The 142,562-nt window shown below is 40.7% G+C and overlaps 10 protein-coding genes and 5 non-coding genes across 18 annotated transcripts; 5 read left to right on the top strand and 10 right to left on the bottom strand.

The window, feature by feature from the left end:
* Positions 1-21,116: 21,116 nt before the first annotated feature.
* Positions 21,117-25,857, top strand: LOC117476321. Of its 2 annotated transcripts, none has more exons than XM_034122756.1 (3): positions 21,117-21,252; positions 21,983-22,054; positions 22,191-25,857. In XM_034122756.1, exon 3 carries the CDS (start codon positions 24,204-24,206, stop codon positions 25,224-25,226), a length of 1,023 nt encoding a protein of 340 aa, XP_033978647.1. In that variant the 5' UTR covers positions 21,117-21,252; positions 21,983-22,054; positions 22,191-24,203; the 3' UTR covers positions 25,227-25,857. The 2 variants fall into 2 exon arrangements, with proteins under 2 accessions (XP_033978647.1, XP_033978646.1); XM_034122755.1 differs by having other exon boundaries at positions 21,976-22,054.
* Positions 25,858-29,594: 3,737 nt separating this feature from the next.
* LOC117476656 (crossover junction endonuclease MUS81-like) lies at positions 29,595-52,076 on the top strand. The gene is given in 16 exon segments (XM_034123336.1): positions 29,595-29,880; positions 36,413-36,639; positions 38,816-38,945; positions 39,323-39,364; positions 39,367-39,392; positions 40,367-40,492; positions 40,574-40,654; positions 46,173-46,261; positions 47,479-47,676; positions 48,204-48,399; positions 48,655-48,790; positions 49,950-50,062; positions 50,693-50,812; positions 51,545-51,640; positions 51,883-51,943; positions 51,946-52,076. Coding segments are annotated over 16 exon segments (2,046 nt in total). The 3' UTR covers positions 52,065-52,076.
* Positions 52,077-77,044: 24,968 nt separating this feature from the next.
* dolpp1 (dolichyldiphosphatase 1) lies at positions 77,045-82,964 on the bottom strand. The gene is made up of 8 exons (XM_034122981.1): positions 82,793-82,964; positions 81,219-81,319; positions 80,995-81,079; positions 80,590-80,689; positions 80,097-80,195; positions 79,517-79,645; positions 79,308-79,397; positions 77,045-78,302 (listed from the first exon to the last, which is right to left on the bottom strand). The coding sequence occupies exons 1-8, from the start codon at positions 82,866-82,868 to the stop codon at positions 78,266-78,268; spliced, it is 717 nt and encodes a 238-aa protein (XP_033978872.1). The 5' UTR covers positions 82,869-82,964; the 3' UTR covers positions 77,045-78,265.
* A 428-nt stretch (positions 82,965-83,392) lies between these two features.
* miga2 (mitoguardin 2) lies at positions 83,393-95,286 on the bottom strand. Of its 3 annotated transcripts, none has more exons than XM_034122971.1 (16): positions 95,174-95,286; positions 93,903-94,172; positions 93,556-93,766; positions 93,335-93,450; positions 93,106-93,226; positions 92,378-92,505; positions 92,006-92,123; positions 91,620-91,753; positions 91,410-91,522; positions 90,691-90,763; positions 89,957-90,043; positions 89,740-89,838; positions 88,888-89,022; positions 88,716-88,769; positions 88,506-88,622; positions 83,393-88,011 (listed from the first exon to the last, which is right to left on the bottom strand). In XM_034122971.1, the coding sequence occupies exons 2-16, from the start codon at positions 93,996-93,998 to the stop codon at positions 87,802-87,804; spliced, it is 1,812 nt and encodes a 603-aa protein (XP_033978862.1). In that variant the 5' UTR covers positions 93,999-94,172; positions 95,174-95,286; the 3' UTR covers positions 83,393-87,801. The 3 variants fall into 3 exon arrangements, with proteins under 3 accessions (XP_033978862.1, XP_033978865.1, XP_033978864.1); XM_034122974.1 differs by having other exon boundaries at positions 91,620-91,726; XM_034122973.1 differs by lacking the exon at positions 95,174-95,286 and adding an exon at positions 94,951-95,143.
* Positions 95,287-95,997: 711 nt separating this feature from the next.
* st6galnac4 (ST6 (alpha-N-acetyl-neuraminyl-2,3-beta-galactosyl-1,3)-N-acetylgalactosaminide alpha-2,6-sialyltransferase 4) lies at positions 95,998-100,300 on the top strand. The gene is made up of 5 exons (XM_034122980.1): positions 95,998-96,318; positions 97,000-97,146; positions 97,734-98,143; positions 98,327-98,434; positions 98,523-100,300. Exons 1-5 carry the CDS (start codon positions 96,307-96,309, stop codon positions 98,707-98,709), a joined length of 864 nt encoding a protein of 287 aa, XP_033978871.1. The 5' UTR covers positions 95,998-96,306; the 3' UTR covers positions 98,710-100,300.
* Positions 100,301-101,176: 876 nt separating this feature from the next.
* On the top strand, positions 101,177-106,726 carry st6galnac6 (ST6 (alpha-N-acetyl-neuraminyl-2,3-beta-galactosyl-1,3)-N-acetylgalactosaminide alpha-2,6-sialyltransferase 6). The gene is made up of 6 exons (XM_034122978.1): positions 101,177-101,266; positions 101,658-101,736; positions 102,037-102,231; positions 103,589-104,001; positions 104,654-104,761; positions 104,903-106,726. The coding sequence occupies exons 2-6, from the start codon at positions 101,713-101,715 to the stop codon at positions 105,093-105,095; spliced, it is 933 nt and encodes a 310-aa protein (XP_033978869.1). The 5' UTR covers positions 101,177-101,266; positions 101,658-101,712; the 3' UTR covers positions 105,096-106,726.
* A 601-nt stretch (positions 106,727-107,327) lies between these two features.
* Positions 107,328-114,018, bottom strand: spout1 (SPOUT domain containing methyltransferase 1). The gene is made up of 12 exons (XM_034122976.1): positions 113,771-114,018; positions 113,648-113,687; positions 112,672-112,785; positions 112,432-112,591; positions 111,874-111,963; positions 111,749-111,798; positions 111,412-111,542; positions 109,088-109,160; positions 108,883-108,981; positions 108,279-108,381; positions 107,763-107,910; positions 107,328-107,625 (listed from the first exon to the last, which is right to left on the bottom strand). Exons 1-12 carry the CDS (start codon positions 113,816-113,818, stop codon positions 107,539-107,541), a joined length of 1,143 nt encoding a protein of 380 aa, XP_033978867.1. The 5' UTR covers positions 113,819-114,018; the 3' UTR covers positions 107,328-107,538.
* Positions 114,019-114,422: 404 nt separating this feature from the next.
* kyat1 (kynurenine aminotransferase 1) lies at positions 114,423-121,124 on the bottom strand. The gene is made up of 13 exons (XM_034122975.1): positions 121,042-121,124; positions 120,820-120,878; positions 118,974-119,121; positions 118,713-118,862; positions 118,017-118,103; positions 117,230-117,349; positions 117,027-117,147; positions 116,869-116,945; positions 116,551-116,640; positions 115,866-116,052; positions 115,683-115,759; positions 115,260-115,346; positions 114,423-115,173 (listed from the first exon to the last, which is right to left on the bottom strand). Exons 2-13 carry the CDS (start codon positions 120,870-120,872, stop codon positions 115,114-115,116), a joined length of 1,257 nt encoding a protein of 418 aa, XP_033978866.1. The 5' UTR covers positions 120,873-120,878; positions 121,042-121,124; the 3' UTR covers positions 114,423-115,113.
* Positions 121,125-121,526: 402 nt separating this feature from the next.
* Positions 121,527-124,625, bottom strand: surf6 (surfeit 6). The gene is made up of 4 exons (XM_034122977.1): positions 124,415-124,625; positions 123,274-123,456; positions 123,112-123,194; positions 121,527-122,464 (listed from the first exon to the last, which is right to left on the bottom strand). Exons 1-4 carry the CDS (start codon positions 124,506-124,508, stop codon positions 121,784-121,786), a joined length of 1,041 nt encoding a protein of 346 aa, XP_033978868.1. The 5' UTR covers positions 124,509-124,625; the 3' UTR covers positions 121,527-121,783.
* Positions 124,626-124,669: 44 nt separating this feature from the next.
* On the top strand, positions 124,670-129,014 carry LOC117476431 (surfeit locus protein 1). The gene is made up of 9 exons (XM_034122979.1): positions 124,670-124,804; positions 124,926-124,992; positions 125,657-125,784; positions 125,891-125,973; positions 126,570-126,761; positions 126,847-126,919; positions 128,329-128,491; positions 128,644-128,725; positions 128,806-129,014. The coding sequence occupies exons 1-9, from the start codon at positions 124,742-124,744 to the stop codon at positions 128,870-128,872; spliced, it is 918 nt and encodes a 305-aa protein (XP_033978870.1). The 5' UTR covers positions 124,670-124,741; the 3' UTR covers positions 128,873-129,014.
* A 1,888-nt stretch (positions 129,015-130,902) lies between these two features.
* LOC117476846 lies at positions 130,903-130,976 on the bottom strand. Its single transcript, XR_004555297.1, has one exon. It is a non-coding gene; the product is annotated as a small nucleolar RNA SNORD24 (small nucleolar RNA).
* A 4,858-nt stretch (positions 130,977-135,834) lies between these two features.
* On the bottom strand, positions 135,835-135,910 carry LOC117476850. The gene has a single exon (XR_004555301.1). It is a non-coding gene; the product is annotated as a small nucleolar RNA SNORD36 (small nucleolar RNA).
* A 219-nt stretch (positions 135,911-136,129) lies between these two features.
* LOC117476840 lies at positions 136,130-136,195 on the bottom strand. The gene has a single exon (XR_004555291.1). It is a non-coding gene; the product is annotated as a small nucleolar RNA SNORD36 (small nucleolar RNA).
* A 326-nt stretch (positions 136,196-136,521) lies between these two features.
* LOC117476851 lies at positions 136,522-136,588 on the bottom strand. Its single transcript, XR_004555302.1, has one exon. It is a non-coding gene; the product is annotated as a small nucleolar RNA SNORD36 (small nucleolar RNA).
* Positions 136,589-136,905: 317 nt separating this feature from the next.
* Positions 136,906-136,979, bottom strand: LOC117476843. The gene has a single exon (XR_004555294.1). It is a non-coding gene; the product is annotated as a small nucleolar RNA SNORD24 (small nucleolar RNA).
* Between the last annotated feature and the right edge of the window lie 5,583 nt (positions 136,980-142,562).

The following is a 142,562-nucleotide window of genomic DNA, read 5'->3' as shown; positions in this document are numbered from 1 at the left end:
TCCAGATGGCTTCGTCTAAAAAACAAATTTGGTTGTAAAGTAGTACCTGTCACCAAGACAGACTGAAAGAAGCACTTGAAGAAGAGGAGAAGCAAGTGAAGTTTCTTTTTTTTAAAGAGCCACCTTAGCAGTGAATATTATGTCCTTTGTATAAAATTCTCCCAAATACGTGGCACCATAATGACAGGAATTTGGGTAAACACAGTGACAGCTATTTGATTCAAGCAGCAGGAGGGAATTCACAAACCCACTTCTCTGATTTCAGCCTGTCCAACTGAGCTGATTAAAAAACGAGATCTGAGAGAAACACAGCACTCAGCAACATAGAGGTCAAAAGAAAGTGGAGCAAGAGAAATAATCTGCAAAAAAGAAAAATCAGACTCAAAAGAAACCCATGGCAACTAAGTGACACGAGGGAAGGAAGCTGGGTTCATCAACAAAAGAGGAAGTGACATTTAAAGAAGTGTATGACTCTGAGTAAACAGCAGCACCAGCAGTCACATACCTGTGTTTAAGTTACGTGAAGAGGCAGAGATGTGCTTTGAAGAAGAACAGCTAGGTCTCAAAGAAAGCGACACAATACACTGTCTTGTTTTTTGGGGAAGGGAAAGAATGAGGTAAAAGTGAGTTGCATGCTTACTGTATGCAGAAATATACAGTTTATGTTTCCATTGTTGTAAAATATATTTTAACAGCAATAATCACAATGTTTTAAGAAAATGGATGTGAAGCAGCTAAATATCATGTTTGTCTTCAGTGTGTTTTGTTTCTGTCACTCTTATACTTATTTTCGACTTGGAAAGTATTATATTTAGCAGCTCAACACAGTCATTCATATTTCAGGCAAAGGTGTCATGATTGGGGGAAATAGGACCCAAATGCAGTAACAAAGACAAAAGGTCTAGTAACAAAAAGCGAGCTTTAATAAAAAAAAGCCGATGACAAAGAAAAACAGGAAACAACTTAACATCAGCAAACCGGGGAGCACGAGAAACAGGAACAAACTTGGGCAGGGGCCCGGCAGAGGTCGAGGACGGGGTCTCGGGCGGACGGCCCGGGGGTACGGCAGAGCAGGGGCGAGGGCCGCGGCGAGCGAAACAGGATTCGTAGCCGGCAGGACCCCCAACAGAACAGGACATGGTGTCGGCAGGACCCCCGGCGGAGAAGGGGCTTGAGTCTGCGGGACCGCCGACAGGATACGGTGGGCAGAGTTGGCCGGGGAGCCGGAACTGGAGCCGGAACCATGGTTGCTGGGGCACGGGCTGGTATCCTGGCCTTGCGTCTCCTAGAAGCCTTTTGGAGGCTCCGTGGACCTCCCAAGGCCAGGCGGGATCCCAGGAAGGGGTTTCGAGGCTTGAGGCTGGCACTCAGGGCTGCTGGGAAAAAGTCTAAGCCACTCGGGCAACAAGCTCTTAAGCCACCTCCATGCGTGCCTCCCTTAGGGCAGCCTCTTTGGCCCCTCTAGAGGAGGATCTCATCCACTCATTAAAAATGCACTCAAGAGGGGGGGGGGGGGCAACAGGTGAACACAATGTGACAATCAGACACAGGAGGGCAAACACAGGAAGGAAGACCAGACACAGGGAGAACAGAATTTCAAAATAAAACCATGACTAAACACAAAAGGCCAAGGGGCCCAAAGTATCAGGGAGAGAGACGCGAACTTAGTATGAAGACTAAAATGACAACAACAAAGATATTTAAAATGACTTAAAAAAGGTGCAAATCAACTACAAAGATACACGAAATAACTACAAATAGGGGGAAAATAACTACAAAGACACAAAAAACTGCTACATTGACACAACCAACACAAAGAGATAACACATTTATATAAAGAGAAACAAAAAGATCACACAGAGTGACAAAAGGCGCGTTCACACCGCAGTACTTTTCCCACTTTAGTTCATCAGAACTTAGCTCATCAGAACTCTTTAGTTCTCATGAACTACGTACAGATCGCGTTCACACCGGAATAAGTCCCTGAGGGAGGATTAGGCAAATGAAGCCGCTGACGTCACTTCTTCTTCTTCTGCTTTGAGTTTACTGGCAGGCCGCAAACAACTTCACAGTGTATACTGCCACCCAAAGTCCCCGGCCGGAAGTCCCCGGCCGGAAGTCCCCGAGTAAATCGCCAGAACGCCGACACCTCCTCATCTCCACCGCTCCCATGTTTTCTTTTGTGTTGCCACAAGTTAGTCTCTCTGCGTTTCTGCGCTGAGCTAATGCTAATGCTAATAATGCAAATGCGAGGATAATAAAATGGCGGCTTCACAAAACCTTTTGGGAGTTTTACGGGGCGTGGTTTGCATTCCGCCCAGCCAATCAGACATAGGAACCTTTTTCTCCCACGAAAGTACCTGCTCTCTAGCAGGGACAGAAAATTGACGGAAAAGGGGGTAAAAAGGTTTTGATTAACTCATTTTAGTTCCGGCTCTTTTTGGTGTGAACGCGACATTTCGGAACTATATCGGAACTAAAGTGGGAAAAGTACTGCGGTGTGAACGCGCTTAAAGTGGAATATATAGACCACAAAGTGACACAAAACTACTAAAATGATTTACATACTGACCTCAAAAGACAAAATGTCCACACAAAACCACAACAAAGGGACACATAACAAGCAAAAACATACAAATGAAGAACACAAAGAGACACATTACAACTACTAAATGACACAAAACAACTATAAAAACACATGTAAAGACCATACAGAGAAACAAAACGACGACAATGAAGCATTTATTGACCTAAAAAAGACACAAAAAGCCCACACAAAACCACCACAGAGTGACACATAACAACTACAAAAACACACAAAATGACCACAAAAATACACGTAGCAACTACAAAGAGACCCAAAACAACAACAACAAATGTAAAAGCATCTCTGCGTCTGTGTGTCTTGCTCCTGTGTTGAAGAGCTGGTTTTGCATGTCTGTGCCCAGAGGCTCTCTGACACTCAATCCGCCCATGGCTTCGCTCTGCAGCACAATTTCTCCAAGAAAATCATAAACTTCCCACCCTTTAAGATATCTTGGACTTGTGGGGATTTTCTTTATTCTTTTAAGTTGTGCTAAAGCCTGCCCGGGTCACTCTCTTTTTGTTCACTCTGCTATGAAGTATATTTTCACCTCTTTTGCGGCCTCTGTTCTTGTCGGTCTCTCTCACAAAACTGCCTTTCCTTCACGGATGGCAGAGCACCGTGTCAGCTGCTGTCACACGTCTCAACGTTCAGCCTTCAGTTATCTATTTACTGTATACTGATGGAAAAAATAAACAATTTTTGGAAGCAAGGAAACAACAGATGGGTACTTTCCACCAAGGTTGTCAGTTTTCAAAAACCTGACAGTGAATCCTGCTTGCCATTCAAATTTGACATTTAAAGTCCTCAGGTACTTCAAAAAAAGCTACATTGAAATATGTGTATAATGTGGATACATACATACAAGGAAATGTGATTGGTATGGAAACAGGATTATCAGGAAATCTACAAATCCTTAGGATTCATTCTCTGGGAACCATGCATGTCATGACACTTGCCATCTATACAGAGAGGTGAAGTCCCTGTGCTCTGGTGGAGGAACTTCATGGCGAAAGAGACAAATGGATATTGTTGGAATTTTGCAGTGTATTACTCATATTGTGCTTGTTAATTTTAAAGATTATCTTGCAAGTCAAGAAAGCTGCATATTGTCGCAAAATTGTTGAAGTATAACCCTGTTGGTTCCCCGGCTGAATAAAAGACATGGTTCTACGGTGGCCGACACATTACAACAGCTCAAAACACTCACATGAGGAGAAACACGCTGCATTTTAAAAGATGATGCAATTATATAAACTAGTGCTGGGCAACAATTAAAATATTGATTTAATTCAAAAGTAGTGCATTGCACACTTTTATTTTTAAAAGTACTGCTACATGAACAAAAGTGCAATAACATTTGATTTGCAAACACTTTAACCCTCCTGTTGTCTTCGGGTCAAATCTGACCGATTTACTACTTTCATCAATCATTTGTGTTAATGTAATAGCAGTTAAAACAGGACCGGTCAAATTTGACCGCGAACATCAAAGTAAGGGGGGGGGGGGGAAACGAAGACAATAGGAGGGTTAAACAAATACGGTGCTTTTACCAGCAGTATTCCCTTAACACAGTAGCAGTTCAAATGTTTTTTGTAAATCTCAACTTAAACATTAATTAATGTAATCAAATCAAATATAAAACCAAAGCTACATGTATTTGCCACTGCCAGGGCATTAACGTTTATCTAGTTTGTCACAGAAGTTCCCTTCAGAGTCCAGAGATAAGAAAATTCAACTCTGCAGTGGTTACAAATAACTCTGATTATATCAACTCCCCCGTGTGAATATATGTAAAATGTCCATGTAAGAGAGATCGTTGATCTCAATGGGATTTTTAACCTGGATAAATAAAGGCTACAAACAAACAAGAGTTCGGTACCTTTCTCCATGTTTCTGTCCCCGCCACTTCTTTCTGTTTCCGTTCATGTGAGCGCTGCAGCAGTCTTAGGCCCGCCCAAAATGCTCTCATTGGTTGAGACCCGTGATGACGCCCATCCTAAGCCAATACTGATCAACACCCCACCCCTCCTGTGACCCACGGTTTGTCTGTATGTGTATTCAGAGCCTGTGAGCAACGGACTTTCAAAATAATAATAATAAATAATAATACAAAAATAAAATAAATAAGAAGTAATATCTACACTAACTTGACAACTCATGCTCAGCATTTAGAAATAATTTACCCACTTGACGTTTTCTTAAACGCTTAATTAACGAAACGATGAAAAGGAAAAATGCTGCAAGAAGCTCAGAACACAACGGAAACGGGGACACTAAAAAGTGACGCACATAGCTGGGACCGGAGCGCTGGTGACGTTCTGGGATTATAAGGTTGGCCAACTGTCACTGAAAACGTACAGGAAATATTGTATTGGCTTATTTTAACAATGTGATCTCATGATTCCTTATGTTGCAGATCTTCTGTAAGCTAGCTAGCTAACTGCTGCTTTTCCCCACCCACTGAAGTAAGAAGATATGATTCTACACTGTATTGAAGTAAACATGTATTGTTTGAACGGGTTTTGATAATCACTTAGAAAAAGAATGTTATTCTCACTTTTAAACTCACTGACTTAGAGATTCTGTGTTTCACACACCAACATTGGCTGTTATCATCTCTAAGAGCCAGATGCTGTTTCTAAGTCGTTAAAGACATCGTAAAATAGGAAAAGATCCCCTGGAAAAGGTAGGGAGGGGAGATCGGGACGGAGATAAGAATTGACTTTTGACCTTAGGGGACTTTGGAATTTCAAGTCCTGGAGAGAACTATTGAACCCGGCCAGAAGCGAATACAGCCAGTCAGGGCACTTGGGGGAGGTGGTCAGTTTAAACAGCTCCTCCCCAGGGGTTCTCTGATTCGCTTGGGAGAAAAGTGGGAAGGAAGAATCGACAAATCTCCGCCCCAAAGACAGATAGAAATACTGACGTTTGTGTGTGTAAAATTGCTTTTGGGTTTGGTGAGTTTGTTGGTTCCGATATCTGTGTCCGCATCGAATCACAAACTTGAAGTCCAATTTCTTCTCGTTTGATGAGTTTGTCTGGTCCCGATGCATTTATCCGCATCGCATCACAAATCTAAAAGCCCAGAGTACTCGAGTACTCTGTATAACTTGTATATGTGTTTGGTTTCCTACTAGAAGTAAACTCAGATAATTTGTTATAACTTTGATTCCGGTGTTTTCAATTCCTTTCTTAATTTAATAGAGATCCAGCCTCATCCAACGAACGGCGCGTAGCAGAGGTATTCTACTCCAACAAGTGGTGACTCCCGACGTTTGTGAGCTGATCTCTAGAAAGGAACACCGACAGCCAGGGGACAGAATCCAGTCCAGGGGGAGGACAAAGAGACACTGTTGACAACTGCAAGCGCGCTATAACACAAAAGGTGAGCAGACACCTGTTTTGAATATCAAAAATCTGTGATTGATTATACTAAAACTTTAGAGTTGTCAGCAGCGTTCTCACTGTTCTTAGTCACGGTGGGAAATACAATACATATTCTAGTTAAATTAGATTATTAGTGCTTAGAGAAGGGTATTCAGTCCTGGATCTAGAGCAAAAATTGTGTTTGAGTGTGGCGGGTAGATCCCAGCCCTTCACTCACTAAATACGAAGGCTGCAAGGCTAGAAAAAGAGGGTTAAATTCCCCGCAGATCATGATAAGATTGATTAATGCGGTTACCTTGCAAGCGCTTTAATTAAAGACTACTTAGGTGTCAAAATAGGGTTAAATTCCCCGTAGGTCAATATAACATTGATGAATACGGTTACCTCGCAGTGCTTTCATTAAAGACTGTAAGGCTGTAAAAGAAGGGTTACATTCCCCGCAGGTCATGATCAGATTGATTAATGCGGTTACCTTTCGTGGTGCTTTAAATGTATAAAATGTCTGTAATTGTTATATGGTGGGTGATAGAGGAGGAGAGAGACGCGACCTCCAACTAATTATTTAGAACGACCGTATCTCATCACAAAACTGTTGTGGGGATAATCAGGCTCATTAAACGTGACGATAAAGAGATTTTGTTGACTGAGTTTTTAACTCTTGACCTGAAGTCGCAATCACCGTGAGGAGATTGTAGAAGCCTACTTCTGGAAGTCACGCTATCTGTTGAAATAAACATCGCACAATAAAAATTTGCCTGAATGTGATATGATAAGGTATGAGAAGCTCTGTGTGATTTTTTTAAAGTCAAATCTGTGTAATACTTGAGAGACAGAGAGCAACGAGAAAGTGGTATAATGTCTGAGACCCTACCTCCACCCTAAGGAGATAAGGGCTCACAAATGCCACTTATGAGTATCCCATCTAATACTCCTAAAGGAAAACACATTGTTAGACCTGATATTCAGGGATAAGGAATGTTGGAAATAGTAATGGAAGATATTGAAAATCTTAAACTGGATCAACCAACCATGTTAGTGAACCCTGCTAATATGAAGCTAATACATGTAGAAAGAATAGCAGCAGCTCTGGCAAAGACAATAGGTCCTAGCGTGCAAGCACAGAGCGGTAATATGATAAGGGCTATTAAACTGACCCTTTTTGGGAATGGGATTTTCCGTTACACAACAGAAGACTCAATTCAGGCCTTAAAGAACGCTTTACAAACTAGTCAGGGAGAGTTTAATGTGTTGCTATGTTGCTCAAAAGGGAACTTACACTTTTGGGAAGAGATCTCCCTTTCTCTGTCCTGAGGTGCTGCAGATTCAAAGCAGCATACAGGGTCAAAGACAGGCGTGACCTCTGGAGAGGAAGAAAATCTAAATCTGAACAGACCACAGAGCCCATTAAAAGGTTTTATGGCCTCTACACTGAGAGGAAGATCTGGAGATTGTAAGGAACTCTCCCTGAATATCCACCCCCACACCATTGAGGGGAAGAGTGTTCCTTTCACCAATAAACAAATCATCTCTTAACCAAGTCAGATTTCAAAATAGCCATACCTCAAGTTGTTAAGAAAAGAGGGAGATTCAAAAGGTTATCAATAATTGCCCAGTATATTAAATAAATACAAACAGACACGTATCAATATAAGTCAGATAATGTAGACAAGGTCAATCATGGAAGAAGGCTGACATTTAATGCCTGATATATAAGTAATAGTAATAATAAATATATAGCTGATATTAAATAACTGATGTATAAGGCTCGATATTTCTGAAAATGAGAACACCGTTAACGGCGTTCTATTTCAGAAAAAGGGGGAAAAGGATGGGATATACATCAGACAATATGTATGTGAGATTATTACGTTTTTAGGAGAAATTTATCAATTTAAAATACTAGTTATGGTATTTTTTTGTTTTGTTTTATTTGTTGCTTTTAAGAGAAATTGATACATTTAAAATAATCTAGCTTTGGTTATTTTTTGTTTTGTTAGTTTGTTCCTTTTTTGTTTTATTTTTATTTTTGTTCTATTTTTGATTTTTAATTTGATTTTTGATTTTGATTTTTGATTTTTATTTTTTGAGATGATTTCAAAACCATATTTCCAGCAACTTAAGGGCTTGGTATGAGACTTCTCCACACAGGCTGCTGACGTTAAAAGGGGGACCCGAGAAACACAAGGCCAACACAGCAGATTACGTCTGGTTGGAGGGGACCTCCCATGCCGTCCGCTCAGATGGAAAGGGAGACAACTGGTACCACTGGAGCCAGTGTGCGGTCGGGAAAAACACCTGCGAGGACCCTGGACGACATCAGGACAGAGTTGGCCCTCGTCGCGAGGACCCTGGACGACATCAGAACAGATCTGGCTCTCGTCAAGGCAGTCGACCCAGGAGGCGCCATCAGCAGACCGGAGGAGGAGGATCAGGACATCTCTCCAACAGTCGACCCAGGAGGCGCCATCAGCGGGCCGGAGGAGGAGGATCAGGACATCTCTCCAGCATCGACCCGGAAGCCGCCATCAGCGGGCCGGGGGAGGACAATCAGGCCACATCTCTCTAGCAGGCACCCCAGAAGCCGCCGTCAGCGGGCTGGGGGGACGAAGATATGGCAAACCAAGACGGCACAGGGAACTCCATTTCCCGCTGAAACAGGTTGATATAGCCGGTGTGGAACTTTGTCTGAACAATCCATTTTTTTTTTGAGGAACTTTCAACTTTATTTTTATATCCCATAATGTAAGGGATTTGTATTTTTTTATTCTACAGAACTATGTGTTACCAAAAGAGGGAAAAGTATGATAATGTCTTTTCTGATTTCTGTGGCTACTTTTATTGCCATTTTGGTGACATGTGGTTGTTGTTGTGTGCCTTGTATCTGCTCATTGTGTGTTAAGACTCATCAGTTCCACCATTGAGGGAAGAGTAAAGATGACTCAGCTGACAAGGACTTTGCTTTTTAGACATATTTTATTCTCCCTCCACTGTCATAAGAAGTTGTTGTTGTGGACTGTTCCTAAAGGTTTAAAGTGCTCTATATCCCAACTTCTGATGGGTTTATATAAATGTTGGGACAGACACAGTAAGAAGAAAATTGACAGTGGTAATGTTTCAAGTGCTATATGTTGATCTCGTGAGGTGAGATCAAAAGAGGGATTGAAGTAAGAAGATATGATTCTACACTGTATTGAAGTAAACATGTATTGTTTGAACGGGTTTTGATAATCACTTAGAAAAAGAATGTTATTGTCACTTTTAAACTCACTGACTTAGAGATTCTGTGTTTCACACACCAACATTGGCTGTTATCATCTCTAAGAGCCAGATGCTGTTTCTAAGTCGTTAAAGACATCGTAAAATAGGAAAAGATCCCCTGGAAAAGGTAGGGAGGGGAGATCGGGACGGAGATAAGAATTGACTTTTGACCTTAGGGGACTTTGGAATTTCAAGTCCTGGAGAGAACTATTGAACCCGGCCAGAAGCGAATCCAGCCAGTCAGGGCACTTGGGGGAGGTGGTCAGTTTAAACAGCTCCTCCCCAGGGGTTCTCTGATTCGCTTGGGAGAAAAGTGGGAAGGAAGAATCGACAAATCTCCGCCCCAAAGACAGATAGAAATACTGACGTTTGTGTGTGTAAAATTGCTTTTGGGTTTGGTGAGTTTGTTGGTTCCGATATCTGTGTCCGCATCGAATCACAAACTTGAAGTCCAATTTCTTCTCGTTTGATGAGTTTGTCTGGTCCCGATGCATTTATCCGCATCGCATCACAAATCTAAAAGCCCAGAGTACTCGAGTACTCTGTATAACTTGTATATGTGTTTGGTTTCCTACTAGAAGTAAACTCAGATAATTTGTTATAACTTTGATTCCGGTGTTTTCAATTCCTTTCTTAATTTAATAGAGATCCAGCCTCATCCAACGAACGGCGCGTAGCAGAGGTATTCTACTCCAACACCACCTAGCATAATTTAATTTATTGATTAACACATAAGAGGCCAAATGTTGTCATAAAAACCTTGAAAAGAACATCCAAACTGTACCAAACGTCAAACCAAAATAACAAGCCTGGATCTCCCAACGTCATATCCTTTAATTATGACCCCATCCCAATCAAATTGCAGCAGACCTTCCAGATCGTTCCCAGCATTGAGATGGGACATACTCATGTACACTTTTCCTGAAACGGGTCCAATCATTGTTCCTCCTAAATAGCTAGTGTCACGTTGACCTGTTCAGCACTGGTAAAGGGTGACACAAATACTCCAGATGTGGCTAAAAGTCATTTCAAATATAGAGACAAAACAATTATGAAAGAATGCAGTGCGTTTCTCCTAATGGAAGTGTAAGGGCTGTTGGAGCGCCTTTGCCCTTCGGCCACTGCAGTTTTCCTACACATTATAACTAGGGCTGTCAAGTTAACGTGTTAATAACGCGTTAACGCAAAAAAAAATAAACGCCACTAATTATTTTAACGCGATTAACGCATGTGTATTTTTTGTCCTCGGCCGCCGTAGTTTCAGAGCGCATCGAGTTTAAAATACCATCTACAAGCTGATGCTGACAGCCCCGCTCCTGCTGCCTGCTTGTGGCAGACCACACTTCCCCGCTCACCGGCAGGCCCGGACTGGCCATCGGGAGGACCGGGAGGGTGTGTGTGTGTGTGGCGCGAGCGAAGCACACCTTACGTGTTGTTGTTAGCATCTGGTGCTAGCTAGCTGAGCTAACGGATATAAGGAGCTGTTTCAATGAAAACAGAGGAGCGACATTTCGCCGACAACTGCGCCGAGCACTTGACTTTATGCAGGTAGCCAGCACACTCAGCACGGATAGTGCGCGCAACACAGCTCATACACACAGGCATATATGCCTTGAGCTGCACATAGCTCCAACACACACACACACACACACACACACACACACACACACACACACACACACACACACACACACACACACACACACACACACACACACACACACACACACACACACACACACACACACACACACACACACACACAGTATTGTATTATTGTATGAGAGAGGTTCTAGGTTGAATTGAGGCGAATATTTGTAATGTTCAGAGGTTGTGTTTAATATTCATGAGAATATTTGTCATTGTTCAAATGATAATAAACAAACATATAAAGCATAGTTGTCCACTCATATGTTGATAAGAGTATTAAAAACTTGAAAAATATCCCTCTAAGGTACATTTAGAACAGATACAAAATGTGCGATTAATTTGCGATTAATCGCGATTAACTATGGACAATCATGCGATTAATCGCGATTAAATATTTTAATCGACTGACAGCCCTAATTATAACACAACATTCGGGTGCGGATGAAGCTACATTACCCCGCTAACTTGTGTTGGTGATGTTTGTTAGACAAAAGATGTAGTTCATTGAGCGGTTTGACTCTTGAGTTGCAAAATCATCTCTTAGATTGACAAACATGATATATGAAATTCATGACATAATTCAAAGTAGATCAAAAAGATATTTGTCGTACCGTACATATTTTCCAAAAAATAAAATCCCATAGGGGAAACAGAAATATATTTTTTTTTTAAATGGCCCAAAATTAAAATGAGTTCATGGCTTTTTGGAGGTTCAATCATCAATATATTCTCCAACTGCCATTCTGCCAACACTAAAGATGTCTAAAGACAAAGTCAGGAGGAGGACAGCGGGGGTTTCCCAATTTCTGATTTATTCGAGAACTTTCCGATGTTGCCAAAGAGCGGCGAAGCCTTAGGGAGATCTGCTATAAGCCTCTTTAAGATGTAACGTGGAGCTTTAATGAGATCTGCCAAAAGCACTTTATCACAAGAAGGAGACCCAGATGGAGTCAATAAGGTCAATTTAGAAAGAGAAACAGGAAAGTGAGCCTTTTCTCCATCTCCCTGCAGACCAGGGGCACAAACTCAGGAGAAACAGCACAGAGCAATTATCTGTCGCACAAAGGGTTATGGGCTTCTTGATTTTCCATATTTACATGAAATCCTAAGAAAACGGACATAGTTAAAAAATCTAGGCTAGCATTTTTGATCTTCTGGATTATAAGGAATACTTCAATATTTGTATCCTGTTTTTAGAGTTTTGTTTAATTTCAGGACATTAAAGAGGGAGTGGTTTACTACAGTCACAATTGTTTTATAAAGTAAGGGAGTAAAATGTGTTTGGTATTCTACTTTTGATAGAACAAGATCATAAATGCTTGAGAAGAATGACACATGTTTTTGTTTTTTTAAAGACGTTCAAGCAGAAAGACAGAAACACATACAACAGATTTTGCATGTGCAGGTATAAAATAAAATACTCAATGCAAGAAAAAGACAAGTTGAAGATTAGATTAGGTTTGATTAGAAGCATTTATTGTCATTATACAAGTACAACGAAAAGAGTAAAGCTACTAGGCCGCGATGGGGCCCCTCCGGGGTCAGCTGGATCGCCGGAGCACAGGGATCGGGAGCACAGGGAGCTGGAGATGGCGGAACCCCCGGTGGTACAGGAACCGGTGTCGGCCGGACAGGAAACGGAGCCGTCGGGACAGGTCCAGACGGAACCCCCGACGGGACAGGCACAGACGGGACCCTGGACAGAACATGGGCTGGTGTCAGTGGGACCCCGGACGGGGCAAGGGCTGGTGTCGACTGGACCCCAGTCGGAACAGGACAAGGTGTCGACGGGTGAGGCGTCAGCAGGACCCCCAACAGAACTGGACATGGTGTAGGCGGGACCCCCGGCGGGTTAGGATCTGGTGGAAGCGGGACCTCTGACTGAACAGGATTCGGAGCTGGCTGGACCTCTGACGGAACAGGTGTTGGCGGGACCCCCGGCGGGACAGGTATCGGCAGGACCCCCAACAGATCAGGGCACGGAGTGGCAGGACTCCCAGCGGAACCCCCAACAAAACAGGACATCGGGTTGGCAGGACCCCCGGCAGAACAGTAGTCGGCGGGACCCCCAACGGGACAGGACATAGAGTTGGCAGGACCCCCGGCGAGACAGGTGTCGGCGGGACCACCAACAGGACAGGACACGGAGTTGGCAGGACCCTCAGCGGAACCCCCAACGAAACAGGACATGGAGTTGGCAGGACCACCGGCGGAACAGGTGTCGGCTGGACCCCCAACAGAACAGGACATGGTGCCGGCAGGACCCCCGGCGGAACAGGTGATGGCGGGACCTCCAACAGGACACGGGGAGCTGGAGTGGGCCGGACCGCCGACAGGACACGAGGGGCTGGAGTGGGCCGGAACTTCGACAGGACACGAGGGGCTGGTACTGGAGCCGGAACCATGGCTGCAGGGGCCGGTACTGGAGCCGGAACCATGGCTGCTGGGGCCGGTACTGGAGCCGGAACCATGGCTGCTGGGGCCGGTACTGGAGCCGGAACCATGGCTGCTGGGGCCGGTACTGGAGCCGGGAACCATGGCTGCTGGGGCCTGTACTGGAGCCCAAAGCATGGCTTCTGGGGCTCGGGCTGCTAACCTGGACTTGCGACTCCTTCTCTTAGGAGCCTTTTGGAGGCTCCGTGGACCTCCAAAAGCCAGACGAGTACCCGAGAATGGATCCTAGACAGGAGCAGGAAATGGGGAAGAAGCAGGGGCTGACTCCAGACAGAACACACCGAGACGTATGGTGTCAGGTTGGGAATTGGGGGGCAGGGGGCTAGCATGCCTGGGGCTAGCAGGCCGGGAAACACATGTCGGGAGGAAGTCCATAATCCAGCCAGGTAAGAACTTCACTAAACATGGCTTCTCTGTTGCCATCTGGTGCGCCTCTGCCAGAGCAGCCTCTTTCTGCTCAACACTGGACGCTCCCCTCCACCTACCATAGCAGAAAGCCAATGAATAGGTAAATCTATGTAACTCCACCTCAAATGGATCATCTGCTGGGTCCATATTTGGTGGGTTCCTTCTGTTAGGGTTGAGCAGCGCAGGGAGAACCCAAGTGCAGACAGACGATTGTTTAACAGCAAAAAACCTTTATTCAAGGCAACAGGATCAACAAAAAACCAGACAGGAACTCTATCTCCCTCTAAGCACAAAAAGGAACCCACAAAACCCCAACAGAAAACAAGAACTTAAATACACACATGGCCAATCAAGACGACAAGACACAGCTGGGGAGGGGAGGGAAAACACAAAGACACAGGTGAACAGAATCAGGTAATCACACAGGAGGGAAAACACAGATAGGAAACAAATACACACATGACAGACAGGGTGTGAACATCCTTGAATGAAAAACAGGAAGCCGACAGTCCAAGACAATTCCAAAATAAAACATAAAATAAACAGATCCTAACACGTTCGGTGCCATCAAAACATTCAGAATAGACAACATAAAACAAAGACACGCAGCATTCATACATACATAAAATAATAACACAACATAAACTGCAGGAAATAATTCAATTAGTAGAGTAGAGTAAATATGTATGTGTGTATAATAAATTATTTATATTGCACATGTATGGGTTATTATTGCACATGAGGGGAGGGTTTGTGATGTGTTTTAGCTGCATCATAAAGGGGACTTAAAGGGGACCTATCATGCAAAATGCACTTTTTGATGTCTTTTATACATAAATATGTGTCCCCGGTGTGTCAGGGAACTCACGCAGCGTCAGAAAATAAAACCCTCTCTTTTTTCCTGTGTACCCAAATCTCTAAAAACGGGGCTACAACGGAGCTGATCCAGATTTGCGTCCGATATGACGTAATATCGGAAATGTAGGCTGGCTTTACACCCACGGCCCAATCAGAAACGTTGCTATCAGAAACAATGCCCGACTGTTTTGGACGTAATATGGTCGGTGCATGTTTACATTAGCATCGCTAACACTCAGAGCTAACCTGTACTGGATAGAGCATGTGTGTGAAGAAGCAGGAAATAAAAAGGAACTCACCTTGTGGTATAACCAAGCGGCAAACTCTGGGGAAGAGCCGGGACGCCAATACGGAAGTGCCACAAACTGCAGTTCATATATTGGCCGATAGGCGATGACTGCAGAAAGGAGCAATTTCCATAGACCCCAATGTTAAAATGCCCAATTTCACAGCAGAAAAAAAACGTTTCTAGCCCTGGATGCAATAAATATTATTATGTATATAGTTAGATTCCACCTTCATGATTATGAATCTGTGAGTGAATTGTTTTCTAACATGACCCTTTTATTTATATTAGGTCTTAAAGTTTTTGCATAACTTAGGGCGTGGTCACATTGAGTGACAGCTCTGTCAAGGGACTGCTGCTGTTAGCTTCTTGTCTCTCTGCTAGCTGCTCCGTCTCCGTGAAGCTACAGGGACTCTGCCTGCTCAGTTCATCCAGGGAACACAACTTGACCCCGGCCGTGTTTGTTTGTTCTTCATGCTTATATATCGGACTATTGTGACTCGTGTTATGTATGTGTCACATCAGGTGTGACTGTGCCTTTAAGATGGCACCGGGAATTTGGGGATGTGTGAACCGGATACAGTTGGTTGTTGTTGTGTTGTCATGGCAGCGTGTGCAATAACGTGTTGAATAAACGGTCAACCTAAATGTCGTAGTCCATAGTCTAAATATATACAACATTGGCGACGAGGATTATGGATTCTCTACTCTCACCTCTCTCCCCGTTCCTCGCACTGCCGGGCGAACCGCCGATTCCGTGGGTTCGCTGGCTTGAGTCCTTCGAAACGTTCATAGTAGCCGCGGGGCTAGCTGAAGCTAACGACGACAGGAAGAAAGCCCTGCTGATACACACGCTGGGCAGCGAGGGACAGCGGATTTTTCGGACTCTCGGACCCGCTCCGAAATATGCGGACTGTGTTACACTGCTCACTAGACACTTTGCTGCTCCACAAAATGTTATGCTCCGGCGGATTGTTTTTCGGCAACGCCGGCAACAGGCGGGTGAGTCCGTCCACCATTACATGGCTGATCTGAGGGGACTAGCCAGCCTCTGTAAATTCGGGGCGCTGGAAGATGAACTAATACGGGATCAGCTGGCTGAGCACACTAACAGCTCGACGCTCAGAGAAAAGTTGCTAATGATGATAGACCAGCTCACCTTAACAAGAGCAGTGGAGTCAGCAGCAGCCTTAGCATCACAGCTAGCTCCCTCCTCCAGTTCTTTTCCCCACAGACCCATGCTACTAACTCAAACGGTGGCGCTACCCATGGAGCCTCCCGGGGAGGTTTTCCCTGAGGACAACTTTGATGTGAACTTTGCAGCACGCCAGGGTACGGCAGCACGCCGGGCCTGTGGTAATTGTGGCTCATCATCGCACCAGAGTCGAGCTCCAAACTGCCCTGCCAAAGGACAGAGGTGTCAACGCTGTGGCAGACAGAACCATTTCGCACGGGTCTGTCGCTCTGTTCCTGCCGCAGCCTTACAGCTTTCGCGACGCATGTCGGAGTGTTTCGCTACACCCGCATGCCCTTCGGCCTCAGCTCGGCCCCCAGCTGTTTTCAAAAAATCATGACCACCATCTTCGCCGGCATCCCGGGCGTGGTCGTCTTCCTGGACAACATAGTGGTTCATGGTGCAACACCAGCCGTTCATTACGAACGCCTGGCGAGGGTGCTGGACGTCCTCGCCAGTCACAACCTCACACTCAATGGGGAAAAGTGCACCTTCGCCGTTCCAGCCATCGACTTCGTGGGGTTCCGCCTGACCGCCGACGGCCTCAGCCCGCTACACTCCAACGTAGAGGCGGTGCTGCGCCTGCCTGAGCCGTCCTGTCCAGCTCAGATCTCTTCGTTTCTGGGGATGACGGCCTACTACCTGCGCTTCCTTCCTCAGTACTCCTCGACCACCTCCCCACTACGCGAACTGCTGAAACAGGATGCGGTCTGGGAGTGGACCCCGGCCTGCTCTGCCGCTGTTCGCCAGCTCAAGACGCAGCTTACCTCAACGCCGGTGCTCGCATTCTTTGACCTGGCGAGCCCCACGTTTGTGACCTGTGACGCGTCCAATACAGCAATAGGGGCGGTGCTGTCCCAGATCCAGGGGGGCACAGAACGCCCAGTGGCGTTCGCCTCTCGGTCCCTCAACTCGGCCGAACAGAAATACTCGGTGGGGGAGCGGGAGGCGCTGGCCTGCGTCTGGGCGTGCGAGCGGTGGCATATGTACGTGTATGGGCGACATTTTACGTTGTGTACTGACCACCAGGCTCTTACAGCCCTGCTTGCTACATCGGGGTCAGGGCACAAACCGCTGAGGATCTACCGCTGGTCAGAGAGGCTCCTGCCGTATGACTTCACCACAGTGTTTACTCCCGGCAGGGAGAATGTGGTGGCTGACCTGCTCTCCCACGCCACCCCCGCCCCAGCGCCCGGCGCGGGCCCTGACGCAACAGAGTCAGAGCTCATACTCATGCTCCACGCCCCGCTTCAGGCCGCGGTTTCCCTGGAGGACCTTCGGCTCGCGTCGGAGGAGGACCCCACGCTCTCCCGGCTCCGCACTTACATCCGGGAGGGATGGCCTGCGAAGTTCCCGGAGGAGCTGGCGTCTTTTCATCGGGTCAAGGACGAGACCTGCTGGAACGGTGTCTGGGTGGCCCGGGGCCTCCGCACGTTCGTCCCCATCAACGTCAGGGCACGCGTATTGGCAATGGCGCACGAGGGCCATCTGGGTATCGTGAAGGTGAAACAGCGCTACAGGGATTTGGTGTGGTGGCCGGGCATAGATCGAGATATAGAGACAATGGTGAAGGAGTGCACGGCCTGCCTGGTCAGTGGCAAAACTGGCCCGCCACCCCCACCGCCCCTGCAGCCCTTGCAGTGGCCGCGCGCGCCTTGGGAGCACATGCAGCTGGACATCTGTGGGGAGCTCCATGGCGTCCCGCACCACCAACGCTTCCTCCTGGTGGCCTACGACCTCCATTCGAAATGGCCAGAGGTGGTCGCCACAGGGTCCGTAACGGCTCGGGTAGTCACAGACTTCCTTTCCTCTCTGTTTGCTCGGTGGGGCAGTCCTAACGCCATCACTACAGATAACGGCCCACAGTTTGTCTCAGCTGAGTTCGCCACCTTTGTGGAAGAGAGGGGGATTAAACACATCCGTACAGCTTTCTACCACCCGCAAGCAAATGGGGGGGTGGAAAGGTTCTACCAAACCCTAAAGAACGGGATCAGAGCACACCTGGCAGATGGTCTTCCGTTCTCAGCCGCGCTGCTCCGCACCCTGCTTCACTACCGGGCGACGCCGCATTCAACTACCGGCAGCTCCCCAGCCCTCTTGATGATGGGCCGTGAGCTCCAGCTCCCTTTGGATCGGTTACGGGCCCCGGCGGCCGTCACGCCAACAGCCGCACCCTGCCAGAGCGCCAGGGTCGCAGAGGCTCAGCGCCGCATGAAGCAGCGATTCGACAAGAGACGGAGGGTGAGAGCGCCTCCCTTCACAGTGGGGGATTGGGTCAGGATTCACCGTCCTAACCGGGACCACAAGCTGCTATCCTTCTGGACGGCGCCGATGAAGGTCACCGCTCAACTGGGGTCAGCCACCTTTCGTCTGGCCGACGGATCACGGTGGCATGCAAGCCGGCTTCGGAAGGTGGCACCGCCCCCCATCGTGGACCCAGGGCCCAGGGAGGACGGGGACTTTGCTTTTCCTGATGAGCTGTTGCAGGGTCCAGCCGGGTTCCCACCTGAGCCAGTTGAGCCAGTGGTTCGTCCTGAATAGGGATGGGTACCGAGCCCCGGTATTAAACGGGCCCCGGGGCTGAATTATTAAAGACCGTGGTACCATTAAGCTCCGACGTTATCGGTCTTTTTATCGGTACTGGAGACATCTAAAAAAGATGTCATGTGTATTATTGCTACACAAACATTATATTGCAGTTTTAGTGTCGCCAACTCCGTTTCTAATACGCAAAAAGACTGCAAAATGCGTCATTTTTTGTATTTTCGATCTCTCCAAACGAGAGATCCAAACGAGAGATCTCTCTCCCCCGTCTGTGTGCGAGGGGGCGGGGCAGTTTACACACACGCAGCTGCTACATGCAACAACACACACACACGGAGGAGATGGCGGAGAGAACGCGCTCCGAGGTGTGGTTAAACTTTACCCATCTCGCTCGTTGCCTAAAGTGCAATAAGAGTTTAGCATGTCAGGGCGGTAACACGAGCAATTTGTCTAAACATCTTGCAAAAGTGCACCACGTTCAGACGGAGAAATGCACCGGGTTCGACGGTCTCTCTAGTAGCTCTGTAGCCCCATCCACGAGTAACGTTTCCACGTCAGCAGTGGCGACTGGTCATTAGGGGCAGGTGGGGCACAGCCCCACCTAGTGTCAGCAGAAAGTATTACAAATAATGATTACAAAAATGCAAAAAAAATAAATAAAAAAATATATAAAATATATTTTAAGATCATGTTTAATCATCTGATTCGTCTGTACATTGCTGTTTTAGTCTGTGTTCTTCTAATTAGTGTGTCTACAGTCACAGTGTGTGCCTATTGAGCTGTTTAGAGCCATGTGGGACAAAACCTGATTATGCCCCTTCCTCTCGCTGTGAAGTCAACGGTGACTGTAAAAACTTCACTGCGCATGCTCAGAGTATTTTGTAATGAAATGTGTGTGGCAAAAAAATAATGACCAGAGGGGCATGGAGCTACCATCCCCGCCATACGTCATCTCAAATCATTCAGAGCTGATTGGCTGTAAGTACGTGTGCCGCGAAAAGTGTGCTGTGTGAAGAGGAGACGAGAGAGCTGCAGGGGCGCGTCCTAAAACCAGGAAGTAAGCACAAAAAAGCAATGAGATTTCTCCAGAGGATTTTAGAAAATAGCTCGAAATAAGATCTGTGGGAAACGTACCTGTTAGATAAATGCACGTTTTGATTAGCCGGATAACATCCACATGTCTACCCTACTTATATAATTTTTTTATCATAAATCTATGGATTAGATTTATGATAGACTTTTGAAACTACAAGAACATAAGGAGGACTTTTACAAAAAAGTAATAGAAATGTTTGTCCAGAAGGATAGGCAAATGGACTTCATCTTCAAGTCAAGGTAATACCGCCATTTTATTGAAAATGGGATCTTACTAAGAGAGAACAATTCAATATTTAAATGATAAAATGACATTTTTTGGGTATCCTTTTGTTGAACTGTCTGTTTAAAATTAATCGAAGCATCAGACAAAAAAAGCTTTTGAAAATAATATTATATTTTGGTTTAGGTCAAAATATAATATTTGTAAACCTGAAGAGTCAGTGCCAGTGCCTCACCAGCCATGAACCTCACTGCACGTCACTGCAGAAGCTTATATATAGACATCTAAGTTTTTTGTGCCCCACCACTTTTGTACATATAAAAACGCCACTGCACGTCAGGTATATTATGTATGCTAGCAGCAACACACGGAGCTAACTCAATGATTCAAACATGGGTTAATGATTAGAGGGAACTGAGTTATTTAGTTTGTTAAAGTTTCAGCCATTCTGTTCACAGTTCTGTCATCAGATTATTTAATATGATTTGTTAAAACGTTGTTGTTTCTGTTGATGTGAAATATTATGTATTTCATTTAAATAAAAAGCAATGTTAGTTTTGTTCACAATTTGTTAATTTTCATTTAATTGTTTATTTGAATAGGGACAATGCACATTAATGAACACTTTAGACAAATAATGCTTCAAGTGTAAATATGCCGGATGTTAGCTTTGAGCTCATTTCCATCCGTAGTCCCTGACATACAACATATAGTTAGTTTACCTCATTTTTCTCTCCAAAAGAAGCGATAAGAGTACCGTTAAAAGACCGGACCGATAAGCGGTATCGATAAAAGTAGTAGTACCGTTAAAACCTTAACGATACCCATCCCTAGTCCTGAAGCTCATCCGGCCCGTGTCCGGGTCAGACCAAGATACTTGGAGGACTATATTGTGAGCTTGTGATTCTCAGGGGTAATGTTCAGAGCATAGTCTGTTGCGTGGCAGAATAATCCACATGGCTATGCTGGTGACTGGCAGTCTACCCAGTTCATCTAGAGTAGATAGCTCAAAGTTAATTGGGTTCCTTGTGGGGGGGGGGGTAAATGTTATGTATGTGTCACATCAGGTGTGACTGTGCCTTTAAGATGGCACCGGGAGTTTGGGGATGTGTGAACCGGATACAGTTGGTTGTTGTTGTGTTGTCATGGCAGCGTGTGCAATAACGTGTTGAATAAACTGTCAACCTAAATGTCATAGTCCATAGTCTAAATATATACAACAACTCGCTCTGCGGTTAAAACAGACGGTGCATGAATGCCGTTTTGCGGTAAGTGAAATTTGAGTACTTTATTTATGTGTTTATGATTTCAATCAGCTACGTAATGAATGTTAAGGCTTGGGTTAGCGTGTAAGCGAGTGGTAGCTACATCGGTGCTAACGATGCTAATCTTAGCCTCCAAGTTAACTTAAAACCATAGACTGTATATATAAAGGTTAAAACGAAATAGACAAGTGTTAAGCGTTAAGTGGGATAATACTGTAGAACAAAAGGCTTCTGTTTGAGGTTGATAAAATAAGGTCATCCTTGTAACTTAGAGAGATATTTTATTATGTAGGTAGGAACTGTATGCATCGCTAAGGTTAATTTAAATTGGCTATGCTCAAGTATGTAGACAAGCTAACGTCGAAGTAGTGTATGTGAAATCAACCTCACAATAAGATGTGTGTATATTACAATTATTAATGTCATATTTCAAGATGATTACTTAGATATTACAATATGGTTGGTTGAGCTGGAGTTCATTATTGAGCTTACACGTTAACGTCACAGTCATCTGAAGAACGAACCCAAACCTTGTTGTTTTTATTAATTGCATTACCAAATTGGTATCAAATAAACAGTAAGCATTGGTAACACAACTTCCAAAGTTACAGTAAAATAAAAAGGACCCTGACTCGGACAATACACAATCCAACATGTTCAACAGAAGAGAATAAGTTATATTGTTTGTACACATGGTACTTTACATATATATCTGTTTGTTTAAAGTGTCCAGGTGATGCAGACAGGCTGGACCAGAGAGTGAGAGACAGAACTGGACTCCTCACAGCAGTGAACTTCAGCACAGGTACAAATACTCTTTTTTCATACTGTACAAAGAATCAAGAAAGATATTGGTTTAAATAAATGAAGTATTGTGACGACCCCTGCCTTGTTGTCTCCTGTGGTGTGCATGGCCCTTTAATGTTTCTCCTCTGCTTGAGACGCCCTGATTGGGGACACCTGACGCCCTGATTGAGGACACCTGAGGGCTGGCGGAGGATTAAGAGGCCTGGGCCAGAGTCTTGATCTCTCTCTCCCCGCAGAGGACCGGACCTCGGAGAGCAGCCACGTCGCCTATGTTTTTTTGCTTTGCCTTTTTGTTTGTCTTCGGACACATTAAGTTTTGCTAAATAAATACCTTTTTTACATATTCTTGTCCTTCCCACGCTTTTTGTTATGGCTAAGAGCCAGGCCATGACAGATGGGGGCTCGTCCACTTCTTTTTATCTGTGATGCAGCAACGGATAGGTAAGATTTGTGTTGGGAGTTGATGCGCGTGTATAACATTTGTTGGGAGCGCGTTTGCAGTGCGGCCGGTTTCTTTGTTTCGGCTCGTTGTGGGAAGGACATTAGATTTCAGATCGTTGTTTGGGGACTGATTTGAGTACTTTGTGAAACTTTGATTTGTTTGGTATTATATTTCGGGAGAGTGGTTGCTAGTTGTTCTTAGCCGTGGTCAGCTGTTTGTTTTGTTTTTCTCCTTTTTCTCTCGTGGGGGTTTGTTGGTGCGGAGCGGTGCGGAGTTTTCCCTGGCAGGTTAAGCGGCGGTTCCCTTGGGATTGTTGAGCGGGGTGTGTAGTGTTGCGGAGAAAGTGGTTGAAGCTTCGGCTTGGGAGCATGGCCGTGGTCACAGTAGTGTTGCTAGCTTGCTAGTCGCTTTGCTGGGCCAGCGGTCTCCGGTGCATAAATACCCACCACAAGTAACTGCATGAAGACTAGGGAGGAGATTAGTCAGTGGGATGGTGAGTTAGTGGGGAAACTCCAATCAGAACATTAGTGTTGTTCCACTTTGGACGCATCACGCATAATAAGCGTTGTGCTATCTGTCCGGTTTGTTTTTGTGTTTTTTTTCTTTTTCTCATCTCTCGGTTTAAAGGTCCGGTGTTGTGTTGTGTTGTGAGGGGTCGTTGGAAGTTAATATGGCTGACGTAGAGGCATTTGTTGAAGCTCCGTCTCAGGAGTTGCTTAGCACTTTTTCAAAAGAGCAGCTGCTCTTAATTGCTGAGCATTTCTCTGTGTCTATTGTCGGGGATAGAAGGGTGAAAGATAACATAAAAGACTCTATAGTGTCGACATTAAGGGAGACGGGAGTTTTTGCTGCAAAGGAAGAGGGGGTTTTGTTAAAACCTCGTTTTCAGGCAAGTGCACTTTCTTTTGAGCAGCAGAGGGAAATGTTGTTGTTGCAGCAGGAACACGAAAAAATAAAGTGGGAACATGACCGGGAACATGACAAAAGGAAGTATGTGTTGGGAATTGAAAAGGAAATCACAGTGGAGCGGATGCGACAAGAATCTGAGAAAGCCAAGATAGAGTTGGAGGGACGTCGTCTGGCTATTCTCAGAGATGGCGCGTTGTCCGGTGAGGGGCAGGGTGAACAGGTGCCCAGGTCTCCTCATCACTTTGATGTTAATAACCTGCGCTTGCTGCCTCACTTTAATGAAGGTGATCCCGACACGTTTTTTGTTGTTGTTTGAACGTGTAGCTAGGGCTAGAGATTGGCCTGATGCAGACTGCGCTCTGATGCTTCAGTGTGTTCTCACAGGAAGAGCACAGTCTGCATATTCCTCTTTATGTCTGGAAGATAGCTCTAGCTATAGTAAAATAAAATCAGCGGTGCTTAGAGCATATGAACTGGTGCCAGAGGCCTATCGACAGCGTTTTAGGTCCTTTGAGCAAAAACAAGATCAAACATATGTGGAGATGGCGAGGGATTTGTCTGTTCATTTTAAGCGTTGGTTAACTGCTCTTGACGTCACTACTTTTGACGATTTGTGTGAGCTCATGACTTTGGAACAGTTCAAAAATATTCTTCCTGACAAGATTGCTACTTACATAACAGAACACAGGGTCACTTCTGCGGCTGAAGCTGCTGTGGCAGCTGATGAGTTTGTGTTGCAGGTTCGGAGGGCGCTCTGGGGCCCTAGCTGTTTTTGAAGGAAGTAGAAAGGCTGTTGATGTTGGTTCATTTGGGATGGAGCCAAGGAAATTTGGGTTTGGTCAAATCTGAGGTGGATAATGATATGTGCCACTACTGTCGTGAAAAAGGCCATTGGAAGGCAGAATGTCCTGCGCTTAGAGCAAAATCTGAGGGAGGAAGATATTTTGTTGGGCCTGTTGCGTTAGCTGCTCCTGTGAAAAGCTGCTGTGTTGCCGATGTGCTTACATCCCACTTATGTGGATCTGAGGTTTTGGCATCTTATGCTCCATTTATACGAGACGGCTTGGTGTCATTGGTAGGTAGTAATGTCAGAGTTCCAATCAAAATCTTGCGAGACACAGGGGCTTTTGATTCCTATATTGTTGACTCTGTTTTGCCTTTGTCTTATGAAAGTGACACTGGTGACACTGTTCTGAGTTGGGGAATGGGATTAAAAGTTCTTCCTATTCCTGTTCATAGGATGTATATTGACTGTGACCTTGTTAAAGGTGAAGTAGCTGTTGGTGTACGTCCAGCTTTGCCAATCGAGGGGATACACTTCATCCTGGGCAACGGTTTGGCAGGTAGCAGAGTCTGGACTGATGTTCCCCCTGCGTTTTTAGTCACTGGCGGCCCGATTGAGTCAGGGTCTGAGGAGAGCTCTACAGTGTTGGCAGACGTCACGTCCTCTTGTGTGACCACTCGTGCTATGGACAAAAATATGTTTGGAAACCAGAAGATCAAGCATTGTCCCACTAGTCAAAGTGGTCGTGGCGGCGGTGGCGTTGATGGTGGTCGTGGTGGCGGCAGCGTTTATGGTGGTCGTGGCGGCGGCAGCAGGGGTCGAGGAAGAGGCAAGGAAATGTCCTGCTATCGGTGTGGAGACCAAGGACACATGGCTCGTGACTGTGGGTATGCCAACGACCGGAAGTGCTATTCCTGCGGTGGGCTTGGTCACATCCAGAGACGGTGCAGTAGGGTGAAATGTTACAGGTGTGGCGACATTGGCCACGTTGCGGTGCAGTGCAGTAAACCCAGTGAAACTAACTGCTACAACTGAGGAAACATGGGCCGTGACGGTAATGTATTGTCTGTCATACTGTTCGATAAATCGTTCTCGCTCTGCCCATCCTTTTAAAGTGTGCTTCTCAGGTAGCTTACCTGAGTTGCTAAAGATGTGGCTGGGTGTTGGAGGAGCGTTTGGCAGTGTGAGGGTTGTATGTTGCAATTGGTGGTTTTGTTGGAGGTGGGGTGCATTATGTCTTGTGTTTTTTTTGTTCATTACTGGTGTTTTTTGTTTTGTCAGGGTTGAGATTGGTGTGCCGGTGGTCCTGGGGACACCGACTTTAAGGGGGGGGGTGTGACGACCCCTGCCTTGTTGTCTCCTGTGGTGTGCATGGCCCTTTAATGTTTCTCCTCTGCTTGAGACGCCCTGATTGGGGACACCTGACGCCCTGATTGAGGACACCTGAGGGCTGGCGGAGGATTAAGAGGCCTGGGCCAGAGTCTTGATCTCTCTCTCCCCGCAGAGAACCGGACCTTGGAGAGCAGCCACGTCGCCTATGTTTTTTTGCTTTGCCTTTTTGTTTGTCTTCGGACACATTAAGTTTTGCTAAATAAATACCTTTTTTACATATTCTTGTCCTTCCTACGCTTTTTGTTATGGCTAAGAGCCAGGCCATGACAGTATTGACTTTAATACACTGCTATACATTCCATTAAACAATACTAAATACTAGATCACCTACACATCAGTGAAGTTGAGGGTTTTTTCCATGCAAAGGGTTACATTTAGATGTTAACAAGCAATATGACTGTCAGCTTTCTAATTTAATGTATTGAAGGCAAAGATATTTAACGCATAGTGACAACTGCTATTTATCTCTCAATATTGTCTGTAAAAACATGGTAAAACTTATTCTTTCAGTGAGACAACAGAGCAAGCTTGTTTTAATAACAGTTAAATATTATTTTGATAATAAAATACATTTCAATGTTGATGAATTTCATACTGTTCATTCATAATCTGATTGTCTTTGTAGCTCACTGTTGAAATAAAAAAAAAACATTACAATTACAAAATAATTATATCTCCAGCCCCTAAACACAAGCACACCTCTTTCATAAATAACACACTTGTTCTGCAATAATATGTTTTATGTTTCCTGTCATTTTTGTTAGGAAAGGACATGCCTGAAAGACACGACTCAGCATCTCCTCTTTCTCCGAGGGTCAAGAAAAACATCCAATAGGAAAATGAAAAGCTGATGTTATGAGATGTTAAGACCAGTACAGGACATTCACTAAGAAACTACTTTTATTGTGAAAACAGTGTCAGCTGATCGAATGCACCTATTTCCACATCTACACTCCATCAGCTGATTATTTCTATTTGCCTCACTTCATGAGCTTCACAACATGTACCTTGTACCGCAGAGTTTGCAACGCAAATAAATGGGGCCAATCTTCAGTCGGATGTGAATGTGTAATCTAACATTTTCAGTAAGAATAATGGACAAAAGGAGTGCAAATACAAATACAATTTATTGAAGTGTGAACCAAAAGTTAATCAAACATGTTTTAAATAAAAAGCACATATGGACAGAAGGTGTAAACCTATTAAATGTACAAGTAAACACATTTAGTCAAATAAAGTGACAGACTAGGCCTGATCAGGTGGTATCAGCTATGCATGGGCTCCTCCATCAGGTCTGGTTCTCCTCGCTGAGGAAAGACCCTCAGTCCTCTCCGGCCAAACCAACAGACAGGACGTCCATCACACGGAGGTTTCTCCCTGAAGTCTCTGCAGCTCTCTGGACACCACGCTGTCTCAATCCATCCACACTGAATATGAGAGGGGAAAAATGAAAATAATAAATGCTTTAGACAATAAGAAATATAAAGTTGACTGTTGAGTTGCTCAGTTTTTTTAGATTGTCAATACTATTACTGTATAACTAATATCTCAGGTTAAGAGGCACCTTCAAATAAAGATTGGTCTTTAAATACATTTTGTCTTTTGAATTGTTTGTCTAAAGTCAAGGATCTAGAACTGGTACTTGTAGCTTTAAGGATACATTCTGGTTATAATGCTGTTTGGAGGAGGCCTCACAGGTAAGAGCACTAACTAGCTATCATCACATGTACCTTAGCTTAACTTAAATGTATTAAACGTATAATTAAGTGATGGCAAAATATAAATAACTAATGTCATGCAAACATATTAATATTTGCTTGATTCCAGTGTTTAATTTAGCACAATTGCATACAAACGTTAAGGGATTTTAAGATTCTGAAGTATTATGCTAAAAACTCAATTTAGATTATTTATAGTTTTGCTGAATAGTCTCATGTCCGCTTACCTTAGAAACGTAAAATGCGACGGCAGTGTGCAGATGGGGAGCATGTTAGCTCAGCTTGGTAGCTTCAGCTAGCTCTGGAACTTCCAGCCCGGTGGCAGCAGGTCCCGCCTCGGCTCCGCCTCTTTGCCCTTATTTGGAGCAGGCGGGAGTGGAACTCTGTCGCCACTGTCGAGCCGTTAGTGGCCGACTCCGCCTACTAAGGGCTTCTCGGCAACTCTGCAGAATCCTATGGGTGACGTCACGGACCCTACGTCCATTTATATATACAGTCTATGGGTATAACCGGCAAGAGAGAAAGCCTTTGAGCTCCATACTGTTTCAGAAATAATCCTTGATAATCCATGATATGTAGTGATGGGAATTATGGCTCTTTGAAGGGAGCCGGATCTTATGGCTCCGTTCCTTTCAAAGAGCCGTTCAAAAGAGCCGTTTTTTAAAAGGGGGCGGGGTTACTAGGTTTATCTGCGAAATAATCACCAGGATAATGATTGACTGTATTGTCAGACCTAATGTCAATAATCGGCATTGTAAACATGACACAAGGTGGCGCCATATCCATGTCATCATGTCAGTGAATGTACTTTGAATTTACCCTCTGCATGTGTTAAGTAAATAAAGTTGCCTTGCCTTGAATGAAATTCATGCAACTCTTAATATTAGATAGTGTGTTTTTAAGTGGCGATGGAGATTATTTGTTGACCCTGCTTTAAAGGATATTTTGCCTTTACAAATGGTACGCTTTATCACTGCCTGGGTTTTGGTTGAAGTGCATCCAAATGCTGCTGCGTTTTCGCGTTTGGCTCATTTTCCATCCGAAAAACACATCATCTACCTGTCCTGTACCACTTGTTATGACTTCTCTCTCTCGCGTATTCCGTTAAAATCAACCCCACCTAACTCCTCGTGCTGAAACCTACCAATCAGAGTAGGGGCGGGTCTTCACAGAATACGTTTGGGGAACAAAATCAAGCTTTTTAAAAGGTGAGTGGATTTTGGCAGGCAGTGAGTGCGGACCAACGATTGAACGATAACAAGAACGGCTCTCACCAAGGAGGACTCGGTTCCCCTCGTTCGTACCAAAGAGCCGTTCAAAAGAATCGGCTCGTTCGCGACCGACACATCACTAATGATATGGCGTTTCATCACCGCAGAATCTGCCGGTAGAATCTCCCGCATGAGCTCAGCCCCCTCCTTTTTTTAAAGCTTTATACCCCAAATCAGCACTTTTGAAACAGGAAGTGAAATAGAGGGATATGAGGCATGGCTAGAATGGGTGATCTGTTTGGTATTTTGAGCAAAACACTTCACATATATATTTTTATATATCTGAGACCTACAGTATGCTATTGCCTAAAAATAGCATGATAGGTCTACTTTAAGACAATAAACATTCACTATGTAACTTTCATACAAGAAATGTCGCTCCAGGAACTTTACATTAAAAAAAAAAACCCGTAAACATTAAAATTTAAATTAATCCTGAGAGGAAAGTGTGTATAATGTGGAGTTTTTATATTATGTTATATATATTACAAATATATTTTAAATATGTATGATAGCTAATTGCATATTGTCAACACAAATAGGCAAACGAAAAACTAACTTTAATTTCTTAGTGACTTCAAAAACAGGTTGCTGCAAGTTATACAAAAAACAAAAAAAGCTACATATATACAGTAAACTGTTATTTGGTAGTATTCAGCTTGCTGATTTTTTTAAATATCAGAAAATAGCTGGTTACAAATATCAATTGAACACGAAATTGCAATATAAAACTGGTATTGTGTGTTTTTTCACCTTATCACACAATAATGCCCTCAACTTTGACATAGTGTGCAGGAATACAGTCCATTATAACAATATCAGGCTTCTTATGTAGAAAGGAACGTAAAACAAATCTAGCTTTTTGGAGAAGTAAATCAATTCAGATTAAATAAAACAAGATAATGTTATAAAAAACAAAAAAAGGTAATAATAATAATATATCTAGTTTGGTGGCACCTTTTAGGTTACACAAGGAGACTTTATAGTGCAAATACAAATATATCACTTTTAACACATGCAGGATGCAGATTTTGAAGAGCGTGTCATGTTTTTACAGGAACCTGCCGGAGGTGTTTGCTGTCGAGTCTGAAGCGGAAACAGAGCCTCTCAGTGTTTCTGCTGTAATGTGTGTGTCCTATCAGCAGGCAGCCTCTGGTAAGTGTACCATCTGTGACCGGGTCCGCATGCCATCATCCTCTGAACCTCTGCCACTGAGGGTGAGCCGCAGCGGGTCACATGACTCCTGCCTCTCTGCCAACCGCTGTGGAGAGCAGCCAACAGGAAGCACGCTCTGCTCGTCTTCATCACGTAGGTCCGGAAATCATCATCAGCTAAGGAACGTTTATTTAAAAAAGCATGTTGCCATAATAAGGCAATTCAAAGTGCTTCACCGAAATCATTCAAAGCATTAAAGTGCACTTATCATGCTATTTTAAGGCATATATTATGGGTCTCAGATGTCTATTATGTGTTTTGCTCAAAATACAAACAGATCATGCATTTTAAACATCCCTCATATCCAGTGTTAATTTTGGCAGCTGTTTTTGATTTAGTCTTAGTCTTAGTCTTTAGACGAAAATGGTTATTAGTTTTAGTCACATTTTAGTCATTTCTATCCTTCATAGTTTTAGTCTAGTTTTAGTCGACGAAAACTCAAAACGTTTTAGTCTAGTTTTAGTCGACGAAAACTCAAAACGTTTTAGTCTACTTTTAGTCGATGAAAAATTACATTTTAGTCAACTTTTAGTCAAAATGTTTTCTCTCTTTAAACCAATTCAGTTAGGCAAATACAGGTATCTGACATTGTAATCAAGGTGGCAGCATCAAGTGTTGAAATTCGTAAAGCAACATTTCACTCTCTTAACACTTTACTTGTGTAATATATAGGGATGGGTATCGCTAAGGTTTTCTACGGTACTACTAGTCTTATCAATACTGCTTATCGATCCGGTACTTTAACGGTATTCTTGTAGGTACTTTTTGTTATTTTTTAAAGGAAAAAACGAACAAATTGTTAACCGAATTAATTGCTTTATTTACATGTGAAATAAATGAAATATATATAATTATGTTAAAATATTGTACTGTACTTGAGTAAAATGTTGAGGTACTTGTACTTTACTGGAGTATTTAAATGTTTTGCTACTGTGTACTCCTCTACAGTTCATAGTTAAATGGTGTACTTCTACTCCACTACATGTATTTAATACCTTTAGTTACTTTACAGATGTGGATGAATGATGTGAAATATAATCAAGTGTTAACTCAGACTTTAGTAAATCCACAAGCTACCCTGCAGTATACAAAGTCCTTCAAACTAGCTGCACCTTTACCAGCTTTGAGAACACTTTAATGATCAATCATTATAAAACATATCATGTATATTATTCTGAAATGGACCAATCTGCACAATGACTACTTTTACTGTCGCTACTTTAAATATATTTTGATGATCATACTTTGACTTGAGGAACTCTTCCTACACTATGGTATTTTTTTACTTAGCTACAAGATCTGAGTACTTCTCTCACCTCTGCGCACCTGATGTGATAACGTTACTCGTAATTGGGGCAACAGAGCTACGAGTTAAGGAAGTCGAAAATTGTGCATTTCTCCGACTGAATATGACGCCTTTTGGCCGGCTGTTTGGACAGACTACTCTACTCGTGTCAACGCGCTAACGCGAACACATGGCAAACGAGCTTTGTCCACATCGAGTCTTGTAAAGTGTCTCTATACTCTCTGAACGCTCCGTCCCCGGCAGATCTCTGCCGCTGCAGCGTGTCTGTTAGGCCCCGCCCCCGCACACAGAGAGAGAGGGAGATCGCTCTTCTGGAGTGAAGAGAGCGGAAATAATGATATTGCAAGTTAGAAATGTAAGATGCATTTTGACAGACAAGACGGACACTTGGGGGGAAATACCCTGCATTTTGAATGTCCGATAGTCCACCATTAACACCTAGTCCCGTCTCGTCTCGTCAACGAAAACTAAATATACATTTCGTCAAATTTTCGTTATCAAGAATCTATTTTTAGCTCGTCATCGTCTTGTCTTAGTCATGTAAAAAAGGTCGTTGACGAACATTTTTCGTCATAGTTTTCGTTGACGAAATTAACACTGCTCATATCCCTCTATTCCAGCCCTGTTAGAGAAACGCGGATTCTGGGTCCTTAGCTTGAAAAAAAAAAAAAAAGGAGGCGGAGCTAATGCCTGATCAGAATTCTACCAGAGATAAAGTTAAATTCTGCTGTGATAAAATGCCATCCTGTTCTAAACCACATCAAGGATTATTTCTGAAACAGCATGGAACTCAAATGCTTTTTCTCTTGCGGGTTTATCACAAGGTGAGTTCCTTTCTTTATTTCCTGCTTTTTAAACACATGTGCTCTCCAGTACAGGTTAGCTCTGAGTGTTTGCGAGGCTTGCTAATGTAAAAAAAGTAGGACTGTCAAGTTAACGCGTTAATAACGCGTTAACGCAAAAAAAAATTAACGCCACTAATTATTTTAACGCGATTAACGCATGTGTATTTTTTGTCCTCGGCCGCCGTAGTTTCAGAGCGCATCGAGTGTAAAATACCATCTACAAGCTGATGCTGACAGCCCCGCTCCTGCCGCCCGCTTGTGGCAGACTACACTTCCACGCTCACTGGCAGGCCCGGACTGGCCATCGGGAGGACCGGGAGGGAGTGTGTATGTGTGGCGCGACTCGCGCGAGCGAGGCACACCTTACGTGTTGATGTTGTTGTTAGCATCTGGTGCTAGCTAGCTGCGCTAACGGATATAAGGAGCTGTTTCAATGACATTTCGCCGACAACTGCGCCGAGCACTTGACTTTATGCAGGTAGCCAGACAGTGGGACATTGTACGAAAAGTCAGCACACTCAGCACGGATAGTATGCGCAACATGATTGCAGCGTCCAGGCAGCTCCCATTCGAGCATATATGCCTTGAGCTGCACATAGCTCCAACAATCCATCACAGTGTCTCCACATTCTCACACACACACACACACACACACACACACACACACACACACACACACACACACACACACACACACACACACACACTGTATTATTGTATGAGAGAGCTTCCAGGTTGAATTGAGGCGAATATTTGTAATGTTCAGAGGTTGTTGTGTTTAATATTCATGAGAATATTTGTCATTGTTCAAATGATAATAAACAAACATATAAAGCATATTTGTCCACTCATATGTTGATAAGAGTATTAAAAACTTGAAAGATATCCCTCTAAGGTACATTTAGAACAGATAAAAAATGTGCGATTAATTTGCGATTAATCGCGATTAACTATGGACTATCATGCGATTAATCGCGATTAAATATTTTAATCGATTGACAGCCCTAAAAAAAAGACGAGATTACGTCCAAAACACGTCAGGCATTGGCCGTGTCTCAATTCAGGGGCTGCACCCTTTGGAGGCTGCATTTGTAGACCGCATACGTCACTTCCGCCGAAAGAAGGCTGTCCCAATTTTTTTAAAAGACGAGACTCCTCCGAATGCGGCCCACGAATGCAGCCTTCTTTTCCCGGATTTGAAGGATACATCTGATGTATCCTTCGCGGTCTACCATATCCCAGGGTGCAATGCGCGCAGGCAAAAGTGAGTTTTTTCAAATGAAATGGCTGTCCGGCAATAGTATGAAGCTGCAGCGTCGGAGGCTGCACTCTCAGGACCGCACTCTCAGGACCGCACTCCGAGGACCCTAGTTGTTTTGCAACATCGCCACCTAGCGGATTGGATGACCGCAGAAGTACAACCAGCGAGTATTGAGTCTCATACACAGCGAGTCTCTTTAGACATTGTAATGCTTGTTATTAACCATCTAAAAATGCATGAAAATATGTTTTTCTTACTGAAATTAAATTATTATTATTAACAACAAGTTGTTGTTAATATGTTTTTGTTTTTTAATAACAAATGTATTTTGTATGTCAGATGTAAAAAGATAGTCTTTTATATTTGTCTTATCAAATTTGACATACAACATAAATATATATATATATATATATATATTGTAGTAATAATGATATAATCTATTTATAATTGTAAATGTATATTGTATGTAGACATACATTTAGATGTATATTTTGTTAAAAGAAAACAAAACTGTTAATTTAGTTTTTGGGAGAAGGGGTGGGGTTAAATAAGTGTAAACTCCTTTGAATCAATTTGATACTGCTTATGTTTCTACAGTATCATAATTCTCTTGTTTCATTTTATTATTATTATATATATATTTTTTATTGTATTACACGTTCGAAATAAATCAAATCAAATGTGTCTTTGAAGAGGTGCTAGATTACTCAAAAACAACTGTTAGTGTGTTTATGCACCAGGCTGCAAAAGATAAACATGCAATTTGACGAGAGGCATTTCAGTGCAGAATACATTTGTATTTATTGGGCACAATTTCCACACTGTGGATTGTTCACTGGGGTGAGGCGGGGTCTGCTGTTCCCTCAACCACCAGAAAACAGCTCCAGCTGCAGTACCCCGGGAAGCCCTCTTCTGAGTAAAAACCCTGTAATATTCCTCGCCGTCCACTTCCCCGGTAGCCTGTGCCAACGTCCTTATACAGGTTGTCACACTGAAAGCACCTGGAAATTTGGTAGGCCTTCCTAAATTCCCTTTGTGTGTCCCTCTGTGAAGATATTCCAGTTGACGACACCTGAAGTAGAATGTCATAAGAAAATTACAATTCAGACAGAAAAAGAACAAAACCTTCCTTCATTTAGCTGACCTTACTCTTAGTCAATCAACTTGATAATATTCTAACCTACAGAATAGGCCGACATAATAACTGACAAAACATGTCAAAATGATGAGACTGTCTGATAAACAGTAAACAGGCAGTCAGCACAGTTAAGATTATTTACAATGAATTCAAATAGTAATACAATGACTATTAAAGAAGCATTTACACTGAAGACAGAACTTAGGCTACTGCTGATTTAATGTAGCGGACAGACAGATCATATTGACATGCTTTTGTCATCCTCTGAAGTTTAATTAATTAGCTGACTATAATTAATGATCAGGGTTGGGAAGTTTACTTTTTTTAAATGTAGTAGGTTACAGATGACTAATTACCCTGTTAAAAATGTAATAAGTAATGTAACTGACTATGTAACTATTTGTATTGATATTCTAATGTTAATTATGGTTATTTTATGTTTTTTGTGAGTCCCTTTGGATAAAAGCCTCTGCTAAATAACATAACCATAACATACGGTTTCATTAAACAAATAAACAAAAAGGCTAACAGTTGGTTTTGCAGCGAGTCATCATCATAGGCTAACAGATGACATTTAGCACGTGTTGCTTGTATTGCTGTCCAATTGAATACACCAGAATAGTTGTTAACTTTAAACAAACAACATGATTCACATTACTCACACTCTTACTGTAATTAGTGATTAAATCAACAATTAATGTAGGACACCTAGTTGGGCTTGCCAAAATCACGCTACAGTTTCATTAAACAAATAATCAAATATGCTAACAAAACTAATGCTTTTGCTAATAATGCTTTTGCCGAAAGCTATAGCTAACGAATAATTGTTTTTAGTGCCTTTAATACTGTTAGAAGCTATCATAAGCTAACAGATGTTTGTTTGTATTGCCTTAAGACTATCATAGTTAATGTTAGCTAATCACACTTCATTTCAAGACACCAGAATTGTTATTAATGTTAAACAAATAAAACTTTAAAAGCACTTCACACTACTCACACTCTCTGCGTTGTCGTTCATATTCATGTCTCCTGCTCACTAGGTGGCGATGTTGCAAAACAACTAGGGTCCTGAGACTGCAGCCTCCGACGCTGCAGCTTCATACTACTCCTGTCCGGTCTCCCCAGCAGAGTAGATTTCAAAGCAGCAGCAAGCGGAGGAATCACTAATAAATGTGAGTATTGGGTTTCAACTTACTTTAAATTAACTAATGTCACACACGTCAAACCCAAGGGGCATTAAAACGTACATTTTCGTTAAATAATACGGATAAATACGTGACGTTAGTGACGCTAACTAGCTAGCTGGACGTACTGTACTGTTGGTTCACACTTATTTTTAATTCAATTCAGAAGTTTACTAAAGTCATACAGAGATCTTGGCTCTGTTATGGATAAGTTATACTTTATATTACATAAATAGACCAAAGTGAAAACATTTAGACCGGTATAGCCTACAGTACGGTGGGATTTATAAAATGCTACCCTGACGTGTAGCTGCTGTTTGCTTTATTTATTTCTCTGACATGTTGCAATGTGTTGTTGTTTATTAAACTTTGGGACAACATTACAACCTTTGTATTCAGCTCATGCTGCTTTGAGATAGGGCTAAAAAAGAGCCTATTTTAAATATTTCCACCAGATTTGATCATCTTTTATTTAGGTTAAAGTTTATTTAATTAATCCTAATCCCATAATAATAACACAATCAAAAATAGACAGCAGCCTTTTACTTGATGTTAGTTTGTGCCGTGCTGTCAAAGGGATGCAAGTGTGACTGTCACTTCATCTCTTTAGTTTTTTTAAAACCAAAACCGTACATCATTTTAAATAATCCTTTGAGGATTGTTTGTCTGAAATGCTTAGAGTTACATTTTGCAATAATACTTTTGCAACCCTGTGTTTAATATGATTAATTCACTTTTTTCTTTTTCTCTTGTTTTTCTCTGTAATTAGGACAATTCTGGAGAAATGGATCTGCTGGAGAAGGACCCCTAATCTGAAAAGTGCACAGCGGATCATCAGGACAGAGCTGCCATCCACCTGGACCCCCGTGGTGCTGGAGAAGGACCCCTAACCCCAGCGGATCATCATAGCTGCCATCCACCTGGACACCCCGAGGTGCTGGAGAAAGCAAAACGGCGATCAGGAACATCCTCCACCCAGACCTCTGCTTCCACAAGTCCGGTTGGGTCGGAAACGCCCCCTGCCCTCCTGCCCCAACCCTCTGTTCCTCCAGTGGCTCACCGAGCTGCGGGACGCCGCCAAAGAGAAGGGCCTGAAGCTGCAGTACGTCTACCAGAAGGTAAGACATCAGAGTTAAAGTGCTCAGGTCTTGATATGTCATGTCTTTATTTACTGTTAGGTTTTACAGTTATAGTAAGTAGTAATACCACTGTGAAGAAATACCCTGTTATAACCAGGGGTGCACATAACTGGTACGCAGGTACGCATGCGCGGCAACAATCTGAAATGCGTACCGTCACTTGTGTCACAAAGCGCATTTGCGTACCGACGTACTTGTGAAGCTTTTCCAGAAGGCGGTTAGATCACCGGACGACAGGGTCGGTCGCCGTGTGCACAGACAGGGCTGCTGTTAACGTCGGTCTGTACAGCAGCCCTGCGCTAAAACAGCTGATCACAACGTTCACACGCTCCGCGGGTATGAAGCTCTGTACTCCACTGCCCCCCCCCCCCCCCCCCTCCGTTGACAATCGCGAAGCGCTGTACTCCACTAACACCCCCCCCCCCCCCTCCCCCCGTTGACAATCGCCAGAAGTTGGAGTACCAAACAATGACTCCAGGTACTCATCTGAATACCTCACTGAGAAAGTTGTGTGCACCCCTGGTTATAACCTTATGTCATGCATTCAAACCGTATTTCAAACATATTTACACTACCTCACAGGATATATTTTACTCTTACTTTAGTGTGTGTGTGTGTGTGTGTGTGTGTGTGTGTGTGTGTGTGTGTGTGTGTGTGTGTGTGTGTGTGTGTGTGTGTGTGTGTGTGTGTGTGTGTGTGTGTGTGTGTGTGTGTGTGTGTGTGTGTGTGTGTCACACTGTGTGTCACTGTGTGAAATAATTTCCCAACTAACAGACAGACATTATTTGACCAGGTTTTCTTTGATAAAGCAAAAAACTGAATACAACATATATACATTTTCAGAATTGCCCGTTTTATAGTAATACTACATTATAGTTTTTAATTGTAATATCTGATGCATTCATATGTTATGTACTAGGGATGGGAACGATTCATAGAATATTCGAAATTATTCAGGTATTCGAGTTATGAATATTTTTATTGTAATTACTTTTTTTTTTGTTGGGAGGGGTGCCTAAGTTGATTACATATGATCAAATGGAATAATTCAATGTATACGACAGTGCCATAGCTAAGTGTGTTATGTCTAAAGGTGTGTTTTGCTCCGCTCACCGGTCCCTCACAGCGGGCAGAGCTGCAGGTGCTGATCTCTCTCTCTCGCGTCCGGTTATACTTCACTCGCGTTTATGTCCAAATCCATCAGATCTAGCTAGTTCTAGCTAATGATATGGCTGCTGCCCCTCCCTACACACAGATCACGCAGACTCAAACCTCATCTTATGCCCAAATTCCAGCTGAGAGGGTCTTCTCTACAGCTGGCCTGAATGTGAATCGCCTCCGCACCCGCCTCTCCCCTGAGCATGTAGACATGCTCATATTCTTAAACAAGAATGAGTATTGAATAGCTGCATTCTGTGCATAGGCCCTGTTATAGGTTGTTGATCTCTGTTGTAATAGGGTTACGTTACCCTAACCCGTATGTTGTTCGTGTATGATCCTGAAAGCTGTAGGCCTATAGCTGTCAACTGTTCAAACTGTGATCACCAGTTCAATACATTTGACAAATTCGACTTGGTTTCTATACTTATTTGAACATGTATTTATTTATTTTTCAAAATTAAATTTTTCTTAGTAAATATTTTCCCACATTTTATTTTTTTTATAGGATATGTACATTTCGGTTAATCGGTTAACCGTTTTTTTGGGGGTCGAATATTCGAATATACATTTGCTTTCAAATTCCCATCCCTATTATGTCCACACATATGGAAAGAAGAAACAGATCTTCATATAACAAAGAAGTCATGCACTTATATGGCAAATCCTTCACAACCTTGAAAAAACATGAAAATAGTAATAAATTACATTTCTAAAAACACCAGTTTTTCATATAATGACCTGTGGTTTGCATATGTTGTTCATTAAGTTTCTTTCTAGACTTTTAACTATAAAGCAGTCTTGTTAAAGTCACAGGATAACACACATTATATTTTCTGCTTGCACACTTTGTCTTTCAGTCGGCTGTTTGTGCAGCCTGTATAAAAGCAACCCCAGGTACAAGAGAAAGTGTACACAACAGATGTACAGTTACTGCTTTAAAGTCACTGATGTTTGTTTGTTTGTAATTCACGTTTGCTTCTGTCTTGTTCTGCAGGCCATCAGCTCTTTGAACAAATATCCATTGCCGCTTCAAAACGCCAAAGAGGCCAAAATCCTGCAGAGCTTTGGAGACGGCATCTGTAAAATACTGGATCAGAAACTGCAGCGATATCTCAGAGAGAACGGTGAGGAACAGAGGAGTGGGGGGGTTCAGGATTACATTCATTCACTTACAATACAAGATCATTAAAGAAATACATTGATGCCTGCATTGTGAGAGGGGTGTAAATACAAGAGGGGGAAACTAGTGAAATTGGGAGCTATTTAAGAGTGGGAGTCTCAACAAATATGAAAAACATACATTAAAAAAACTACAAACAATACACCAAGAAAAGCCTGATGTAGAAAAATATAAGAACATATCAAAAAGCTAAAAGAGAATACATGGGTAGCTTTAAAAAAAGTTATCTGCAGTACTAGGAGTTATACCCAAAGGCAAGGCTAGGAAACAAATACTCACTTACTTCAAGCTGCAATAAAATGTATCACACTTTTCCTGTAGGTCCAGACGCTCCGATCCACTCTCTCCCTGAAGGAGCGCCCCATGCAACAGCCTGGATCCATCCAGAAAGGTGTGTGTGTGTGTGTGTGTGTGTGTGTGTGTGTGTGTGTGTGTGTGTGTGTGTTGTGTGTGTGTGTGTGTGTGTGTGTGTGTGTTGTGTGTGTGTGTGTGTGTTGTGTGTGTTGTGTTGTGTGTGTGTGTGTGTGTGTGTGTGTGTGTGTGTGTGTTGGGCAAGTTACTTTTAAAAAGTAACTAGTTATAGTTACTGCTCTCAAAGAAGTAACTAGTTACTTTATTAGTTACTAAATTATAAAAGTAACTAGTAACAAGTTACTTTACTTTAAAAATAATAACAATACAAATATAAGTTTTTGTGTTGTTCTGTGGCACAGTAAGACTAGTTTTATAGCCCCATGTACATTAGTTAGGTGCTTCAGGAGATTGGCATTGCTGTTATTCGACGTGTACAATGCTTTCTGTCCTGCACACAGTTTACATTTGACCGTAATATTTTTTGCGTCCTTTATCCCCACAAATTGAAAATAGTGGTTATATATCCAAGTTGTAAATGCACTGCTGCTCTCGCTGATACTTGCATCTGCCATTGTGTGTGTGCTGGTGGTGGGCGTTGCCGTGTATGTGTGTGTGTTAGCAAGTGTTTGTGTGTCTGTGTATTTTCCCCATAAGGCAAGACCCGCCCAACTCTGTTTCTGATTGGCTTACCCTGAAATGTTACCCCGCGTTAACCAATCATCACTCCTCTCTGGTCACTTTCACTTTTCCATGGTACTGTGAGAGGACATCGCCTGTAAGTTACATCCGCAGGGAGATTCGGTTCAGTAACGCAGTAACGCACCCATTTAAATCACAGTAACTATAACGGCGTTACTGAATGGGAATAGGTAACTAGTAACGTTATTAGTTACCGCAAAAGGTAGTTGCGTTACAGTAATGCGTTAGTTTGTAACGCGTTAGTCCCAACACTGGTGACTTGTCATTGAAAACCTCTTATTTGTGACTTCTTTTGTTTAACTTTCCTTGTAGAAGAATGCAGCCGGGGATCAAGGGAAAAACAAAGGAGGCGGAGGAGGGAGGAAGAAGAGGGAGTACATTCCCCAGAGACGGTCTGGAGGTTACGCTGTTCTGCTCACACTGTACAGAGTGTCTCAGGTACGCCTTCCTCCATCACATCTCCATAAAATACCTCCATGTTTTGCATCGTGGCTTCATGTGATGTCTCTCTCTCTCCAGATCCCAGGCAGCAAAGGCTACATGTTTAAGATGGAGCTCCAAGCAGAAGCTCAGCAACTCTGCGATAAGTCCTTCACTGTGGTAAGTGGAGTATTTGTTACAACACAACATAACAACGCTTCTGTTTTCTCATGTGTTGTTATAGCTAAAGACGGGCTAGCTGCCTTTAAACCCGCTTATTACACGGCTGATAACCAAATAAATTGAGGATTTGACTTCATAATTTGATAAATGAATTAATGATGGAAAATGATTTATATTGCCATGGTGAATATCTTTTGATGAAATGATTCATCATTTTAAATCGTAAATATGATCTGTTTCCTTGTACCTTCCGGTGTTTATTTAAAGGGGACCTATCATGCTAAATGCACTTTTGTACGTCTTTTATACATGATTATGTGTCCCCGGTGTTCCAGGGAACTCACCAAGTATCAGAAAACACAACCCTCTCTATTTTCCTGCATACCCAAATCTCTAAAAAAAAGGGGCTGCAACGGATCTGATAAAAACTGATCCAGATTTGAACACTGTCCTGACGTCAGGACAGTGGCGCTACGGCTATTGGGCCAACTCCACCAATCAGGAGGAGACAGCCACGGCCATTGCCGTTCGAAAGCGCTGGAGACGCTGTAGTACATATGCCAGGCCTGTAGATGGTGCTGTTCTCACTGAATCTGCCCTAGAGCTAAAAAATGTCAAATTGAGCAAAATGAGGCATGGCTAAAATGCATGATCTGTTTGGTATTTTGAAAAAAAAAAAGTATAAATATGCCTTATATAGGTATGGTCCTACACTATATTATTCAAATATAGCATGATAGGTCCACTTTACGTGAAGCAATTGAAGACAGCCGCGGTGCTCTGAGACCTGATGAGACGGGGAGCGGAACAGTTTTTCGACCGCAAATTGTAAACCGAAATTAGTGTTGCAAATTGGACTGCAAAGTATAGTTTATATAAAAAAGTATATCGCCGAAATATTGATTTAGATTTGTTATTTTGAGACTATTTAAGTCAATACTTTTTTGTTAATAAATTACATTTTTTGACTGAAAACCTTCGGCTGCTTATTGCTTTGGATTGTGTGTCGTCAACCCCGCTCTATAGTGGCAAAAGGAAACCTTGGATGCCACTACAAGGGGTGTCAAATACAAAGTGGGCCAAAATTAAAAAATGGGTACTAGTCGAGGGCCGGACTGGTTCAATGTTTATTGCAAAACTTATTGAAATGAACTTATTGCACATATTAAACCTGGAACTAACAAAGCTTAAATTATTGCCTATAAAAACAACATTAAACATTAAATAATCAGTTGCATTCATTTCTTATGGCTCTATCTGCAGCTTTTCCGGAGTCATTTCTTATGATTACATTTTTCCACAGGCCAACAACAGCTTCAAAAAAACTATTTCCCTCAAAGAAAAAACAAACATGCCCTGTTGTCCAAGAAAAAAAGTGCAGAAGGAAACATCCATTGAAACTCAGTGTGCTGCTCTGTGATGCTATGCCAGATACTTGGCATCTCATCTTGGGTGCAAGTTCATCAATGTTTGGGCTCAGGCTCTGAGCTGAGGAAACCCTCAGGATTGAGTGAAGGCGTGCGTGCAATATACCGGCGGGCCAGATCTAATAGTAATTAGAAATTATCCTGCGGGCCGAAATTAAATCCACCACGGGCCTTGAGTTTGACACATGTGCTTTAATACCTAATATGAGTTGAATATGTGCAGTATGGTATTATATGCCAATACAAGATACACCAATAGACTTAAGTTATTACTTATTTTAGTTTTTATTGTTTTTCTCACCAAAAATCATTTGTAGAAGAAACTATCAGAAAAAAGTCAAGGAGTATGAAGATTATAAGGGTTAGGTTTAGGTTTAGAGTTAGGTTTAGGGTTAGGGTTAGGTTTTTGACATTTTTAAAGACAACATTTGACACTGCATGATTAAAGAGAAACAAACCAACATAGAAATTTAAATTAAATAAAAACATTTGTTTATTTATTTATGCTTTTGACGAATTAAGAAAATTGTACATCGCTATAAAACAAACGTAGCCCCCGGAGTTACCCCTGATGTCATGGTAACACATCTTACTAATGTTTTGTTTTTTTAATCGTACATTTTGGGAAAAACCCGGTGCTCCCGGAGAAAACCCGCAGATAAGTTAGTGGCTTTTATCTCCTGGCCTGCTGAGCTTGATTCTCCTGAACCGTTTTCATGTGTTCAAGGAAGTCATTGTCAACGGTGACGTTCTTCACATTCAAGCTGTTAATTCGGTCCTGATCGCCGTTTGGATTCTGAACCGCTGTGTTTTTGTCCCTCAGCGGCTTCACCTGGAAGGCTGATTCACTGACTTTCAGGTTGAGCAGTTGATGCTTAAAGTGTTTCTTACTATCAATCTCTTCGTTGGCATCATCCAGATTCTTTTGCAGGAGGTCATTTTCCGCTTTCAAACCATCCAAGTGATCGAATGTCAGCAAATGAGAACGACCCTTCCTCAAAACACCAATCTCTAGGTTAAGATCCACGAGATCCTTCCCCATGGCGGCACTATCACACCTCAAGGTCTCGTTGGATGCCATCAAAGCCTGATACTTGATCATGAGATCATTTTCCTTGTGAACCTCATTGCTCACACCCTGGATCTTGTTCATTAAAGCCTCGTTCTTCCTCATAACGTCCTCTCTCTCAGCTTTCGCCTCCTTGTAAGAGTCCTCAAGCTTCATGAAAAGCAGATGCCTTTTCTTGAGCTGCAAAACTTCTTCTCGCAGGGAGACATGTTCGAGACTCATGGCGGCTTTTTCTGTCACCATTGCGTTGTAACTTTCCCTAATGGTGTCCTCATTCTGAAGTTCTTGACACAACTCGTGTTTCTTTTGTTGCAACAATTGATTTCGCTGGAGAATCAACTCTCTTTCTTCCTTCGCAATGTTGTATGACCCCTGAAGATCCTCTAAACCCAGAAGCCTCTTTGAAAGCTCAAAGATCTCTTCTTGCAAGTCTTCAGTTTGGCTCCTTTCCTCATATTTCAACTGGTTCATTTCGTCTATCTCAAACTGCACCGTGCTTTCATTTTCAAGCTCCCTGCAGAGATCCACTTCCTGCGGCAGAGCCTGGTTCTTCTGGAAAACCGTCTCTGTCTCTGCCTTAGACACTTGGAAACAATCCTGAAGTTGCTCTTTCCTTTGCTTGAGACACTCAAGTTCTTCCTCAAGGCCACCATTTACTCTGATGGTTTCCTCTGCGTCACTTCTCAATGCATCGAGCGTTTCCTCTGCAGCAGAATAGCTTTGGATCCATGAACGCACCTCTGTAATCAGTGCTTCGAGCTCTCTCTGTCCACATAGTGCAGCTTCATTCTCCTGAACCGTTTTCATGTGTTCAAGGAAGTCATTGTCAACGGTGACGTTCTTCACATTCAAGCTGTTAATTCGGTCCTGATCGCCGTTTGGATTCTGAACCGCTGTGTTTTTGTCCCTCAGCGGCTTCACCTGGAAGGCTGATTCACTGACTTCCAGGTTGAGCAGTTGATGCTTAAAGTGTTTCTTACTATCAATCTCTTCGTTGGCATCATCCAGATTCTTTTGCCGGAGGTCATTTTCCGCTTTCAAACCATCCAAGTGATCGAATGTCAGCAAATGAGAACGACCCTTCCTCAAAACACCAATCTCTAGGTTAAGATCCACGAGATCCTTCCCCATGGCGGCACTATCACACCTCAAGGTCTCGTTGGATGCCATCAAAGCCTGATACTTGATCATGAGATCATTTTCCTTGTGAACCTCATTGCTCACACCCTGGATCTTGTTCATTAAAGCCTCGTTCTTCCTCACAACGTCCTCTCTCTCAGCTTTCGCCTCCTTGTAAGAGTCCTCGAGCTTCATGAAAAGCAGATGCCTTTTCTTGAGCTGCAAAACTTCTTCTCGCAGGGAGACATGTTCGAGACTCATGGCGGCTTTTTCTGTCACCATTGCGTTGTAACTTTCCCTAATGGTGTCCTCATTCTGAAGTTCTTGACACAACTCGTGTTTCTTTTGTTGCAACAATTGATTTCGCTGGAGAATCAACTCTCTTTCTTCCTTCGCAATGTTGTATGACCCCTGAAGATCCTCTAAACCCAGAAGCCTCTTTGAAAGCTCAAAGATCTCTTCTTGCAAGTCTTCAGTTTGGCTCCTTTCCTCATATTTCAACTGGTTCATTTCGTCTATCTCAAACTGCACCGTGCTTTCATTTTCAAGCTCCCTGCAGTGATCCACTTCCTGCTGCAGAGCCTGGTTCTTCTGGAAAACCGTCTCTGTCTCTGCCTTAGACACTTGGAAACAATCCTGAAGTTGCTCTTTCCTTTGCTTGAGACACTCAAGTTCTTCCTCAAGGCCACCATTTACTCTGATGGTTTCCTCTGCGTCACTTCTCAATGCATCGAGCGTTTCCTCTGCAGCAGAATAGCTTTGGATCCATGAACGCACCTCTGTAATCTGTGCTTCGAGCTCTTTCTGTCCACATAGTGCAGCTTGATGCTTGGCTTTGATAGCATCGATGCAATCCAGCACATCTCGCTTGTCAAACATCTGTCCCTCGAGGGTCTGTCGTTCACGCTCCAATTCCTTGTTTGTCTGGATTAGTCCCTGGAACATCGCCTCTACGGTAACGTTATTTTCGATCTTCTCACTAAGAACCCTCCCTTCTTTTTCGAGGTAGGCACATTTGCGCCTCAGGACACGTTCCTCGGCCTTCAGAGCGTCAAACTGCTCCCCCAGCGCTGGAAAGCTGCTGAACTGTCTTTGTATGGATTGCATTTCCACATGTACGGTCTTGAGATGTTCTTCAACTGCCCCAAGACTCCTTCTAACTCCAGCGTAGTCACCTCCCATTTCCACTTGTTCCTTATTGCAGGACATGTTTTTTTAAGATGATAATGATACACACACAGTAGCAACTGGTAATACCTAACTGTTTCTCACGGGGAAAAAACAGAATTTCATGGGGTGTTCTGCTAAGCCAAGATATGCTATGCCTTAAAACTCAAATTTGTCTCCTTGCAGGTTCAAATTTGGAACTATCGATGATGTCACAAAGCACATCACAGCATCATCATGACATCACTTGGAATTTCTGCACAATGCTCACATGTAGAGATGTGGCCATGGCAACAATGAAGATGCATTCTGGGTAACTTTGCCCAGGCATTCCATTTTTGAAAAACAACAACAAGATGGCTGACTCCTACTCTCTATTCTACTCAATATTAAGGGAGTTCTTTGTGGAAGATTATATAGTGAAAATGAACACACCGATGTTCTGAAACTAATATATAAAAAGGGACTTGTTTTGGGATGTCCTGTTAACAATAAACCATTATTATTACTCAAAAATTGTCGTCAAAAGCAGAGAAAATACTTCCTAATAATACTCTTTATTCAAAAAAAATTTGAGTCTGTAGGCATGAAATATTAATGTTTTTGGTACAAAATTAGCTTGAGCACAATTTTGTATTGGCCATTTATTGACTGATATGACGGCACAGGGTACCCTGATCAGAGCGTCCTGAATATTTGTATTTTAATTTAGTTAACTTTTATGTGTCTGTAGCCAGATCTGGGCAGTAAGTACACGGCCTGGTCTTCAGTGAGCACTCTGATCCAGAAGAACCTGGTGATGAAGACCCACAACCCTGCAAGGTACAGAGGACACACACACACACACACACACACACACACACACACACACACACACACACACACACACACACACACACACACACACACACACACACACACACACACACACACACACACACACACACACACACACACACACACACACACACACACACACACACACACACACACACACACACACGTCTCTAAAACCCAGGAATTGATAATTGACTTAAGACGTCACAAGGATGTTCCTAAGGAGTGAATCATACTCAATGACAAGGTTGAAATTGTCACATCATATAAATACTTGGGCACCATTTTCGACGACCACCGCACATTCGATGTGAATACTGAGTGTGTTGTGAAGCGGGGTCAATGCACCTTCTTCGCAAACTGAACTCTCTCTGTCAGGCCGGTCATTCTTTGTTGTTTTTACCAAAGCATTCATTGAGAGCCTTATTTGTTTTTCTTTTTTTCCATAGTGTAAGGAATAAAATCTATATTTATATGGCGTAACTTAAAATGAATATACTGTTCTTATTTTAAGCTGCTTTATTCTGAAAACCGGATGTTCACACAATCGACTTCCGGTTTTCGCGAGTAAATATCGTCAACTTCCGGTTAGCATTAGCATGTAGCTAATTTTGTGTTTCTGTGAATTTAAGGAGAAATGACACGTGGTGTTGCACACTAAACACACTGTCTTTAACCATCACTTATTGACGCTACAATACTATTATTAGGGAATGTTTAAATGACCAACATATTAGAAGATTGTAAAACTAACATCAGAAAACGACAGGACGTGCCTTGGACCCGCCCCCGTCAACGCTAAGCCAATAGGAGAAGCCTACAGATTATAAAATGAGAAGCCAGCTGGAAGCCGCCCTCTTTCCCAGCTGTCCATCAAGGATAACCAACCATTCTTGCAATTTCATTGTATCATCGTATCGTTGTTTTATTAAACGCTGTTAACTTGTAAATAAGCTTCCTGGAGTCCTTTCAGCTAATCCTGAGCTCAGAGCTCAAATACCCTACAATAGCCTTACACTGAAAGACAGGAACAGCCTGAACAACATTGTTAAAACCTGCTCTCAGGTCATCGGAGTGAAACAGAGAGACTTAAACTCCTTTTGCAACCAACAGATTATGCGGAAAGCAATTCAGAGTGTTTTGAAGTGGAAACGGGGGCTTCCCTTTCGTTTAAATGTAGTTCACTCTTCCTCCCTCTTCAGGTATTCTCTGACAGAAGAGGGTCTGGCTTTAGGGGAGCGCCTCAAGTCTTTAGAGGGAACTAAAGGTCCAGAAGGAGACAGAGAGGAGGCCAGGAGTGAAGGAAACAAGCAGGAGGAGGGAGAGGAGGGTGGCCCGGGGTTTGTGGACCTCACTGTTAGTGATGATGACGAAGAGGAGAAGGAAGAGGAGAGAATACAGTGAGTGTGCTTCAAAACTTCTGGGAAAAAAACGTATCATTATCTCAACATGTAACTATACTCTGAAATGCATTTAAGTCGCACCATTATTTTCCTTTTGTCATATGTTTGTGTTTGGACTGATAGACTAAGTGTTTAGAGACCATTTAAACATTCAAGATTCAAAATAACGTGGTCTTGGTTTTCACAATCTTAAGTCCCAGCCTCCTCCAACAATTTACGACATAAAAAGGAATAAATATAGTCCAAAAAGAAACAGAAACGTGTAAGTAAAATGCAAAAATAGGTCAACTATATACATAAATAAAAATACGGTGCTTTCTACTTTTATATACGACAATACGTGGACTTTACTTTGTGTGTTTTAGCTTGTAATGTTTCTGTAAAATACATGAACTCTCAACAATTGTAGATTTATTAGTAATATATATTTTAGACAGAAATATCTCCATTATGTTTTATGACTGCACTTGTATTGTTGAACTGTTTGTAAATACAATAAAAGGAATTGAACCGTCTTTTCCCAGACCTACAGAGAGGCCGATCTCCTCTGCCCAGCCGAGGGTTGTCGTTCCTGGGATGTTCTTTTCAGGAAAACCCCAAAATGTACCGTCAACGAGCAGAAACCCAAATTCATGGAGTCTCCTTCCCGGCTCCTACGAGATCATCCTGTGTGTGTGTGTGTGTGTGTGTGTGTGTGTGTGTGTGTGTGTGTGTGTGTGTGTGTGTGTGTGGTGTGTGTGTGTGTGTGTGTGTGTGTGTGTGTGTGTGTGTGTGTGTGTGTGTGTTGTGTGTGTGTGTGTGTGTGTGTGTGTGTGTGTGTGTGTGTGTGTGTGTGTGTGTGTGTGTGTGTGTGTGTGTGTGTGTGTGTGTGTGTGTGTGTGTGTGTGTGTGTGTGTGTGTGTGTGTGTGTGTGTGTGTGTGTGTGTGTGTGTGTGTGTGTGTGTGTGTGTGTGTGTGTGTGTGTGTGTGTCCTGAACTGTTGGTGTGTTTGTGAAGCGGAAGCAGGATCTGGTCAAAGAGCTGCAGATGAACGGAGTGACGTTCGATGTGAGGAAGCTCAACGTGGGAGATTTCCTGTGGGTCGTTCGGGAAAAGGTCGCAGCTATTCCAGGTAACACAACGTAAAAAACAAATCCACTTTTTCCTGTCTCTTCTACATCAACATGTGTCCCCTCTTCTTCATGTCTCTTCTACATCAACATGTGTCCCCTCTTCTTCATGTCTCTTCTACATCACCATGTGTCCCCTCTTCTTCATGTCTCTTCTACATCAACATGTGTCCCCTCTTCTACATCAACATGTGTCCCCTCTTCTTCATGTCTCTTCTACATCAACATGTGTCCCCTCTTCTTCATGTCTCTTCTACATCAACATGTGTCCCCTCTTCTTCATGTCTCTTCTACATCAACATGTGTCCCCTCTTCTTCATGTCTCTTCTATATCAACATGTGTCCCCTCTTCTTCACGTCTCTTCTACATCAACATGTGTCCCCTCTTCTTCACGTCTCTTCTACATCAACATGTGTCCCCTCTGTGTAAAGAGATTCTGAAAGTTTCAGGAACAAAGATTCTCTCTCTTTTTGTCCTGATCCATTTTTATAAAAACCTGTCTGAAAATGAGCTGATCAGATTTTGGCCACTTTATGATGTCATAACGATGTTTTGGCTTGTGTAACCATTAGCCAATCAGCAACCAAGGTAACCCCCCCCCCCCCTCCCCCACCTTATCACCTGAATCTCCTCCTAGAGCACCATTGTGTTCTTTTTAACCAAATCTCTCTCAGAGGGGCGTGGGGAGGGGCTCCTTATTTTCATCTAAAGTAACAGACAGAGAATCAGCACTTTTGAAACAGGGCTGAAACAGAGGGGATTATGGGATGCTGCAATGATCTGTTTGGTGTTTCAGCCAATCAATTTGTAAACATGTATTCATTGATTTTTTACATTTATCACATTACACAAACACAACCGAACATTAGACATATGGCAGATGACAAAATAATGCTAAAATAAAAAGTGTGCAGTTAGTAGAAATCAGTTTAAAGTACAGACCAAGAATATAATTACATTTGCAAATTAACAAATTCAACAGAAATACAGCAAAAGCACATCCACAACCAGAGCTTACAATTCTCCAAATAGATGAACCGTATTCAACATTTCCTCACCGTAGTTTAGTCTTTTCACTTTAACCGTCCACCGCTTCTGCAATGTCCCCCATTTTTTTATAAATTCCAACTCGTAATCATTTTGTTTTTCTCTGACTCCAGGTCAGTTGCGGACCCCCGTTGGCCGTGAGCTCGTCCTGGATTACATCATCGAGAGAAAGAGGATGGACGACCTGTGCGGCAGCATCATCGACGGGCGCTTCAGGGAACAGAAGGTGAAGAAAATGCATCTTCGTCAACCCATTTATCTTTGAGTCACTCCATCAAATTATTAGTCATGTACTCCGTTAACCAGAGCCCTGCATGCTGACTTGAAATGGCTTGTTTTGCCAAATGGTCAATAACCCAAAGATATTTGGATATTATGTAGAAATGCAAGAAGATTATCATATTTAAGATTAGATAAACCTTTATTAATCCCCATAGGGTTATTCTATCGGTAAAGCAGCAGCAGGTATACGAGTGAAACGCGAAATATATCAAAATAACAATAAAATAATTCGGTGGAACTGTTAACATACATATATGAATAGATATGGATACTTAAAATGTATATAAATGTCTGTCTTCAAGTGCATGTCCAAAAGTAGGTACATAGGGTGCATCTTGTTAAGTTTAATTTGCACTTGATGAATCATTTGAACATTTTATCACATATCAAAATTGTTCAATCTTCTGTAATGAGTTTCTTTGCTTTTACTCTCCGTATCTTTTGATAAAAAAAACACATTTTCTTTTACGATGCTGTTAATCAAATTATTTAAGGTGTGTTTTGTTATGTGTTACTGTGCACAACCCAAGAATGTACCTTAATCTCTTCGTCCCTTTACTTTCCTCCTCATCAGTTCCGTCTGAAGCGCTGTGGTCTGCGTAACCCCTGCTACCTGGTGGAGGAGTGTGGGAAGGCTGCCTCTCACCTGAGTTTACCTGAGACCACGCTGCAGCAGGCCATCATCAACACACAGGTGAGAAAACATACACCTGCATGGTGGTTTAGGTGCTGTTCACACGAGAACGCAAACGGTTGTATCCGCTACTTTTCTCTTGCGTATAGCCCGTTCGTTCACACGAGGCTGTAACGGAACCGCGGAAACGGACCCCGCAAACGATAACAGGTCCCAAGGTGGGTAGATCTGCAACCGGAACGCTCTGGGGGGGGTCAAACGGCTCAGTGTGTACGCCCTATACCTCTCCCCACCTCTGCTGCTCACTGCTGTAGCATGGTCAGTAGCTACTGTCAGTAGCTACTGCTAGTGCTACTGCTACTGCTACTGACCATGCTACAGATGTTAGTGCAAAATCTACAGCTCCTCTACCACAACCATCAGCAACAAGTGGACATGGAGAATTACATGAACTACATGTTGCTAAATCCACCGCGGGGCATAAACAGAAGGGCAACCATGGCAACCATGCTCGGGGGTCTTCTTCGCTGCTTATGGTGTATTTTGTGGCGAAAGTACAGCGCCACTTACAGGCCCGGCATATGTACTACAGCGTCTCCAGCGCTCCCGAGCGGTCTCGGAAGACTTTTTTGATATCGTATTCGGTTCGTTTGCGTTTCGTATGCGTTTGCGTGTAAATGGGCTCTTAATGTGCACTGCATTAATCACAAAACAAGATTTGTTTGAGTCTCTGATGTATATATGTTGTCTTTTGTATATGTGTTTGTGTTTGTGTGTGTGTGTGTGTATCAGGTTGTTGATCGCTTCTTTGTGAAGAGAGTCCAGGATGTGAGGGAGTCGATGGCCTACCTCACTGTCATGACTCGATACCTGAATAAACTCTACCAGGTAAAAGTTTAAATAAATATTTTATAAAAGCAATAAATGGATATGTTTTTAGCCCCTGTAGATTAATACGTTTTTATAATTTGAACAATTACTGTAGGGTTTTGCCTCAACTTCAATCATTTAGACATGTTTGTGTAGCCTTTTGAAGCCTTAAAGAATGAGTATATTATGTATTATAGGGGTCTAAGTCGGCCCCAAAACAATTGGAATAGTTATGATAAACTTTTAAATCTGTTTTCCAGAACTGTACGCTGACGTGTCGCTCCAGAGAGCTGGAGAGAGAGGATGAGGAGGAGGAAGAGGAGAGAGGGACCCCCCCTGCTCTCTTATCTCTTTTGCAGAGTTCAACCACGGTGCAATCAAAATGTGTGTGTGTGTGTGTGTGTGTGTGTGTGTGTGTGTGTGTGTGTGTGTGTGTCCATAAAACCTTTTGCTGATATTTGTTTTACTGCTGAAATTTTTTTCTAAATTAAAATAGTAATTGTTAAACACATTGTTTATTTCATTTACTGAGGTTTTAACCATTATTTACAACATGTGTACATAAGCAGTGGAATAATAGGATATCTCTAGGTCATTAAACTGTCTTAAGTTCAGTTTAATTTTATTGATACAAAAAATAGGTCATCGAAAATGTTTCATTGTGTATTTCAGCAGAGCGGGGGGTCACAGTGCTGCTGGACCTGGAGGTGCTGACCTGGTGTCAGTGGGACATCATCTGGGCAGGTTTAGGGGAAGAAGGAGAATATAAACTGTTATAAACCACAGCTACATATTAAGATTAGAACACTAATATTGTTAAGAATCAATCTATACAACATGCTTTTGTTCATTTAAAAAAACATATTGTTTTATTAGTACAGAAAAATTAAGACTTATTTTAAATATGAAATAATATGATTAAATTACATCAGATATAATTAACTTGTTAACTTACTAATGTAACATTACTGGGGGCTAAAGGAACAGCTTAATCTTATTTACCTGGCCATGGTCCTCTTTATTTCATCACCGTCGGTGATCCCCAAAAAATGGTTAAAGTAAAAAAGTATAAGTAAAGTTTCTGGATCCTTTTCAGCGGAGTTAGCTTGTAAGCTAATTTGCTAGCAAGCTGCTGGAGCAGCGCAACCGAACAGCGCGTATCACGTGACGTAAATACGAAGCGCTCCGTAGGCTAGACCGTCTCATTTCGTAGGCCGCTCGGTCCAGCCTACCCGGTCTACGTGGGCTGGGTCCTCCGTGGACCGCGTTGGCTGTGTACTCCGAAGGGTGCAGCCCCTGAATTGAGACACGGCCTTTGTTTCTGATAGCAACTTTCTGTGGATCCACCATCCGAAATGACGTCATATCAGCATAAAATCTGTATCCGCTCGTTGTACCCCCGTTTTTAAAAGATTTGGGTGCGGAGGAAAAGAGAGTTTTATTTTCTGACGCTGCGTGAGTTCCCCGACACACCGGGGACACATATGTATGTATAAAAGACATCAAGACGTGGTGCAAAAAAACACAATTATATATTTTCTACTGTTGATATGTATTTAGTGTCGAGTCATTTTCTTTCTAACTCGAGTGTAATGCCTGTTAACATTCTGCCCTGACAAAAATAAGAAATCCCAATTTGGACGAATAAAGTTGAACTAATCTAACCTAATCTAAATGTATATAATACAATACAGAATGTAATTATAATATAACACAATATAACACAATTTACTATAATATAATAATACAAATCAGAGACAATATATATATATTAAAAAAAGGGGTTTCACCTGGATTTAAAAGAAGTAAGAGTTGCAGTTTTCTGGGAGCAAAATATAAATATATGGAGCATAATAACAAGAAACTGCTCGTCCATGTTTGGTTTTACTCTGTGGACAAAAGGTATGGTTGTATGGTTTATGCAGCAGAAAATCTATATTTTTGTCCCTGAAACACTACAAATATAATGTGTTGTTAGGCACTGATAATACATCTTTTGACAGAGCTAAGCTAACACTTAGAGTAACAGCTGCCAGACACTCTGTACTGGATTTGCGGAAATTAAATTATTATCGATCTTCTGGTGCAAATCTGTTTAAGACGGCAGACGAGGAGTAGTCCTTTAATACAATCAGCTGTGATGCTTCCACTGATGTCTGCAGAAGATCTAAGAGTGTTCTCTGCATGCAGGGTTCGAGTTATGTGGGAGCCAATGGGAGCTGAGCTCCCATAAGGAGGGGACTGAGCTCCCACGGGCGCAGTGAAATCATACATCTGTGGGGGTCGCTAATACATTACCAACAACCATTATTTTAATCACAAATAATGCATGTGTCAATGTAATGAGCTGTAGAGCCGATGAAAGGGAGTCAGAGGCGGTGTGTTCAGTATGGAACTCCACACTTTTTTTTCCATTTAAGAGAAGACAAGGTAAGTACACAGTACATTTCTCTGAGTAAAATTGACTCAAATTGAAGAAAATTTTACTCTAAAAATATTACATTTGGTCCCAACCTATATAGAGTAAAATGTACTCTTTGTTCAGAGTTGTATTTTTAGAGTTCATTTTACTCTATTATGTGCTTAGATTTGACTCTGCTTAATGGTTATTTACTCTATGTAGTGTATATTAAAAACAACTCTACTGCCATTTTACTCATAATAGAAGGTAATTTTACTCCCAACAGAAGGTAATTTTACTCAGAATAGAATAAATGAACCATAATGATCTTTACAATAAAAAAGGTCAATAAACCAAAGTGCTTAAGGAACATGAGTGGGAGTGTGTGAAGCTGACCATTGAGCGGCCCGACCAAGCAAGGAGGCAGAGGCAGAGAGTTCAAATACAACCCGGTGTGGGCATTTATTCCTCTTTGTGGTACAGGATACACAGCCTCAATATGACTGTCTCACGTGAACACAGTCACCAGCACCAAGGATCACACACACACTAACAGGAAAACAGAACCTAAATACACACAGGACTAATCAAACCAACAAGACACAGGTGAGGAGGGAGGAGAAACACAGGGCACCAGGTGAACGCAATCACCAGCAACAGACAAGACGGGAGGGGGAACACTTTTCAAACTAAAACAGAGACAGACAAACTAAAACATAGACAGATCGTGACTAATATATGCATAAATTACATATAATCACATGCTTCCTGTGCAATGTTTTAGCGTGGAACAAATGAATATACTTCGCCAATAATGAAGCTATATAATCCGTAACGGAGACCGAGATCAATGGCCCCAGAGATCACCTCCGTTACAGAGTGGTCATGGTTTAACTCCAATAGAATTGACTCTGCATTTTTGATCGCACTCTAGAAGCTATGAGTAATAAATACACTCCAAAATGATTAAATATCACTATTTCAGAGCAAAATAGTAATTACTCTGGAATAAATACTCACCAATATTTCCTGTGTACATCTGCATGTCGCTACTGATAAGCTAGCATGAATAACACCACACGGTACCCTCACTAACGGGTCTGTGTTGCAACACACACAATATTCCCAACGGTGAATTATGTCCCATAACGTGTCACCACACAAGCCCCCCCAGAATTCACCCATAAACAAAGTCTGCGTGGCGAGGAGGAACGACAAGCCGACCCCCACGACTCCTGAGCACGGAAGCCGGGAAAGCGACCTCTGCATGGGCGGCCGCCGGAAGAGGCGGGACCGGAACAATGGGTCTCAATTCGGTGACAGGGATCAAGGCCGGGGGGCGACCCCGTCGCGGAGGCCGTGCCAGCACCACCGGCTGGTCCAAATCCAAGTGGGCCGCCTTCACCCGGTCCACCAAGACGTGCTCGGCCTTACCACCCAGGTCGACCAGCAAGTGCTTGTCCCCGTGTACCAAGACCAGGAAAGGTCCATCGTAAGGGGGCCGCAGGGGGCCTCTGTGCGCGTCGTGCCGGATGAAAACGTGCTCTGCCGAGCTGAGCTCCACAGGAACCCGGGACACCTGAGTACCGTGCTGAGCAGTGGGGATCGGAGCAAAAACCTCAGCGGCGTCCTGCAGGAAAGCTCGCTGGGCCATCTCCGACCAGGGAGCCGATGCATTGGGGAGGACCGTAGACCATCTCAGCCGTGGAGCACTGCAGGTCCTCCTTAGGCGCGGTCCTCAGGCCTAGCATCACCCAAGGCAGCTTGTCGACCCAATTACCGTCCGTCAGGCCGGCTCTGAGTGCTGCCTTCATGGAGCGATGGAAACGTTCACAAAGGCCGTTAGCCTGAGCTTGTCCTGTGAAGCTTAACCCCCAAACCTCTCGCCACAGCGTTCCAGAGCTCGGACGTGAACTGTGAACCCCGGTCCGAGGAAATGTCTGAAGGGGTGCCAAACCGACACACCCACGTTGCAATGAAAGCCCGGGCTATGTCAGCCGCCGACGTCGACACGAGAGGAACTGCCTCCGGCCAACGGGTCGTCCTGTTCACCATGGTAAGGAGATAGTAAAAGCCCTGAGAGGAGGGTAATGGACCAACCAGATCGATGTTGACGTGGTCAAACCTCCTCTCAGGTACCAAAAAACGCTCCAAGGGGGCCTTCGTGTGGCACCTTAGCGCGCTGACAAGCCACGCACTCACCAGCCCAAGTCCTCACGTCCTTTTTCAGCCCCCGCCAGACGAACTTCGTGGCCACCATGCACACCGAAGGTTTCCCGCCGGGGTGTGACAAGCCGTGCACCGCCTCGAAAACGGAACGCCTCTAACTGGCGGGAACGACCGGACGCGGCAGGCCCGTGGAGACATCGCACAGGAGAGTAACGCCCGCGTCACCGAAAACCACGTCTTCCAGGCGCAGCCCCACGTCCTCACCTTTCAGGGCCTGGACGCTGGGGTCCGTGACCTGGTCCGCCGCCATGCGGGTATAGTCGAGGCCCAACTGGATGGCCCCGATGACGACTCTGGAGAGGCAATCTGCAACCAGGTTCGACTTGCCAGCCACGTGCTTAATGTCTGTGGTGAACTCCGAGATGTAGGAAAGCTGCCTCTGTTGCCGAGCAGACCAAGGCTCCGCCACTTTAGACATGGCGAACGTGAGCGGCTTGTGGTCAACGAACGCCGTAAATTCACGGTCTTCCAGCAAAAAACGGAAGTGCCACACGGCCAGCCAGAGTCCAAGGAGCTCCCGGTCAAAAGCGCTGTACCTGCGTTCCCTGGGCATCAACTGACGGCTGAAAAAGGAGAGTGGCTGCCAAGCGCCTTCCACCCACTGCTCATGCACCGCACCGACGGCGTAGTCTGATGCGTCTGTGGTAATGGAGATGGGAGCCCGTGGATGACGGGTGTGCCAACAGGGCCGCCTGAGCCAGCGCGGTCTTGACCTCCTTAAAAGCCACCTCAGCTTCCGCCATCCAGTCGATCTCCTGGATGGGGACCAGATGGCCTTACCCTTCAAAGCCTCATACAGCGGCCGCATAATGTGGGCGGTCCGGGCGATGAAACGGTGGTAGAAAATCACCATCCCCAGGAACTCATGGAGCGACCGGGCCGTGTGCGGGCGAGGAAACGCCACAACAGCCTCAACCTTCGCCGGCAGGGGTGCAGCCCCGCCTTTGGTGACGCGGTGCCCGAGGAAGTCAATATCAAAAACCCCGAACAGGCACTTTGCAGGGTTGATTATCAGCCCGTGTTGGCTGAGCCTCGTGAAAAGGGCTCGGAGGTGGGTCAGGTGTTCCTCCACCGAAGTGCTGGCGATGAGTATGTCGTCCAGGTAGACGAACACAAACGGTAAGTCCCGCAGCACCGAATCCATCAGGCGCTGGAACATTTGAGTGGCATTCTTGAGCCCAAAAGGCATCCGCAGGAACTCGAACAACCCAAACGGCGTTATCACTGCCGTTTTGGGAATGTCCAGGGGATGCATGGGCACCTGGTGGTATCCACGCACCAGGTCCACCAGTAGAAAGACTTTTCAGTCTTGGAAATCTTGTGCTCACCCCAAAACGCAACCGTCTCGGTGATGGACGCTTTCAACGCCTTCTCCTGATGCGCTTCAACCGTCATTTCAGTCAAGGCGGTAGTGGAATAGGCCAACCCCCCACCATAGAACAAGGGCGTTCACACCAAGTTCTTTTCCCACAATAGTTCATGAGAACTCAGTTCATGAGAACTCTTTTAGTTCTGATAAACTAAAGCAGAGCGCGTTCACACCGCAATGAGTTCCTGGGGGTGGATTAGGCAAATGAAGCCGCTGACGTCACTTCTTCTTCTTCTGCTTTGGGTTTACTGGCAGGCCGCAAACCACTTCACGGCCTCCCAGCAGCTTCTACTGAAGCCTTCAGAGTAAATCGCCAGAACGCCGACACCTCCTCATCTCCACCGCTCCCATGTTTTCTTTTGTGTTGCCATAAGTTAGTCTCTCTGCGTTTCTGCGCTGGGCTAATGCTAATGCTAATAATGCTAATGCGAGGATAATAAAATGGCGGCTTCACAAAACTTTTTGGGAGTTTTACGGGGCGTGGTTTGCATTCCGCCCAGCCAATCAGACATAGGAACCTTTTTCTCCCACGAAAGTACCTGCTCTCTAGCAGGGACTGAAAAGGGGGTAAAAATTGTTCTGATGAACTAATTTAGTTCAGGGGGCTTTTTGGTGTGAACGCAAATATATCTGAGTTCTGATGAACTATTGTGGGAAAAGTACTCCGGTGTTAACGCGCCAAATAAGTAGGCTATAGGTCAAGGCTTTCATACTTAAATGTATTTTACGAGCCTTAATTGGCTGCATTCTACCTCTGTTTTGGCAGTAACAGGTTTCCTGTTTATTTTTTTATTTTCAATATTCCAATGTGTGTGTTAAATATAGTGGAGCTTCATTTGTTTTGTGAAGTATTTCCTACGAGGCCTTTTTTTGTATTTAGATTAGACCAGACTTTGTTTGGTAGCCTATGTTCTAGGCGTTGTTTGGCAAATAGCAGGGTCCGCCTGTATACGTTGCATTTAGTAGCAATCTTAAGCAATGTTTGGCCTACATGTTAATAGTGTTGGACTGAAAATGTCTGAGCCGTAAGCTATTCCTTGAGGCCTAATCCTTTTCGTATTTTTGATAAAGCTTCTTCTTTGTCCATTCAATACATTCAAACTTCTTGTGCTTGGAACTTGAATTAAATAAAAGAAACAAACAAAAAGAAAAATATATTGCACACCTTGTCATTTAATAATGTTATAGGTTTCATTATAGTGAGCTCTAGCTCTATTGTATTTAATATATATAGGCCTAGACTTATAAATATTTACAGTATCTCTACTATAATTGACCAGACTTTGATCCTTTGTCTGCTTTAAATAAGTTTATAAGTTGTTAGAAGCCTTAATGGCCTACACAGTTGTTACGCTATACCACATTGCCCTTCACTGGATGTATAATGAGCTGCACTAAACTACATTTTAGCATTTAAAATACCTAGCCATTCTTTTGCGGTTATTTTGGTGAAAGTAACTAAAAAGTAACTAAAAAGTAATGTAACTCATTACATTTCAGAGACAGTAATATTGTAATGTAACTTATTACTTTAAAAAGACAGTAATAAGTATACGTAATATATTACATTTTGGAAGTAACTTGCCCAATACTGGTTAACTTAGTCTAAGTTATCTCAGTGGGTCTCAAACGGTTTGGTCACCATTTATGTAAACACATATTTCCATTTGAGCGGGGAGTGATTAGTAAAATATGCATGAATAAAAAGAAAGAAAATGTTAACTAGGTGAAAAAAGGTAAGATAAACTTTTAAAGTCTTTGCTGGTGCCTCAAAGAGGAGCAGGGGGGAGAGGAGGAAGACAGGTGAGGCTGGTTCAGGAGCCCAGACACACTCGCAACTTTAAATGAACCGAAAATAAATAAATAAACAAGTTTCAATGTTTTTTTAATATTGGATATGGTATGTTCTTGGTTATGGCCATGTTCTTATGATTTTATGATTATTTAAATGTATACAGTTCTGTTTCATATGGGTGTTTCCATAGATCTAGTCTCTTTATTTACCCCTCAAAGTGCACCAGATTGATGCATTTAACTCCAAAATTAAAAAAAATATCTTATCGGGGGGGCATGCCCCTGGACCCATCTAGAGGATATGAGGTCCACCCCCACTTAAAATATGTTGACATGGATAGGTTCCTAAATACATTTTACAAACATTTTTTTAAATAGTAACCCCTGTCCATATGTTTATTATTGGGTAGTACATTTAAACTATAGGGCTATCACTATAAATCAAGCAAAATGGCACAAAAAAAACTGGTAGTGGCCTGGCTGGGAGTATAATGTTTGAGTGCGTGCGTCCTGAAGTGTGGTTTATAGGTTTTTGACCTTGAAAGTTTGATCAACAATAACTGTCGATTTAAGAGGCACAGGATGATTGGCATAATACTATCATGTTTATTCTATTAACATTATATTTTTTAAATGTCAAAGTTATCATCAACGCCTGTATAACGAGACCTATTTCTCTACTTGTATCCTTGCATCAATCCTCAAACTAGGTAAATAAGTCTTGGTAGAACACATTTTTCGACAACTCCATGAGGATGAAAATGCTGTTTTTTTTATTATTATTACAAAATAAAAGCTTGCCTTCTGCTGCTCAAATATCTTGCTTAAAAAGGTACACACCCTGTGGGTTTTTTACAATTTAATGAGAGTCAGGAAACATCCAAAAGGAAAAGAAAACACAGAAATGTTGCAGCAGTGAAGGTTGACAGTATGGGCAAATATTCATGATGCTGTCAGAAAGCTCAGGAAATCAGAAAAGCATGTGGACTAAACTCCTGCAGCTCTCTGGATCCCCACTGTCCATCACTGCACTCCGCATGACACGTCCCATCAGCTAAACGCAAAGCATGACAAGCAGCCATTCATGAATAACTTACTGCTATAACTCTGTGCAGTATTTAGAAGTACTGCATAAAAAGCTGTGTCGCACGCCAGTCACATCATCTCTGTGCTCACAAACTGTGTCTGTGCTCACTGTGTGTTCCTTATCTTATTTAGTAACGTTACTACCTGGGAAAGTGTTGAGACTGCACGAAGACACTGGTAATATCAAAGTTCTTTCCTCTTCAAGACCATTTTCTGTTTACACCAATGGAATGAAACTGCACAGCAACCATTTTAAGCTACCTCTATAGTGCAAATAACATGGTTTTAGTTGTTTTTCCACAAAATATATTATTTTGCTCAAAGTCTGGCCCAGTATATTGTACTCAAATTGAATAAAAATGTACTCTAAAATATATAAAATGTGGTCCCAATCTATATAGAGCAAAATTAACTCTTCATTAACAGTTTCTTTTTCAGTTATTTCTACTCTACTAAGTGTTGATTTTTAACTTTACTTAATGCTAATTTACCCTACGTTGTGTAAATCATAGTCAACTCCTCTGCCATTTTTCTCAATATCGAATCTATTTTAACAGTATATTTACTCCATGGAACTGTTTCTTACTCAATTTAGAAGTACAGGGAACATACATAGAAGACAAACTCAATGTTGATCTTATTTGTAAGAAGGCTAGACAGAATCTTTTTATTAGAAGACTGAAGAGGTTTGGGGCTAGAAAAAGTTTATATAAGCTTCATAGTGAGCATCCTTGTTTTTAATAACTGTGTCTGGAATGGACACTTCAGTAAATAGAGCTGAAGATTGTTAAGACAGCAGGAAAGATAGCAGGCTGCAGACAAAAGCCATTAGCTTGACCTTTACAGCTGTACACAGGAAACCCCTGTCAATCATTAAAGACAGCAGAAACGCCAGGAGAGAGGATGCTACAGTAAGGAGCTGGCACAGACAAAATGTACGGTGGCCGGCAGGTGCAAACGCTGAACGGCCAAAAACGCATACATAAGCAGGAAACAACTGCAAATAATGAAATGAAAAACAAACAAACCCTGAAAACAAATACAACAAAAAAACGCTGCATTTACAGAAATGATGCAAACTAAATACAACACACAAACCCCGAAAACAAACGCAACAGAAAAACGCTGCAAATACAAAAACGATATGCAAAGTCAAAAACACATACAAACCCAAAAACACACAATGCTCCAGGCCTCTAGGGGGCGCGTTACGTGGAACAGATTGATGTCTGACCAGACAGAGAGAACGAACGAGAGTGATGGAAATTAAAGCCGGAGGAAAGAAAGTTGATCGAAGTGGACAAAGTCGAGATATATGAAGGTATGTTTTGTTTTGTTTTTATACAAAGAGCGTCATATTTACCCAGCTAGCGTTAGCTTGTTTGGTAAAAGAGCTTGCAAGTCAAGAGACAGCATTGTGCACCTAAATGTAACTCTTGACATCACATAGATATATTATAGGTGCAGAGAGGAGTGGTTTATTGTGCCCCAATCCTAATGTGAGAGTTAAAGGACGCTCAACAATATAATGTACCTTGGTCAGTTTGGATTTATCGTGGCATTTCTTCTTAATTAAAGTGAATTTATTTTTATTTCAGTCAGTCATTTGTGTGTATGCAGGTGTGGGACATTCCAAATGTTCAAAAAGTGAGCACTCCAAGAATGGACAACAGTTTGCCTGGGTAAAATAAAACATTGTCAACATATTATGTTGTGCCACAAGAAGTACAGTAGTTTGAATATATTTTTGGTTTACCTTAATCAGACCTCTCAGCAGTGGCGGACTGGCCATCGGGACGTTCGGGACGAATCCCGATGGGCCGGTACTGAAGTGGGCCAGTCGGACGATGTGGGCCGGTCGGATAGGTCACTAGCACCCCCCCACCCCCAGCACCTGATCGGATAAGACTAATTAAACATGTAATTATACCATGTAGGTTTGAATTTGTGAACATGAAATCAATAAATACCTTTGTGTGCTAATGACACTGCCATTGGATCAACTGCACTTATTTCTTGGGTAAAGATAGGATGGAGCACCAACCCCATTCCAGGAAGAGGTCCAATCTGCCCCGGGTCAGAACAACTTCTATACTGTAGGTAAACGATGTTGACAGTTGCATCGTGACACAGTTGTTTGGTGTGTATCTTTATTTGTACATGTGTTTGTTTGTATAGCCTCCAATCACAGTGGGTAACATTGCCAGGAAGCAGACAAATTATACTTTTATACATTTCCAAATGACACCCGCAACATCTTACATCTTAGTGAAGACGATACAAAAAACACCCACAAATATTTTTCAAAGATCAGATATTGTTTCTTGCATCCATTTCAAATGTTTACAATGATTGTGCAGGAGTATGACTAAAGTGCTGTTTAGTTTAGAAATCAATGTATTAAAAAAACAGGAAGAGGATCGACATCCTTTTGTAAATATGACTGTCATGCATATATTATGTATTTGAAAGTAATTATTCAACTGTCTTCTCACTGCAGCAACTACACAAATGTGTATGCACCTATCATTATTGATACCCAGTCTGAGCCAGAAGACAAAATGGAGCAAACTGCAGAGGAAAGGTATTAATTGTTACTATTACCACTTAATTTTTCTATTCTATACTGTAAATCTTATTACTAGCTTCATCATTTAATATTACAATATATCACTTTGTCTTTCCCAGCACAGAATACCTGACTGCGGAGGACATTGTTGCAGAACTCTCTGCAAAAATAACAAATACGTCTTGCAGCAGGTTCAATATTAATAGAGCCAATTGTTCGGGATGGAGCAATCCGCAGCTTCAAAGGTGCCTCATTCGACGTCAGTTAAGTTCACTGAGGATGAGGGACAAACTGAGGATGGAGTGGACACTGGTGGTCCCAAGCGTGAGTTCCTGACCCTCCTTATGGAATGCCTGAGAATGCGAAGAAAACATCATGTCATAGCAACTGTTTGTGACTTTCCCAGCCGCTCACTGTCTCAAAATCTGATTCTAAATGTATAATTTTCTCTATAAAGATAGAACTAATACACAATTATTAATGTATAATATAAGCTGTTTTGTGTATTTAATCATGCATTTGTCTACAATTTAATGATAGCTTCTACATATTTCCAGTGGCGACTGGTCATTAGGGGCAGGTGGGGCACAGCCCCACCTAGTGTCAGCAGAAAGTATTACACATAATGATTACAAAAAATGCAAAGAGATGCAAAAAAAGAAATTAAAAAATATATAAAATATATTTTAAGGTCATGTTTAATCATCTGATTCGTCTGTACATTGCTGTTTTAGTCTGTGTTCTTCTAATTAGTGTCTACAGTGCCGTTTTGAGCCATTTGGGACAAAACCTGACCATGCCCCACCCACTCACTGTCAAAGTGAACGGTGACTCTAAAAACTACACTGCGCATGCTCAGAGTATTTTTCAATGTAATGTGTGTGGCAAAAAAAAAAAGACCATAGGGGCACAGAGCTGCCATCCCCACCATACATCATCTCACATCATTCAGAGCTGATTGGCTGTAAGTACGTGTGCCGCGAAAAGTGTGCTGTGTGAAGAGGAGCTGCAGTGACGCGTCCTAAAACCAGGAAGTAAGCTGCAAAAAAGCAATGAGGTTTCTCCATAGGATTTTAGAAAATAGCTCGAAATAAGATCTGTGGGAAACGTACCTGTTAGATAAATGCACGTTTTGTTCAGCCGGATAATATCTATCGATTAGATTTATGATAGACTTTTGAAACTACAAGAAGATAAGGAGGACTTTTACAAAAAAGTTATAGAATTTTTTGTCCAGAAGGATAGGCAAATGGACTTCATCTTCAAGTCAAGGTAAGACCGCCATTTTATTGAAAATGGGATCTTACTAAGAGAGAACAATTCAATATTTAAATGATAAAATTACATTTTTTGGGTATCCTTTTGTTGAACTGTCTGTTTAAAATTAATCGAAGCATCAGACAAAAAAAGCTTTTGAAAATAATATTATATTTTGGTTTAGGTCAAAATATAATATTTGTAAACCTGAAGAGTCATTGCCAGTGCCTCACCAGCCATGAACCTCACTGCACGTCACTGCAGAAGCTTATATATAGACATCTAAGTTTTTTGTGCCCCACCACTTTTGTACATATAAAAACGCCACTGCATATTTCACATAAACAGACAATGAAAAAATGTGTCCTTCATGCTGATAACTAGTGTATGCATCTGACAATTAGTATTCTAAACAGAGTAGTGTGTTGAATCCTTATTTCTTGCATTTGAAACAGATACAATAAAAAAAAAGTGAACTTACTGTTGTGTTCAACTTCTGCCACAAACTGTACATGTTTGCCACAGGAGCCACAGAACACTTGAACTGTCCCCAGATGTTGGCCACAGAAAGGACAAAACATGGCAGCCCGAAAAGACATACATTGATGTAGTAAATCCGTCTTTGAGTTTCCTGAAAAGCGCTATACAAGTCTCATGTATTATTATTATTATTATTATTATTATTATTATTATTATTATTATTAATCAAGTCAATCAAAAACACATAGTCTAAATAGTGGTTAGCTAAATAAATAGAAAGATACATCATGTTTACCGTTGAATCTGTGTTTTGTCTCTCTCTCCTTGAATGTCTTCTCTATATTTGTTCTTGAGCATGTCTAACTACTATCCTACTGTCATTACTTTGTCCCTCTTCACATTTTATCACTTCTCCACCGACCATAGTTACTTATAGTATTGCTAAAGCTCTGTATAGTTGCAACATCTATACACAAATACATACATATAAACAAACTGCTAAGAATGTCTCTCTCTCTCTCTTCAAATGTTTCCGCAGTACTCACTATGGCCCGTGTTGTTTACCTGCACTCCATTTGCCATCTCTTTTAACAATGTTCTTCCCTCACTTTATCTTCTCTTCAGGTGAAGCTCTCCTCTCCTCAGCTGGTGTAGTAGTTACTGTAGGGACGCTAACGCTAGCTGCGTAAATATGACGCTCTTTGTATAACAACAAAACAAAACGTACCTTCTTATATATCGACTTTGTCCACTTCAATCAACTTTCTTTCCTCCGGCTTCAATTTCCATCACTCTCGTTCGTTCTCTCTGTCTGGTCAGACATCAATCTGTTCCACGTAACGCGCCCCCTAGAGGCCTGGAGCACTGTGTGTTTTGGGGTTTGTATGTGTTTTTGACTTTGCATATTGTTTTTGTATTTGCAGCGTTTTTTTGTTGTATTTGTTTTCGGGGTTTGTTTGTTTTTCATTTCATTATTTGCAGGTGTTTCCTGCTTATGTATGCGTTTTTGTTCAGCGTTTGCACCTGCCGGCCACCGTACAAATGGGGTCAAGATAACTACAGAAAAAGTATATGAGCACAAAAGATAATATAGAGGAATGTAGGCTGCACACAATGGTTAGCAATTGATTAGTTGATTGATTGCTTTGTTTTTGAGTGTACTGCACTATAGTGCTTATAAGACACAGGAAACAAAATAAAAAACAAGAGGACCATGACGTATAAAAATCTTCTTCTATGAGATTCAAAGTAAGATTGAATATGAGAAAATGTCAGGGCATCAATTTTCATGAAGTCTAATCCTGATGGATACCCCTGCACTGTCCAAAAATCTCCTTACTTTAATGAGTATAAGGGTATAACTGGAATGATTTGTATGTAATCTTTTTTTTGCTTGTGTATAAACTTTGTAAAAGTCATGGAATATAACATTTCTGTCTCGTGTGAGCAATAAAGTGTATTCTATTCTCCCCTCCCAGAGCGGGACGTACGATCACAAATCAAGCGACATGCAACAATGCACCTCAGTTGAAGAGTTGACTAAAGGGATCCAAGAATCTGTCTAACTAAACTACAGAGTTCTTTGGCTCCTAAAAGAGATTTTGTTCTGGAGAGACAACAGTCTTTGCAGCACTTCACAAATCTGGACTGTGTGGGAGAGTTGCCAGATGGCAGCAGACAGCAAGCCTGGAGTTGCAAAAAGGCGGTGAAAGACTTCGAAGTGCATGATGCAAAATGATTAAATGATCACTGAAGACTTCAATCAGAATGCAAACTGGTATATTTTTGTGTAAAACAAGAATCAGCATCCCTCCTAAGGTGAAGCGTTGAAGCAGCATGCAGACGAATCAATAAAAACAATATTAATATAGAAATTAAACGTGAAATATATGTAAGTTTGGTGCCTATTTACCCATTCAGCAAGCATTGTTATCATTCAATTGGAGTCTGGACACCTGATGAATGTAAGTCCAATATTAACTCTCCTTTTTAGAAATATCTGTCTCTTAGCTGCTAAATTCTCTACTTCTCCATCAATATAACCTGCCAAAACCAGCACAGTAATAAGAAGCTGAATAGTGGGAAACATCATCATCCTATTAAGACGGAGCAGAAGCATAAGCAGATGACAACAAACCAGAACATTAAGGGAGGATCAGATGAGGATTAAACAGATAAGAGGCAGGCAGGAACACCTGCAGCTCCTCCTGCTGCCCAGAGCTCCGTCACACACACATCCATCAGCTAAATACTGATTCGAACATCTACCTGCAAACAAGAACAGGGAGGAAGAAGGGGCCCTCTTGTGCTTTTTGAGGTTTCTCTCCCACACACACTGCTGCCCCCCCCCCCCCTGCCTGAAACTCCTCCTGACTCCTGTGTTTACTTCCTGTACATAGTGACATCACTATGTAACACTTGTGCTTCTATTGGCCAGTGCTCCAACACATTGTACGTGATAGTCTAAGGGGCAGGACATCTCTAAGCGGTTGACCAATCACAACAGAGCAGACAACCAACCAACCAGCCAACCAACAACCAGACTGCAGACTGGGCTCTGGTTTCAGACAGAGGGTGAAAAGATAAAGAATAAAGAGCTTTGTGAACATTAAAGCATGGAGACATGTCCCAGTAGAGACACTAAATACAAATGTGAACCTGAAAATGAGCGGAATATGTCCTCTACTAAAAAATAATAGAGAAGAAGACATAACACAGAAAAAGTCTTCAAATATTTGATTGCCATTATTTCTGTTGAGTGCACATCAGCTTGGTTCTATTTGAGATAAAGCTGTCGCAATACAAGCACTTTTTTTTAATCCAAGAGTTTAAAATCCCAAAAGGCTGAATTGAAGTTGTTACTATTCAGTTATTAAAGTCAAGGCAACAAATCGGGCTGCAAAAGTTGTTTTGAGACACTTCAAGGATGACTGCTGTACTTGAGTTAAACCAACTTTTCTAACACAACCCTGTGGACATTCAGACACAGTGCAAGGTACATCGTTTTAAGCATCACGAAAGTAATACAATTATTCCTTTTGGTACTTTGGGGACCACATTTCTATGGCAAATACATCCAATACTTGTTTAGAAAATGCACAAAAAATGCAACTGTCTTTCATGGCAATAGCCACACGCACATGTTTTCAGCCAGGATAGTGTGTGTGGCTATTGCCATGAAAGACAGTTGCATTTTTTGTGCATTTTCTAAACAAGTATTGTTGGGGGGGGGGGGGGAGGAGGGAGAATGTTCACACAGCTTTGTTCATCTAAAAGGTCTTAAGTATGTATTTATATTTATTGAGGGATTTATATTCCTTTGCAGTGTGAATGTAATAATTCCACAATTCTGATCCTCCACCTGATAGAAAATTGATAAAAGATAGCCAGTTCAGGAAATGGAAATGCGGGAGGTATTATATTGTCACGTTGTGAATATAATCAGAAGGTGCAAAAGCACAAACACAGAAACTGTCAGTCATGTGACAGTTTTTATAACCGGTTAGCATCTTTGACATCGTGCTGTTTATGCAGCGTGTTGCTACATCTCACACTTTAAACCCAGCTCTGTTTCATGCGTTGAGTCATTTCAAATGTATGTGGTATCCTTTAAGGTGCAAACCATAGACTGTATATATAAAGGTGCAAACCAGGCCGTTCATGCAGAGGTGTTTTAAACGGAAAAGATTTGTTGAAGTAAATGCATGTGATCAGGATGTAGTAAGCCTAAGCCTGAGACTTTCTCATCTTCTAGCATATTCTGCACAAATTGCATGTGTTATTTACGGATGATTTGACATAGTTTTGCTGTTCTTAACTGAGCGCTCAATACTTTCATTTATTCTGAATGATCTCTGTGTTTCGATTCTTCGTTCAATGTGGAGGAATGCAAGAAATACAAAAGTGTTCTACAAGAATTCAAAGTAATACGTGGTAAGTCTTTAAAATATAAATGGTCATTTTGTGCGTATAAGTGTTCCTTTAACTAACACCTACATTAGTGTGTTATGAACTCTATGCTCACAAAGAAGTGTCCCTATTGCCTCAATAATACTGCAGAGTTTATTACCATCTATTTCAAAAGCCAGCTGATGTCCATCTGGAAGAACATTCTGGGACGTGAAAGATATTCATAAAATTATAGTACAACTAACGGCAATGAAATCCTGTCTGAAGCTGAAAGAGACAGCGAGGGGTTTTTACCAAAGCGGGCGTACAGAAGCAGATGTTGTGGTTCATAGGTACAAATCTTCGATATAAATAGTGCCGGGCCACAGCTTGAGAGTTGTTTATGTGTTGTCTTTGTTTGTTTTCTCCTCTGCAATATTAAAATGAGTGCAACATAAGCTCAATATTGTGTAAAAATAGAAGCACGTGTTCACCAGCTGGCCTTGGATCAGGACCTAACAGACTCTGTTTTCCTCACTGTTCCCTCAGTGTCTAAATAAAGAATAACACTACTGCAGGTGAGAGGCCAGAATTAAAAACGTCTCTGTAATCAAAGCTTCAAAACATCTTGTAATGTTAGGATAATAGAATATAACTATTCTGTCGTAAAGTTTTTAGAGTTATCAATGGATCAATCTTACTTAAAACAGCCCTTCAAAAAAGCAGCTATAAGGACAGGAAATGTATACAGTGAAATGAAATGGCTTGTATTACACATTAGATTCATACATTTACAAAATGTCCACAATTTGACTCAAAATAATGTTTGACCTCTAAATATGAGTTTGTCCTTGAACCAGCCCATGTCACAGGGAACTTCTACTTCTGTCAAACTGATTTCAGGTCAGTGTGTGCTGCCCCCAAGTGGAGGAACTGGAAAACCAAAGAGTGACAGTGATAAAGAATTATAGGATTTTATTCTTTAATTTTCTTAAATGTAATTGTATCTGTTGTTGGTCATTTCTTCTTTAAATTCCTATGTTTCTATAATATCTCATTATATTTTATTGTACCTTTTGATTGCACTCTCTTACTTGTTATGTTTAAAACTATTTTTTAATTCATCTTCTATTTTATTTTACTCTAAAACTGACATGAAACTCAATTTCTCGTAGGATAAATAGAGTATATGTGACTCTGTAAGAAGTAGCTCACACTACAGCCTGTTGTTTCTCTCTGCTGCTGCTGCTGAACCTGTTGAGCTCAGCAGGACGTTACTCAGTAAACATTTGCTCAAAAGTCAAACAAGTTACAGACGTCTGAGAAGGGATTATTTGACACAAAGAGACGTCTGCTGCCAGAACACCTGATGATTTTACTTTCTCAGCTAAATTCATGCGAATGATATCAATGTACTGTTAGGAATAACATGGTCAATGTGCCTCCATTGCTTCATATTTTATTTTAACGCTGTACATTTCAGATGAGGCTGTTTGTGGCGTTTAATCCAAGAGACAAAAAATGGAAGTGTGCGGGCGGCAGTTTGAACGCTTCCTGCTAGCTCTCATATCTGCTCTAACGTGTGATGTGATCAACACTGGGATTCATGTTTCAGCAGACTAACTATCACACACTCTTCAGATAAGATACGCTGCCAGAGTCCGTATGAAACACTAAATTTGTAACATATTTCTCCGATTTATTTGGCAATCATTTACATACTGATGGATTTATTTATTTTACTTTTTAATATTTAAAGTGGACCTATCATGCTATATTTGAATAATATAGTGTAGGACCATACCTATATAAGGCATATTTATACTTTTTTTTTTTCAAAATACCAAACAGATCATGCATTTTAGCCATGTCTCATTTCGCTCAATTTGAAAAATGTTAGCTCTGTTTTTGCAAGGGTTGATTCTGTGAGCAACAGCACCATCTACAGGCCTGGCATATGTACTACAGCGTCTCCAGCGCTTTCGAACGGCAATGGCCGTGGCTGTCTCCTCCTGATTGGTGGAGTTGGCCCAATAGCCGTAGCGCCACTGTCCTGACGTCAGGACAGTGTTCAAATCTGGATCAGTTTTTATCAGATCCGTTGCAGCCCCTTTTTTTAGAGATTTGGGTATGGAGGAAAATAGAGAGGGTTGTGTTTTCTGACACTTGGTGAGTTCCCTGGAACACCGGGGACACATGTATAAAAGACGTACAAAAGTGCATTTTGCATGATAGATCCCCTTTAAGTATTTCTAAACTCATAGGCCTATTGTAGGTATGTCAACTATTCTATGAAACTTGAAGAATACTTAAAAAAAAGTAAAATAATAAAATAAATAAACAGTTAAAGGTGGGGTAGGTAAGTTTGAGAAACCGGCTCGAGATACACTTTTTGTTATATTCCATGGAATGCTCTTAACATCCCGATAGCAATGAATATCTTAAGTGCTTTGACAAAAAATCCATAAAGATTGTTTATCTGTGAAAGCCGTAATACTGTAAAAAGCACGACCAATCATTTTAGCCGGCCTGGCTAAAATAACTGGATGGCCTACCTGCCTGTCAGCCTTCCATCTGTGCACAAACTTATCTCGTGCCCTCATTGGTCATGTGCGCGTTCATGTGTGTTGGAGGAGGGGCTCTATAAGGAAGTGGCAGATTTTTTCCGGTTGTGTATTTTCAAATTCTAGCGATCTCGAGCCGGTTTCTCAAACTTACCTACCCTACCTTTAATGATACCTTTGCTTTGGTCTCTGAGAAGGATAACATTTAATGGTGCCTGTAAGAAACTAGGCTGTCTTTTTGTATTTTTTGCTGGTTTTAACACATTTAAAATATAATATTTTGTTATGGTAAGCGTCAAAAATATTGCTTTTGAAAATGTATTTTATGTTGACAGTTAACTTTCCTGACAATATTTCGAAATATTTAAAAACTTCCCATAAGCAATTCATTTTAATGAAATGTTGTTTATTTTTGTTTTATTCAGTCAAGTGTTTATAGAGTTTTGTTGGTATGAAGTGTTTTTATTAAGGTTTTGTGTTTCTCTGTCTACTGTGTGGGGGACGTTTTTTATACGCTTTTAGGAAGCACTTTGTTATACCTTTTATGTATAAAAAGCGCAATTTAAATATTAAATGATAATATACAAATAATGAATTGAATAAAGTGATTCCTTGTACTATAAACGTTGATGACTTATTTCTTTCTATCCTGCATTTCTAACATCCTTAAAGGTGGGGTAGGTAATTTTGGAGAAACCAGAGGCCTGTACTACGAAGCCGGTTCAACCTAACCTAGATATGTTTGAGTTAGCCGGTTGGCCAAATCCAAAACATACGCGCTCTCGCTAAACGGTCCTACGACGCGGGTTATCAAGTGGATCGCTCAAGCCAGCCGTGCCCTATCTAGTTAGGTGCGCGTTCACATGAGAGGGGTGGTATTTGGAGCATTCAACCAATCACAAACATGGACAACATGGCAGCGCGTCATACTTCCTGAATGAAAAGTATAATATTAGACATATGAAGAAGTTAAACTTTAAACATCCATGACTTAAACACTTTATCCAGGTTTTTATGCATGTAAACGGTCTGCAGAGTCAAAAACCCTCAAAGTACACCCTGTAGCGAGTAAAACTCGAACACAGTCTATGCTGCCCCAAAACGCCTCGTTGGAGATTTCTCATTTTCCATTGTTTACTTCCTGGGTACTCTGACGTATGAATACCCAGAGGCCACACCCTCTGCCAGCATTTCACGAAACAAAGCTTCCCAAACCTTTCAGCGATTCATGCCGGATATGTACAGCGTAGGGCAATTGAAGAACGATGCTGTTCCTACTTTGTTTGGACCAGCGGGAGATTCGGGTACACAACCTGTAAGTATTCATTGTTGTTTGTGTATTTATGATGTTTAAAACAAACAAGGTATCTACCACAACTGTTTAAATGGGTAAACGTTTTTCTGGCTACTAAGTTGGGATGGCGGAGAAATGCTCTCCGCAGACCCATTCTCACAGCGTTATAAACCTTTTTCTTACTCAATATCAAGCCACATTTATTGTTTTTACTTCGGCTGTGAGTGTTTGTGTGTGCTCAGCAGTGTTGTGCTAGTTACTGAAAACCAGTAACTAGTTACCATTACTAATTACTTAATTTCAAAAGTAACTCAGTTACTTTACTGATTACTTACACCAAAAAGTAATGCGTTACTGTGAACAGTAACTTTTTAGTTACTTTAAAAAAGGGCTGCATGTGTTCTACAACATACCGTGCAATGGCTTTATCAACTTTTCCCTGGCTAGCAGTCCCTCGGTTAAAATCCAGCCGCTGTTGCTTAGGTGGAGGTGGAGTGGCGTCGGATGACTCTTGGTCTGTGGTCTTAGCTACTAGCTTCGTCCCAGCATGTTGTTTCTGCAGATGTTTCAACAGATTTGAATTGCTGTTTTGGGCAGTAGATAGGATCTTTGACCCGCCAAGACACAACTTACATTTAACTAAAACGTTCTTTTCTTTGTGCTCGACAAAAGTGAAATAGTGAGAATATCTCCAGGCGGAGAAACTCGACTTGAGCTCCGCCGCCGCCATGATAGTCTTGTTAGTAAACACAAACACGCCCACAGCGCGTCTCCGCATGTGACACAGGAAGTATCTAAGTACATTTACTCAAGTACTGTACTTAAGTACAGTTCTCATCTCTGTTCGCCTCGCTGTTGGCGCCGCTCACCAACGTCTGGGAGCCGAGACTATATCAAAAAAATAACGGAGTAACGCACCATGTAGTAACGGTAACTGAGTTACTGAATTTAAAAAATAATGCGTTAGAGTACTTTGTAACGCGTTAGTCCCAACACTGGTCCTCAGGATGAGTTTAGCTTGTTCTCTCTGTATCGCCGACCCGGAAGCCTGTCCGCTCCTCGCAGCAGATCGCAGCAACGAGCCTCGCAAATGTCCCGACCAATCAGAGCACACTGGGCTCACAGGGAGGGGGGGGCAGGAGCTCCAACAAGCCGTTTAGGACAGAGAGTGAATACCGGTGAATACACATACTATACAGAGATGCTGTATGAGAAACCAATGTGAGTTTGGAAAATTGCACAGTATAAATCTATTCTAGTAGACCTCAACAATGGAATTATGATCAGTAGAAATGGCCATGACATGGGCCCTTTAAGTCAATAAAAATCAAACTACTTTATTTTCAACCAACCAACCAACCAAAAAAAAAAAACCCCAACACTTTGTATACCATGGCAAAAAATGTAGAGAGTGCTTTAACAATAAGGGACATTTTAACTGATTAATCAGACTTCACGGAGTATTACTTTACATAATTATGTTCAGTTTAATCACCTATAACCATAAACATGCCATATATTGATTAATTTGTCTATTGGATGGTTCTAATCATAAAAAAGCATTTCAGATGGAGACTTCAAATAGGGGGTTTTCTGCCTCCTGAATTGGAAATTGTTTTTTATGTTTGTGTATTTTAAATACAAAATCAAGTAAACTAAAATAAGATTAGATAAACTGATACTGATCCCCATATGGAATTCACCTGGACTATCAGACCACATTAAGTTCAACAAATGTCTCGATCAGGTTAAGTTTGGTTTTCAGATAACATAATGCCACTTAAAGCAATGTGCACATAAAACGTACATAGAGGTGCTATGCTATGTCTGGTGGTCTGAGTTAGTGAGCCTGCAGTTTTACAAAGAATCTATACAATCCTGTCCTACAGTTTTACAGCACGGTGTGTTCGCGCCATCTAGTGGATCAACAGACACTCACACTGACTGTCTCAGAGCCACAGACTCAAAGAAGCGATACATTAGTGCTTAGTTAGAGATTGTCTCTCTAAAAATCCAGAGCTTTAGACCTATCCAGGCAAAGCTCTTTCTTGATTCAAAAGCATAAAAGGTCAAGTCAGTGGTCTCACAGAGAAAAATGCTCTTTCAAATAAGGCTGTGACTGTGACAGTGACTTTAAGCAAACCAAGGAGAGAAAATAGTGCACTGCCCTTCATTGAAAAGTTAAATGAAACTTATTTCCCTTCTCATGTTTTAACTATACAAGTTGTCAGAGATGGAAATACAAATTGTTGTGCTTGATCCACAAACCTTTACATTCAATTGTGTTTAGTTTAGTTTTTTGTACTGCACATTTGTTATAATCTACTCATCACATTTTTACCAGATTAGAAACAAAACATTTGCAGATATGATACAGTAATGACGCTGAGCACTAATTATGTTCTTAAAATCATCTCTTCAGGAAATGATCAGTTTATGAAGCACCACATGCCACCTTACATTAAAGGTCTCCTATCATGCAAAATGCACTTATTTACGTCTTTGTTACATAAACATGTGTCCCCAATGTCAGAAAACAAAACCCTCTCTCTTTTCCTCCGTACCCACATCTCTAAAAACGGGGGAACAACGGAGCTGATCTAGATTTCCTATGTAGGCTGGCTTTACGCCCACAGCCCTATCAGAAACGTTGCTATCAGAAACAATGCGCAACGTGTTTTGGAAGTAATATGGTATTTGTTTACATTAGCAAGCATCGCTAACACTCAGAGCTAACCTGTACTGGAGAGAGTATGTGTAAAAAAGCAGGAAATAAAGAAAGGAACTCACCTTGTGGTAAACCCGCAAGAGAAAAAGCATTTGAGCTCCATACTGGTTCAGAAATAATCCTTGATGTGGTTTGGAACATGATGGCGTTTCATCACGGCAGAATTTAGCTGGGTATCTGCTGGTAGAATTCTGACAGGCACAAGCTCCCCCTCCTCTTTTTCTTTTTCAAGCTAAGGACCCAGAATCAGCACTTCTCTAACAGGGCTGAAACAGAGGGATATGAGGGATGTCTAAAATGCATGATCTGTATTTTGAGCACAACACTTCATAGACGTGTTTTTTATATATTTGTATATATCTGAGACCCATACTATATGCCTAAAAATAGCATGATAGGAGATCTTTAAGTTTAACATTGCAATTACAGCCTTCATCCAGAGGATGTCAGCCCTCCTATGTTTATTTCAGAGGACCCAATATGAGACACCTCTGTGCCGTAGAAGTCTGTATAGCCTTTATTTTGTTATAACACAGTGAGAGATAAGGATTACAAATCTGTCAGTAAACACACATCTGACCACCAGCTCCAACCATCTCTTCCAAAGAAGGTTTCACAGTGCAGGTCCGAGAGAAACGGAAATAGGTTGAGGTCTTTCTCATTTCTTATCTAGGCTACGGCCGTTCCCGACGGGTGTTTGGGGATAGCCTGAGGTTAGACCTGAAAAGTGGATCAAAAATGGAATAGGTCGTTTAAATAGGGCAGATGTTTCTGTAGGAACGGCCTGAAGTATTTTCTCCAGCAGTGTTCAGCTCAGAGAGAATGCTGAGTTTATTCGTAGTGAACTCAGGAACATGTTTTCTTTGTCAACTAGATTAGCCCATAAAGAGATAGTCCCTCTCTGACAAATAAGGCTATATCTATTTTATATTTTTTGCACATTTTCCATAACAATTTGGATTATATGGATTATGCACATTTATGTTGTCTACCTTAGATCACATCAGGACATTTCTATTGGGCACAAAGTATTGCATTGTACGCTTTTTAAGTGCATAAAATCAATTTTGCAGTCTAAAATGACATTTTGTTTTAGCCTTGCTTGCATTGTGGCAATGCCAAACGTTTGCAGCTATTTTGCATTTATTTGCAGACAATTATCGTACATTTTCTCATAAAATGTGGTGTAAACACTCAATCCCCCCCTATGTAAGCATGGAGATTTGTTTGATTACTTTACACCTAGCGTTATCAGAAAAATATACATTTGTATTACTTACATTTATTACTCAAATCCGTCAAAACGAATGGCATCCCATCAGTCTCAGCTAAACTTTCTCCAGTGCTCCTTATCAAATTTGACCAACAATCAGAAAACATTTTTACTGCTCTTTGTTGATATGATCATTTTGCAAGCTTTTAATGCTTTAAATGCGTTCTATGCTTATATTGCACTGCTGTAATATTCCTATAAGGCGGTGACAGGTGCCTGATGCAAATCTTTCCATCACTATTCTATCACTACATTTGATCTCCATCCTCACTTTCGGAGTGGGTAATGGAGCTGAACTGAGACACTGATGGGATTACAGCCCACTGCCATCAAACTGAATGATACTGATGCACATCAGAGGAAAACACAGCTAGTCCACGATCAGTAAATCTGATAAAGTGCCACATTTGCTCAACAGCAAACACTCTCAAAAGATAAATAGCATTTGAAAAGATGCCACTGTATTTCAAAGCACGAGACATGAACCATCTCTTGTACATAAACACATTTTTATTCAGCCCGATATAGGTTACACATGAAAAAAACAAATCAAACTAAGAGAACTACTTCCCTTTGCGGAGCTAATGATATGACAGTTTTAAATTAGCTTCTGTCCCCACATGACAGCTGCCAACGTTAGCTGCTGTGAGCTGTGAGGATTTAAGCATAGTCACATGCTACGACTGACCTGAGGCTTCTTTTTTTTTTTACTCCTTTCTTTAAAAATAATACAAAAAGAAAACATATCCCCTCAGCAGTCTTTATGAATGTTTTCTCACTAAATGATATGGAATGTAATCTTGGAAATGCAGGTAAAAAGAAAAGGAGATAAGAAACTGACAGAATAAAAAAAAAGGAAATCCTGTTCCCAGGCTGCTACTGTGTGCGAGGCGTTTAGATACAAAACTCCACCTCAGTCCAAAAGTGTTGGACAAAGGAAACAGAACTGAACCGCTGTGAATCAGTCTCATAGTCCTCACACGTGGATATGAATAGAAAGCACAAACGTCGACGCTCAATAGTACAAAGGAAATGTACGCGGCTTGCAGATCAGCTTTGGAGTCATAGACACAAAGCAAAGACTGAGGAGGGAAAAGAGGGGGAGGGTCTTAACATGTAACTAGTGTCAGTCAGGGGTTTTCTTAACTTGTACATTTCACAAAGTGCACATTTTAATTTATATTACATCATAACCAATTTTTTGAAATTTCTCATTTTCTATTATATAACAATGAAAAATGGTTAATTCCACATACTCCCAACCTAGCCATAACCACCCCCCTCCCCAGCTGCTATACATCCGAATATAAAAAAGAAATCACTAAATACATGCTGCAATGACGCCCACCGAATTGAATCTATGTCCCCCTGTTTGTTTTTTTAATCCTTGAATCTCTTACAGTACACCGTTACTGTCAGCGTGCGTTTATAGTTAAAATATATATATTAATCTATCATTAAATAGTATGCCTCTTGCACAGTCTTGCATGCATTGAGGAGCATTTTGGGGGCAAGCTGTACAAGGAGGCGTTTGTGGACGGACTCCAGGAACTGTCGCCGCCCGGAAACGCTTTCCGCCCTTTTCTCCTTGTAACCACGTCAGTCCAGTGTGTTTCTGTCGAGTGAGCATTTTGTTTGTGTGTGTGTGTGTGTACGAGTGTGTATTTGTGTATGTGGTCCTAAAATCAAGTTTCAAGAGGAGCTGTGCAGATCACTGAAGTTTTGTTCCAAGCTTTCGTTGTCTGTTCCTACAGTGAATCAAAAACAAAAAAAGGATTGAGTCACAAAACAAATGCAACAGCCTCAAACATATTTAAGGCATGGTCAAATCTAATTTTAAAAGACAGTCATTGGATTTATATCAATGGAATCGCAGCATACAGTGCATTTGCTAACGGGGACAAGCTATACCCACACAATGTTTTGCAAAAAAGTGCATCTGGTGAACTTGACGGGTCTAAACTGAGGAAAGCTAATGCAGCTTATTGACTTCTTATTTAACCTCCTCTGCGTATGAATAAACTGCTGTATTAATGACAAACAAATTACAGACAGTTAATAGGTGGTACAAATACTTCTTTTAAATAAACTGGGAGCATCTTGTTAGCAAATGAGCTAACAACCTTGCTAAGTGACCGAAAACAGACTAGCTAGCTTGGAAAGTGTTCCCCCCTCTTCTGTAACCATTACACCGGTTTCCAATCAATAAATGATGTACCATTTTGGGAACACAATATCAGGGGAGATAAAGGCACAGTTTAGAGACAAAATAAAGAAGCTCTGGAAGTGATTGTGACTAACTAGTGGTAAAATGTAACCCTGCATCTAAATAGTCTAGTTGCCTGTTCAGAGTTTTATTGTGAACCCGGAAAGGTTTTATGATAGAAATGTACAGTACGGGTCCCCAGCAAATAGAAACTGCCGGATGGTAATTTGCCTATGTTGGGCAATTTGCACAATTAGCATTAAAGCCGATGGGGACAATAGTTGAAAAATGGCTTGGCCAATTTGGGAATGGTTTGGGGGGGTAATTGAGGATGCAGAGTTCATTTCTGACATTTTCATGATCAAAAATGGCAGTTTTAAACAGAAAGCGCCAATATTTGTATCGTCTGTGGGCTGATTTCTTTGTGTCGATTTGGAAGATTTAGGGGACTTCAAAATGTGTACACGGGTGAAGGCTGGTGTGCTACTTTTAATTGTGATCAGGCCTAAATGGTGCTGATGTGGTGTAGTGTTCTTAATGATCTTACCTTGCCTCGGATCTGGTCACTGTATACTCAAACCATAAGATGTTGGGGATCAGACTTGTGTCTCGCACCAGGAAGTACTCTGATATTGGCCTACAAATTGGGAGAGAACAAATGATCAGACCGGTTTTATCTAGTTATTCAGGCTGCAGACGAATCGTCTTCCCCTGTGACAGAAGAAGGAGGCAGAGAGAAATGAGAGCACTACTCACCAGGCTGCTATTTTGGGGAACAATGGTGTCAGCACCTCTTGTGTGAAAAAGAACCACATTATGCCAATTGTACAACCAGCCACTCCGCCATAGAAAACCTGGCTCCAGGAGTGATACAACAGGTAGACCCTGAGGAGGAGAAAAATAATGTTCAGGAAAATACAAATGGTGTCTTGATTGTTAAACTAAGTCTAGCAGCATGCACTTTAAATAGTTTCACACTTAGTTATAGAAATATTTAGACAGGAAATAGCACAATTTTGCTTTTAAGTCAAAGTATAACACAGAAACCATAATATAAATGTTCTTGTCCACCAATGCCATAATTTCATGAGCTTCATAGATTTTTAAAGCTTAAAAAAAACATTTACTGAATTCACAGTAGACCTTTACATGAATTTGGATAACCCATCAATAATTAACTGATATTTAATAGGTTTTTTTTGGTGGCAAATAGAAAATATTTGGGTTTTTGGACATTTGGTAAAACAAAATATCAGGAATATTTTTCGGTATTTTTTTTATAGACAAGAAAATAATTGTCAGTTCAGTTGATATTAAAAATGACTTGCAGCCCTACCTGCTGTACGAGACTGATAAGGCCGTGCCCAACAGGATGATGGACAGAATGTGTCTCCACAGCAGGTCCACACAGCGAGCATTGTTCGTTTGATGCATTCTGGAAAAAAAGAAATCAGCATGAGTTCTCACCGAACCACATGGAACGCACCTAATGAGTGATAATCAAAAACGAGATAATGAAATACATGCCCTGCTGGAATAAACATGTAAATAACACACTTTATTCACACCAATATGATTTCATCAAACACTTATAATGCATGCATTCATGACACCATTTTTTAACAGAGTTGCTAACATAAAGTTATTATTTTCTAGATCTTTTTTTTTTTTTTTTTTTAGCTATTAACCTTAATGGAATTTTTTAATTGTAGAAATTAAAAATATATATGAGATTTGGGACATGAACATTATATTAGCAAGTTGCTACACTTTTCGCAGCTTCATGTTTCGACCCTTTAAAGCTCTCCAAATACAAAGACAAAACTCACCTTAAATAAAGGAAAAGAAAGAAGTAAACGACAAAGAACCACATTAGCTGGGAATGACTGGAGGGCATCCCATACTCTGTGTGCAGGGTTGTGTGAGCTCCTGCAGGGAAAAAAAACAAGACACATTTTCAATATGGACCACAATTACATATAAACAAAACACCCAAGTTGAAGCTTAAGTGTGCGTCTCTTACTCTTTAACTTTATACAAATATATAAGGTTGCTGGTTGGACACAATTTAATCCATTTGAAGAATATTTGCATAGACTGGATTTGAATTGTTTTGAATGCCAGAGAGATTGTTTTCTTTGCCATGGAACTAATTTCACAATTGATTTATGATTTTGCAGTGATGCCCAGCGCTGATCACCACACAAAGTCAACAGCTTGTTCCTTCACTTCACCTGCACATGGGCGCGGCTCTCTGAAAATGTGCTTCAGCACCCAGTTCACCCCTTCATTCAGGATGAGCCCACCGAAGAAGGAAATCTGTAAAAATAAGTTCACCACTTGAGTGCTTACACATTTCTGGCCTGCCTGACGCCATACTTCAGGGTCCTTTGAGACAATTAACAGTGTGACAAAACTATTTTTAAAGTGATGCTAAAAGTGCATGTGCAGAACTCACCGTGTGCAGCTCCCGTTTGAACACTATGAGTGTGACAAAACCCACAAGGACTGCTATGGGTAAGAGACTGATGTAGGCCAGCATGTGTCCCGTCAGATCACCTAAGACAAACAGACATTATATAGATACCACTTTTTTAGAAATAGTCTGACATTTTACCTGCATCACAACAGCTCCATTTGCAACACCAAAAAATATAAAATTATAACAATTGTAACAAACATAGACATTTAAAATGACATTACAATCACTGAAGACAACATATTCAGGACCTCTCATCGTGCATTTGATCTGGGATTATGGTCCATATTTACTTTTAGGATTGACACAAACAAGTGCTCAGTGTCGCCAATGTAGTAGGCCCGCCTTAAAGTCTCTGACAGAAACGTGTACCCTTGTACTATAATACTGTAAACACTCAGAGGCAAATGTGCAGTGGTGTAAAGTAACTAAGTGCATTTACTCAAGTATTGTGCTTAAGTACAATTTTAAGAGACTTGTACTTTTCTTGAGTATTTAAATGTTATGCTACTTTGTACTTCTACTCCACTACAATTCAGAGGTAAATATTGTAATTTTACTTTACTATATTTATTCAATACCTTTAGTAACTTTTCAAATGTTGATTCATGATTTGAATTATATTCAACACTTAAATCAAACTTTAGGGACAATTTGCATAGCGGGTATTTTAACTTTTGGTACTTTAAGTATATTTTTACTGTTGTACTTTTACTTGAGTAACATTTTGATTGCAGTTATTTTACTTGTAACACTCAGGAACTTCTGCCTTTACTTAAGTACAAGATCTGAGTACTTCTCCCACCTCTGCAAATGTGTCTACTCGCCCCAAAAACCTGGCGAGAGTCAAATATCTACTTTTCACTTTTGCAGACGGATTCAGTGTTGTCTAAAGATGTTAAAGCTTATAAACCCCAGTAAAGTCGCATAACACTAGTGGGAGAGACACTTTAAGGGACTCAGTGAACCCGGATGGTTGAAATATTTAGCAGTAGGAAGCTGCTGTGGCTGAAAAGCAAAACCACCATTTAGATAACTAACACACCACATTATTTTACGTTGTTATTTCAGACATCTCTGTGCAACGTGGTTAAAGCTAGCTAATTTACTATCTGTATGAGGCCAAAGAGCTAGCTCCATTAGCCGCACTACCGGCTACAATTCTTTAAGGAGAAATAGCTAGTTATTCCCACTACAGTGAGTCATTATATTTTAGTGTTCAGTATGCTTGAATTGTGCGAAATAATTCCTGCAGTACGCGGAATATTCGCTTAATGGTGAGCAAATATATGAAGACCGATATTACGGCAGCTAACAGGCTAGCTAGCCTTCATTGTGGACATTAACTCCGACTGCGCATGCGTCGCTGTCTCACAATTCAGCAGTCCGGGGCTATATTCCCCGCTGTGCTCGACGTTCTACACTGTCTCACTATTTGGCAGTATCACCAACGGCCGTGTTCATTCAGCAGCGCGAAAACACACGAAAATTATAAAAATTCGCACAGTGGTTAACATCCTCATTAGTTAAAGAAACATGTTTAGTTTACGTACCTTCCGGGAACTCTACGTGTGTCAGAGATACGGACCGCCATTGAAGTGGTGCCGAGCACTGCTCTTCCAACGCCATCTTACCCGGACACAACCGGGCAAAGTGAAAAAACGCCCCAGACACGTGTCGCACCAATCCGGGAGCGGAGCTCTGAGTCCCCGGCAGAGGAGCCGCCGTCCAATCCCCGCAGATCACCGGAGAGGAGATATTTTACCCATAGAGAAGAATTATTGAATGAAGCTAAAAAAACACAATAGTCCAGCACTTCATGTAAGAGAACTGTACTCATTCAGAAAAAACAAATATTTATCAAGTTACTAATTTAATATATAGGTCTATAGGCTATGTTTCTATTTGTATTCTTTATTTGGAGTCACATAGTAATCATAATACAGTTTGATCGACAGATAATTATATTAAGTGACCCAAAAATAGCTAATTAAATTACAAACAGTTAGTACAAATAAATAATAATACATTGAATATATAGCAAATGTGCCTACTTGTAAGCCTATATTTTTTTCTTTATTTAAGCAGGTTAATTGAGATTACAATCTTTCTCAAGAGGGCAGCATATCACAAACACCACAAACAGACAATAATAAGATAATATGTACTTTATTGATCCCAAATTGGAAAATGTTTTCGTTGCAGCACCATGTCAAAGCAGGGCATTGCACAGCATAATCAGGGCTGTTAGCCCACATTCATTAAAGGGGATTTTTGCAAATAAATATATGCATGTAGGATGACTACTTTTGTTAAAAGAGATATACAATTAGTATGTTAAATAAAGCCATGATCAAGGGGATAGTTCTCATTTCAACTCTGGGGTGACAGGACATTGTCTAACTCTTCATTTACTGAATTATTTTGAATTTGTATGCTCCAATGTGGTCTGTTGTGCATCAATGTATGATGGAAATGTCTTAAAAAAGCCCTTGTCATCTACATGAGTTACAAATAGCAAATAGCCAGTAGAAAAAATAAATAGCAGAGACTGATACTGACCCAAGCTTTTTTCAAATCACATTAAATCAGCCAAGAACATTAAGTGCACACAAACTGACAAAACAGGACACACAATAAGTCAACTGTGAAACCTGAAAGACTGCAAACTCCATAATTTCCTTATTGGAGTACCTCTAAATGTTAAGCAACCTTAAAGAGAAAGTGCAGCGTTATGGAATAGATTGTCAGCCAGAAAGGATTTAACATATTGAGATGTCATGCATGTTTCAAATCAGACCAATGCTGAAGTCTGATGTATGCATATATTCCTAGAGATTAAATGTGTTTTTCAGGAGATAAAGAATGCCTGTGATATACTGTAGTTATATTGAGGACTAATATATGTTTTAAAAAGTTTTGGTAAAGTCATGATAATTAAGATAGGTTGTATATTTAATTATATCCCCTGGATAAACATGCTTTGAGGCAAATGTAAGGATATTGCATAAAAAGATTTCCTTTTGGTGAGACACAAAATACAGTGAGCTGCCATCAGTTGGGAAAAGGCATCATAAACATATTGTTTAATAACAAAATAACATTTAACATGGAGAATCAAAATCAATTTACAGTGTGCTGGCATTGTAATCTAACAATAGAAAAGACAAAAGGCATGAATAGGACACTTATAATATACAGCAGTGAATTTTGAAAGAGAACAAAAATATTCTTTCCACATGTTGGCCATCTGAAATCCTCATTTAACTCTATAATCATGAATACATACTAAGTAGGAGAGTCCATGCCTGAATCTTTGACGTTCAATTAGACGGTTATAAATGAGCTTGTAAAACAATAGCCTGGCTCTAAATCTTGCAGGGATACAATGATTGATGCATTTGAAAGAATCTACACTGTTAACATGCAGGGTATTCATTTCAGCAGACCATAATGTGAACACAAGACTAATATTAGCCTTTTCTTTCTGCAACTGCATTGGCATGTTCCATATTTGATAGTATACATTACCAGGACTAAAGCCTGGCAGAATGGATTGGATGACACGCCGTCAAAATAAAAATAACAAAAGGTTATTTTAAAGATGGAGACTAAAACTAACACTTTGGGAAGTAAGCACAATAAACCATTTCCATTGTAAAATTGTATGGGAAAGATATTTTCTCTAATATACAGCATTTATGTTCAATAATATGTCAGTTCTATGATGCAATAAATAATGCAATTTGTACAGTTAAACTCTCAAAGGAATTATTAGAAAAAAGGGTTGTTGGACATTCCTGCATCTTTCTGCTTTTCTGATAAAGTGCAAAATGCTTCAAAACACAAAGCTGCACATTTGCAAGAACAAAGAACTAAAATAATGTCAGTAAAAAGCTCTATATACAGTTGGAACTAAATGCTATATCAGAGATAATCCCACAATGCTTCAACACAAAGCCACATGGGACATTTCTGAGCTCTGAATTTCAAAGACGTGTTGCAACAAGAGCAGGATTTGGATTATCAAGACCACGAAACACACATGTATATGATTTTGAATAAAGACTTACTGATTTGTATGATAAACTAATGAAAGATCTGTGAAACTAATATATTTTCAGACAGGAATGTCTTCCCTTTTATCATTCACGCAGGCAACCATAAGCATACATACTGTGCTTCTACTGCCGATAACAATAAATAACCTTTTTAATCACATTCCATTGAGATCATTTAGTATTTGACAGTTTAAACAAACTATCTACAGTGTGCATATCACATATCTACTTTTACAGTAGTGGAATTATCCATGTTGGCATCTTATGGCCCCTTCAGTCAGGGTTAATATCAGTGCACTTAGAGATTACAGTCGGACAGTACAAAGCCGGTTTCTTCATCAAAACAAACAACAATATCCTCACTAGCACTAGTACATGGCACGGTTTGATTTAGAGTGTGTCCATTTTAGATTGTGTATAGTAATGGAGAATGCCCAAGTGCTCTTAATCAATTATAAAAGGCGGATTTGTGGGGTTTTTCAAAGTCTCTAAAGGTGTAATCATGGAGGACAATTTGACATGTCACAGAAGGAAAGGCACTAATGTAAATAATACAAATATAAGGGGGATAACCACCAACCAAGTTACTTAAAAAAATTGGACCAAGAGTTTTTGTTGTAATCCTGCTGTCAATGAAGCGGATTCAAAAACATAACCTCTTTGCAATGTTAATGAATAAAGGCTGGTTTCCTTTTAGCTTCTTTAGCATGTTGATATCATGCTGTCTGTCACGGCTAAACAGCACACTTCATCAAATACTGTTTTAAGTTACACAAGTGCTTTTCTTTCTATGACAAGTCAAAAATATTTGCAGTGAAAAATAAGTCTTAGTAAAACTGGTTTATAATGTGCTTCCCCTGAACGTTTTCACATCCAGCGATCTTAAAGAAAAACCTTACGCAAGAATAACTATTGTTACACATTTTCCAATCAAAACATTGATTTAGTTCTTGATATTCCTTTTTAAAGGGAATTACATATCAGCCCACATGTTTTAAATCAATTTAAGTAGTTCAACCAATTAAAAAATACTTAGATTATAACATTTTATATAAATCTTCAAGCGTGTTCATCACAAAGTCCTAATTTTGATTTCAAGTTATAATTTCACTCAGGAATTATCTTTCTGGCAATAAAGATATCCTGTCACAACTGCTATTGTGTTATTAGACGTTTATTTGAATGCCTCTGTGGCACTAAAAATGAAAAAATATTCATGTCATCTGTTGCCAGGTAAAATCTGAGGGTAACACTTTACAAAACCTTTTGTTTCACAGCTGAATCAATGCTATGTCCCCTTTGCATTAGAAGACAGCTTTGATCTGGGGTCAAAATAACACTTTGGGATGATTCAACTTAAGTTACCATTTTGACATGACGTCCTTTTACATGTAGCACAGTCTCTGGGATATGTGACATCTTAGCCTGCTAGATGAAACCAAATTGGAATAAATACTTATTTTGAAAGAGGGATTCAAGGACAATCAGTGACAACGTTTACATACACAATAATATCGCAAATTGGATAAGGTTCATGTAAATGCAATTAGGTCTTAATTTGAATTTAGCTTTTCCCCCACAAAGACATGGGAAATGTCGATATTCAGGTTCAAAACCAACATTTCTGGTTGGAAAAAGAAACTCACCTACTTTTAAACATGATGAAAGCTTTATATACCAACAGGTTTTACTGAATATGCGCAAATAATCAAAACGCCCATCTTTTCAAGAAGGTGGTTGAAGGATTGAAAGAGGGAGGCTGTGTTTTGAATGGTGTCTGCCAACAAGTCTGCCATCAATTGAAAACTTTGTAACAATCCTAAACTGACAGCTGCATGTAAATGGGATTACTTCTTTTCATTAGCTTTGTAACAGCACTCCAGGAATATTGACTTTTTCCAAAAATAAGGGCAAAAAACAGAATATTTTGTGCATGTAAACGTAGTCAGCTGTCCAAGCCTGTCAGGATTTATCACGCTTTTTTTGCAAACATCCTTCCCCCTTTAATATAAAACACACACAAACACACATTTGTGGACAGACTCTCACGCCATTTCTTTTCACAAAAAAAGACGACCATGATATCCCACAAGTCTGATGAATGGAAGGTCATAATGCAGCCACTGGTTCTCAGAGGAGACTCGACCCATATGGATTTATTTAGCAGAAGCTCCTGGTCTTCATGTGTTGGGAGCGCTTCATTCTGGGGTTTTCAGGAAATATTCATGTCCCCAAACAAGGCAGAGACAAGTCCTCAGACGTCTGACATTACGTGAGGACGAAACGCCTTGAAACACAGCAGCTGATAAGGAGGGAGAGACTGAATCATATTATCCAACCGGTCTCCCTCATTAGTACCATTGATCTGTCAATGTGAGAGCAATCCTCTCACATTAAGGTGTGTTGGATGAACACAGATGAATGAGTGATTGAATCCAGTGTTGATTACAGAATGAGCTCCATGCCATTACCTATTAGCCCGTATGAACCCAGTGAAGCACTCAGTTCTCACAGTTGGGCCCTGAAGACTCCTCCATGTCACTGGGCAGGACCCCATTGAGCTCCACAAGGCTGTTTATCCCCAAATACCCCAGTAAAATCTCACTCCTGCGGTGGGAAAGGTTCAGGAGGTCCTCGGCCAGACACTCAGTGGAGGTGAAGCGCACCTTGTCGTGATCAAACATGTCCTTCAGGTACTGCACGATTTGTTGCTGCAGAGGGAAGGAGAAATACAACATAAATGTTGAAGCTAACTATTAAACTTGATTTCAAATGTGGTATTCATCAAGTCAATTAGAAATAAAAAACAGTTTGAAAATATTCTTCGACTTTAAGTACCCAACTAATTTATAAATGAAGTTTAGTTAAGTTGTCATTGTTCTCACCTAGCCTATGAAAACTTTTGTTTGATATCTTATGAAGCTTTGGAGTTTATAATGACACATCTCGACTTTATAGAAGTACAAAACTGTGCTTTGTAACATAGGCTTTATGTTACACATCTGAAGGCTTGAGCCCTGATGATCACATGTTGCTTTTCTCAGAGTCACAGTAGACATTGTACAAGTGTTTTGCAGGTTTACATAGTCCTCCTCATGATGAATAAACTGACCTTTATGTGTTAACTGTGTCTAGTACCAACACTAACTTGCTTTCCAACATCTTGTTAAAACCTCAGCTTCTTCTTGGTTGTGTTTGCTCTCACCTTGAAAATAGTGCACACTTCACTTAGGTGTTGCCTCGGTCCCAAAAACCCAAAAGCCAAAACTGGGCTCACGTGTTCTGATATGGCATAGAAGTGGGAGATAAAACCATCAGGAACCTATGCAGAGCAGGAAGAGAAACTCAACTATTAAATGAAAGAAACAGGTATGCAATAAAACCTTAAATAATCTTTACATGTGCTCAAACTCACCATTAGAAGACGCCTTTTTGCTTTTAGCACAGACCAGCAAGCAGTTGCTAGGGCCTAATGTGAAAAGACATTTATGTTACTTGAGTGACTAGAAATTATCTGGTGGCATAAGCAAGGAATTGGTGTGTGTTTGTAAATGTGTGTGTGTGTGTGTGTGTGTGTTTAAATTAACCGTTTCTTTAAAGCTGTCAGAGAGCCAGCGGTTCCTCAACACAGCCACCACAGAGGAGGGGGGGCTCTCCAGGTCTTCAAATGCATCCATCAGGATGAAGTCCAGCACGATGTCAAAGAAGTTCATACACACCACCTGCAGAGATCACACCAGTACATTGGGTTAATGTTACTCTACAAGTCAATCAGTCATACTATATATGTTATATACAGTTATATAAATAAGTATGTCTGTTTGATCTACCCAGTTAAAACAAATCTACAGATTTTAATCACAATTTTAACCTGAACTTAACGTATTACTTCTCTTGTTTAAAGAGGCCCTATTATGCTTCTCCCAATAATTCCCACAAATATGTCCTCTTAAAAATGGCTATCTGTATGATCCATGTAAAAGAAAATGTACCAAAATAGGAGACCACCTGCAAGTAGAGATTCACTCTCTTCAAAATCAGAATTGGTCAGGAAAATATTTCCTTTAAAAAATGTACATCAAATGATTAATGACAAAGAATATGCATTTGACACGTTCATAAAGCCTTGAGTATACACACACATACACACTTTAAGTTCTTAGGAAAACGTTATTGTTCTCAAGTATTTAACGCAAGTCAGCGTAAATAAATGTTGCACTTAATAAGGACGGATTGTTTGCCAGTTACACAATCACCACCAGCCTGACTCTAAAATGAGCCTTACTGTGAGTAAAGTGCAGAGTGATCTCACTGTGGGCTGATCTTCAGTTAAAGTTTAATTCAGGTTAGCCAGTTTACATAAACCCTGTGACAAAGTATCCCTGTTTCCCTGAGTAAACTAATCAATACACAGTGAGATAAATGATGCAAGTACTCACCCCCCGACCCTCCAGCTCCATCGTGGTGACGGGCCATGTTTCCTCTCTCTTTGTGTAGAGCAGCATGTCCTCGTAGCTCTCCAAGAAGCCTTTGGGACTCTGTGTTAACGCAACAAACAACACACAGACTTTAATAGTTACTGATGTACAAATGTGTCCACAGAAATAGAAGATTGTCCCGTTTATACGTGAAGATGTAAATGAGTAGTGTTTTTACCTTGTTTGCCTTCACCATTAACCCTGCAATCATTTGCTTCCCGGTCTCCATGAAAAATGTGCGGTGAGTTTCATCTAGCAACAGGAACTGAAAAGAAAAGCATCATTTCGTTAGATATCCGAGTTCTACATATCTCTGACTTGAAGTGTAATACATGGCATTTGCTGTAGTTTGAGATAAACACAACAGAATTGAACACATCCAACATATAAACATTTCTGCTTCAACTTCGGCTCTGCAATTGTCAATGCATGCAACTGGTTTTTTTCCTGAGACTGAAGAATAAAGCTTAAAATCTAAAGTTCTAAAGATGTCCATTTATGTTTTCTTTATGTATATATTTTGTACCTTTCCAAAGCTTAATTCAACAAAACAGAGACCCCTGGCTCTACCTGCCTATGGGTGCTAAGACTACACCTGCACAAAGGTTGCATATTACAAACTCAGGTAGGTTAGAGTCTGGCTACAAGGTTTCTACAAGGGTGTCATTACATTGTGTATGAGATCATGAATGGGGGGGGGGTCCAGCAATCTATATTAGAACAGGAACCAAACACTGCTAAGTCTAACCTAGCTGAAGCTTATTTAGAACCAAAATGTTGGAAAAGGACTGACATTTAGAAGTGGGTTTAAAAGGCTGAACAAAGGGGAGGGGATTATGACAATGATTGCAACAATCCAAACAGAGAGAAGGATCTGTATAACATTGGTAGGGTTTAGGAGCTCAAACACACCTGGAATGCTTGTCGCACACATTGGAGCTTGGCAAGGAAGTCTTGGTCCCCAAAACATTCAAGTAATTCAGTCCTGGGAAAAAAAGAAAGACATAGAGACAGAGATGTATGAAGCTCAATGAAACACTGACACAGAATCCTTTTATGAAGTTGAAAGGGCAAACGTGTAAGCAGAGAAACATCTAGAATACACATGCAGAGGACAGTCATATTCCCCTTCCTCTTCTTCTTCTTCTTCTTTTGACTGCTGATATAACATTACACAGATAAAAGAGTGACATGTATACACAGAATGTAAATAAGGAATGTGTGTGTTTGTGCATTTTGAGATGAGACGCAGTGATATGTACCCGTGTTTAGTTGTGTTGGCTAGTTGATGTTTGTAGGGGCCCTGACTCAGTTCAATGTTTACTCTTTAGCTTCCTTTTTTGTTTTGTCTAAGGGAAATATCTGGGTATTTAGCTGCTACAGTAAATGCTCCATTATGTTCTTCACCAGCTAACGGATCACTTTTTCTTTGTGCTGTTCATTCAGGGTAGGTATTGTGCAGTGGATTCTTTATTGAAAGGTGCAGAATCGGTTGATAATCGGTCGGTTGGTCACTACCAGCGACTCCTTTGACATTACACACAAACATTTAACCCACTTTAAGTAAAAAAACATGATTTAACACAGCACTAATGCAGTTTTTAGCTGCAGTTGTTAAACTTCACAGTTACCTCAGGGACCTATAGGGCACTTCGCCCTCCCGCACCAAACACAAGGCTTCTTCATAGAGAGCTGCAGGCCTCAGGGGCTGGTACACGCCTTCCAGAGACATGGCATCAAACAGCTGGACAGAAAAAAAACAGGATGTGAAGTGTACTTGGTACAAATATAAGTACAAATAAGTGTCTGTTACAATGTATTCCAGTTATTTGGGAACTGACCTCTGCAGCCGAGAAGAAGGAGTCGTCGGAGGTAACAGTTGTGGCATCGTCATCGTGCAGTCTGTGGAAACTCTCCACTTGAGGCAAGATAAGAGTTCCTTCACTCTCTGCCAAAGGAACACCACAAACTCTGACTGACAGGGCAAGAATCGAAACACAGGTCAAAACAGGAATATGAAGAGTGTAGCCCCAATGTAAAAAACAGAAACGGTATTCCTACTGATACACACCAGGACTGCATCATCCTACGGCAATAATGAACCATAACAAGTTATTTTTTTCATCGAAACTCTGCTATTCTTCAAACTTGTACCTGTAATCCAAATGTGTTCCCCTTGATTAATAATATCGTTAAAGCTTATATGTGAAACCAACAAGACACTTACCGAAATCTGCTAGCACGCTGTCTGTCGGGATACTGCTGCCAAAATCCTCCTGCAGGTGGTAGGCCCTGTGCAGAAGGGTCTCCAACTTCTCAGCAAACACGTTATTATGGGATTCAACCTGTAATGAAAAGGGAAAAGCATAAAACAGGTAAAGATCATGGATTTGTATGTAAAAAAAAAAAAAAAGGGCTTTAGTCCAAGATCAGTTACATTACCTTTAATTGTAATTAATTAAAAATGTGTAACAAAGAACAGCAGGTGAAATCCCAACTAAACAATGCAATTCTAGTCTGTATGCAAGCTGGAAAGTAATTCAACCATGTAGAAGACTTTCATGCAGTTTGTATTGGTAATCATTGTTAGATTGGTTACCATAGGAAGCTCAGCACATGCGGCCCCCTGCAGAGCGAGGCTGTGGTTGCTGGAGGACGAGCTGGGCTGATGGCGGATATTCAGGGCCTGCTCCCACTTTCGTAGAGCTTCCTCAAACAGCTCCATCCCTTCAAGCAATAGAGTGGTAAGACTTTAGCAAACTGTTTATTTGTGAGCTTGAAAATAAAGGTTTGAGATAGAAAGTACTGCAAATGGCACAGAAAAACAGAGTGCAGTGTTTGGAGTTACTTCTTAGTTGTTTCAGTAATAGGGCAAATCCTCGTATCAAAAAAGCAGCTAATTGCAGGCTTAAGGGACCTGAGTTTGTACGATGTAAAGAGCAAAGAATTCAAATTCTTCATGAAGGCTAATCCAAATACCACAGCACTACGGCTCCAAGAGTCCAACAATAAGCTTATTAAACCCTCGATTTTCTTGACTCGTTCTACATTACCAACAGCAGAAATGTAATGCTGCATTATATTCATGGGTTGGGGGAAAGCTGTGTTCAATTATCAATATTATCAGATTATTCTAAAACCACATAATAATGACTTTAACATTATACTCAAGATGCAAATGTTACAAGTCATCCAAACCAACTGCACATTTGAATATTGTCCCTCCTAGTGCCAATGCAGCATTTGTTTTTTTTACCATAGTCACCAATAACAGTAGCACTTTATTAATACTAAGAGGTACAATAGAGCAACTTTATAAATAGATACCCATTATATAGAGATTCTCTGCATTTGCATCCTCCATAGCTCCCGACTCTTCCACCACGGGCTCCGCTTCCCAGGGGGTGGACGGATTGGCAGACTGATTTGGAGAGCTTGGGACTCGCATCTATGACAGGAGCAGACAAGACAGAAAAAAAGGCATATTAGAAAAATGTAGAAAAGGGAAAAACTGTGAGCAAAAATGTACAAATATGTTGCAAATAATTAAACTTACAGATGCCAGGCTGTGTGAGGAGCTTGAGTGTTTGCTTGGGGCCAGGGAAGAAATTCCACTCATGGTGTCATTGCTGCGATTGCTGGGACTCATCATCTGTCGGCCAGTAAATTGGCCTGTGGAGAGAAAAACATTCTCAATAGATGTTGATACAGCAACCACAAAGCATTTGTTTTAAACTTCTAAAATGACTCTTCGTCCAAACACTGAGTCAAGCACACCTCTCTTTAATGACGAGGGTCTTCCTGTCTTCATCAGCGCCTCAGGTATTCCCACTGTCTTCTGGCCATCCTTCCCTTGTGTTACCTGCTTCCTTTTTCTCCCCCGCCTTTTCAGCTGATGAGCGGTGAGAGCCAATGCGACACTGCCCAGCGCCGTGGCAAACAGCACCTTCTTCAAGCTTGGGGTGAGCTTTAGCTGAGAAAATATGGACTGAAAGCAGAGGAGGAAAACATAAGGTGTTAATATAAAGGGCTCTACCAAAAATAAATTCAGCCATTGTTACTGGGGTTTTTGAAAAGTGCTTGTGTGTACATATGCAAAGCTTAACTGAGGCAATGTGTTTTACCTGCCCAAATGTGGAATAGAGAAACACCGGTATCTCTGCTACAGTCATGGCCAATGCCTGAGCTATGGACATCCCGTCTGCTCGTTTGCATGACATCTTAGAAATGGAAATGCCTTCAGGGCACAGCTATCTTCAAATTCACCCTAATAGAGGTGTTCTCTCTGCTCTGAGATCAGCCAGCTCAGGGCCTGCTGATGAACTGGCTGTCCTCATCCACTCCCCGAGCTTTGGCTCCACACTGGTCCAATGTTCGATTGTAGATTTATTGCCCTTTAATAAGACATGAATTATGGAAAAGATCAGGTTGTTGCAGCTTCCTCCTTCAGCGATAGATTACATTACAAAGCTTAAGACGATTCATCAAAAGACAGTCTATCATCACAGGAACGTTGGTACTGGCTCAAGGGCAAAACTCTCAAGACACAGAATCAACCTGCAAAAAGCTGGGTAAATAAAGGTTGCATTAACTGTTAAGCAGCCGAGCAACTTGACACTCTGCCAGCTACTAAGCTATCTACGCTGTCTGGTATGCAGCCAGTTGACCAGCCTGCCCCACACCTGCTACACATGACAAACACCAGGTGTTAAACATGAAAGACTGGCTGGCTTTCTCTATTTGGTGCAAAACCAACTAATACAATAAGAAAATCGACTTCTTCTTCTTCTGTGATATAGCACCTTTCATACAATCATGCAGCCCCCAAGTGCTTCACATAGCAAATTGAAACAGAAGACAAAATAACAATGTAAAATAGACAATAAAAAACGTTTTGTAAGCCTATACATTACAATAAAAAAATCAAAGGTTGAAAATGAATACAAGTCACTATCATAATCAGAAAACAGGAGGTTTGCAATCGGAAATTAAGAAAGTAAAAGCAACAGAGAGGTTGCTAGCTGAAAAAACATGAAACTAGGTAGCATACAGGCAGCTGAGAACATAAATCATTACAGCCACCACGTTATTCAAATAATAGATAAAATACACAGCAAGCCTGTGTATTGTATTTGTTAAAAATGTTATTGACAAGCTAAAAAAAGCACTCACAAGTAGGCAAAAAGCCCTCAATCTCACAAGCAAAAATGCTAATGTTAGCTAGCATTTTGGGCTAGCCTAGCTCATCTGTCACTTCACATCACAGCATCATGATCCGGTCAACCGGACACCGTGAGCAGCGGTGCTTTTAAACTGACATCTCAGAGGCTTCGCCGGCTCTTTGTACAGCTAACCAGCGGTAACTAACAACATAATCCATCACACAGGTACATACCGTGAGCATTAAAGGCGCCAGCAGGAAAGGGCATTCCTGTGTCACAGTTAGTGAAAGCCGCACACTAGCTTATTGCTAGGGGGCGGTGTTTTTGGTGCGTAACGACACTGACGCAATTCCAAAGCCAATGGAAGGAGGAGGATAGAGGTTCGCTTTTTTTCTTGGCCAATCGGATGGAAGGGAGGCGGGATACGTTTTTTAAAAGACCAATCAAATCATAGATCAAAGAGCATCATGCCTGAATGAACATAAAACTCACAAGGTAAACTGTCGGAAAGTTGACCACATGTATTTTTCAAAACATACAATCAAATGTAATTTAAAATTATATGAAAGCATAAAACATACCCTAATATAATATCATATACAATTACATGTTACACATGTTTTGAGATGTACACGAAACATAACTGTAACTGTACATGCAATGCCAGTGAATGGCAGGCATGTGATTATCTGGCTGGGTGTTTTTATCTGAGACTAATGTTTGACAATGCTTATTAAATATGTATAAAAAGGTGAGAGTATGCAAACAGAAATGTTGTAAATGCATATGCATGATTATAAGTACAAATATCTACAGAGTGTATTCATACTGTTGTTAGCAAAGGATATTTAGGTATTTGTGGTTATTAATAAGAGCATGAAGTTTTATTGTAAATATATAATACATATTATAAATGTATAATTGTAGGCTACGTTGTTGTAAATGTATTTAATATGTGCCTGCCTGAGTATTTCGTTGTTTTATGTGCTCAGATGACACTTTTATTTTGAAAGGTCGGCCCGGAAGCCTTGTTCTACACAGAGAAAATGTTTATCAGGCAGGCCCTGTAATGAGAGATAACGGTAAAAAAACTGGACGTATTTTAAGTCAACATGCAATCGATTAAACAACAGTAGTGAAAGTGTTTATCTGCCAGGGGATGAAGGTTAACCCGACAAGAAAAGGATCTTGTAGTGGAAAATAGACCGGGAGCGGCCATTAAAATCTGTAAATATGAATCCGTTTGATCATGACTCCTCCGCGGATAGGCTTGTCTTTCTCGCCGCTTCTGCCTCGAGTTAATCGGCTGCGAAAATGAGTTCGCTAGGGCTCTCTGGAGCGGAGCTTTCGCAGCCTGGGCCTTAATATGAAATATCAGGTACAAGCCGGTTATTTAATGTATGTGTGTACTCAAAACAAAGAACACTTACTGAATATATTGCAGATAGTGTACAATTGTAAGGTGTGCCAGTGTTTACTTGTTCTCCTTATAGGAGTATTTCTACTACTGTAAGCCAATATTGTACTTTTTACTGCACAATATTTATCTGACAATTTTAATTGTACTAGTTTATTTTAATACTAAACAGTATTAAGTAATTATAATGAGCTCCACCTTGCAGCTGCAGTATTAGTGATGCTTACACACTAATGCATACATTCTAATAATACTGTAGCATACCATAATTTGTCATTTTTATTTTGTTAATCAGAAAGAGAAAAATAAATGACCTCCGAATAACATGCCCTATGGTTGTTTTGTCTCACTTTTGTAAGAGAAAAATAATTATCAAAAAAAGCTGCAAATCGAATCATCTGAAATATTTTTGCATGAAAGTGACGATTTTTGTTGTCATTTATGTACATTTTGAGTACAATGCGTTTGTACATTTACTTATTTAACTAATTAACAGAGTATTTCTACATTGTGATAATTACTAGCCTACTTTAAGGCCTTAAGTGAAAGATCTGAGTACTTCTTGTATGGAAACATGAGCTGGATGTCCGGTAGGCTCCTTCCAGATGAACCTCCTCAACACGTTCCCTCTCGTCCCCTCAGATGCTCCGCTGGCTCGGCCTGCTCAGCCTGAGCCTTCCTCTCTTGATCTGGTTTTGGCATGTACTCACACAGGACGGTCCGACGACGGCCCTGCGGGGCCACGGGCTCCAGGGCTACAGGAGGATCGGCCCCAGCAAGAAGGACCAGGTGAGAGGACAAAATACATCACTCACAAAATACATCCGTTAGGGTCTTAGTCCAAGTCATAGCTCGTTTTGTTAGTTCTGAGACGCACATCCACAGACTATTAAAAAAAGGAAACCCCTGCCAAGCTGCCGGTTGGAACTCGGTCTCAAAATCAATCCTGCCGATCACATGTCTCCAGTGTTTACAGATGTACAGTGTAGTAATAGTACTTGTACTTAAGAAAATTATCTGAGTCCTTCTTTAACCATGACAACAAGTCACAGGCTTGGTCTCATTGTCAGAAATATTCATACAGATGTAATTCTGGCAGAATAAATACTGAGATATGCTAGTAGTAGATGAGATTTATGTCAATGAATTTACTTAATATGTAAATCTAAAACAAATGTTTTAGGTTGTATTGTTTTTTTTCACTTACTGATACTTCACTTTCTTTCATAACACTGCCACCAATTTGTTTACCATGGATGTATTTTTATTTGATTTTATACTTAATTTTGTTTTGCCTTTCATTTGTGCTGTCTATCTGCTGTTGTCACTGTAAATAGGACTTCTAATTTTGATTATCCTGTCCTGGTCCTCAACAGTTCCTCTACATGCACTGCAGCCAGTGTGCCTTGGTCTCCAGCTCGGGTCAGATGATCGGAGCCGGCGCTGGAGAAGAGATCGACAAAGTGCCATGTGTGATCCGAATGAACAATGCCCCCACGGGGGGCTACGAGAGAGACGTGGGGGGTCGCACCAGCGTCCGGGTCGTCTCTCACACCAGTGTTCCCCTGCTGGTAAAAAACGAGCGCCAATATTTCCAGCAGTCGGCCGACACCACGTACGTGTTCTGGGGTCCTGAGAGGAACATGAGGCAGGACGGGAAAGGAAGGGTCTTTAATTCTCTGCTGAAGATGGCCGAGAAGTATCCAAAAGTCAAACTGTACGCTGTGACCAGGGAAAAGATCCAGTACTGTGACAGTGTGTTTCAGAATGAAACAGGAAAGAACAGGTACAGAATGAGTTTGATGTCTCAGTCCAAAAAATGTATGTTATTTGATTGGAGATAATTGTTTTTAACATTATTTTGAACCGATCATTAATATTCTCACACCTGCAATGAATTTACCTGACATAAGTAAATGATTAGCCTTTGTTTTAGGTTTTTATTATGTTCATTTACGGGTCTTTTAAGAATGAAGACCGGGGCGTTTCTCAGCACCGGATTCTTCACCATGATTCTGGCTTTAGATATGTGTGACAGCGTCCGTGTTTATGGAATGATTGATAATAACTACTGCAGGTGAGACATTTTGCATTCTTGTATGATCAATACTGGAGCTTCATCTTATTCTACATATCCTAAATGACCTGTGTACTCCTCCCGACAGTCGAGCCAATCACAGCACTGTTCCTTACCATTACTACGAGAGGAACCGAGTGGATGAGTGTCGGATGTACAAGGTCCACGAGAACACGCAGCGGGGGGGTCATCGCTTCATCACCGAGAAGGCCATCTACGCCAAATGGGCAACACGGCACAAAATGGAGTTTAAACACCCCTCATGGAGCCTCTAAAAAAGATCTTAAAGATGACTTTTGCTGGCTTTTAATCTTCCTTGCTGAAGATTGTTTTCTAAAATGTTGCATTTTTACCACTAAAAGTTCCATTTGATAGTGGATACTATTATTAGCCATAAATATGAAATAATGCTCAAGATGTCCCGGCATTGAACTGGTAACCCACTCTCAGTATTACTTACCGTTATGTATAGCCATATATCAGTATAGAAACTGATAACAAAAACTAAGCCACTAAACTAGATACTAAAACCAGTCTATACCAAAGCTTACAGTTTTCATTTCGTCATACCTGTGCCTTGACTTTTTATTTAATATTGCAAAACGTTTTTGTATGCTGCAGCTTCAACTTGCACCTCTACTCTAGGAAACAGGAAGTGTATTGTTTAGGGCTACAGCTTTTGATTAATCTGGCACTTATTATCTCAATTAATCGTTTCATGTTTTGGTCAAAATTGTCTAAAAATTGTTTTTAAAAAAGGTCAACAGAAGCACATTGTACCAGAACTCAAGTTTACATTTGAAATGACTTTGGTCAATTTACAGTCATAAAAGACCAAGAAAAGCAGAAAACAAAGACAATTGTTAACTGGAACTGGAGAGGTTTTTTAAATGTTTGCCTAAATAATGATCTCAAAGATGATTCATTCCCAAAGAAGTTGCTAATTTTCAATGCTAGGTATATGCTTGAATTTGAATTTAAAACTTAATGTGGTGTTTCAACTGCACAATTAGTTGTGAAAGTCACACGTAATATTACACAGAAAATTCAGAATTTAAAAATAATTCTGTAAACTTTCATTTAAAACAATGTTAATGTGACAACAGCTATTAAAGTATGAAACACAGTTGGTTTTGGTACCTTAAATGCGCTTCAAAACTGTTCAAATTGTACTTGCAACTTGCCTTAAGTGCACATAGTTTCAGTGTTTTAATGCTTTAAGTCGTAAGCTTTTAATTTAACTTGCATTTTGTGAGCAGTGTCTATATATTTCCACAGTGCCGTTTTAACCCAAAGAGAGATTTTGCAATTAACACCAGTGACAGGACACAGCGGCTCTATGTAACTGACGAGCAGTACATGTTTCTGCAGAGGTTACTCTTCACAGATAGTTTACAATAAATGGCCAACAAACAGTATTAAATGGATAGTACACACAAACGGATCGTTGTGCTTGGTGTGTATTATCTGTGTTTCAGGGGTATGGAGACCCAGTTTAGTGTCTTTTGAAACTTTGAATGTAATTGGTCCACTACCATAAACACAACATGAGTTACATCCACCTTCACCCTTTATATATTCTGCTGGTTGTTTACAGTGAAAAACATAGCGCTGCCTTTTCAGTCACATAACGCTTATTTGTGACCAATTCCAAAGACCATAATAGTACTTATACTACTGTGCAAACTACTGTGTTCTTCTGTAAGGTACATTTCAGACAGGAGTTGTTTGAATTAAAACGTTTTATTGATGATTTGTGTTAAGTAGACTTGTGTTGTGAGGTGTACAAAGTACAAACCTGAATGTAAACTAAACCACTGGTTACTGCAGATATTGGTGTAAATGTGAATAAATCTGCTGACAGTCTGTGTGTGTGAGAGCTTGTCTTTGTATGAGGTTAAAGACAAGAAGTCTTTATTTCAGACATTTTGAATTGTATCATGAGTTCAGTTTAAGGACAAGCTGTTTTCACTGAGGAGACTATGTAGGGTCTACACTTTCATAAAGTACGTTATATACTGAAAATATAACTCTTATTATTGGACCATATTCCATCATTAATAATGTAGTCAGTTAGTCAATTATTATACTAATTTACAGTATTTTTAATGGATTATTTTCATATTCCATTTCATTTTTCGTACAGGTTTATGTCAAATGTGCCTTAAAATTGCATTCATTTTCTAATTTTGATGCAAACCAAGGGTTTAGTAGATGTTTGAAAATGAATGCTAATGTTTTGAGCCTATATACAGACACTTACACGCTAAATATATTTGTATATACTTTCAAGGTGATGGAAAAGAAAAATGAATGTTTTATAAACAGTTAATTTTATTTATAGGAACATTCCACATCCATAAGAATAGACGGACTTTATACCAAATGTTGGACTATACATCATAATGGCACCATGAATACAAAAATAAATATGAATAAGAAGGCAATATTTAAAAAATATTTGTAATCTGTATCAACTTTTCTTAGAGTTGTATTATCTTATGATTTGTTTTATATGTTGACCTATTCTGTGTACCCTCTGTGTGAAACATGAAACAACTCTTTTGTATTCCTTGAATCTGTATCACCTTTAGTTATTATGTATTTGTCTTTTCTTTTAATATTGTTACTTATTCTGTGTACCCTTAGTGTGAACATTTTTGCATGTTTATAACAATACATATAATGTGATTATATTTTCTTTAACTAAAAATCCACACACTGCTGCAGTGAGATACGTGATGATGACGTCAGCTAGTGGCGCAGGAAGATGGGGGCGCGAGGCAGAGCAGAGAGACATCACACACGGAGACACACCGGGAGCATGAGACGGTAAAGTGCGGATTAAAGACAGCTGTCCATCGGACATGGGACATGTCGCTGCGGATCATATTTAATCCTATCAGCGGGGTGTTGTTTAAAACTAAAATCATCTCAGTGCATGTTCGTCAACAGCCGCTGGGAAATATGGCTGCGTATGATGTTTCCTTTTCTTCTACAATATAATAATTGCCTTGTATTAATGGGGTTTAAGGTAAAAGCATGTAACATATAGATTTGTATAGGATTTGTACTGCAATTAGCATACATTAAGTGAATAACTGCATGTTTTTGTTGGAGCATCGCCATAATACTGAATAATGTAGTGTTAGGGCAACGGTGGACTCATGTTTGCATGATTGGATTTGAATGTAGCAGCATTTCATGTTTGTCCATATTTCAGATATGATGACAGACAGTCACTGGCAGTGTGTTGGAACACAGCCTGATCTGACAGCATGGGGCTCAAGCTCAGTGCAAAGGTAAGAGCAGGGTGTGGCCCTCAGACCAAGTTGAAACCATAGTGAGACTTTTTTTTACAGTAGGCCTATAGTGTTGATTAGTTTATCTTACAAAATACATTATATTTAATAAGCTCCAAATTGTTCTCTTTGTAAAATGTAAACTCCTAAATTAATTACAGCTTTTAAAAAGAATTGTTGACAAAACAATCAAATAATTCCCTCTGGAACCAGTGGAGCAGAAGCATAGTGTTGATAATTTTTTTTCGGTCAAATGAAGTTTTAGATGACACTAAGTTAACTCTGTTGTTTACTCCTCAGGGGCAGCAGAGCCACAGGCTGGTGATCTTCGCAGCCATCTTCGTCCTGATGACACTCCTCATCCTCTATGGCTCCAACAATGTCAACGATAACATCTACTCTCCGCTACATCTGGCTATAAATAAGGCCATCAAGGCCACAGATCTGAAGAAGTGGTCTGGGAAAGACGGATATGTGCCATTCCATGGGAACAAGGTACTCAACAGCTCATGCACGGACAAAGAAATGTGTTTTATGACGTGGAAATCCACAATAAGTATCAGTGAAGAATGCAAAAGAAGGGAAATGTTGCTGCTGCACGGAGCATTAACTTCAAAACTCAGGAAGTCAGTAAAGATACAAAAAGGATGTGGTGCATTATTCAACAAAGGAAAGACGCACAGACTTCCTAAACAGTGGGCAGCTGCAGATTATGTAAAACATTACAGGGGATTATTCAAAATCAAGAACTGTAAGAGAGGAGTCACTCAAAGTAAACACTGTGAAATAGAAGGTGAACTGTTCCTCTCCAAACCAGCTGCATTCTGCTTTCATTTATCATATCTCATAACACACAACAACTTATGTCAACCAATTTAAAATACAAATATGAAGCTATAAGAAGCCAGCTGAGCACTGCAAAAACAATTGTTCTCCAAACAATGACTTAGTATTTCAACACAAAGAGTTATTTAAAGTTCTTTTTGGGAACAGTTACTCATTATTTTGAGATACTTAGTTATTATTTTGCAATATTAAGTCATTTTGCAAAACAAAACGAAAACATCTGAGATACTTAGTTATTAAGTGTTCTATTATTTGAAATACTAAGTCATTATTTGAGGAAGTTTTTCTATTATTTGAGAAACTAAGTCATATTTTGAGTAGGTTTCTGTTTTTGAGATTCTAAGACATTTCTTTTTTTTTATACTTTGCAATATTTAGTTATTTGAGATACTATGTCATTATTAAGATGATACAAGTTTTTTTTTGCAATATTAAAGGTGGGGTAGGTAATTTTGGAGAAACCAGCTCGAGTGCGCTAGAATTTGAAAATACACAACCGGAACAAATCTGCCACTTCCTTACAGAGCCCCTCCTCCAACACACACGAACGCGCACATGACCAATGAGGGCATGGGATAAGTTTGTGCACAGATGGAAGGCTGACAGGCAGGTCGGCCATCCAGTTATTTTAGCCGGGCCGGCTAAAATGATTGGTCGTGCTTTTTACAGTACTACTGCTTCCACAGATTCCAACAGATTTTTCTTAAGATATTCATTGCTATCGGGATGTTAAGAGCATTCCATGGAATATAACAAAAAGTGTATCTCGAGCCGGTTTCTCAAACTTACCTACCCCACCTTTAAGTAATTATTTTTCAACACTAAGTCATTATTTTTGCAATAAAAATGCATTAATTAATGCCACAAATTCAAAATATTGTGCAATACTTAGTTATTTCTGAGAAAGTTTCTCATTATTTTTGAGGTTCTTCATCATTTTTTGTGTCATTAAGTCGATATTTTGCTAAACTATAAGTTGATCCACTCTTGTGTCTCTTCCCGTCAGACGATGAGCCTGCGCTGTGGCAGCTGTGCTCTGGTGACGAGCTCCAGCCACGTCCTGGGGAGTCGAGCCGGAGCGGAGATCGACCGGGCGCAGTGTGTGATCCGGATGAACGACGCCCCCACGCTGGGCTTCGAGGCGGACGTGGGGAACCAGACCTCTCTGAGGGTGGTGGCCCACTCCAGCGTGTTCAGGGTGGTCCGCAGGCCCAGCGAGTTCCTGCACAGGCCCGACAGCAGCCCCGTGATCATCTTCTGGGGACCCCCCAACAAGATGGGGAAGGACGCCAAAGGGACCCTGTACCGGCTGATCCAGAGGGTCAGCACCACCTACAGCAACATGTCCTGCTTCAGCATCACCGCCAGCAAGATGCGCCGCTTCGACAGCCTGTTTCACCGGGAGACCGGGCGGGACAGGTGAGGGTTCACTGAGCAGAGGGATCAGGTTTCATGTGGGTTATTGTAGAGTCAGATACATTATCCAGAACATGATATGAGACTGCATTTTGTCAGAGATGTTGCAAATTGTATTATCGTAAGTGTTTTCTATTCTGGCTTAATACGAAGTCATTATTTTTGCTAAATTCAGTCATTATTTGAAAGATGTTTCCCATTATTTGAGAAACTAAGTTGTTGTTTTGCAATTTCTAGTCAATATTTGGTGAAATTAAATCATTATTTTGCTATTTGGATGGATGTCTTTTAATGGCTTAATACGAAGATTATTTTTTACGATATTTGGTGAAAGTGTCTCCTTGTTTTGAGATACCAAGTCATTATTTTTGCACTATTATGTCATGTTTTGAGGAGGTTTCTCATTATATTGCAATTCTAAATATTATTTTTGCAACTTTTTTGAGGTTTTTAAGTAATTAATTTGCTATTATTGATGATTATTGATTATTATAAAAATTGTCATTGTGTCATTTGTTGTGAACGCATCAATGAACAACCCTACAATATCATTGCGATATTGATAGAGGTATTTGGTCAAAAAATGGTGGTATATATCTTTTCCAGCCCCCCTAGATTTCACTAACAGATTGTTTTGCTGTTTTCTTCTGCTCAGACAAAAATCTCACTCCTGGCTGAGCACAGGCTGGTTCACTATGGTCATTGCCATCGAGCTTTGTGATAGTATCAAAGTGTATGGGATGGTCCCACCCAATCACTGTGGGTAAGTACATTGTTGTTAAAAACATGCACATTCTTGTCCTCTATAACAACATCAAACTTTTTAAAGCAACTTGCTTCACAATTAGAAAATCACTAATAATCTGGTTGTTCAACTCATTAATAAAACCTTACATTTTTCTAGAAAATTTAAACCTCCAGCCAAAAAGATGCCCTACCACTACTACAAGCCCAGGGGGCCGGATGAGTGTGTCACGTACCTGCAGCATGAGGGGGGGCGCAGAGGGAACCACCATCGCTTCATCACGGAGAAACAAGTGTTTGGCCGCTGGGCGAAGCAGTACAACATCACCTTCTCTCACCCCAAATGGGTTTAGACTTTAGTGGGAAAGAGAGAGAGAAATATACACACTCACAGTGGCCTGCTTGAGAGAATAAGCCCTGATGAAGCCACATAATCACAGTGGCCTGCTTGAGAGAATGAGCCCTCATGAAGCCACATAATCACAGTGGCCTGCTTGAGAGAATGAGCCCTCATGAAGCCACATAATCATGAAAACGCCAAGAGGACGAAGAATCTTTTGGTCAAAAGCGTTTGGACCAAATGAGAGGAAATAATGGAGAGGAAATAATATATTGTGTAAATCCCACATTGACGTGGTGGCCGTCCGACAGGTGTTTTTGTAAATAGAGAAGAAATTGAATTTAAAGAGGAATTTTTACATGTTTCTAATATTTTTGTTATTGAAAATGCACTTGTGTTTCCCATGCTCAGGGGGGATTATATAAGCAAGCATTCTCATGAAACACAACTATATAGACTACAAAACTCTACATCAACCGTCTATTATACAAATGTGAAACTACAGTAACTGCAGTCAGATTCAACTAAACCATTTCATCGGCATGTACATTTCAGTATATTCACATTTAGTATGGGAGCAATATGACGTACAGGACCATTATACTTTTTGATTATTTTAGCTAGAATCATTTCTTCATACGTTTGACACACAGGCAATAAATACAAATATGAACCTGAAAATGAAGCAAAATAGGGCCCCTTTAAACTTAGAACAGACACAAATATGTTTTGATTATATTGATAGGACACATTAAGGCTCTTGAAATTATGTGGCACACAAATCTATTCTCCAGATACTGATTGCCACTTTCACAGAATACTTAGGTCTTATACTAAGATGAGTTTTTTCCAATCTTAAAGAAGTTGTCATATCCTGGATTTGTCTAATGTAGTACTTCATTGTAACATTTTTGCTGTTGATTTGATTCAGAGTTAAAGTTGATGCCTCATGACCTTTTTACCTCAGTGGCATTTCAGCGCATGCATCTTAAATTCACAAAATGCATCATGATCGTGTTATATATATCAGTATGTTGCTCTTAGGAATGCACGATTCAACTAAACATGACTAAACTAAACAGGATGCAGAGAAGGGTGCAATATCTAAAACTGTGATGCCTTTTGCAAACAAAGTGTTCCTTCATCTTTAAGGGAGCAATGTGCTTGATCAGAAGCCAGTATAGTTGGGTTTTTTTGGAAGGTTATTTGTTGGAAAAAATACATAATCCACATCAACTGCTGCTACTTTACCGATATTAAATTGCCTGCGAAATATATCAAGATATTACTATTACTACAAAATGTCTATATTGCATATAATGCAAAAACATTCAATAGCTAAGACACCCAAGTTATATAAATAAGGAAAAACTAAGTATAATAAACGTTAATTAAACCGATGCAATTCAGCAGCACAACAATACAGGCCTCAAAATATTGTATTACTACTATTCTAAAAGTTAAAAACTGAACATTTATGAAGGTATTATTTATTGCAGGAGTTGTATCAAACTATGTATTGCCACATGTACCTAATTATGTGGGAACTGAGTGTATATCAAGCTAATCCACAAATACTCAGAACAACAAACGCATACTGCAATTCCTGTGCAAACCTGGTATTAAAATGAAATATTTGCCTGGCTTTTTTTGTATTTATGAGAATAAAATGCCAATACATATGGGTAGATTAATGCACGTAGCATGCATGGCAACTGGAAAGTAATCACATCTGTTACACAATCTGTTGGATTAACTGCTTACAAACCTGAAGCAGACTCATTGATGAAAATATTCTGTGCCATTTAGTTCAACAGGTGAAAATGCAAAACAACGGCACAAAACATTTCTACTTGGAAAAACACGCTGCAGCTTTAGAAACGATGCAAATATAAAAACACTAATTTGCCAAAACACATCCAAACGAAGAAACATCTCACCAACTTGACATCACATGCGCAGCGTTTACTAAAAGCGCTGCATATACAAAACTGCAATAGAAAAACGCTGCAAGAAGCTCAAAACTCAAAGGAAACCTGGGGACACTAAAAAGTGACGCACACAGCTGGGACGGAGCGCTCAGGGATTATGAAGTTGCTGAGTGTTTTTGGGCCGTTGTAGCGCGTTTGCACCTGTCTGCCTCCGTACATTTATCTGTACATGTTGTGCCATCTCAACACTGTTTTTCATTGAAAGTACTGTTGCGAGAGTCATATTATGCTTTGAAAAATACAATACAAGTCAGTTGAAGCTTGTGGATAGTTTTTGTATTTCAATATGTACAATATGTTGAGCCATTTACAAACAAAGACATACAGAATGAAGAACAATGATTTTGAATGTTTGAAATAACATCTGTTTTACAGTAAGCAACACTACAGCACTGATAATGGAAAAAGTACAACTTGATGGTCATTATAAAACGTCTGCCAGCCTTCGCTCACTTCCTTTCTTCATTAAATCTTTAATGAACCGCCGGAAACATCTGAAAATGCAGCTGTGATCTTCTGTCTCAGCCCCGCCATGGTAACTAAAATTGCCTCCTGTTGAAAAGAAGATAAGCAATTTAAATTAACACGTGGTGTGCATCCAAATGAATAAGGTATTTGCTTGTACAAAGAGTGTAAATCTATTTTGTCTCACAAAGGTTAATCAAATATGTCATTTAAGGAGCCCTGACCTCTGTGCGAATGGTCCTGCTGCCCTGGTCGGGGCATGTGTTGAGGTAAAGGTCAAACAAAACACTCGGGTCCGTCACTTCCAGGTTTTGGTCCGTATCTACACTGGCCTCCAGACCCTGAAGACCTCCAAAAACGACTAAAAGATGCCTACAAAGTGGGAAAAACTCAATTTAAACTAACAAAACACCATTATTGTTATAAGAAGACTTAGAATGTGGTGGTGGAAAGTGGGTTTATCCTGCTTTAAACTTCTACCCCACTACATTTCAAAAGGAGATATTAAACTACTGTGTGCAGCCAGAAGACTATTTATGTGCATCAAGCTAAAACAATTATTTGTAGCACAGGTCAACATAGAGTAAATAAGAGTCCATTAACAAATTAGCTGTAGGAAATCTCTGGCCAAAAATGTGCCTTAAAAGTTGAACTTTTAATAATTACTGTTGAATGCCGCACGTTTGCTGCTTCGTTGAGAGTGAATTTGGCGAAAGTTATCCTATTGTTTCTGAACCTACTTGAATGGTGAGAGTGTTGATTGGTCCATGTTGTTGCCTCTCTCTGATGTTCCAATAGTCAGGTCGTATCCATCCTCATACGGACTTTCAGTAAATACTGCACCTGCATTACCAAACCAACAGCAATGGATCAAGCAGTCACAGCATGCTAGATACTCATACTGGATTAGTACACAAATTAGTAGGTTGTGTGGATGAAAAAGCTAGGTCCGGCCTGTCTTGATAAATTAAAACAACCAAAACTAAAAAATCTTGGAATCTTTAAAAATGATAAAACAAGTATTAACCATTTGCATAGTCTTTCCATCCGAAACAGGCATAATGATGCAAGCCGTTTGTCAAAAAAGGACATTTGTTTACAGAAAGTGCAAATAACAACATATTAGCTACAACACGCCTCTACCATCCGGCTCAAATATAAAATGTTCCTTAACCCGAGCTGTGGAAGAATAGTCGATAATGTACAAATGATGGTGGTTATCGCACTCTAAGCTGATAACGTTAAAAAACATGACTGGCCTAGCTATTCAGATTAAAATGGTTTAAGATGTTAGAAATTGATTTAGGGCATAATAGCAGTTGATCACAGGAATAAGAAACGTACTGAGACAGGATGCCAGGCGGACGCTGTACCCCCAGTACAGACCTCCTTCAGTGCGGGGGAGGTGAGGAGCGACCACCGCTCCTTTATACATCTTACTCTCTGAGGAGGAGACACAGGAAGACACACTGAGCTGATGGTGGCAGAATCCAGAGCGCATGGGGACTTTAAGAGAGAACATATATAAAATAATAAAATGTCTTGTTACCATTGCTCTGTTTCTTATTGAGCTTCACTGTGACTCGGAGTCCAGACTGCAGCTGTTTGTCAATACGAACCTCCTGTAGGAGCAGAAGGAAGGCAATCAGTCTATGGCAGAATCAGAATGATAATAATAGGTAATTATTTAGATTATTATTTTATAGTTTGGGCCATCTCTTGAAGCACAGAAACACACCAATTCCCTATTTTCTCTTAAATGTCAATATTTTATGTTTTTCTTTGTCTTTATAATAGTAAACTATAAAACCCAATATATTTGGGTTTTTCTGCGGTTGTAAAAAAAAAAGGGATATCGAGACATCACTTTGAGCTCTGAGAAACTTCAAGTTATATTATTATATTTTCAAATGTTAGAATATGAAATGAATCTAAAGAATACCTTTTTTTTGTAAATCAGAACAAAATCGTTATTTATAGCCTACTTTCTATATTTATTTATTTTACCAGGATAGGTCTCATTGAGATTAAAAACCTCTTTTCCCAGAGAGTCCTGGCAGCAGGACAGTTACAGACAACTTCAAACAGTCATAAACCAATCACAGTCATAACAAGATCAGCCAAAGCATGTACAGACTTTCACTACACGGTTATCATGAGCAAAGTCCAGGGATGCAAACTCATCAGGTATGAAAAAGGTGACAAGGATCCGAGCCCCCCGACCCCACGGAATATCGGCTTTAAAATGAGGAATAACAGAGGATTTTAGCAGTCAGAACAACTAAAGCAGCAGTTAATAATAACAGAAACGCCAAAGAGTCACATCTAATAGAAATGTATAAAAGCATTTATTTTAATTGTGTAGCAGTCAGTTTATAATTTTGGCAGGACTGTTGAGCATTTTGAAAATGTATTTTCATGCCTGTGCAAGGCTGTCTTTCTATCTTTATAGCCAGTGGTGTAAAGTAACTAAGTTCATAAACTCAACAAGTACTATACTTGGGTACAATTTTGAGATACTTGTACTTTATTTAAGTATTTCAATGTTTTGCTACTTTGTTCTTCTTCTCCACTACAGTTCAGAGGTAAATGGTGTACTTTTCCTCCACTAGTGTATTTAATACCTTTAGTTACTTCACAGATGTGGATGAATGATGTGAAATATGATCAAGTCTTAAATCAGACTTTAGTTCCACCTGGAGTAAATTCACAAGCTACCCTGCAGTATACAAAGTCATTCAAACTAGCTGCACCTTTACCAGCTTTGATAACACTTTAATGATCAATCATTATAAAACATATCATATATATTATTCTGAAATGGACCAATCTGCACAATGACTACTTTTGCTGTTGCTACTTTAACTATATTTTGATGATAATACTTTTCTACTTTCACTTGAGGAACATTTTGAATGCAGGACTTTTACTGTAACAGAGTATTCCTACACTCTGGTACTTCTACTTTTACTCAAGTACAAGCTCTGAGTACTTCTACTTTTACTCAAGAACAAGATCTGAGTACTTCTACTTGTACTCAAGTACAAGACCTGAGTACTTCAACTTTTACTCAAGAACAAGATCTGAGTACTTCTACTTGTACTCAAGTACAAGACCTGAGTACTTCAACTTTTACTCAAGTACAAGATCTGAGTGCTTCTACTTTTACTCAAGTACAAGATACTTATACCACCTCCGTTTATAGGCTATGAAAGAAACTATTTGAAAACGAAGGCTAAAGCTAACGTTAGCAGATAGTGACAATGTATGCTAGTTAGCTAGCTCAACGATTCATTAAATAATATTGCGACAGAAACACTTTTCAGTGCACATCACGCTCTGCTGCTCCGAACACCCCGTTCTAACCAGCGGTCCAGTCTGTGCCACAGTGACTCTGGACCGCACAGTTAATATTAACGAACGCACCGTAGGTAATGTAGCTGCTGAAGCTAGACCCTCATCCCGGAGCAGCAGAGCCTTATTATACATCCATGAGCAGAGCTGACAGGCAGGAAGACTTGTGCTCGCGCTTCATTATAATATATAAAAAAAGAACACCATGCGTGTCATGATGGCACATAACAGCTCGCGGCCGCAGATTACTCCGGGTCCCAGACCCCCCCCATACCCCAAAAATATTTTTATTGCAGATCTACATGAATCACACAAACTACCTATTTTGGAATCAAAACGGCGAATTTCGCCGAAAGGTGACAAGTTTGCATCCCTGAAAGTCATTCAACATTTGAATATTTGGACGATATCAGTCAAATGTATCTTTAATTAGTTCATTGTGCATTTTGTCCACATGACATGATGTCAGTAACTTTGTATTATCTCTCTATTACTTATTATCTATTTAACCATGCTCACCTTTCTCATCCCACAGTTGACCAAAGAGCCTTTTCCTGGTTTGTTCGGCCGGTCGAGGACGATTCCTTCCCGATACGCTGACTCATCGTCTATCCTCATGTGGTGAGGGCTGTCTAAAGGGTTCAGCAAACCTGCAGAAAAAAGAGCAATTACTTTCAAGAAATGTATCTTAGATTAATGTGTCTTCTTATATTCAATGTGTCTTCTTATATTCAATGTGTCTTCTTATATTCAATGTGTCTTCTTATATTCAATGTCTCTTCTTATATTAATGTGTCTTCTTATATTCAATGCGTCTTCTCAGATTGATGCATGTAAATGAAATTGGAACTCTAACCTGCATACTGCAAATCTTGATGCTTTGGGAAAAACCACTTGCGCAGATACCTGGGTAAAAATAAAAGCAGTAATCAGAATCTGATCAAATGGCGGTGATCTGATTATAATAAGTGTACTACTTACTGAGGACATTCCAGGTACTGAAGTATTCTGGCCAGCTGAATACAAGCTTGTCCTTTCTTACCAACACCTTTAAATTCTCCTTCCACGGTCCTGTGGAAGAAAAGAACAAGTATTTTCTATTGGTTTTCTGGTGGCTTTGGGGTGATTACCATGTATGTAGGGATAAAACTCTATTCTAAACACATGCTTATTAGGCTATATGCGTATTTTACTACTTTCAGGAACTAATGAGAATCGAAAATCCTTTATTTATCCCAAAGAGGGGACATTTACATTTGTACAGATAAAAGGTAGAATTGAATGAATACACAAGCATTTAATAAAGGGGCAAGCACACGTTCATAAACATGAGATCCAATCGGTACACGTCCATGGTCAAAAGAATAAGAAGCAGTGAATGGTGCGTGTACTGACTAGTTGCTTTACTTAAAAAATGATGTCTTTCCTAATGTAGGTTAATGGGAAACGGTATTTTTTAGCACTATTGCATCAAATTATGATTTTTTATTTCTACAGCTTGGTGTTCACAGATATATTGTACCTCTTGATTTAACTTACTTGACATCTTCTCCGTATTCATCGAACACAACGATCTCATCGGCACAGAACACGACACAGGCTCTGGCGATCTGTCCCGCCAGGTAGGTCCGGAGCTCCGTGGACTGAGCGTTATCCAGCACAGAGCCGGGCAGAGCCACACTCACCGTGTACGCCCGACCTGAGGGACACAGACCACACATTACAGCACGCGGCCTTTCACAGGTAGAATAACAATATAAAAAGTGATAACAAGGTTACCTTTATTGTCTTGGCTCTGTTCATGTTTTGCCTTCTCTGCAGACTCGAGCTCTATCTGCTTATCCAACTGTTTGATCAGCTTGGCCTCTTTCCTTTGCTTCTTGGACTCCTTTACTGTTTTTAAAGAAGAATTAATGATATTGGTAAGCGATGAAGACACATGTAGACAGACTGGGGATATCTGAATGGAGAGTGTAAGGGGTTTTTGGTTTGCGGCAATTTGAAATAAGTATGGAGAAGATGTCAATATCTACTTGTGACTGAATCTGAGTTGACTACTTCTACTATTACTGCAGAAGCGGAAGAAGTATTCATATACAGATCCATTACATTTGTAAAAGGAACAATACCAGAGTGTGAAGATACTCTGTTACTAGTCCTGAATTAAAATCTTACTAAGGGAAAAGTGCTTATTTAATAGATTTAAAATACAAAAGGTAAACATATTCATTACACAGAAACATTTGTTCCAGAATACATATGAAAGTATTATTGCTTTTATTGATGCTTACTGTTGGGTAAATTATTAAATGATAATGTATTACAGTAACTCATTTATAACTTAACAATGATATAGATAGTGAACAATAGCAAAACAAAAAACAAATGTAGTGGAGTAGAAGTATATATATATGTATATATATATAAATATATATATAAAAAATATAGTCGAATAAAGAACAAATACCTAAAAACTGTACAAAAGTACAGTAGGCCTATTTGAATAAAAGTGCAATGCCTAAAAGTATTAATTACCAAAAAGAAATTCAATATATCAATGGAGTGGCTAAACACATGGTAAAACATCATACGTAATTATTTATTGTAGAGTTAGGTAGACAATTTTTTTTTCTAAAATAACAACAACTTTAAAATATAATTTAACTTAATAGCGATTAAACAGTTGAACTATAATTGAACATGTGTATCAAACTAAACTGCTTTAGCATGTAGCTAACTAGCTAGCTGTACTCACCATCTGCTTTCTTTTTCTTCCAGTCCACCTTGTCCTCAGGCTGTAAAAAATAACCAACACATTATAAGTAACATGGAGAAAATTAAAGTGATACTTTATTGTAATATAATAGTTTGAAAGTACCAAAGAGGGCTCAATTTTGGGTCTTTTCGCTGCGACGTCGGTAGACATTTTTACACGCACCAACACGTGAAGATTATTTACATCCGGGTCACGACACACATTTCAAAATAAAAGCCTGATGTGGAATTTCAACAGCTGAGACTAGTTTTTGCCATATTTAATTTGTTATACCACAATTAAGACCCACCAATAATCGTTTTCAATTAAAATGTAAAAACTTGAACGTCATTATTATTATTGATTCTCAAGGTAGTCTCATTGAGATTAGGAACTATTTTTCAATAAAAAAAGACAAGACTTGTGTACAAAAAATTAACTACATGTAATTAACATGTTCTTCCGCTGAAACATGTATAGAGTGCCACAGTGGCACGTCCTAAAACACTTTTATAATTTTCTAATCATAAATCTATTTATGATTCGAACATTATAAAAATAGGGTAGACATGTGGATATTATCCGGCTGAACAAAACGTGATCTGTCTCTTCAATGTGTGTCAACCACAGACCTTATTTCCAGCTATTTTCCAAAATCCTATGGAGAAATTGCATTGGTTTTTGTCGAAGGAACCGAAAGTGGTAAAATGCTAACTTACTTCCGGGTTTTAGAACGCGTAACTGTTGCACTGCACTGACTGCAAGGGAGAAGATGTGGATTCATTCAAACCGTTATTAAACCTTTTGGATACTTGGATACATTGCAACTCTATACAATTAAATATTGAAATATCTTTTGTACAGTTTTTTGATGAAAATACAAATATATTCAACAGATCGACTAGTGGAAAAGTCGGACAACAATGTTTACGTTTTCTTCCACATTTGTGAACAAAGACTGTTTTCTTTCATCTTGAATCAAATACAGAAAGGTTGCCACTTGCCACCCTAGGGAGCAGTTCACGGACAGGCTGATTACATTTGATAGTTATATATAAACTAAAGAGCAGCTCAGGAGTCAAAAGTCCACCCGTGTCACTTATCTTCACCACACATGTTGTCCACACACTCTTCATGACATGATTATCTCCAATTGTGCTTTACTCATCTGTGGATGACTTCTGATGAACTCTGAGAAACTTGAGTCAAACTTTGAGCAACATTTAATAAAATGATTTCTGCTTAAATTAACCCAGCAAGAACATTCAGAATAATTGTTTCCCCTTCTAAAACCTGGGTGTCTTGCAGTATAAGGACACAATACAACTGGACATGGTTTAAAGTACATATGTTGACATAAACACAAACAAACACTGAAAATGGCTCATTTTGATGTGAAGAAACCCAACCCGGTTTTAAGCAGGGAGATCTGTAATGGACGGGTAATGCTTCTTATTTGAGGCGTTTTACTTTCCCTGACTCCACTTTCTCAAGATTTGCTCTGCTGCATCCAGGGTGGCGTCCTCCTATTAGACAGAAATGAGGACGTGTTAGTCAAAGAGCGAGACAGGAGAAGAATTACATTCATTTCAGGTATTTAGGTTACATTTACCTTGACGAAACAGAATCTGACGTATTTGTCAAACTCCTTTCCGTGCTCTGGGCTGTAGAAAGCGGAGACAGGGATTGTTGCTAAACCCTGCAGGACAAATAAAAATCATACAGTCAAAAGCAAAAAATATTCAGCACAATATCCTAAATGCATCATACAAATACAAAAACACTAATCCAATCCTTATTCTTTCAAAACAAAATCCAAAACTTGTGTTATAGCTTCCAAAAATGATTTTTTTAATGCGTTGAAATAAAATCCACAACATAAATTAGCAAAATATTCTATGTACATCATCAGACAACTAGAGTAATGTCAGACAAACATGCTTTTAAAACAAACAATAACACTGTAACAGCTTTAAGAGGGAATGCTTTAATCCGAGATAAATACAAAAGTATGAATAAAATGCTTATAATTTACCTTCTCTTTAGTTAGCCACTTTACAAATCTGTAGTCATAGGATTCATCCTTAGTGCTGTCATCATTAAAGTCCACCTCTGTCAAAAAGAAAGAGGTCAACTTAAATCAGGCAGCCCTAATGAAAGAAGAGACGTTAAATGTTACTTCAGTTGAAGCAGTGCTGGATGTCTGTCCTCCACTCACTGACGGAGGAGATGTCTGCGATCATGAAGTACCCCCCCTCCGGCATGATGGGCTGCAGACCCACGCTCTGCAGGCAGGAGGCCAGCTTCCCCCTGCGGTGGTGCAGCATGGCAGGCAGCTGCTGGAAGTAGCTCTCCGGAGAGCCAAACAGCTCGTACTCCCTCTCAAATCCACGAGCTACTGCCTCCTGGAGAAGAAGAGGAGAAGAAAAGAGCCGAACGGGATAAAAGATGAGTTTCCCTGGTGCATATAGGACACATCTTTTTTAGTAAACATCTCTTTAAATCAATCAATCAAACAAACTTTAATAAGATAATCATAAATCACAATAAATAGGATACATTAATTAATTAATTTAAATTGTATTTCTTCTTGAAATGCTTGTTTGTTTTTTTAATCGTATCTATTTTTCCCTAACTACACAAATTTTTCAAGGCCCTCATAGGAGGATTCCAGCGACTATCCCGATAATGTAAAATTGACCACAATCACCTAATTGTGAGTGTTTTTATCTCAATCAATAATAAAATACTCGTCCATCCCTATCCTGAACTATCTCCTTAATTGCCCACCAATGCTGAAGTACAGAACCCACATGTCTAGCCGTATGTGGGGCCTCTTCTGAATCCAAGTTGTATTTTTACAAACGTTTCTAAAATGCTCCAGGCATTATGTAATTATTGACCTGAGCGGCTGTAGGACAGTGGTACACACAGTTCTGGAAGATGGTTTTCATGTGTTTGATGATATGCCCCGAGCTGATGACCCAGCCAACCTGAGAGGAAAAACAAGTTATTATAACACTGTGTGACTAAAAGAAGAACATGTGTTTTTGTTTCCATTTGTGAATCCACTGAGAAATGTCAATGAGGTATTCCTTGGCCCTAACACTTTATTTCATAAAAATCGGAACAGCATTTTTTTCTTAATGCTGCTGACAAACAAAAAAAAACATAGCTTCCTTTATAGATTATTAAATAATTCAATATTTTAAAGGGGTTACCTTCCAGCCAGTAGCACTGAAGGTTTTTCCTCCACTGCCGATGGTGATGGTTCGTTCCCACATGCCGGGAAGGCTGGCTGTCAATAACATAATTAATACAAATAATAATGCAGCTTTATGCTTTGTGTGCATTTTGTTAGCTTCTGACTGTATCTCACCTATCTTTACGTGCTTGTTTCCATCATAAGTCAGCCACTCGTACACCTCGTCACTGATGCACAGAACGTCATGTTTGATGCACAGATCAGCGATCATTTGGAGCTCTTCAGTCTTGTAAACCTGTAATGTGTTTATTATGCAAAAGATCACATTTTATTTTTCTTCAGCTGGCTTTAATTATTTACACATGTAAATGTCTTGCCTTGCCCAGTGGGTTGTTGGGAGTGTTGATGACAATGGCTTTTGTGCGTGGAGTGAATTTACTGGCCAGCTCCTCAGCAGAGAGAGTCCAGTCCGCACTGGACAGGCTTCCTTCCACTTTCTGAAAATTAACAAAATAAAATAAAATGTATTACATTTTTTTGTTGCAAATACACAAAGGCACAAACCCAATGTGGGTAAGGCTCAGAGGCAGGATGTTATGTACAATTGATGGTTTTAAGTACGTTTTTTGTTGATATCTAATATAGGTTCCATACTTATGACCTGCGCTAATACGTCTCTTTGCAACAATTATAAAAAAAGTTTAAAAAAAAGCCATTGACCAAGAGGATTTGACATTCTTTAGTGCGTGATTTGAACTTCTCCCAGGGTGTTTCCTTACAGTGTCAAATAATCAATGTAATCCTTTCACTCAAAGCAGCATCATGAACAAGGTTGATGATTAAGCTAGTGTAATATAGCTTAATCATCAACCTTGTTCATGATGCTGCTTTGAGTGAAAGGATTACATTGATATATATTTCCACAGATTTCATGTGTTTTTAATGCACCATCTTAATGTCTCCGTGTCATTTTCACATGCCAGAATGAACACCATTGGGACGTCCCCATGTAACCCAGTGTTTAATGTCACATTTTTAGGAAATAAAGGCAAGTCTCTAAAGTAAAGTCTTAAGCAAAAACTTAAGAGATGGTGCACATAAAAGGACTCCAAACGTGTGCGAGGTTGCCTGTGACTATTTTGTAAAAAGGAATAAAGCACTCACCGGCCTCAGAGGAACATACACTTCCTTTCCCCCGACCATCTTCACCATCGGCTGGTAGCAGTCGAAGAACGGCTCAACAATAATAACCTGAAACACAAATCTTTGTCAGTTTTTTATCACCAGTGAAACCCACATAATCTACTGTGAGAAAGAAAACACATGTGGCTAATGGCATTAGTTTTTCTTTAACTGTAAGTATCTTTTAACCTGTGCTAATTACGGCTGCTGCCTGGGACAACATTACGACTTGACTTGGGTTGAAATTCATCCCCATCATTTTGATATTGTGCAATCTCTACATGTATGGCAGCCATTCCATTCCAGTGTCTGTTGAATTCCAACACAGAGACATTTTGTTGGTAGTTTATAGAATATAGAATATAATAAAAAATGGTTCATTTTACTCAAACACATACCGGTACCTATAAATAGTAAAACCAGAGAAACTTCAGAGCTGTATACTACATTACTAAATATCAGATAAGATATCTGCTAAAAGCTACATTATGGGGTGTTCATTCAATGTTTTGTGCAGCCTCTAAATGCTAGATAGGAGGAGTTAGAATAAAGTGTTGCTAAATATTTAGAATTATTTGTTCCTTTTCTGCCAATTAAAAGGAGAAATACAGCAAAGACTCTTTAATAAGTAAAGCACATGTGTAAACTTTGTTCCACTGTTTTAGTTTGATTTCTTACCTCATCCCCTTCATCGATGAGAGCTTGGAACGCACAGAAGAGAGCCTGATAAGCTCCCACTGTGACCAGCACGTCTTCCAGAGGATCGATCTCATGTCCCGTAACCCTACTGAAGAATTTAGCCAGACTTTTCACAAGACGAGGATGTCCCTGAGGAGGAGAACAAAAACATATGACTTTAATATCAGTGAAGTAAACTCAATAACCATTTTCTGGTTTTGACAGAAAGGTCGAGTGTTGTTGGTGTGTGTTTGATCGTACAAACGCTCGGGTGTACTGGTGCATCTGCGGTCCTCCGTTCACAGCATCACAAAAAGCCTCCTGGACGAATTTGGGAGGGGAGAAGTCAGGAAAGCCCTGACCGAGGTTAACTGCTTTGTAATCTGCTGCCAGCTGAGTGAATTCAACCCTGTTGGTGTGAAGGATAACACACAGTGGTGTAGTGAATGAAATGATCGATTCAATCAAATACCTCAGGTATATGACCACCTATCATGTCTTAAGCCCCGGCCACACGAGGACGATAACGGTCGTATCTGCTACAGTTCACTATCAGATAGACGGTTCGGCCACACGAGGCCGACATGGAAACGCAGCAAAACGATAACGATAACGGGTCCCAAGGTGGGTAGATCTGCAAACGAAACGCTCTGGGGGGCCAAACGGCTCCGTGTGTACGCCTATACGATCATTTCCTGATAACGTTGAAGCAATAGCCTTGCCTGTCCCCACGTCACCTGCTCAGAGATGAGCTGCTGGGCTGTCAGAAGAGGGGGAAGAAAAGAGAGGCTCCATTTATTATTATTATATTATTATATAGAGTCGTTATCAATTTGTTTTAAAGCTCAATAAATAACAAAGAAGACCTCTGACCGGCACTTTTCTAATTTTGTCCGGAAGATTTAAACTTTAACGGACATGTTGACCAGCGAAAAAAAATCTAGCTGAAACTCTGCCGCACGGTTCCCTCGTCCCTTGGCAGAGGTAGAGAGGTGGGTGTTTTTCATCTGCTGGTGGACTACCGGAGAGAATTACAGCAGGAGCAAACGCTTGCCTCGGGGTGGGAGAAAAAGAGCCAGAGCGGAGAATAAACAGAAGGGCAACCATGGCAACCATGGAAGTCTTCTTCGCTGCTTTTGTGGCAGGACTACAGCGCCACTTACAGGCCTGGCATATGTACTACAGCGTCTCCAGCGCTTTCGAGCGGTCTCGTGTGAACGGACACGTTTCTGGTGCCTGTTGCGTGTGGACGGAAGCCTTTTTTGATAACGATTGCGGTCCGTTTGCGTTATCGTCCTCGTGTGGCTCCAGCCTTAGTTATATCATGTTCTCTGCCTTATGAGCTACCTGCAACCATTTTAGATTATTGATCAAAGATTGTTTTGGTCATAGAAGCATGTTAACAAAGCATTACACATGAATGAAAAATAGAATAAAATAGAAACATAAACAGTAAATAAATACACATCAACAGTAGAAAATGAACATAAACAGAAAATTGTATGTACAGAATTATACCGATGAAGTCTCTCTATATACAATATAAATAAAGAAAATGTAAACAAAGGATACTTATTTCATTACATTTCAATATTAAACAATAAATGTACCAAAATGTAAGTAAGAAAATAATAACAAATGCTTGATAATGTTTTTTTGTATCTGGGTTAAAATATTGACTCAGTTCCTAAAAGTACAAACAATGTGGATTTTTCAAATCGTTTTGGTTTCACTTTAGGTTAAAAATATATATTTATTATCTGATTTCTGATATGCCAAATAAGCTGTATTAATGAATTCTCTCTTTTTGAATGATTATTTTGTATTGCACTTTGGAAGACACCCCAGTTACTGTTACTTCTTAACTTGATATTACACCACAGGTTTGTGTCCCATGTTTGAATGCATGGAACCATAAATGTGTTAATCATTTCTAAAGGAATTGAACCATGTTGTCACTATTAAGACCCCCATGCGCCACCAACAAACATTATATTATATATGTAAGTTATTATGGTTAAACCACGTGACCACGGTTTGGTTTATAGTCTTTCTGAGCAGAGATTTGTATTCATTATTAAAATGAAAACCCATTATTATAACTTACCAAACGTTTTTATCGACGCCTTCTGTTCTTCGTGCATGAATCCTTCGTGACATGATGATCTGTAATAAAGGGACATTTATCATTCGCTTTCTGCACCTGAAACTGAACATGTCTTTAACTGAACTGGAACAGACAACTAGAAAATAATCCAATGCATTAACACGGGTTTCCAAATGAGCACATTCTCCCTGTTGTCATTTACTTTTAAGTGAAATAACTTACTAGTAAGCGGGAGAAGAAGTTAAATAATGACCTCCCGCCCTCCTTATGTTTTCATTTCTATTTCCTGGATGGGCGGGGCGAGACGTCAACGAGCAGTAACCCGGATATAACTCAAGTGTGCGCAGTAATGGCAGAAAATAATATTTAAAAAAATAAATAAAATAAGCAGATAGAATGTATATAAATAAACATAATATATATATTGTTTGTGCAAAAACGTGCATTAATTGAATCGGAACGTAATAATAACTTAAATTGATTTAAACCATGTATTTATTAGACTGTTCTTGTTAATTACTTACAAATGTATGCATTTTCAATATTTTGTATTTGTCATTGACTTTTTCTTTAATGCTGCTGTCAAAAAGACAAAAGAGGAACAGTTTTTATTTATTTTCAGTAATAATAGTTTTCTTTTCCCAATAAATATATACCGAACTTTGAGGATAGAAGAATAAATTGTCATCTGAATAAAAGTAAAATAACCACATCTTCCAAAATGTTAAGCTACTAAAAAATACCAGCAGGTTTGATATTGAGCAACAAGAAAAAAACAATTCTAAAATGTTTTCATTCATGTCCATCTTGTGAAGATCACATTTTATTGACCACAACACACATCACATTATCTTTACAGGAATGAAGGAACAATACATTTTTATATCATGTCAATAAATCGTACAGCTATAGAAAGAGATGTACTTATTTAAACCTATGTCGTAATGAAACAGCACGCTGCTGCTCATTTCAAGTCCTCCGGCAGCACCCTGCCTCTCTTCCTCAATCGGTCCTTCGTCTTCTCTGTTTTGGCCTTCTTCTGTTTCTGGATGTTCTTCCGTCTCTTGTCCTGCCGTTTCTGCATCTTCCCCACGACGTTCTCGCTTCGTTCGCCCCAGTTCTTCTTTATCGTGGCGCCCCTCTTCTCCTTCTTCTTTAACGAGGAGCGCAGCATGTCCTCGTCGTCCTTAATTTTGAGTCCTTCGGCCTTGTAGAGCACGTTGGTCCACTTGATCTTGTTCTCCATTTCTTTGGCCTTGTCCTCGTCCTTTTCCCTCAGCTCGCTCACTTTTGCTTTTTGAGCCTGGACGCGGCCAAGCAGCTGCTTGTAGTTTTTCCCCAGCAGGGGAGTTATCTGGCCCTTCACGCTCTGCTTCTTCTGCTTCTTCTTCTGTATTTTGTCCACGTACTCCTTCTCCACCATCTCCACCTTGTTGAAGACGAGGGCCGTTACATCTCTTTTGTTCGCAGCGGGGGCGGGCTCAGGTTCTTTCTTGATCTCCACTGGCGCTTCTTGGCTATTCTCTTCAGCCAGTTTCTTCTTCAGGATAAACTCTTTCCTCTTCCTCTTCTTGCGCTCCCGTTCTATCTTTCGTTTTGCTCGCTTTGCCAGCACGGCCTCAGAGAGTGCGTTCTTCGGGGTTCCCTGATAAGAAAAAAGTGCAACTTGTTAGTCAGACAGACATTTCTCTTAAGCGTTGCACAGTATTCAGTCCAGTGCTGTACTAGCATTACATTTTGAGCTACTTTTACTAAAGTTTTTACATTTGTTGCTACTGTATACAATGTATCTGATAGTTGGAGTTACTTAACATATTAAGAGTTGACATTAAAACGTATGGCAAACCTCAAAAATATGATACTGTGCTAAAAAACGAACTATCAGACATTAATATGGAAGTCCTACTTACTTAGAATCAAGAGGTCAATAATATGATATAAGAACATATATTTTTACAGAGCAGTATTGCTACTTTCAATTGAGTTAAAGATAGAATAATTTCTTCCGTCATCCACATGTTGAACTGAACAGCACCAACTATAAACTAGTGAAAAGATCAATGAAAACAGGAACATGCACACATTTTGAATAGATCTCTGGCCAGATTGGCACATAACGGCATCTGTTTGATATCTTTTAGGTAAATACTGACTTGTTTACAGGTTTTAATACCATGGTTGCAGTTGAGTTTACCGTCTCAGCTAAAGTCAGATCGTATTAGATAAATGCTAATGAGTAATGTCATTCAAATCTTGAATAAATAAATCTGCATCATCTTTAAATCTGCATACCTGTCCTCTGGACTCCTCGATTTTTTCATGAAGTCTCTTGCGTAAAACGTTGACGGTGGAGAAGTTGGACGGTACCTTTCCTCCTTTAAGAGAAAAAAAAATATGTGACTAAGAATTTTGAAATGACAAAAAGTAACAGAGTAATGGATTCACTTGCGGTACCTTTAGGCGCTGGTTTTGTCGATCCGTTTATTTGAGTTTTTGGCTGTTTTGCGGCAGGGGGGGCTTTCTGAGCAGCTGCTGAAGGAGAGGGCTTTTTGGGGGATTTGGGATGAGGCTTCTTCACATCTTTAAAACTCTTCTTCTTCTTTGGAGGACCAGTCTCGCTTTTACCCTTGAAAGGAGCTACACAGAGATAAAACATGCATTAATGATCACATGTATTCAACATGATGTCAACTGGACTGCCACAGCTCTGGAGTTTATTACATGAACAGACTAGGAGCTTAAACATGCTTAGGCAATGCACTGAAACTGAAAAAGTCAGAAGCTTTTCTGTGAACCAAAAGGAAATAGATAATATTTATCTTAATTCCCTATTCTCTAAAAGAAAAATATCAAAGTCAGCTGATTTAGTGGCGGAAACTTAGTTTCAGAAAGTCATCAATCTAGCTGTACCATTTTACATGATATTATCTAAGAGATTTTGTATGATGTTTAAAAAATGCCTTCAGTTGTGCACAACAACTCATTCCTTAAAGTCCTATTCATATTCGGAATACATGACAACCAATGGAAAGCAGCAACATAAATGCATTTATGAAGCAAAGAAAGGAGAATGCAGTTTTGTGCTTGGTAAATGACCAAAATGTTATAATCATTTCAAAAACAGTAGTCTATTTATTCAGTAGAAAATACTTCAATTGCATTGACTGTAAATATCATCATAGAATCAAAAGGGACAAACAATGTCAACAGAATTGTAACAAATTAATAAAAACAATAAGCTAAAGGGCATTTTCTCACAGGCATTCATTATGTGCAGAAGTATTTTTGCTGTATTATTTATTTCACTGATTTGCAGCAGAGTGCTTGTTCTCTCATAAAAACATCAAAAAGCATTACATTTATGGATTAAAATAAATAAGCATTCAACATTAGAACTCCACTCGTTGTTCTCCACACAGTGCAGCGCCTCCTCTGGTCACATGCAGTAATAACCGCATGTTTAATGACACTTTATAAGCTTAAGTCATTTTCTACCACCAATAACACATAAACTATAAACCGCCCATTATAAATACAGTTAACTTATAGGCAAGTATTATATCCACGTTATTTTGTAAATACGGTAAAACGTTACCAAACGGTCTCTTCTTCGGCTCCTGCTCTTGCTGAAAAAACACTTTCTTCGCAAACTTCTGCATGTACGAGTCTTTAGCGGCGAGGTCCATCATGATGGAAGAACCGTGAAGCTGTCTGAGATGATCCAAACAGACAGAATACAAACAGAGTTTCTTCTCAGAAAATATCAACACATTTCTGAAACATGTGGTCCACACGCCGGGGCGGAGCGTCACAAACCGGAAGGGGTAACACCATAAGCGCTCCCCCTTCTGATCATTATGTAGGATAGCTGTTATGTAGTCGGACCATTTTAAAACATATTTGCATTAGTATTTCACTGAGAATGGCTTCTTTAAAATCAGCACTTGTTTATTCCAACAGGGTCTTAACGACCCTGAAGAACCAGGTAAGTTATTTGTTTAATTGCCAGTTTTTCATTATAAAGAACCTTCACCGTGTTGTTGTGAATGTCACTTTCCAGTGGTTGCAGATTTTGTTCCTCTTCTGATTGTTGTTATTTATTTCAGACACATGTTATTTATATCAAGAGGACTCTCCTCCTGCCCAGACTGCCTCTCTTCAAACGTGCAGAAGGTAATTTATTTGAACATTATTTGGATACTTTCGCACATTTCCGCACAGAACTACTTCTTCAAAAAACTGCACAGCATCTCCACTCTAAATGACTAATTATGGACAGTAATGTCAATATTTTTGTGTTGTGAATTCGTTTTGTATTCTACTCTATATTTATGTTTCAATAATGTTTTTTGCAATACCTACTAAGTGCATATGTACCAGTATACCAGAACAAATTGCTTGTATGTAAACCTGACTGATAATCATACTAGAAGCCTGTTTCTTAAAACAAATATTGCACACATTTAAAGACATAAAATGTATAATACTAATCTAGACAAAGCAAAGAAAGAAATCATGCAATAAAATAATAAAATATGAGTCATACATAAAGATTGAAACCATTTTGTACAATGTCTTGGTTTACCTTTTTGTTCAGCTTTTTTCTCCTTGTCTAAAGCTGGATTTGTATTGATGTGTAAACTGACAGCCGGTAAAAGAAAAAGTGTAGACGATAAGTTTGGATTCTAATGCTTAAAGTGAATAACCTCCTGATGGTACGTCTCTTTTTATATTTGTGAGCAAAGCGTATGGGGTACCATCCCTATATTCTTTGAGAGTAAATGTTTTACACATATACTTTACCTTCTTCACTTCCTGTCCTGCATGTTGTGAACAGGCAGGCTGATCACCTTCGGGCGCCAGTCGTCCTCCACAGCAGCCGAGGCTCAGAGAGGAGAAGACTCCTTCCTCAAATGGCTCCTGCTGCTCATCCCTGCCACCACCTTCGGCCTTGGTACATGGCAGGTCTCTCTTTTTATTTATTTAGTGTCATAGCACTGTTTAAAATAATGCTGATGTATCTTCGGTTTGCTGTCGTTGGATGGACTCTGATAGTTGTGTTTCTGTGAAGGTGAAACGGCGTCAGTGGAAGATGCAGCTGATCTCTGAGCTGAACCGACTCACGACTGCTGAGCCCATCCCTCTGCCTCTGGAGTAAGATCATGTTAGAGGCAAACACCCACACACTATTAGTTTATAAATCCATACTTTTATTTTGATCTGGACAGTTTTTCTTTTTTTCTTTTGTTTTTCAGTATAACCACCTTTTACAATTCAGAAAAATGTAAGCACTCAGACTATAAAGGGCATAATCAATCCAAACACTAACAGAAGAATCATTTGTTCCTCATTGCGAGCGGTAAGAACACAACATTATTTTATAGAAAAAGTGATTTCAAAAGCACACATCTCCAATTGTGATACTGTGAACAACATTACTTATGTTTGTTCCTTGATAAAATGCACTTTAAACTATTTTCTGGCCAATTGAAGCCTTAATCAGGGAGATAGATTTAAAAATGTGAGTGGTGATGAAATGTGTTAATGGCCTGCATGGAGGATTCAAACCTGTGTCCGCCACAGCAGGGACTAAACCCCTGAACAGCACTTTAATAACTTAACAAATAACTACAATCCCTCCTCTTACAACTGAGGGTACGACATGGCCTTGTATCCCCCCCTCTTCTTCTAATTCTTACTATATACCTGTATAAAGTTTACATGTAGTCTGTTTCCTCCCTGGGTCTTAGACCTCATGAGCTGCAGAGCCTGGAGTACAGACGGGTGAGAGTGCGAGGACAGTTCGACCACTCCCAGGAGCTGTACGTCCTCCCCCGCTCCCCTGTGGACCCCGAGAAGGAGGCCCGGGAGGCGGGCACGCTGTCCTCCAGTGGAGAGACCGGCGCTAATGTGGTCACCCCCTTCTACTGCACCGACCTCGGGTAAGACAACACATAAAACACTGTGAAGGGAAAATAATAACTGCATAGTCTTAAATCCAACACTCACTGCTCCATTCTCCTGCAGCATCACCATCCTGGTGAACAGAGGCTACGTGCCGAAGAGGAAGATCAGACCAGAGAGCAGGATGAAGGGCCAGGTGAGGGCTTCACATGATTTTACATGATTTAACCTACTCCATCATTTTCAAACCTGTAGTCCCCAACCAATGCCATCTCAGGTGACAATACTTTAGGAGGTTTTGTCTTTTTGTGCAGTTTCCTCTGCAGCCAGAGAGTACTACTTGAATCGTTTTTTAATGCAAGTTGAAATTACATTTAAAGGAGAGGTGTCATGGCCATTTCCACTGATCATAATTCCATTGTTGAGGTCTACTAGAATAGATTTATATTGTGACATTTTCCAAACTCACGTTGGTTTCTCATACAGCATCTCTGTAAACTACGTGTATTCACTGAATTTCACTCTCTGCCTTTAACGGCTCGTTGTAGCTCCAATAGCTCCAGCCCCCACCCTCCCTGTGAGCACAGTGTGCTCTGATTGGTCGGGACGTTGTGAATCGCGCTGAGCTCCGTGGAGGTGTTGTTTCCTTGTTAGCGATACACAGCCAAACACAGCAAAACTCATCCTGAGCACACACAAAGTCACAGCCGAAGTAAAAACAATAAGTGTGGCTTGATATTGAGTAAGAAAAAGGTTGATAAACGCTGTGAGAATGGGTCTGCAGAGAGAATTTTGCCCCGATCCCAACTGTCTGTTATCAGCCTGCAGCCAGGGAGGAGAAATCAGCTGAGCTCCCTGCTCCCTGCACACAGATGTGTGTGTGTGTGTGAGGAAGTCTGTGGATTGGTCAATTTGGACCAATCAGCGGGGGCTTAACGCAACGGCTCCGCTGACCTAACGTAACTGCTCCACGGATTGGTCCATTTCGTTCCGGGTACGGCTTGACATCATGCCGTACCCGGAAGAATCAAATGGACAATGACGTATCTCCAACGAGGCGTTTTGGGGAGGTATTTTCTGTGTTAGAGTTTTACTCGCTACAGGGTGTACTTTGAGGGTTTTGACTCTGCACACCGTTTACATGCAGAAAAACCTTCATAACACACAAGGGGACGGGTAATAACCGGAAAAGCATGACACCTCTCCTTTAACATCTACCCAGATCTGCATGGAGCAGGTTAATTTATAAAAATAAAAAAAGACATTTCCAACTACTTCTAAAATATTCGAATAGTCATATGATAATAGTGATAAAATCCTACCTCCCTTGTTTTAGTATTTTTTTACATTTGGAATTTGATTAAGCACATTTTAATACCTATTAAGGCTTTTTTTTTAAAGGTTCATTTATTCTAGTTTCAAACAATACATTCACATAGCTCTCTTCTGTAGCAAGACAATTGGTTAGGGCCGTAATTGATTCACAGTACAAGTAATAGTACAAGTAATAGTAGGGATGGGATTTAAAACCAACCTCACATTTGATATACTTACATTTGTGGCGTTTAACTTATTAAAACAGAATGTAATGACTGTTCTGTGCAGGTGGAGGGGGAGGTGGAGGTGGTCGGGGTCGTGAGGCTGACGGAGATTCGTAAACCCTTCGTACCGAACAACGACGTGCAGAGGAACCAATGGCACTACCGCGACCTGGAGGCCATGGGCGGGGTCACCGGGGCCGAGCCCGTCTTCATCGATGCATCCTTCGGTAAGAACTACAAAGACCAGGATGCACTTTGACTCAACTAGATAATATTAAATATACTGGTGGTTATTAACTTGGACGTTATTATACCACAGAATAGAGATTTTTTAAAACCTGCTTGCTTAAATAAATGTAATTATTCATTTATCATGCAGAGAGCACTATACCTGGTGGACCAATAGGAGGACAGACCAGAATTACACTGAGGAACGAACACATGCAGTACATAGTAACATGGTAGGTCCTAAATCCTATCTCTAAAGCTACTGTACTGTAAATAATCATGTTTACTGAGTTTGGTCTATTTCTCCTCTTAGGTACGGCTTGGGTGCAGCGACCTCCTACATGTGGTTTGCAAAGTTCATCAAGAAGATGAAACTGTGATTAAATGCAGTGATTGCAAAGCAAATTTATGATGAACTTGATGTGTGCTGTATCAGCTGAAGCCTGGATTTGTAAATAGTTGTGTATTATTCTCCTGAAACGAGTATAAGAGAATACATTAAAATCTAAGTGATCTCTTGCATTCTTCATGTTAACAACTTGTTTTCATTAACTGATGGAGACACTCAAAGTTTAATATTCCTTAAAATAGAACACATTTTCTGCAGTAGTTTTTAAGCTTTTCAGCATACAATATTAATTAAAGTGAAGTACAGTGCATATATCCCTTATATCCCTTCACAGAACTAAAGTATGCTTTTAAAAAGGTTTAATGAGATGATGGAATCAAAGCTGAACTGTATAACATAAAAAGGCACACATGCTGAAAACTGAACCGCAGAAAGGGGGTCTGGGGGGATTCTCCCCCAGGAGATTTTTAGAAATACTAACATATAAACAACGCATTCTGGTACACTCTGAGAAGAAAATAAATAAATCTATTACTACCCGACATATTAATAATATTTTATGCCATTGTTTCTTTTTCACTTTGTTCTTACTTTAAATTGTGGGTAGGGTAGATAGCTCCCATTGTTCTGTGACCTGTCAATCATCAAACCGGGGGTCCTATTTCATTATGTGTTCATTTTTATCTGAAGTTGTACCCATGGATGTATAAAGAATAGTTCTACCGCAAAGTTATTCTCCGTGGGGACTTCCGGCAACAATCTTGATTCTGATTGACCAGAGACTCGAAAAAACACCAGCAAAGATGTTTTATTGAGAAGATGATCACTACGTGACAGAAGTTTTCAAAACCGTTTATGGTCTCCGGGTACTTCCAGTCCAACGCCTACTGCATGCACAGCGTTAGAAAATCAGGCCCTCAAAATAAAAGTTTGACCTTTATCCAAAAAAAAACACTCACATCTGCGACCCACTAGAAACGGGTAAGTGGGTCGCGACCTTTATATATACAGTCTATGGTCGCGACCCACCAGTTGAGAACCACTGACTTAGAGGACATGTTTTTAAGACAAGGATTTCATGCAGTATGGAATTTTCTAGGTATGGAAAAATATCGTTTTAAAGATTATTCCTGGTGTTTAGAAAACATGTATTCAGAATTTTTAAATATCATACGATACAAGCAGTGTTTATATCCCTTCTGTTACAGTAGGGGTTAAAGTATGACATTATTTCAATCGACTTTACAATTTGATATGCAATACATTTACTTTACACTCCTAATTGCAGCTAAATCTAAACAGTACTTTCTCAACATTCACAAACATTAATTTAGGGAAGCACTTTGATTCCAAAATACTGAATATTCAAATGACAGACACGATTTCTTTTAGGGGATACATCTTTTATTTCAAAACAATTTAACATAAAATCACAGTTACACACTCCAACATCAAGTGTTAGCAGTTTGTACAGAACCTTAACGTCAAAATTAAGACATAAAATGTAAACAGACAATCCAAATGACAAACATTATGGTGAACGTAAATAAAATGGAATCAAGGAGGATGTTCACATCTTGCCCCAAATCTAAAGAGGAAAGTCTTAAATGTAGAGAGCCTCCAAACAAACACTGGAGCTGGTTCACAGGAGAGGATCTCGCTGAGGACACCTGTGACCACGGATCTGAAAATAAAGTTGGATAAAGATTTTAAAAGTGCATTGTGTTTTTATTTTAAAATTGAATTTCAAACAGATAATTTTTACATTGATTTATTTTTTGCATAAGATTCAAAGAAAGAAAAAAAGGATAATGGGGATACATTTGTTTAGAGATGCAACTAACCAGTCATGTGCACCGGTCTGCCGGTCCAGAGCCTGGGTGACCTGCTGGACTGCAGGGTGACCTGGTGACGTAGAGGATGAACCTCTCCGGGCGGATGTAACGAGGCCATTTCACAAAGCTCAGCAAGTGGGCTGGATATCCTGGCCTGTTGGAAAAAGACAATATTTGTTCAGTATCTGAAATCAAACTTAGGACTTTTTTCTTTCTGAAGCTTAAGTGCATCAGCGATCTTGGTGATTCAAGTTGTCTTCAGTGTTCTAAAGATAGCAAATATTTGTTACATCATCTGCACAGTTGTTGCCTAGTTCTTACATAAATCAATAAAGTTTACTCACCGATGCCAAGGACTACTTTCTTGGCCACTGAAGGGGCAGGTGCCACCATCTTCTCTTCTTTCCCGTAGGCTGTCAAAGAGAAAACAAGTGTTAGGATGCATTAAAGAACAAAATACAAACAAACTACTTGACACAAGAAAGCCTTAACATTTTTCCTCTACAGTGTATTTTTAGTGTGATATCCCACTTTGCCAAACTTATGAGACCCTTTGAGTTATCCACCTTTATAAGAGCAATTATTTCAGCACTGATAACATGAATGGATTATTGCACCCATCAAATCACCCATCACCTTTGATAAATCAATTGTCCTTTTGTATACTAGATTGACTGTTTGGTCCATTAAAAGTCGGTCAATAGTGGATGGACTTAACAAGTCGACTTAGGCATTGCAGATCTATATTTTGTAAGCATATTTATTTGAAAAATTGAAGACTTTCTGTGCAGACTCACGGGTTTGTCTGTGTGAAGGCCACTGAAGTGCACCAGTCTGCCCAGTCCAGCATTTCCCTTGGCAGGAAGACGACAAGCTGGAAAAACAGGCAGAACATTTTAGTATTTTAAGAACAAATGTGCTTCTTTTAATGTAAAAATGTTTGCCTGGTCAACACACTCTCACTCCATAAACGTCCAGGAGCGACGCTTGGTCAGGGTCCCGAGGCGTGCAGTTGGGACGCTCCTAGGCTCCTTCAGCTTCATAAACAGACGCAACTAGCTTTCAACTGATTGCAATGTATTCCCATCTGCGGCGGGATTTGATGCTCATGGAAGCACGGCATTCGTTTGTCTCGGCGGCTGTTAAAGGCAATGTGAGCGTCCATTCCCATTGGATAACGGAGAATTGTACACAAGGAAGTAAGTATTCCCCTTACTGTCGATTGATTTGACAGTGATATCTCCATTACTCATCAACTCAAAAACACCAGATTATCCTTGTTAATTAAACGACATTGATAGGTTTTAGTGTGTGTACAATGCTTTTGTCACGTTTTCCGCTTCAATTCTGAGAAACAAGTCATTTTCTATGAGTTTTGGATGGCCGAAGACATTACATTACCCACAATCCTCTGTAGCAACCATAGACTGTATATTGCAACAGGCAACAGCTTCGGTTCATGTTAATTTACAAACTCTTCAACTACAACCGTAGTTATATTTAAAAACATGTTAGAAGGCCTCACGAAATACTTTAATGTAAATTAAAATTTAAATGTGAAGGAATGTGTGTATATTAACTGTGGGTTTTTCTCTGGAAGTTTTTCCTTGTACGATGTGAGGGTCAAAGGACAGATGATGCCGTTTTTCTCATACTGATATTCCGCTATGCACGCTGGGATTTGGTGTTTATGCGATGTGAAATCCGAAAACATTAAAAATAATAATACATTATTCCGAGTGTGCTTGCTTTTCTCTTTGAAAGTCATCACATAACGGCATTGTAATACACGTTTCGGCTGCATTAAATATTACATATCTGCCGTAGTTGTCTATTTATAGAGCCCTGATGAGAAGACTTCTAGACAAACAGGAACTGCCGCCAAAACTGAAAACTTGACGTGGATCTTAAATATATAAGCAATTAAACAACATCTTACATTTCTTTTCACACAATACGTCTCCTTGCAGTATCAACACTAATTCGGCTGACTTTTATATTTGATCCAATTGGCAGATAGGCTGTATTTACGCCATAACGGTGCACAGCTGATAGAAAGGGACACCTAATGGTTAAAGCACGTTATTGCATTTTATAATTTTACTGTGTGTGCTGTGTGCTCTGCATGTGTGACCATCAAAGAGGGTTTCATCCCTCCATATTCATCTTCTATACCCCCAAAGCTTTTTTCTTATTCAAAAGAAGACCTTAGCCTAAAGTATTCTTTAATGTTTAAATAAAGCCTTATTAGTTGGTCTGTTTTGCACATCCTCCTATTAATATCTAATAATAAATTATAAAATGCAATAACGTGCTTTAACCAGTAGGTTGTAGTGCCGAGAGATAGGGAGTCGGAGGCGGTGCAGTGAAGGTGAAAAGTGGTGCTTTAATGAGCAGCAGAAATGCACATGCTGTCGGGTCGCAGCCCGGGAAGACAAGAGAAAGCGAAAGGGAGGAGGACACAGCATATACCCCGGAGGTACAGTAAGCATTAGTGTCCGTGCGGAACAATACCCCCAACCTGTAGTTCCTTGATTGAATTATGTAACCCAGTGTATTAATAAGTGATCACTACACAAGCCCCCCCAGAATTCAACCATGGACACAATCCTCGCGTCCGGGAGGAAGCACCACAGGGGCCGAGGAGGGCGGGGCCGCGGGCGAGGGCCGGGCCATGGAACGGGCCGTCGGAAGGGGGCCGCAGGAGAGGGTAGGGGCCCCAACGAGGGCGAGGGCATCCCCACCGGGTCGGAACGGGCCGTCGTCAGGGGGCCGCAGAAAGCAGGGTCGCGACACGGGGGCGGGCGTGAATATCCCGGTGGTCCCCAGCAGGGAGGAGCGCTGCCCGGCTGCAGGCAAAGGCACAGCGGCGGCGGGCACGAAGTCCCCGGAAAGAAGGAGCGGTATCCCCGGGGGGCAGGAGCAGCATCCCCGGGCGGAAGGAACCGTGGACAGGGGAGAGGCCAGACGGGGTCAGACGGGGCGACGTCCGAAGCCGCCGTCGAGGCGAACCGTGAGCCGCGGTTAGAGGAGAGGCCAGGCAGGGTCCGGGAGTGCGCCACCCACGGGCCGATGAAGGCGTGGGCGACGTCCGAAGCCGCTGCCGAGGCGAAGGAAGAGGCCAGACAGGGTCCCGAAGCGCGCCACCCACGGGCCGATGAAGGCATGGGCGACGTCCGAAACCGTAGAGTCGAGGCGAGACGGGGTCCAGAAGCGCGCCACCCACGGGCCGAAGAAGGCATGGGCGACGTCCGAAGCCGCCGTCGAGGTGGCGAAAAAGCGAGAGAGTCCACACGAGGCCGACCAGACATGGTCGAACCTCCTCTCAGGCACCAGAAAAAAACTCAAAAGGGTCGTCCTGTCCACGATCAAAAACAGGTGGGCGAAATTGTGAGAGGATCCACACGAGGCCGACCAGACTTGATTGAACCTCCTCTCCGGCACCAAAAAAAAAAAAAAAAAGGGGCTAACAGTCGGATGTTGTTAGCCGCTAGCTGCTAGTCGCCAGCTGTCCGTTAGCCGTTAGCGAGCGCAGCCGGACATGCAGCCGCATGTCCTGAATAAACCAGGCATCGTCGGAAGGCTTGCTGTCCCCCAGTGCCGAAAAGCCGTGGAAATGGCGAGCGTCGTCCGCGTCCATTCCGGAGGGCACACCGAGCCACAGTCGACATCTCCAAAAATCTCCGGCATTTCGAGAAAAACAGAGTCTGTTTTTTGCCGTGTTCGGTCCAGTCTCGGATCCTTCGCGAGACTTATGTCGGGGTCACCAATGTAGTGCCGAGGGATAGGGAGTCGGAGGCGGTGCAGTGAAGGTGAAAAGTGGTGCTTTAATGAGCAGCAGAAATGCACATGCTGTCGGGTCGCAGCCCGGGAAGACAAGAGAAAGCGAAAGGGAGGAGGACACAGCATATACCCCGGAGGTACAGTAAGCATTAGTGTCCGTGCGGAACAATACCCCCAACCTGTAGTTCCTTGATTGAATTATGTAACCCAGTGTATTAATAAGTGATCACTACAAGGTGTCCCTTTTTATCAGCTGTGCACCGTATGGCGTAAATACAGCCTATCTACCAATTGGATCAAATATAAAAGTCAGCCGAATTAGTGTTGATACTGCAAGGAGACGTATTGAGTGAAAATAAATGTAAAATGTTGTTTAATTGCTTATATATTTAAGATCCACGTCAAGTTTTCAGTTTTGGCGGCAGTTCCTGTTTGTCTAGAAGTCTTCTCATCAGGGCTCTATAAATAGACAACTACGGCAGATATGTCATATTTAATGCAGCCGAAACGTGTATTACAATGCCGTTAAGTGATGACTTTCAAAGAGAAAAGCAAGCACACTCGGAATAATGTATTATTTTTTTTTTTTTTAAATGTTTTTCGGATTTCACATCGCATAAACACCAAATCCCAGCGTGCATAGCGGAATATCAGTATGAGAAAAACGGCATCATCTGTCCTTTGACCCTCACATCGTACAAGGAAAAACTTCCAGAGAAAAACCCACAGTTAATATACACACATTCCTTCACATTTAAATTTTAATTTACATTAAAGTATTTCGTGAGGCCTTCTAACATGTTTTTAAATATAACTACGGTTGTAGTTGAAGAGTTTGTAAATTAACATGAACCGAAGCTATTGCCTGTTGCAATATACAGTCTATGGTTGCTACAGAGGATTGTGGGTAATGTAATGTCTTCGGCCATCCAAAACTCATAGAAAACTACTTGTTTCTCAGAATTGAAAGCAGAAGCGGAAAACGTGACAAAAGCATTGTACACACACCTATCAATGTCGTTTAATTAACAAGGATAATCTGGTGTTTTTGAGTTGATGAGTAATGGAGATATCACTGTCAAATCAATCAACAGTAAGGGGAATACTTACTTCCTTGTGTACAATTCTCCGTTATCCAATGGGAATGGACGCTCACATTGCCTTTAACAGCCGCCGACACAAACGAATGCCGTGCTTCCATGAGCGTCAAATCCCGCCGCAGATGGGAATACATTGCAATCAGTTGAAAGCTAGTTGCGTCTGTTTATGAAGCTGAAGGAGCCTAGGAGCGTCCCAACTGCACGCCTCGGGACCCTGACCAAGCGTCGCTCCTGGACGTTTATGGAGTGAGAGTGTGTTGGCCTGGTTTGTGGTCTCTGCTCAGGTTTAAAAAGCTCATAAGCTTGATCCACACAGAGGATTCGGGTGAAGAAATTCATACATCATTGCTAGTGACCACTTTCTAGACTCAACTGTTTCACTGCCAGAGAAATGATGCACAATGGGCTTACCGCAAGTGGATCCACATGTTCAAACCTATGACCAGCTGGGTCTTCTTGCTCTCCACCAGAGAGGGAACAGTGTCCAAACCTGCAGAGAAGTGGGAATTACAATTATTATCTTCCTTGAAAACAACATTCATTTTTTTACATATCAGAAATACTTTGGCCAATGCTCAGGGTTAAAAAGCTCAAAAGCATCAGGTATCAGGTGAAGAAATGCATACATCATTGCATTGAGGCCAGGTTAAAGAATAAAGACAAGTCACACTAAATACATTCAATTATAATAAGTACCAGGGCTCTCTGTAGTTAAATCCACATACAATATATTAATAAATCCTTGCTAGTGGCCACCGTCATCTGTTCCACTGCTGCTGAAAAAATAGAGAAACAAGCTTACCTCAATGATCCACATCGTGGGCATGAAGACGAGCTGGGCCTTCTGGCTCTCCAGAGAGGGGACAGTGTTCACACCTGTAGAGTAATAGGAACATTTTATTAACTTTCTACCCAGAAAACATAATATCCCACCCTTTTAAAAACACAATATATTTTTGGCCAATGCTCAGGGTTAAAAAGCTCAAAAGCATCAGGTATCAGGTGAAGAAATTCTTGTCATCATTGCATCACGGCCATATTAAAGATCTCTATTAATGAGTATTCATTGATGGTCAACAAGCCTGGCTAACAGGGTTTTCCACAAGTAAAACCCATACAAAATGTAGCTGTTCATTTCAACAAGTCATACTTAAATGTTACCCACTTGTAACTCAGGGTGTCTCCCTTCCCAGCAGCACGCTACCTCTCCGGGCGGATGTATCGAGGCCATTTCACAAAGCTCAGCAAGTCACGCTTGGGCTGGATATCCTGGCCTGTTGGAAAAAGACAATATATGTTCAGTATCTGAAATCAAACTTAGGACTTTTTTCTTTCTGAAGCTTAAGTGCATCAGCGATCTTGGTGATTCAAGTTGTCTTCAGTGTTCTTAAGATAGCAAATATTCTTTACATCATCTGCACAGTTGTTGCCTATAGTTCTTACATAAATCAATAAAGTTTACTCACCGATGCCAAGGACTACTTTCTTGGCCACTGAAGGGGCAGGTGCCACCATCTTCTCTTCTTTCCCGTAGGCTGTCAAAGAGAAAACAAGTGTTAGGATGCATTAAAGAACAAAATACAAACAAACTACTTGACACAAGAAAGCCTTAACATTTTCCTCTACAGTGTATTTTTAGAGTGTTATCCCACTTTGCCAAACTTATGAGACCCTTTGAGTTATCCACCTTTTTAAGAGCAATCATTTCAGCACTGATAACATGAATGGATTATTGCACCCATCAAATGTACAAGCATGCCTGGGCTTTAGCATTTATCCTACTTTGCCAACCTTTAGGAGACTCTGTTTTAAGGACCCGGGAACATGCAGGTTATCCCACTTCAGGAGCAACATACCGGTGTGGCGGTCCAGAGCCTGGATGTAACGAGGCCCTGTCACACAGCATGTCGAATCAAAGGTGGAGTGAATATCTAGGCCTGTGGAAAGAAAAATTACGTTTTTAGTACCAAAATCAAATAAGACTGAGGGGGAAAAAAACGTGTTTAAGTATTAAGTGCAGAGGAAATGTAGGTGATAAACCACATGACACGACAAGATACATGTCCTGGTCTTCTTATTATACATCAATGGTCCTGGTGCACATTCATTTAGCCAGGGTAAAGTTAAAGTGGACCTATCATGCTATATTTGAATAATATATTGTAGGGCCATACCTATATAAGGTATATTTATACGTTTTCTTTTTCAAAATACCAAACAGATCATGCATTTTAGCCATGCCTCCTTTCGCTCTATTTTGCTCTCCTCCACCCTGTCTTTGCATGCGCTGTAGCTGACCACGCCCCCCTGCAAAGGAGGGGGCCGAGTTACGAGCGTCATGTTACCATGCTGTTACCATGCCACAGCAACCTCTCATTCCCCTGATAGGTGGAGAGTTGGCCATATAGGCGGAGCTCCTCCGTCCTGACGTCAGAGAAATGTTCAAATCTGTATCAGTCTGTATCAGATCCGTTGCAGCCCCGTTGTTAGAGATTTGGGTATGGAGGAAAAGAGAGAGGGTTGTGTTTTCTGACACTTGGTGAGTTCCCTGGAACACCAGGGACACATATTCATGTATAAAAGACGTGCAAAAGTGCATTTTGCATGATAGGTCCCCTTTAAGCTAACAGGTTAAACATTGGCAGTTCATTATTGGGTGAAAAAGCTGAATAATAAAGTGTTTCTAAAATCAAGCTAGTTTACCAATGTTAGCATTAGCTTCTCAGCTGCTGGGAGTCCCAGTAAACCCAAAGCAGAAGAAGAAGAAGTGAAGTCAGCGGCTTAATTTGCCTAACGCAGCGTCCACACGGCGGCGTGCGTTGAAGCTTGCCGGCGGGCGTGTCTGAAGCTCGACCAACAACCAATCACATGAATCTCTCACCCCGGACACACAAGCACGCGGTTTGATTGGCTAGAGCTTGTATTGGCATATGATTTGATTGGATGACGCTTCCGTCGAAGCTTCAAAAGTTGAACATTGCTCAACTTTTGAAGTGACGCTCCCACAATGCAGTTCGGCAAAGTGTGACATCACCCCATTCAAAATGAATGGGCAGAAGCGTTGAAGCTTCAACGCACGCCGCTGTGTGGACGGGCCGTAACCCTCCCTCAGGGACTTATTCCGGTGTGAACGAGATCTGCTCTTTAGTTCATCAGAACTAAAGAGTTCTGATTAACTTAGTTCTAATGAACTAAGTACGGCAAAGTACTTGGTGTGAAAGCGCCTAATGACGAGAGAAAACTTATCTTTCGATCCCGTTTGAATTGTGCCATGAATTACACATATGATGTTTGTCAATCTTAAAAAATCATTTCCATGTCAAAAAAGTCACAGTTTGTCGAAAACTGTTGAAATATAAGACTATGAAAAATACGCAACTAGAAAGACTACAAATCCCAGAGTAAGTGATGTCATAACTGATGTCATACTTGTTTTCCTCCACTAAATATAAGAGATAGCTAAGATAAGATAACTTTAACAAGATGCCTGTGTGCTTAGTACCAGGTTGTAATCATACCAGCAATGGGTCTTGCTCGTTCTTTCGCTTCCCGTCTGATGAAAGGACCAGGAGTGGCTGGATCAAGTTAGCTACCTAGCTAGTAGCAAGCACGTTAGTTAGCATTACAGCCTTAGCCTTGTCATTTTTATTAGCCTTAACATGAAGTAACATTAAGTAACCCAAAATGTTAAACAGTAAGAGTAGTAGTCATATTTCGTGAACCCTTTGGAGAGTACTGTCTGTCACACCGGTGTGATCATTCTATAATCAACCCAGTCACAACATTTAATCTATTGATTTGTGTTCACCAACACGATTTCCCCCTTTTTTTCGTGTCACACAGAACGATTTTAAAAGCAATGTATTTCTATTGGTAGTATGTTTCGTGCCTGCAACACGTCTTTTTGTCCGGTCAGGTCTTGGAAGACCGGAAGCTGTGTGGTTCATAAAAACATGTTCTTACTCAATGTCAAGCCACGATTATTGTTTTTATTTTAAATCGTATAATGTCGGACTTTAAATGGGGCTCAGAGCCTCAGAATACTGAAATCTGTATTTTTTAAATATTTTTTTTTCCTTCTAATTTGTTAATCTTTTCTAAATAACACACTGTTATTTACTCAACAATAACACACGATTATCCTTGTTTTTATTTATTTGTTTAATTCCATAATCTCTGACATTTTTGGTGTCCGTCAGGAACTGAATTTCAAAATAAAAATAACCGGAAACAGACGTAGGCCTATATGGGACATTTCGAGCATCATTGCGATACTCTGGGGGTGTTTCTCAATCGCGAGTACGCTTGCTTGGTAGCACATGTCTGCCGAGCATCTTGCTTCAGAAGCGAGGCAAGAATACTTCCTGCCATTCGGAAAACAAAGAGTGGAACAGGCTAGCAAGTGTGCGTCATATGAGAGGCCCCGCCTTACATCTTCCGCCACAGATTTGGGGAAATTGGTCCGTGCGCAAAGCATTGTGGGGATTTTAAGTCTACTCATGTGCAGCCTCGATATTTCTCCAAACGGAGTACGCCGGGCTCGGTAGATTTCCAAGTATGCTGGAGATTGGAACAGTACTTCGGCGGCACTCGATGACGTAGTATGCTTGAAATAGTGGCTCTGCAGCAGCTTTACTCGCGATTGAGAAACACCCACAGCCACTGAACGGATTACCCAAGATCCTCAGCTATGGTTTAAGCTCGGTGATTGGATGTTTTAGCCGCAATGCACGTTGGGATATGGTGTTAATGCGATATGAAATCCGAAAAACATTTCGGAGTTTAGGATGGCCGAAGACACTACACTACCCATAATCCCCAGCTATCGTTTGGGACTACAGTCCCCGTGATTAATCTTCAAACTCTGGGATTGGATGTTGGAGTGGCAGTGCGCCAAGGTTACGCCGAGCGTCAAACAGCTCTTTGAAATGGAACGAAACCACGGCAGACTATCCAAAACTGGATTCGAACGGGACCAGCCCCCCCCCAGAACTACACATGCTGGCTATTGTGTTTCGCAAAATGTTCTATGGGACGTCTCTACTGGGAACGTTTTCGTTTTTCCCACAATTAGAAGTTGCCAGTATTAAACACATTGGTGTTATCAAATGTAAAACATATAATTAATAAATGGGTGAAAATCGCCTGTGTCCATAATGGGCAGCATTATATATACCCACATGACAGCTCATTGTTACTTTGTAATTCTACTCCACTACAATTCAGAGGTTAACCTGGTATTTTTACTCCACTACATTTATTTGAGTTACTTTGCAGATTCTGATTAATGATGTGAAATATAAACAACCCTTAAATCAGACTTTAGTTACACCTGAGTAAAATTCAGGGAAGGTGATTGTCAAGTGCCAACAATCAGGAGAGATATTTGATAGTTGGTGCTTGAGAAGACTAAACATTTATCTGCAGATCCCTATAAAGTATATTCATTACTCGTTATTCTCTAATCGTTCATCAAAAACTGTATATAATGGCTATTTTGCACATCCCTTTCAAGATTTCAAGATTTTCTAAGGTTTATTGACATATCATATACACAACTACGGTGTAGTTATGCAATGAATGGAAAACTTGGGTCGCAAGTTCCTCAACAGTGCATTCATTTAATTTCAAACCTTTATTTATCCAGGTGTATCCCTTGAGATCATTGATCTCTTTTTCAAGGGAGACCTGAAATTACAAGAGATCTATCAATATGTGTGTATACCTCCACCATTAAACTGTCATATTCTGCACATTTCTTATACTATCTACATACATAAGATTATAATTCATATGTATAATATCAGTTAAAATAAGTGCTTCAACGTTAACATTGCAGGAAAGCAATATATTAGACGTTAAGTACTTTGTCAGGCTTAATATTTATCTCTAGATACCCCCAAAGCTGTTTTCTTATTTAAAAGAAGACCTTAACCTAAAGCATTCTTTAATGTGTTAATAAAGGTTAATTAGTTTGTCTGTTTTGCACATCCTCCTATTAATATCTTTGTACATCCGGCACTAAACTGTTTTATTGTAGAGATCACTTACAGTATCTTCTTGATTTTTTATATTCTATATTTCTATCATTGACCTTCTACTTTCCCCCTATGAAAGTATGTACTCTTAATATTTTTTTCATCAAATATAACACATTAAAACAATAATTTTATAACGTGCTTTAACCACTAGGTGGTGCACACAAGGTACACACAGCCATAATAACTTTGTATTATTAGTGTAGGACACTTATGTATGCATAACATCTGAAGATGTGTAGTTTTATTCATGTTTTCAAATAACTTTACAGCATATTGCTATATTATTTCACATGTTTTACTTCTACACATTAATATCTGATTTGTAAAACATCACAGACAGAAAGGTATATCCGTCATTTAACAGTAAGCTATTAAAATTCTGAATCCATAGATGTGTCTCCCATCACCCAAATCCCCTGACTATTCTCTCAACTCAGTATTTACATTCTTATAACCTTATTTCATGCAGTCTAACAAGTAAAAGTCCTGCATTCAAAATGTATTTCAAACATATTTACACTACCTCACAGGATATATTTTACTCTTACTTTAGTGTGTGTGTGTGTGTGTGTGTGTGTGTGTGTGTGTGTGTGTGTGTGTGTGTGTCACACTGTGTGTCACTGTGTGAAATAATTTCCCAACTAACAGACAGACATTATTTGACCAGGTTTTCTTTGATAAAGCAAAAAACTGAATACAACATATATACATTTTCAGAATTGCCCGTTTTATAGTAATACTACATTATAGTTTTTAATTGTAATATCTGATGCATTCATATGTTATGTACTAGGGATGGGAACGATTCATAGAATATTCGAAATTATTCAGGTATTCGAGTTATGAATATTTTTATTGTAATTACTTTTTTTTTTGTTGGGAGGGGTGCCTAAGTTGATTACATATGATCAAATGGAATAATTCAATGTATACGACAGTGCCATAGCTAAGTGTGTTATGTC

The sequence above is a fragment of the Trematomus bernacchii genome, unplaced genomic scaffold, assembly GCF_902827165.1.
Source record: "Trematomus bernacchii unplaced genomic scaffold, fTreBer1.1, whole genome shotgun sequence".
Classification (NCBI taxonomy): Eukaryota; Metazoa; Chordata; class Actinopteri; order Perciformes; family Nototheniidae; genus Trematomus; species Trematomus bernacchii.
This window is presented reverse-complemented; position numbering and strand designations above follow the sequence as displayed.

Excerpts from the sequence above, each read along its gene's own strand:
- LOC117476431 (XM_034122979.1), top strand. The coding sequence starts at position 124,742 with ATGGCTTCTTTAAAATCAGCACTTGTTTATTCCAACAGGGTCTTAACG. Across the intron at positions 124,993-125,656 it reads TCTCTTCAAACGTGCAGAAG|GCAGGCTGATCACCTTCGGG; the intron begins GTAATTTATTTG and ends TGTTGTGAACAG. Across the intron at positions 126,762-126,846 it reads TTCTACTGCACCGACCTCGG|CATCACCATCCTGGTGAACA; the intron begins GTAAGACAACAC and ends ATTCTCCTGCAG.
- dolpp1 (XM_034122981.1), bottom strand. The coding sequence starts at position 82,868 with ATGGCGTTGGAAGAGCAGTGCTCGGCACCACTTCAATGGCGGTCCGTA. Across the intron at positions 81,320-82,792 it reads ACACGTAGAGTTCCCGGAAG|GTGATCTGACGGGACACATG; the intron begins GTACGTAAACTA and ends TGTTTGTCTTAG. Across the intron at positions 81,080-81,218 it reads TCAAACGGGAGCTGCACACG|ATTTCCTTCTTCGGTGGGCT; the intron begins GTGAGTTCTGCA and ends TTATTTTTACAG.
- LOC117476321 (XM_034122756.1), top strand. The coding sequence starts at position 24,204 with ATGTTGGTTCATTTGGGATGGAGCCAAGGAAATTTGGGTTTGGTCAAA.
- st6galnac4 (XM_034122980.1), top strand. Across the intron at positions 97,147-97,733 it reads GCCCCAGCAAGAAGGACCAG|TTCCTCTACATGCACTGCAG; the intron begins GTGAGAGGACAA and ends GGTCCTCAACAG. Across the intron at positions 98,435-98,522 it reads ATTGATAATAACTACTGCAG|TCGAGCCAATCACAGCACTG; the intron begins GTGAGACATTTT and ends TCCTCCCGACAG.
- surf6 (XM_034122977.1), bottom strand. The coding sequence starts at position 124,508 with ATGATGGACCTCGCCGCTAAAGACTCGTACATGCAGAAGTTTGCGAAG. Across the intron at positions 123,195-123,273 it reads GACAAAACCAGCGCCTAAAG|GAGGAAAGGTACCGTCCAAC; the intron begins GTACCGCAAGTG and ends TTTCTCTTAAAG. Across the intron at positions 122,465-123,111 it reads TCGAGGAGTCCAGAGGACAG|GGAACCCCGAAGAACGCACT; the intron begins GTATGCAGATTT and ends TTTTCTTATCAG.
- kyat1 (XM_034122975.1), bottom strand. The coding sequence starts at position 120,872 with ATGTCACGAAGGATTCATGCACGAAGAACAGAAGGCGTCGATAAAAAC. Across the intron at positions 118,863-118,973 it reads ACCAGTACACCCGAGCGTTT|GGACATCCTCGTCTTGTGAA; the intron begins GTACGATCAAAC and ends TCTCCTCCTCAG. Across the intron at positions 115,347-115,682 it reads AGTGGCTAACTAAAGAGAAG|GGTTTAGCAACAATCCCTGT; the intron begins GTAAATTATAAG and ends TTTGTCCTGCAG.
- miga2 (XM_034122971.1), bottom strand. The coding sequence starts at position 93,998 with ATGTCATGCAAACGAGCAGACGGGATGTCCATAGCTCAGGCATTGGCC. Across the intron at positions 92,124-92,377 it reads CATGTGCTGAGCTTCCTATG|GTTGAATCCCATAATAACGT; the intron begins GTAACCAATCTA and ends TTTTCATTACAG. Across the intron at positions 88,012-88,505 it reads AAGTGTGCACTATTTTCAAG|CAACAAATCGTGCAGTACCT; the intron begins GTGAGAGCAAAC and ends TTCCCTCTGCAG.
- spout1 (XM_034122976.1), bottom strand. The coding sequence starts at position 113,818 with ATGTCTACCGACGTCGCAGCGAAAAGACCCAAAATTGAGCCCTCTTTG. Across the intron at positions 111,799-111,873 it reads CAGTACCTGGAATGTCCTCA|GTATCTGCGCAAGTGGTTTT; the intron begins GTAAGTAGTACA and ends ATTTTTACCCAG. Across the intron at positions 109,161-111,411 it reads TCAACTGTGGGATGAGAAAG|GAGGTTCGTATTGACAAACA; the intron begins GTGAGCATGGTT and ends CTGCTCCTACAG.
- st6galnac6 (XM_034122978.1), top strand. The coding sequence starts at position 101,713 with ATGGGGCTCAAGCTCAGTGCAAAG. Across the intron at positions 104,002-104,653 it reads CGGGAGACCGGGCGGGACAG|ACAAAAATCTCACTCCTGGC; the intron begins GTGAGGGTTCAC and ends TCTTCTGCTCAG. Across the intron at positions 104,762-104,902 it reads GTCCCACCCAATCACTGTGG|AAAATTTAAACCTCCAGCCA; the intron begins GTAAGTACATTG and ends ACATTTTTCTAG.